Source organism: Nyctibius grandis, chromosome Z (assembly GCF_013368605.1).
Source record: "Nyctibius grandis isolate bNycGra1 chromosome Z, bNycGra1.pri, whole genome shotgun sequence".
Lineage (NCBI taxonomy): Eukaryota > Metazoa > Chordata > Aves > Nyctibiiformes > Nyctibiidae > Nyctibius > Nyctibius grandis.
The window spans coordinates 31639729-31783907 of NC_090695.1; the positions used below are offsets into that span (position 1 = coordinate 31639729).

Below are 144179 nucleotides of genomic sequence, written 5' to 3' on the forward strand. Positions count from 1 at the left end.
GTCTGCTGTTTGTGTGGCAAGATGTTTTGTGTTTTCTTTAAATAGCTGTAACCACACAACTGTGTCTAAATTCCCTTTTTCTCCTGTGCACCCAAGAAGCATGAATGGAGGGGCAGGCCAGGAGAGCCAGGTGCTGTTGACCGCCACAGAGCACACATACTCTTTCATCTGCAGCTGTGTGCTAGCATTCAGGCTGCCCTGGGCTGTGGTGGAGTCACCATCCCTGGAGGGATTTAAGAGGTGTAGATGTGGTGCTTAGGGACATGGTTTAGTGGTGGACTTGGCAGTGCAAGGTTAATGGTTGGACTCGATGAGCTTAAAGGTCCTTTCCAACCAAAACTATTCTATGATTCTATGACTATGGAGCAACTTCTTTCACAGCTGGCTGCAATTCAGATTTTTTTCACTGTCTCTCTGGAACAGTTATTTCAGGGCCAGCCTTCCAAACCTGGTATCTGCCTTGCAGCTTGGTTCAGTGTTTGGCAAACATCAAAAGATTTGATGCCTTACAGATTTACTTTGCTGTCACACTCCTAAAGCAGATGGAAAATATACTGGAGTAGTCATCCAGTGTTTGGTGAGAGAGCTACTTTGAGAAAATGCTTTCCACAGATAATGCCAACTACCTAGCACAAAGGCTGCTTATTCTGTTATTCTGTGTAATTTTGGCATTTGGGAATACCAGGGTATTTATATGTGGGACACCAACAACGCCAATAACCAGATGCCTAATGTGTTTAGTTTTGAGATTACATTCAACCGCTCATCATCTCTACAAATGGGAAGAGAACTAAGGAAAGGTTGCAGCTGTTCTACATTTGCTCCCTCACAGAGGTATAGGCAGGAGTCTGAGTCTCACTCATGCCACTGATGGGCAGTTCTGTTCAAAAAAATTCCAGAAGTAGCAGTTTTGTCAGAAAAACACTGGTGCACTGGCACTCTGAAGCTGAACCTTTAACATTTTCATTCAACTTAGCACTCAAGTTCCAAAGTGTCAAAAAGAGAGAAAGAGAATCACATTTAAGTTCTTACCATAGAGAAACAGGACCACATCTGTACCCTGTTCATTTCCAGCATTTGTGAACTGATGCATAACTCACAACAGGTCTCCCTCAATATGCCTGCTTCCAGCTTCCTCATTTTGTTTCTCATATCTGCTGATTATTTTATTTTTTAAGTCAAAAGCCAATGAAAAGACTTGGGTTAGTAATCAGAATTCCCACGTTATTTTTCAGACAAGCGGATGAGCTTGTCTCATCTCCTAGCTTGTGCCAACGGGAACCCCTGGCACCAGATTTTTAGGCGCTTACTGTAATACCTGCTAGGCTATCTTAGCTGTATGAACTTAAGTCAGATATGAACTCTTCATTAAGCATTTTCCAAGAACACAACATGCTTTACAGAATCTTAGATATGTTACATGAATAACTTTTCCCCAAGGATGTCTTCCGTTTCTATTCTGTGAAAACTCTCTCAATTGATTTTGGGGAAGAGCAATCTGTTTGGGTTTCCAAAATCCTCACCAAAATGAGAACTCAAGCTTCAATTTTACAGGCATGCACAAGCTTCACTAACTGCAACAGCCAGCCAAGAGTAAAGGTGGGTGTTAGCTAGCAACAGAAACAGCACACTTTAAAATAATTCAGCTGCAGAGAGGCTGCAGGCTACGTGCGTGAGTGCAGTGAGTTGGAGGCCCTGGAGAAAACAAATTGATTGGAGGGTGCAGATAAGGGCATCAGCAGAAAGCTGGAACAGGGTTGGGAAGATGGATTCAGAAGCAAAGCAATGGTGAGGAGGAGAGGAAAGCTGATAGAAAGGCTTTCCTTCCTTGCGTCTGGGGTAGGTTAACAAACACAGACTCTGAGGAACACGGAGGGTGAAGCTCTGGGGGAGGGAATTTGGTCTGGGAAAATCAGGGGCATCAGTACCAAGCTGGGCTTGGATACTTTAGGTTTGAATAGTAGAGGTCAGAGGAATTGGCAGTACCCAGGGGCACCATCTCCCCAATGATCACTCACCTGGCACCCAAGAAATACACATTCACCTGAGTCCTCTTCCCCACAAAGTGTAGCCAGGCACCCCATACACAGCTGTTAAGATCGTAATCCTCCCAGCAACATCCTCCTTTTTGTTGCTGCAAACATGGTACCTCTAACTATACAGGATTAACTGTGGTAACATCCAGCTCTCACAATTACACCAATTTGCTCAAGTTTAGGATTAATATTTTTGGCAGGAAATCCTAAACAGAAAAATATTTCATATGGCTTTAGTCAGTAGTGTGTATTTTCACTGGCTTTCATTTACAACCTTCACACAAAAAGGCACTATGTTGTATTAAAAATCTGCAAATCAATTCCATAGTAGAACTGGTACAGCTGGATTGATTTTCTCCATAAGAATGTGCCCGTGCTGTGGTTTGCCAACCAGATCCGGCCCATGGCCCATCCCTTGCAGACTTCTTTACCAGAGGCCCTGCAAATGTGGCCCAATGCCCTGTGCAATGTATGAATTGTTCTGGCAGCTTGTGTCCTGCTGCTCTGTCTTGAAGTGCTGCAGGGTCCTTTGTGGCCATGCTGGGCGGGCGGGGGGAGGCAAATTGATTAGTATCTTGTTTATACTGAATCATGTAACAGATAACATATGCTGCCAATGAAACACTTTACGAGAGTTAGGTGAAACAGACCACCACTGCCTGACTACTGATACGTCTATGATAGGTGCCGAGAGTTATCTTCTATGTTAGTCCCATAATGGAAGAGAGGTCCAGGTGCACAGAAACTTCCATATGAGGCCACATTACTTGCTGTGGCCAAAGGTTGTGGGTCACTTGTTAAAGAAAGATTAAGCAGTTCAGAGAGCAGCTACCTCACATATAATTCATATATATTATTGTAGACCATTACATGGCTACGTTTTTCCATATAGCTAGAACAAAAGTAGTACCATAATGAGTCAAGCTTGGACGAAGTAGTTTGGGGTTCCAATTAGATCTCGGGTGTTGACTAAACATAGAACTATAGTTAATCGCTTTGAAGTTTCTTCATGAAATTCAGATATCACTTATGTGTCTCAAATGACTGTTGCTCAGTTTACATCCTGTGAATGATTAAGATTCATGAAGATGTCATACTATACAATGGAAGAAAACAAATTTGAAATACAGTCTTGATAACCCACAATGCATGCAGATTTTCTGTATTTATCGGTTCATGTAAATAATGACATTTCGGAGTAAACTGAAAATTACGCACTTAACCAGGGACTAACCACTTTTCTGTAAAGCAACACCCCCCTTCAATTTTTTCTACAATATTCATCATACAGAATATGAACAAATATCTAAGATTTTTTAAACATTTATTCTGCTGCTATATTTTAAGTGGGAATTATATTGATATAAAATAAAAGCCTAATGCTGACTCCGCTTTAGTGCAAAACAAAGTAAGCAGCTTCCACAATAGGTTTATGAAGATGCTACAAATAATTAAAAAAGCAGAATTATTTCCTTTGTATGTTAGGTCTAGAAATAGTTATTTTCAACAGGACAATTGCAATTCGTACATTTTTAGGAAAATTAACAATCATCATTAAATGTCATTATCCCAAAGCAATTTTTCACTTGTTAAAAGTTTTGAAGATAAAAAAATAAGATAGTTACCAATAAACTGACAGGGCTAGGGGGTTGGAAAATACATGCTAGAAACATTATTTTAGATTTGGCCATATCCAAAGGAAGATCTTTCACTGACACCATGCAGTGTGAGCGTGTAAGGATGGGTGGACCAGAACGTGCTCCCCATTACTTTTGTTCTCGACTTGTATCTTAATAATTGGACAACAGTGAAAAATGAAAAGGATAAGAAACAAATAATGAATTCCATGAACCTCTTCTTTCTGCTCCTAGCAGTGTGTCACACAGCTTTACTTCTTAGCTACTGCTTCTGAACTGTTTCACAAATAAAACCTTCAGCTTAAAGTTTTAAGAACAAAGCTTAAATTTCAGATGCAACCACAGTTTGTTGGAAGAATGAAGAGATACAAGTGACAGCACTACATATCTGTCCCAACAAACAAACCTTGATCAGTACAAGTGGATGACTCATACCAGGTTTCACCTATTTTAATAGTCTTTACTACTCTCCAATAGAAGCAAGAGATTATCTACGTTTATTTCTGTAAAGGTAAAAATGAGAGGACCTCATTTCAGCCATAGTACGCAAAAAGAAGCTATGATTTAATTAATTTGCTGTTCAAATAAAACTTGAGCGTGGAGAAACTTGCAGGAAGAAAAGCTGTATCGGGATGCTCTACAGTGTCTTCAGCCTTGCCCACCTTCCCAAGTAATAGTAAGGTAATTTCCTACCAAAAAAAGCTGTTGTCACTGAACACAACGCTAAGTGTAACACTGGAGGTTGAGACAGCTCCTTAAAATACATCACTGCAAGAGTACTTCACTGGGATTTTACACTTTAAGTGGGAAACCTGCAGCTAAACAGTAAGGGCTGTGGAGGTGACAAGATCCATTTGTTGATGACAAAACAAGCCTATCGAGCTCCAAAAAGAAGGAAGACAGGCATCAAAGGTATTCAGCCAAGGGAGTCAGTGCTCTAGGTCGCTGTGCTGTCTATGTCTCAAAGGGCAGCTGGTGCACACTCCTTTTCTGAGAGCATCTTGTTTCTGCAGGAACTGCCATCCTTTTGTGGTTGGTGCTTGAATCCTTTGGAAGTCCTGTTCCTGATAATAGTGAAAGGCTCTCAGAAACCAGAAGCAGTTAAGAGTGCCGCTCAAGACATCAGGACATCTGCACTGAAAATCAAAATGGGGAAAAACCTGTTTAATTGGAAAAAATGCTCAACATAGCAAGAGCAGAGAAAAATCAGAGCAACAGATAACAGCTCCAACCACGTGATGCCAGGCTAGGTATCTTCCCTAATTATCACATTGCGTATTAAACTCTTAAGTACTAAAATTTAATGTTTTTATAGGTAAACCTGAGAAAAAGTAACACTCTAGAGAAAAACGCAGCAGAAAACTACAAGAGCCCACATATCCTTTTAGTTTTAAATTTAATTTGTCAGAAGTTTTCTATGTACAATCAGTGTGCGTTCTAACAATTCTGTCAATAAAGTAATTCAAATCTTCTAAAATATTAACTGCTGCATAGCACATTTAACATTATTGCCCATGTTGAAGAGGGAATACAAATGGATTTACATTAAATTTTGGCTGATTTGGATTCTGAAGTGTTCAGATATTTAACACTCCTTCTTTAAAGCCAATGCACCTGAAAAACTTTCCAGAGCACAGTTTAGCTGGATATTTCTTACCATTTCATTACAATCACAAGACTGACAGCTTAATAGGAAAAAACCCCCTCAAAACCAAAACACTGCATCTAAAGTATCCAATAAAAAAGGAGCACTAAATGGAATAAAATGTTCCCTTTCCCCATTTTTACATTCTGCACAGTGATTCCACGAAGATATTTTATTAAAACATGTAAGTACACTGATTTTGTTTCATACTTGTGACAAGAAGGCCTGAGCTGGTGAGGAAAGGAACAGTCAGAAAAAGCCTGAGAGGGAAAAAAGCTCATTTAATTAATTTACAATAATTTACAGCCATTTGTTGGTGTTTTGTTTTTATTATTTTTTCTGTTTGTTTTGTAAAAAGGCATTATAACTGATCACAAACAGGAGAAATCCTGGCTATTTTACAGTTATAGGTACAGAATTTAAATATCCAAGCTTGTGATGTAAAGCGGCAAGGTGGTCGCAGTGTACAATGTAAACAAGTAGCTTTGGAAAGTGATCAAAGTCCTTGAGAGTTCTTTACTAAGAAACAAAAGAAAATAAACTCCTCATTCCTTCCTGAAATATGAGCACAGGTCAGTGTTTAAAAGTTCATTTACAAACATAATTTAAAACATGTTCAGCCTAAAACCACTCTGACGTAAGAGTTATATAGTAAGATCCAGTCTGAAAGGGGCAGTGTTGAGGTCCCTGTAAAAGTAAACATCTTCCATTTCTTAAAAAAGAGTGCCACAACATTTGCAGCACAGTGCAGCATAAATTTTAAATACAAAAATATTTTTCTTCTATTGGGATAATAGACCTTGCATCCTGGAAATAAGTAACAATACTGCTACTGACAGAATATCCAGTCTGTATCTTTCAAGTCATGTAAGGCAATTATTGTGTTAGTTTACTGTATATGGCTAAAAGAAGGTCCAGAATGTCAGTCGTTGTTATGTTTTCCGGCTACTCCATGTATGTTCAGGCGTACTTTTGTGATCTGATGAGTGTTCAAATGGAGATCTGTGTCCTAGGGGAGACCTTGAACCATAAGGAGACCTCTGATCTAATGGTGACCTTGGGCCACTACCTGAAGCTCTGTGGTCCATTTGCCAGTCTGAGTGGTACCTATAATCTCTAGAAGATTTATGATGGCTGTACTCTGAAGTGGAACGGTGATCTGAATGTATCCTGTGGTCTGAATGGGAACGGTGATCTGAATGAGCCCGGCTGTCTTTTAAACTTCCTTCCAGGTTTGACCTGTGGTCTCTGCTCCTGTAGTCATCTAACTTTCTATGTTTACTATCACTGTAGTATCTAAAAAATAGAAAGTATTTGTTATTAGTGTTACTGAACACACATTAAGAGCCACAATTATGTCAAATCAACAGAACTGCATTAGATATCATCTTTACAATTTTGCATTACTGAAAAAAAGATGTTTTGGTGGTTGCTACAAGCTGACTACAAAAACAGGAAGGGAATTCTAAGCAGAGTTTAAAATTGCTGAAGAAACTCACCTGCTGTCTTGTTTGTAGTGATCCCAGTCTCTGTGATCTTTTCCGTTGCTGAAGGCTGAATAGGGCCTTTTCCTAGAGTCATTTTTCTTGTAAGCATCTCCCTGATGCCTGTCTTTATGATGATCGTGGTATTGTGAAAAATGTCTATCAGAAGAGTAACTGTCCCTGCTACTGTCATCATGGTTTGTATTCTCCTTCAATCTTTCCACATCTGTTTAATAAAGCAGAGGTTAAAAGGAAGTCTCCTAAAGTCTTTTCTTCACCTAATTCAAACAGCACTTCTACCTGTCAGATGTAAAGCAGTATGAAAGTGACATTATAATTTGACAGAAACAAGATCTAAACAGTTGAAAGACAAATACACTAATGCAAGCAAGCGGAAAGGAACCTCACAAGAGGGAAGCAAGCTAGAATGTAGATGTGTAGGACTCAGAAACTGAACCTTTAAACCTCTTCATTCAGTCTGTGAAGCTAAGCGTGGTCCAAATGAGCAGTGAGTAGAGGTGCCTTTAGTACAGCGATTTCAGACAGAATGGTAGCAACTCTCTGAGAAGGGATGGCGTTAGCATGAATAAGAGTTTTAAAGGTACACCTTGTTAACGAAAGAGTTTCACTGGTATTCCTAAAATACAATATGTTGATTTTAACTCCATGAAAATATACTCAAAGTGTTACATAACACAAGATAAAAGCAAGTATTACAAGAAGGCAGGTGTGGGAGCACAGAAAAATCAGAGTTATTGTCAACAATAAAAGACAGTCCACATAACTAATTACAAACTGTGACTTCAAGGAATAACTTGCTGTCTTACACAGTAGGAGTATTACAACAGCTACAAATAGGCACAGAATTTCCAAGAAGTTTACAGGTTCTGAGTATGCCTCTCTCCCTTCCCAAAATTAAACACAAAAAATGTTTCTGCAATTTTTTTAAAAAAACTTGCTGCTAAAACCAGTAATTACCATCTTCAGTCTGCACTCAGCTGGATTTCATCAGCAAACTAGTAATGTTTTGCTAATCAGCCTGTCTCTATGATACTTAGCAGTGTGGGAGACAGATCTAGGAGACATGTGAAATGAAATAAACATGAAAACCAAGGTATCTTACACAAGAATATACTTAAGGTTTCTTACCTGGGTTTCTAATTACATGTGTATTCACATTGCTGCTAATGTTCTGGTCATTGTGTTGCTAAAAGAGACAAGTACAGAAACTCAATGCTAAATCCCAAAGTTCATCTGAATTCATTAAAGAAATATCCTAACTTTTAAGAGACTACTTCACTAAAAACTCAAATGCTACCTGAAGTGTATTTCTGTGTTCCTTATAATCCTTTAAACCTAGTAGGAGAGTCATAATACTTAAAATATATATTTGTGTATTTACAAAGGGTCTGCAAACATTACCTGAGACTCTTGGCGTTTTTTGATTGCATGTTTATACAGTTTGTGCAGCTTTCTGGCATCAAATTCTGTAAACTTAGAGACAAAAATCCACAAATTTCTGAGGAAGAAGAAAAGAGAAGTTATAATTCTTCTGTACATTTGTTTTTCTTGTATTATGCAACAGAACGTGGATTTAACTGAAATTATCTGAACAGTACTTCAGTAAACCAGAAACATTACAAAATTTACCCAGTATTGCCTAGCTGCGCAGCAAATGTTACCTAGCTGCATTTCAAACACTTGAAAGATTAATTCCTTTAACAATTTGTCACTTTGTAAAAGTACTTCAGAGTGCACAGTGCATGGAACGTAGTACTGACAACAATTATGTTAATAGAATGATTTGAAAAACTGCTTAAAAACGTATGTATCAGCTTATGTATGTCTTCTGAAAGTTTGTTTGGATTTTGAGTATCTACCACTCAATAAAAATTTAAGTAAAGTAAGTAAAAAAACCTTGCAATCTCTTACAGTGTAAGACGTTTGACCTACAAGCCTTATTTCATGAAAATATCAGTGAGAGATTTTTTTCCACAGAATTCCAAAGCCTGGTCAAAGCTTTTGAAACCAAATGAGAACTGTGGAAGAGCATGGAAGTGGCATGACAATATATTTGTGCCTAATCTGTGCTTGAAGGAATAAAAGAAGAACAAATCAAGTCTTTTGCTGTCAAGATGCCAAAACCCTGAAGAAAACATTTGTGTCTATGATCACAGGTAATGGATCTAAAGTGTAGAATTCTGTTAGTCAAACTTACAGGTGGAATGCTTAGAAGAGACTACAGAATATTAGTGTTCAGAAGTATCTGAAGCATGAAGGCTCAGGAAGCAACAGTCTGCTCCTTCACTGTGATTATTTAAACATTATAATTTTGGTCTAGAGGTTTGAAGAAGTAGACAATCAGTCAATGGGGTGCCTAAAGATCAGAGCATCGAGCAGGTAGTTAGTCAAGGAAGGGTACCAGGAGACCTGCATGGTTCAACAGGGAACTGCTGGGCAAACTCAAGTGGAAGAAGAGGGTGTACAGATCATGGGAGGAGCTGGCCACTTGGGAGGAATATAAGTCTGTTGTCAGAGGATGTAGGGAGGCAACTAGGAAAGCTAAGGCCTCCTTGGAATTAAACCTTGCAAGAAAGGTCAAGGGCAACAGAAAGGGCTTCTTCAAATACATTGCAGGTAAAACCAACACTAGAGGCAATGTAGGCCCACTGATGAATGAGGTGGGGGCCCTGGAGACAGAGGATAAAAAGAAGGCGGAGTTACTGAATGCCTTCTTTGCCTCTGTCTATACTGCTGGAGGCTGTCCTGAGGAGCCCCGGACCCCTGAGGCCCCAGAAGAAGTCAGGATAGAGGAGGAATCTGTCTTGGTTGATGAGGGCTGGGTCAGGGACCAATTAAGCAACCTGGACGTCCATAAATCCATGGGCCCTGATGGGATGCACCCGCGGGTGCTGAGGGAGCTGGCGGAAGTCATTGCTAGGCCACTCTCCATCATCTTTGCTAAGTCGTGGGCAACAGGAGAGGTGCCTGAGGACTGGAGGAAAGCGAATGTCACTCCAGTCTTCAAAAAGGGCAAGAAGGAGGACCCGGGTAACTATAGACCGGTCAGCCTCACCTCCATCCCCGGAAAGGTGATGGAACAACTTGTTCTTGGTGCTGTCCCTAGTCTCACCAAGGATAGGGGGATCATTAGGGGCACTCAACATGGCTTCACCAAGGGGAAGTCATGCTTAACCAACTTGATAGCCTTTTATGAGGACGTAACCCGGTGGACAGATGATGGTAAAGCTGTGGATGTGGTCTATCTTGATTTCAGTAAAGCGCCTGACACGGTCTCCCACAGCATCCTCACAGCTAAACTGGGGAAGTGTGGTCTGGATGATCGGGTAGTGAGGTGGATTGTGAACTGGCTGAAGGAAAGAAGCCAGAGAGTGGTGGTCAACGGGACAGAGTCCAGTTGGAGGCCTGTGTCTAGCGAAGTCCCTCAAGGGTCGGTACTGGGACCAGTACTATTCAATATATGCATTAATGACTTGGATGAGGGAATAGAGTGCACTGTCAGCAAGTTCGCTGATGACACCAAACTGGGAGGAGTGGCTGACACAACGGAAGGCTGCGCAGCCATTCAGAGGGACCTAGACAGGCTGGAGTTGGGCGGGGAGAAACTTAATGAAATATAACAAGGGCAAGTATAGAGTCCTGCATCTGGGCAAGAACAACCCCATGTACCAGTACAAGTTGGGGGCAGACCTTTTGGAGAGCAGCGTAGGGGAAAGGGACCTGGGGGTCCTAGTGGACAACAGGATGACCATGAGCCAGCAGTGTGCCCTTGTGGCCAAGAAGGCCAATGGCATCCTGGGGTGTATTAGAAGGGGTGTGGTTAGCAGGTCAAGAGAGGTTCTCCTCCCCCTCTACTCTGCCCTGGTGAGGCCGCATCTGGAATATTGTGTCCAGTTCTGGGCCCCTCAGTTCAAGAAGGACAGGGAACTGCTAGAGAGAGTCCAGCGCAGACCCACGAAGATTATTAAGGGAGTGGAACATCTCCCTTCTGAGGAGAGGCTGAGGGAGCTGGGTCTCTTTAGCTTGGAGAAGAGGAGACTGAGGGGTGACCTCATTAATGTTTATAAACATGTAAAGGGCAAGTGTCATGAGGATGGAGCCAGGCTCTTCTCAGTGACATCCCTTGACAGGACAAGGGGCAATGGGTGCAAGCTGGAACACAGGAGGTTCCACATAAATATGAGGAAAAACTTCTTTATGGTGAGGGTGACCGAACACTGGAACAGGCTGCCCAGAGAGGTTGTGGAGTCTCCTTCTCTGGAGACATTCAAAACCTGCCTGTACGCGTTCCTGTGTGATATGGTCTAGGTAAACCTGCTCCAGCAGGGGGATTGGACTAGATGATCTTTCGAGGTCCCTTCCAGTCCCTAACATTCTGTGATTCTGTAATGACACCTGTATATGATCTAAGTAGCTTAACTACACTTCTTATCAAAGATAGCTGAAACATTTTAATAATCTAAATATAATATTGTAGCATTATTATGAACAATAGCTCTATTACAATTTTCCACTTAAAGAAATATAACGTTTACCAAAATGTAAGACATGAATCTTGTTTTTGTATCTCAGATCACCTTAATATTTTGAAGTAAAGGAAGTAAAAATAGCAGAAGCATTCTACACTAACAGACGTCTTCAAGAAAATGAAACACTTAACAAACTTCTATATGGAAGTGTAGGATTTATTTTCAACCATAAAAGATTGAGTTACCTTTATCGGAATGCGCACTTTAAATTGCGTTAAGAACTTAACATGAAATATAAGAAGTTTTCAAACCAACAATTTTTCTTTATTTTTTTTAAATTGTCACGTCATGAAGATGCAAACTCTCTTTCATTTTGAAATACATCTGAGTACATTATGATAAATATGAGTACGTTATGATAAATACTTTTATCAGGTCATAGTTAATATGTAGTATGTAATTTACTTTTAGAGTACATTGTAAATAGAATAAAGAATTCTGCAACTCAAGATCATACAGAGTTCAACACAAATTTAGAATGCCTATTTTTAGCAGGAATTAAAAAAAAAGAAACCTCAAAGTTGAAAAAAACATTTCCTTAAAGGTGAGAATGCTTCTCAACTAAACAGAGTATAACCAGTCAAGTTATCTAGTGTTCGCTTTTGGTTGTAAGAAGTGAGATGACTGCACCTACTGGACAAAATGCATTGCTATGCAGTATGAAAAAGTCAATTCATTAAAAGTCAGAACCATCTATAATATTCTTTTTATAGCTTCCTACTTAAAACTGCAGAAAGATACAAGAACAGGAGAATAAGAAGTGAGACAAATAATTAAAAACTATTCTGCTTAATAGAAGCTATTAGATTTTCCTTTTTCAAGAAAAACTAAGGACGATAACTTACTTTCTCCACTGTTTAATTTGTTCAGGATTTGTGTACTCCTTTAGACATTCAGTAATGTGATCCCCAATTTTGATTAGACACTGTCTAGTATGTTCCAGCTGCTCTCTTTCAGAAAGGCCCTTCTCTGGTCGATCCAGCTGTTTCAATGCTGCTTTGACAGGCCTCATTCTTTCTTTGCACTGTAAAATGGAAAAAAAAAAGGAATGTATTAATTCAAAGGAAAAAAAAAAGAGTTCTAAAACATGACTCACTCTTTACTGTGAGATATATATATATATATACAGGCAAAGACAGTATTGTTACAAGCTGAACGAAACACAAGACTTGCTTACAGCTCTTAGAAAAGGTTTACAGGTTTCCTTCGGAAAAAGTTGGATTTAAGAAAGCACTAACTTAATATAAGGGATTTTCGGAGGAAAAGAACTCATTACAACTGGGTTTTACAATCATAACTTTTCAGCACAAGCATATAGGACAAGACTTACACTTTTTAGCACCTTGAAAGCTATACAAACTCAATGTCAAAATTAAATATGAGAGTGTTCAGTACATTTCAAACATATACTTTCTGCAACACTTAAACCTGGCATTCAACAGAGAATCAACTTCTGCTTCTCTAAGGAGTATTTAAACCTCAGTCCTATGCAGATACCAGCAGAATTCGTGGTACCTATAGTAGCTAGTTTGAGAATGCCTAGATTAGTAAAAATAGTGATGGCAACAGTTATCTGTCATATGTGCGCTCTTGAATTTTCACACTTTGAATCAAATGTTTTAAGAATAAATCCAGATAAAACCAGTTAGCATGATTTAAATTACAGACACTTGCTTAGGAATATCATCCAACTACGACGGCATAGTAAACAGAAGAAATGCATATTCTCCTTGTCACAAAGAGCCAAATTAGTTAAGTCTGAACAACTGACAGTAGTAATTTCCATTTGAAAGTGTAGTTAAATATGCTAATTAGACTGCATCTGACCATGGTATAATGATAAACATACATTCCAGAACAAAAACCATGGACAAAAATAAAAAAAATGTAGTTCTATACACAGATCCAACCTAAAATTACTCCCAGTAAGAACAAAAGGAAGTCTGCAGATCCACAAAAAAAAAAAAAAGAAAAAAAGAAAAAAAAAGTTTTTTGAAAAACCAAACAAATATTTGGAATGGAATGAAATGGAATATCACCATTACCATCTAGGGACAACTCAGAAAAATCTGGGACGCTGTTCCATTGCCAACTCATGCCTCTATGTAATTAAGCAGCTGCATTACATATTGCACTAGACACAGCTTAAAGTAGCCTTTAAAAGACTGCTTACAGAGTGCCCTGCTTAAGTATACAAGTGATCAGAAAAATAAGTGATTTTCTGTCATTAAGCCACACAAACATATCCACCTGAATCACTCAAGGCGCATCCTAGAAATCACAGGAGAGTTACTTGGAATGTTTAGAATAAAACCACACATAGAGAATCTTACTTGCGTGTCACAGCCAGCAGCCACAACAGCCCCAATAAACCTGGCTGGCAGAAACAACCAGCTCTTGAAATCTGAATAATGAAACACCCACAGGAGAGTAGCTGCTCAAAGTAAGCTAACACTTTTCCAAAGGCCCCAGCCGACCTACAAAACTTTACATAAATTGTGTGTACATACTTTTTTTCCCCTCTATTATTGATTCTGTTCTTAGTCAGAAGTAGTCATTAAACAAAATTCTTTTGGTGTCAGAGAGATTACTTCAGCAAGGTATTGGGCTTTAGCATTTGTTCCTTCCTGTGTCTACTAATTTAAGTCTGCAATACTTCAGGAGGGAGGTGCTGAAACTTAATTTCTCTTGTTAACTTACAGAGAAGAAAGGCATATATGATAAGGTGAAGCCAGAGACTCCAGCAATTGCATTGAAGTTCATTCATGTCTGCTCTCTAAGAAGCAGGATACACAAGTTACTATTGAGGATGTATCTTTACAGATTATATTCGAAATCTATTCAGTACACAGACCACTTGATAACTTTTCCTACTATCCTGCATAAATACAGTAAACTACAAAGTAAAACTGCTGGAACAAAGACAAAAATTACTTTAGTATAGTGTCAATAACATTAATTGATCTGAGACTTTAGTAGCAAAAGATTGCCTGTGTTACTGTGCCTAATAACAGAATCACAAACATCAGAAGTTGTCAAGTATAAACACTAATTTATCAAAAAGGGACTTACCACGCTAAAAGTTTTCTGATCCAGTTCTTCAGATTCTTCTGATATAGGAACTGGTTCACTAGTTGCAGTGATATGAACTGGAGTATCCAAAAATGGAATTTTTTTATTTTTTTCTTTATTTTCAGATTTGATTTCATTTACCTAAGAACAAGATATAAAAATATTTAAGTAAACTTTATTTTGGCTCTGGAATTATCCTATAATATATGACAATCCTCGTAACTACTGTATTCTCTTCAATAATAAGAATAAAAACTATGCTGGCATGCAATGACAGTACATTTTACTTTCTCTGTGGTATGGAAAAGGAATAAAAGAATTTATTGCACACACTTGTACTCTCAGTCCAAAAAAGAAACATATCATTGAAGTTGTAATTTCCCATTTCATATGCCTGTCCTCATGGTTTCAGGTAGTAAAAATAAAACTTCAAATGATGTAAAAGTCTTTAATGAAATGACAACTGATGAGATCCAAAACACCTTTTCATCTCAAAATCATTCACAAAAACCTCGTAGCCTTTTCTAGTGCTGTATAAGATAAGTAAACCTAGTTACCTTCTCTTCCTTTACTTCTTTTTCTTTCTGTGTGGATTCTTTTACTTTGTTTTCTCTCTTTTCTTTAATATCTTTTTCTTTTAATTCTTTCTTATCATCTTTTTCTTTTTTCTCCCTTTTCAAATCCCTCTTATTTTCCTTTTCTTTTGTCTCTCTTTTTTCTTCAGCTTCCTTCTTTATACCAATATCTGGCTCAGGCTTTTCTTCGTTTTCTTTTTCTGCTTTAATTTTTTTATGTGGATGTTTCAATGAAACAATCTCATCCTGCAATATGCAAGCATATATGTCACATCAAACTGAGTTCCTATCTAAACAATTTTTCTAACCATCAGATTAAAACATACTTTTTATCTGTGCATTTTTTTTCTTTTTGGACATGGATTTAACACCTATCAAATAGAACTGAAAGCTTCAGTAAAGAAAGATAAGAGACTTCCTTGATGTGACAAAGCAAGTACTGATTTGGCACGGGTAGTGGGAGTGAGAAATTATGTCCATTTAACTTCTGTCTCTCTTAAAGGTAATTAGGCTTTGAAGAGCTAAAAACTATAAGGAAGTAGGTCAGGACACTCAGGTGACGGCGTATGTTAGAAGAACTTTGTTCTAGTTAGCTTTGTCCCAGTAACTTTTTACCAGTCCCATATTAAACACTCACAGGAAAAGGTAACAGAGTCCCAACTTTCTCTTTTCCAGAGGTGTTCTTTTTACTAGGCTTAAAAAAAAGGTTTTAATTACAGATTGTCTAATAGAGGCCCATTTAATTATTTGAAGGTGAATAAAATACCACTCCACTAGTCTTTATAATCCTCACTTACAAGGTTTGAGATGTAAACTCAAATCCTTTCAGACACAGAAAAATACAATAATAAGTAGCAAAAGTATTATGTACAGGTGCAAGAATCATTATCATCTTTGAAGTGATTTGAAGTACTCCCTTGAGAGGCATATATAGAATCCATCGCAGAAAAACAGATAAAAGAATACCTAATACATGAATCTGAAAAAGTTACTCAGATGAGGTATCAAGTAATCAGCCCAACCTGGACTTCAGTATTTAGCTATTATGGAAACTTCCCAGCAAAAATCCAATGACTTCAAGAATTTCCTGAATATTCTAGCAGTTAAACAGATAAATTTTAAAATATCACACACAGTATGGCAACTAAGTAGCTAAAGCCAGCCATTTAAGTGGTTAAAGCCCACCTGTGTATATAGTCCAGTTTTCAGAAGTACAACTGTTAGCCTGTGTCCAGAAGTATTAAAGTGATGAATATCTGTTATTAAGTGTACAAAAGGGGACAGCATTCTAGGCACTTTCCCAAAACATAGCAAATCAATCAACTGACTGGCAGTGTCTTCTGTTTTGAGTGGAGATGAAGTCTAACACTCATTTTTTAAGTAGTCTGAACACTTAGTTTTCTTAGTTTTAGGATTCAGTTGTCCATGTTAATTTAGTGGGAACTGTGACAACACTTACAGTTCTTAGTCTTACATTCCAGACAAATTATTGTATCTATAAACATAAGCCAGTCTACATTCAAAGTTTTAAATTTTTTTCTTTATAGTACAATTTGAATACATACAGGAACGCTTTAGTTAAAAATGACTATTTTTTATAGACATGTCTTAAAGGCTCTTCTGAGACTGACTGAGTTTTAACTATGTATCGCTTAAGTATTTTTCCCTCTAGAGTGAGTTGACAATTACAATGGTTTGCAACAGTTTAAAATGGTTATGTAAGACACTACAATTTAGTTTATTTTAAACCAAGTAGTATTTTAATGATACATTTAGATTTGCACTGATTTATTTCATCTACTTTCAAAGTTATAAAATTAGGTGTGATATGATCCTAAACTTTACCTGAATTTTTATCTCTAGTAGTTTCTGCTGTGTGATAAATGTTAGAAATAAAAAGACCCAACGAAAGCAGAGGCCTAAAGGAACACATCAGAAGTAACAGAACACAACAAGGTTAAATAGTCCGTTAAATAGCCTTTTTTGGATAATGAATGCCATGCCATATACAGCAGCTTTCACATGCAAGTCTTGAAATATCATTTATTCATGCTGCTGATTCTAATTCAGCTTGATGTTTTTTTCCTGAGCCTGAATAAAAAAACTTTACCTGCAGAATCACCATCACTAGCAATAACACATTAGCCAGAAACATTGATTTTATAATTGTCAAATTAGGTTTGCATTTCTAGCCGACACAATGCTTGAAGTCTTTGAAGAATTCAAAACTGAATTGCTGAAACTGAGCAATGCCACTTGTAACTAGACCACAACTTTTTTTTTATAATATAATTTGGAAAACTACTCATAATTCCTCAGCTACTGGCTTATAATTAAATTAAAATAGATGCAGTCCTCCATGTGCTTGTACTGATGCAACATCAACTGTAGTGGCCCCAGGAAAAGGATGACGTTCAGGTGCTTCAATTTTATTAAGTCAAGTAGAAGATAAAACAGAAATTGATACTAATAGGAAGAACTGAATAGATGTCTTTAACATATGAAAGATATTTACCTTGTTATCCTCATCATCATCTTCATCAGATTTTTCTGAGGGTTGTGGTGAAGAATCACTTTTTATTTCTTCTTTTATTTTTGCAGCCTTTATCACCTTATTCTTCTTAGTTCTTGTTTTCCTCCTCTTTGAATTGCCCTGAACACAAATTGGTCTCTTTAATATGTCAACTGACAAGCATCTTTGCACCACAGTTGCAAAAAAAGATTTTTTTTTTTTATATCAAATAGAGGGCTAATTTTATTTTATTTATTGCCACTAATGACCATCACTTTTCTCAGGACTGGAGACAGAGCATAATGTAACAGCAGAGAATACATACAAATAGTAAGAGAGTAAACCAACATGAAACTCACAATTAATTTCTTGAGTTAGTCTCATGTAATATGATTAGCAAGACAGAGTAATACTACACAAAAGCAGAACTAAAAAAGAAAAAGGATCAGCTGACATGCCCATAAGTGTATTGTTTTAGCTCAATAATGAATGCCAGATTTTACTTACTGCACCAGCAAGTCTTTGTGCTTCCTTCCTTGCAAGGTCTTTATTCAGTAATTTAATGAGGTAGTCTGCACGAGTCTGTAACTGCTTCGCCTGGGGTTTCTTATCTGGATCATCAGGCAAAATCTGAGAAGAACAACGGTAGTATCACAGCTATGAGCAGATATTATCAAGTTTGTAAGATGCTAGCCTGGAGTTCACAGAACAAAAAGAGCTGCGTAAAAGAAGGTGGAAAACAATCCACTTCAACTATACCTAGCAAATATGCCAGCATGCTTGAAGCAATGAAAAATTTAAGTGTTTTTTCTCCAATCACGCAGCCAATGCAGTGTCTTGGAAATTGCCTCACAGTTCAAAATGAACTCAAGAAACCAGCCTCAGATTTCTGTTTCCACTCTGACAGTTATTTAAGAAATTCTGAGTTCCTGTACCAATCATCCACAGAACTCTTGGCTCTGCCTCATTCATCTTCTAAATGCAGAGCTCACTACAGGATATTACAGATACCAAAAATACAAATGGGTGGTTTCAAAAAACAGGCAAATTAATGGAAGGCAGGAGTAGGAATCATTATTAAACAAATGTGGACGCAAGCCTGAGTCCTCAAATCCCAAAACTATAGGTTGTTCGCACTGTCACAAAGTTTACTTCACCACAGTCCTTCCCTCAATACCTGTTGCTCACTATTGCTACGGAGCTATTGCACTAATTCTAGTACAGCTATTCTTACGTTGTGAGTGAAAAACAGCTTCAAAGTGAAGAACCTGCGGATTAAGTGGGGATGGGGAAACCAAATCAAATCTCTAGAAAAACCTCCCTTCCAAGTTCAAGAACACCCACGGGTGCTGAGGGCAAGAAGGAGGGCAAAAAAGGGCAAGAAGGAGGACCCGGGTAACTATAGACCGGTCAGCCTCACCTCCATCCCCGGAAAGGTGATGGAACAACTTGTTCTTGGTGCTGTCTCTAGGCACATCAAGGATAGGGGGATCATTAGGGGCACTCAACATGGCTTCACCAAAGGGAAGTCATGATTAACCAACTTGATAGCCTTTTATGAGGACATAACCCGGTGGACAGATGATGGTAAAGCTGTGGATGTGGTCTATCTCGATTTCAGTAGAGCATCTGACACCGTCTCCCACAGCATCCTTGCAGCTAAACTGAGGAAGTGTGGTCTGGATGATCAGATAGTGAGGTGGATTGTGAACTGGCTGAAGGAAAGAAGCCAGAGAGTGGTGGTCAACGGGACAGAGTCCAGTTGGAGGCCTGTGTCTAGCGGAGTCCCTCAAGGGTCGGTACTGGGACCAGTACTATTCAATATATGCATTAATGACTTGGATGAGGGAATAGAGTGCACTGTCAGGAAGTTTGCTGATGACACAAAACTGGGAAGAGTGGCTGACACACCGGAAGGCTGCGCAGCCATTCAGAGGGACCTAGACAGGCTGGAGAGTTGGGCGGGGAGAAATTTAATGAAATATAACAAGAGCAAGTGTAGAGTCCTGCATCTGGGCAAGAACAACCCCATGTACCAGTACAAGTTGGGGACAGAGCTGTTGGAGACCAGCGTAGGGGAAAGGGACCTGGGGGTCCTAGTGGACAGCAGGATGACCATGAGCCAGCAGTGTGCCCTTGTGGCCAAGAAGGCCAATGGCATCCTGGGGTGTATTAGAAGGGGTGTGGTTAGCAGGTCAAGAGAGGTTCTCCTCCCCCTTTACTCTGCCCTGGTGAGGCCACATCTGGAATATTGTATCCAGTTCTGGGCCCCTCAGTTCAAGAAGGACAGGGAACTGCTAGAGAGAGCCACGAAGATTATTAAGGGAGTGGAACATCTCCCTTCTGAGGAGAGGCTGAGGGAGCTGGGTCTCTTTAGCTTGGAGAAGAGGAGACTGAGGGGTGACCTCATTAATGGTTATATGTGGAAGACCCTCAGCCTGCAAAGAGCTGTGCTTTACTTGGGGAGCATAAGATTTGCTTGGGAACACTGCACTGAGAACAGTTTTTGCTTGCTTCTAAGATAAAGGAGCCGAAACCAGTTCACAGGGCTTTTTGAGGCATGAAAGAAGTAAACATGTGTTGAAGGTCAGTTCTGAACACAGAGCTGAAAACAAAGAATGGTTGTTGATGTTTTGAGCCCAGGACACTGTGGGCTCTTCCCAGGATGGGTGATGAGTGCTTAGCGTGTGAATGTTGATGTTATCTTGAACTGCCTAGTCTGGCTTTTGCATTGTAGCAGTTAAATAGGGTAGTAGCATAACAATAAAAAGCTTTAGGCCTTTCGGCTTCAGGCCCTTGCATCCTCGATCTCAGAGTCTGTGCCTTCCTTGCTGCCCGCTGCAAATGGCGCCCGAACAAGGCTGAAGATTAAGGAAGAAGCAGCGGCGACTCTGATCGAATGATTGCCAGGGGCTAGCGCGCGCCAGGACCGGAGAGTCCCCAGGACCTGAGAGTCCCCAGGATCGGAGAATCCCCAGGATCGGAGAATCCCCAGGATCGGAGAATCCCCAGGACCAGACAGTGAGTCCCCAGGACCAGAGAGTGAGTCCTCAGGACCGGAGAATCCTCAGGACCGGAGAGAGAGCCCCCAGGACCGGAGAGTCCCCAGGATCGGAGAGTCCCCAGGATCGGAGAGTCCCCAGGATCAGTGAGTTCCGCGATCGCAATAAACATGGGACAGGCTAGTTCCCAAGAGCATAAGCTCTACACTGAGGTATTACAGCGTATATTACGCGAACAGGGCTATAAGGTCCAATTAGCGAAACTGGTGCAGTTATTAGTATGGATCAAAGACAACTGTACCTGGTTCCCTGTATCAGGGACTTACGATGCAAAGATTTGGGCGAAAGTGGGGGTAGAAATACAAAAACGGAACACGTCGCAGTCTGATATTCTAAAGGATTTAGAAGCAACGTGGAGGGTTGTTTTTACAGCACTCTCTGCACTCCAGCCTGCAGAGGAGTATTTGCAATCTCTGGCATCCACTCCTATTAACACCTTAGTGGATGTGAAGGAGCAACAGGAGCCTGTATATGAAACAGTCTCCGGAGAATCAGACGATCCTTACGATCTTGATTTCACAGATCCAGACATACAGTCCAATTTATACCCACCATTAACATCAGTAAAAGAAACGGCTGCGGCCGTCCCTTCGGCGCGGGGGGTCTCGCAGCCAGCAGCAGCAGCGGCAGCGGCTACGGACAGAGCACAGTTAACACCAACAGCTCCTCCGTATCCTGCGTCTACCAAGCCACCTATTGGCTTTGCTGAAAAGGTACCAGAGTCTCATGTAACGAAATACAAAACGCTGGCAGAAAAATGTAGAGAGGAAGCTGCTCGTAAAGGAGATTTTGCCATGCTGACGGCGATGCCGGTAATCTATCGTCCAAATCATTCTCCTGAGTATCGCTACCTTAGTTATGAAATGATTAAGGAAGTACGGGCTGCAGTGAGAGACTATGGTTTGCACAGTAACTATACTTCAAATTTAGTAACAGTCATTGGGGAATCCTATACTATGACTCCACATGATTGGAAGTCACTTTTACGGATGATTTTAACACCTGCACAGTATTCAGTGTGGCTGGCAGAGTACCAGGAGGCTGCTTCTGCAGACACTTTGGAAAATAGGCAAGAATATTTGGGAATTAATCAGTATGCGACACCAGAGGTACAGGCACGGTTACCTCGGCAGCGTTTACAACAGATCTCTGCATTGGCTTTAAAGTGCCTGAAACGCGTTCCGGAGGCAGGGAAACGCCAGCCCTCTTTTGCGGCAGTCAGGCAAGGAACTCAAGAACCCTGTGTTACATTTATTGATCGTTTACAAACAGCATTGAGCAGGCAGATTGATGATGAAAATACAGTAGAAACGCTGTTATTACAATTGGCTTATGAAAATGCAAATGCAGATTGTCAGAGAATTTTGGGCCCTCTAAAAAACTCTTACAAAAGTATAGCAGAATTTATTAAAGCTTGTCAGAATGTGGGTTCTGAAGAGCATAAAGCTACTTTACTTGCAAGTGCCTTGGCTCAGCAACTCGTTGTGGGACAGGCAGAAATGAAATGTTTTGAGTGTAATCAAATGGGGCATATTAGAAAGAACTGCCCAAAGCTGACAGTAAAGAAAAAAGATGAGCAGAAAGGATCAAACAGACTCAGAACACCCAGAGGATTATGTCCTAAGTGTGAAAAGGGCTATCATTGGAGCAATCAGTGTCGATCAAGGTTTGATAAGGATGGAAACCCCACGCAGGGAAACTGGAGGAGGGGCACGAGGCCCGGTGCCCCTCAATACAACAGGGTCTGTTGTGCACATGCACAGTCCGAGAATCCGATAAACAGACAGTCTCAGAACTCGTTGCCAGCACAGCCGGCAGCACCGGGTTGGATCTGGCCTCAGCCACCGATACAGAATTGAATGATAAAAGGACTAAGATCCTAGATACCAATGTATATGGGCCTCTCCCTTCGGGACTGGTAGGATTAAGTTTTGGTCGTTCTTCTGTGGGAAAGCAAAATATATTTGTCATACCAGGAGTTACTGATTCAGACTATATGGGCCAAATTAAAATCATGTTGTAGACATCAGAACCACCTTGTTTTATACCTAACGGTCAGTGTGTGGCGCAGTTGCTATTGATACCATATACTGTGCCGGTAGCTAATCCACATCCACACAGCACAGGAGGATTTGGCAGTACTAACACACCACAGGTGTTGTGGAATCAAAAGGTAACTAATGATCGGCCTATGCTCACAATAAAAATTGATGGACGGTTATTCACAGGTCTGTTAGATACTGGAGCAGACGTGTCCATCATCAGCAAAAATGACTGGCCGTCAGATTGGCCTCTTAAACAAGTAGCTGCTGCTTTGAATGGAGTAGGAGGGTTGCAAATTCCATTGCAAAGTGCACGTACTCTGTGTGTGGTGGGCCCTGAAGGAAAAACAGCAACCTTAGTTCCTTTTGTTCTTTCTGTTCCTTTTACATTGTGGGGACGTGATCTTTTAGCTCAGTGGGGAATTGTATTGTCAGCTATGATGGCGCATTTAACCCAAGGGTCACTGATCTCTTACCCCGGCTCAAACTGACTTGGCTAACAACAAAACCGGTTTGGGTAAATCAGTGGCCCCTTAACGGGGAGAAACAAAAACAGGCAGAGGAATTAGTAAACGAACAATTAAGGGCTGGACATATCGTACCCTCAACTAGTCCTTGGAATACCCCTGTATTTGTGATACCAAAGAAATCTGGTAAATGGCGATTACTGCAGGATCTTAGAGCTGTCAATGCAGTAATGCAGCCTATGGGAGCTTTACAGCCAGGTACACCTAGTCCAGCAATGATCCCTTCTGACTAGCAGTTATATATAATTGATTTGAAGGACTGCTTTTTTACTATACCTCTCCATCCTGACGATCAGCCACATTTTGCTTTCTCTGTACTTTCGATTAATAATCAGGCACCTATGAAAAGGTACCAATGGACGGTTCTCCCACAGGGCATGATGAACAGTCCCACAATTTGTCAGTTAGTGGTCTCTGCTGCAATACAGCCGACTCGAAGTATTTTTAAACAGTCTCTTATTTACCATTATATGGATGGCATTCTCGTTGCAGCTTTGACACAGACAGAACTGATGAAAACTGTAAATCATCTAAAAGACTCTTTACAACAATTTGGGCTTCATATTTCCCCAGAAAAAATACAAACAGAACCGCCCTGGAAGTATTTGGGATGGGTACTGTTTACCAGAACCTTACGGCCACAACAACTTCGATTGGTAAACAGTCTCTCTACATTAAATGATTTGCAGCAACTACTAGGGACAATTAATTGGATTCATCCTGTGCTGGGTATTTCTACTGAAGATTTAAGTACCCTGTTTAACACCTTGAAGGGGGATTCAGATTTAACTTCGCCTCGAATTCTTTCTGACAAAGCAAAACAGGAATTGGCATTGGTAATTCAAAAACTTACAACTTCTCAAGCAGGACGTATAATCTTACATTTGCCTCTTCTATTTTTTGTGATTCACACGAAATTCCAGCCTTATGGGCTATTTGCTCAATTGACAGAATCACAGCAATTAGTTACCCTGGAATGGATTTTCTTATCACACACCTTTACAAAAACAATTACGACTCCTTTGGAGATGGTCATTATGGTGATTCAGAAAGGACGGTTCAGGATACAGCAGCTGACAGGTAGAGATCCTGACATTATTTACCTACCCTTTCATAAGGAAACGCACATTACTCTGATGAGGGACAGCCTTGAATTTCAGGCTGCTCTGGCTGATTATTTGAATGATATCCATTTTACTTTGCCACAGAATAAAATCTTGCAAGCCTTACCTTCCCTCTGTTTACAACCACAGAGAGTGATAGTGCCTCACCCTATACCAAATGCAAAAACGGTTTTTACAGACGGCTCAGGTAAAACAAAGAAGGCCATAGTGGCCTGGAAAGAAAAGGCACAATGGCAACACACATCAGTTACTGTGCAAGTGTCCACCCAGATTGTTGAATTGTCTGCAATACATTTAGCTCTGACATTGTTTGCAAGCAAACCTATTAATATTGTATCAGATTCACTATATGCTGTTGGCGCTATTAACCGCTTAGAAGCTGCATTTATCAAAGAAATTAGCAATAAAGAGCTGTATAAACCTTTCCTTGCTATTGCAACTCTGCTTCAGCAACGACAGCATCCTTGCTTTATTGTTCTCTCACACTCGCTTGCCAGGACCTCTGGTAGAAGGGAATGCAGTAGCTGATAAGTACACTGTTTTGCCCATAACATCATCCTCCCTTACTCAACGATTTCAACGTGCACAATTATCTCACTCCTTTTTCCATCAAAATGCTCGCAGTTTTCAGAAAGAATTTGCTCTGACAAAAACGCAGGCTCGTGATATTATTCGGGCACGTAACGATTGTCAACTATATAATACTGCAACTTATCATGATGGTGTTTACACACCATCATTAGTTAAGGCTAATGAAATTTGGCAAACAGATGTTACACATTATCCACCTTTTGGCAGGCAAAAGTATGTTCATGTTACTGTGGATACCTTTTCTGGTTATGTTGTTGCTTCTGCAGCTACAGGGGAACGGACTCAGGATGTTAAGAAACATTGGACAAGGTGCTTTGCACTTATGGGCCTCCCTAAACAAATAAAAACAGACAATGGTCCCGCCTATCTATCTCAAGCAGCAGTCTTATTCCTACAACAGTGGGGTGTGTCTCACGTTACAGGTATCCCGCACATGCCCACCGGACAAGCCATAATTGAACGGACACATCAAAACTTGAAACACATGTTGCAAAAACAAAAAAGGGGGAGTGTAGCCACAGCTCCTCAAGAACAATTAGATATGGCTGTGTTCACTTTAAATTTTCTAAATCAGTCATCATGTCGATTAGATACCACGGCAGTGGAACGACATTTTCAGGGTAAAGTTCCCTTTACACAAAATCCTAAGGTTTGGTATAAAGATCTGCCAGGCCCAACTGACTGGCGTGGACCAGTAGAATTGTTGACATGGGGGAGGGGATATGCTTGTGTTTTACTCCCAACACGTCCTCGTTGGCTACCTGCGAGATGCATGAAGCCATACCATGAGCTGGAGAAACCACAACCAGAACCCGGTACCAGAAATGCAGACACTAAAAGTACAGGGACCACGCAAGCGATGTAGAACAGTCAACCCGACACCAGGTATTACTTGGGAAATGCTGAAATGACTGGATGAGCATGCAAGTAGCATGCTGCGAGAGGTCTTGGGTGGTCTCTGGTGGTCGTGGTCCCCCCATAGTTGCGCTGTCTGCTGTGTGACTTCACTTCCACGCAAGCGTGGTTAAGGCCTTTCTGTTGACACATGCAGGTGGCTCTGAGGAGAAGATACTGTTTTGATTCTCACAGCAGTTATCTCTTCTAGAGCATGTGAATCAAGTAAATTTGGACACTACAGGGATGTTGTTCACAGTCTTGTCTATCTTTGGCCCTTCTTTGTAATTAGTGATGCTACAGCATTATTGTATAGATATCTATGTTTATTCCTTTTTCTATATGTATTTATTGCGTGCCTCTGTAGATTACTCTGCTCTACACTCCACAAGCCAAATGTACACGTCCAGCTTTGCATTCCGCAGGAGATGCAGTCTCTTGAGCGAGGGGGTAGAATGTGGGAATATAACAGAAGATTGGCGAGCAGGACTGTAAACACGCTCAAGTGACTTGCACCTGGGATGTCAAAAAACACGTATATCAAACTACTGTTATTTAGTCTTGTGTGCTGGACAAGTAGAGCATCTTCATTCAGATAACATAGGCCTGTGATAAGACTCAAGGGCACCTAATTGTTTATGCCTGAGATTCCTGCCCTGCTGTGAGAAAGATCAAAGCACAGTGGAAAACTGCCACCTGACAGAAATCCCTAATATACAGGCGAAGGCAGCAGGCCCGGAATCTCTCTCACTCTCTCTCTAGCAGGAACTGAACTCCGCGGTGCCTGCATCCCTGCTTGTGTGCCTTTGCCCCGAGTGCTGCTTCAGAGATCTCTCGGTTTGCAAGTTCTTCACTTTACCTGGTCTGCAATCAGAGGACTCTGAAAAGCCGAAGCCCACATCATGACCACCCTTGTCATCGAATAAACAAAAAAGGGGGAAATGTGGAAGACCCTCAGCCTGCAAAGAGCTGTGCTTTACTTGGGGAGCTTAAGATTTGCTTGGGAACACTGCACTGAGAATAGTTCTTGCTTGCTTCTAAGATAAAGGAGCCGAGACCAGTTCACAGGGCTTTTTGAGGCATGAAAGAAGTAAACATGTGTTGAAGGTCAGTTCTGAACACAGAGCTGAAAACAAGGAATGGTTGTTGATGTTTTGAGCCCAGGACACTGTGGGCTCTTCCCAGGATGGGTGATGAGTGCTTAGCGTGTGAATGTTGATGTTATCTTGAACTGCCTAGTCTGGCTCCTGCATTGTAGCAGTTAAATAGGGTAGTAGCATAACAATAAAAAGCTTTAGGCCTTTCGGCTTCAGGCCCTTGCATCCTCGATCTCAGAGTCTGTGCCTTCCTTGCCGCCCGCCACAGTTATAAATATGTAATGGGCAAGTGTCATGAGGATGGAGCCAGGCTCTTCTCAGTGACATCCCTTGACAGGACAAGGGGCAATGGGTGCAAGCTGGAACACAGGAGGTTCCACATAAATATGAGGAAAAACTTCTTTACGGTGAGGGTAACCGAACACTGGAACAGGCTGCCCAGAGAGGTTGTGGAGTCTCCTTCTCTGGAGACATTCAAAACCCGCCTGGACGTGTTCCTGTGTGATATGATCTAGGTAATCCTGCTCCGGCAGGGGGATTGGACTAGATGATCTTTCGAGGTCCCTTCCAATCCCTAACATTCTGTGATTCTGTGAACACAAAATGGACAAAACTAGAACATCTAAAATAGAGAAGGAAAAGACTGAAAAGAAAAATTCAAATAACAGACGTCCAACTACATGGAAATACGGCAACATAATTGGCTGCAAGAAGGCATACTTCAACCAAATACGACTTTAAAATCTAATAATATACCACAAGAAGGATACTGAGAAGTACAACCAACGTATAATGTCTCTGCAGTTTCAGTTATCATAAAATAAGCTCTTTCATTAACTGTTCTTAGTAGCATTATTACCTAAACAAAGACTCCTTGATGAAATATTGTAGATGACATACCTTCTGTGTCAAACTAAGATCAGGATCCATTTTTATCATTTCCCAGCTGCCATAACCATATTCATAGATGCCTATTAACAGATTGGAATCATCTTCCTTACCCCAATCTATATCAAAATGAGCAGCCTTGGTGTGGCATGGGATGACATATCTAGCAGAAATAAATTAAAAAGACAAATAAGGGATTTTTACTTCTGAAGATTAGCAAGAGGGAAGGGAACATACTAAAAGTGATGTAACTAGATTTATTTTCTCTGCTAAGAAGCTGGTATTATTTAGGAAATTAATCCAAATAATTATTGTTATATTTTCTTAACAAATCAGCACTGAAATGTGTTTTAAAGCTGATCAAGACTAAAATATGAAGAATAACAGACATCAGTCTGTGTCCATGAGCTGCATCAGAATTGGCTAACCATGAATAAAAGCATAAACCATCATGTAAGTATAACTGCTAGCTAAGTGGATCATTTAGGGATTGTGATACACAAGGTGGCAAGGGAAGAAGTTTAGAGGGCAGAAATTACTACTGCCACGCTTTGACAGATACTGCTTTCCCCTCAAGCAGACATGACACATAAAGCAGCTCCTCAACAAGCCTGAATTCTAGTCCTGGTTATTACTAATAACCAAACACAGTTCCCAGTGAATATAACTGAAAGGCCAAAGCTGGTACTGGCTTCTATGGCAAAGATGTGGAGCAGATTACTGCTGCCAGTCCTTACAGGGAACAGAGGGACAATGCTGTTACAGTGTGCTTTGAGTCAAAGTTGTCTGAAACAGCTAATAAAACTTGAATAACTTGCCTTAAAAAAAGAAAAAAAATAAAATCAATACCTTTTTCTTTCTTCTGGATCTGAAGGAATGGATTTGTGCAATGGTGCCAGCTCTTCTTCATGAGAGATGACTAGCTTTGCATTCACCTGCACTCCTGAGATTCGGAATGTTGGGCCTTTAACTTTCCCAAGTCTACCTCCTCAAAATAAATGACAAAGCTATTGAAATATTCACTTTTACAAATATCATACAGAAAAATGTAAATACAAAAAAAAAAGTTTGATGCTACAGCAGCAACTTTTCAATTATACCAAATGCCTTTTTCTTACCAAAAGCTTGAATTAAGCTCCAGAATCATAAGGTCTTCCAGATAATAATAGATTAAATTTTACAGTAAAGCAAAAACATACTGCATTTTCCAATAACAATTCATACACAGAAAGGGGAAAAAAAAAAGTATAACGCTTTTTTAAAATCACCCAGCATGCTAACATTTTTTTTTTATATTTTCCCCCAACAAAACTGTTTTCTGTTATGATCAGAGTGTAAGAATAATTCATACTTGACATTTTATTGCCCCCCAAGTCCCCTGAACACATTGTACCTGCTCTTTCTTGTCCAGATGAATTGTCCTTTAAAGCTTTAATACATCCATTATGTACAAGCTCTCCCAAACGTCTAAGATCTGTCTCTGATTTATCAACTAGCTCAGCATCTCTAGCTACAGCATCTAACCTGTAATAAAACAAATACACATTTTTATAGCTCTGAAACTTTAGTAATTGTGAATGACTCCTTCAGACTTTGAAACTAGAGAAATGGTCATGTGAGTTACCAGTCATCTGCACTTGCTATGCTGAGTACAATTTTGATCCAAGAAAAAAAAAAAGTGATTAATGTATCAGAGGACAATACAACAGAAACTGTAAACGACCCTAACCCTACAGTTTTGAGTTAAATTACTTTACACATCTTTAAAAAAAAAAAAAGAATCATTATATACAGTATGTTCATAACGACTACAAATATTTTCAAGGAAAATAAGGATGGGAAGTTTTTCTTAAAATATGGAATAAGAAAGCAAGCTTAAAAATAAGAACTGACAATAAGAAAAATGCAAAACTAACTTTGATAGTCACAGTGGATAAACCAATTGGCTTTCAACAGGGTATTGAACTAGACAACTGAATTATTATCACCAATGAAGATTAAGACAGCATGTAAAGTATAAAGAAAGGGAGTAAGTACTCCTGCAAATTGAAAGGTTTGTTGTATGGCTGTTTGCATACATACCATACACGAAGGAAGGGAAAATATTAAGCTAAAGTCATGTTATAGTCAAGGCAAAAGACTAGACTCTGTATTTTCTCTTCAGCCTACGATTTCTTGGCATATTGCTCTAATTTGCACAAAAACGAGGTTCCAAGTTGCTACACAACAAATAATCAAACACATTTACCTTTCAAGAGGGCCACCAAATTTCTTGTAACTCTTGATAAACCTAGTAACAGAAAATAATTTTGCCACTTAAATGTATGCGTAACTTAACAACATTGGTCTTAAAATTGTATTAATACAATTACTAATCTTAGTATAATGCTATATGGACAATGAAAAAAAAGTAGAGAGAGTAGGGCAGCTTCGTATACCCAGATAACCCAAACAAAGTCAGAATTTTATTGGTTTAAGAACTGAAGTAAGTAAAACAATAGAAGGTACAATTTATTTCAGAAATTGCTTTATTAATTTCACAGGACAGAAGATTCAGCAGCTGGATGTGTCTTATCATAAAAATTTAATGTAAATTTACAGTAAATAGAGATTTCAGACATTATGTTATGCCTCATATAGTAAAAGGAGCAATCTGCAACAGGTTATTTGAAGATTTCTGAAAAAATGACATGAAAGATACTCTCTGTAGGAATGTGTAAGTGATGGAAAGAAACCGGAGATATCCGGGATAGAAATGAAATGAAATAAAAATAAAATAAATAAAAATAATTTAAAAAAAAAAGAAAGAAAATTTCCTCAACAATCAAGGCCTCAAATTGCTTATGCAAACACAAGAATAGCCTTGAAAAAAGTACCAGTTCACTGTGGTGTTAAGATGAAATGGAAACACAAAAAGAATCTTTAAAGCATTTCTCTAACCAAAAGGATTTTGAAAGCTTTACAGCATTTTAAAGAAACACACATACTTAGATTTCAGAAGCAAAGCAAAATCTCACAAACCCAAAAAGGTAAAACAATTCCTCCATCAAATATTGAAGGGACCTGCTGTAGAAGATTCAAATAGGATTTTATCTTTTTTTAGTTTAAAAAAGCATGATATAACATTAATTCAATTAGTGGCAAGAAATTTAAAAAGAAAACAAAATCCACGCAAATTTTTGTAGTTGTCACCAAAAAGATTTACATATTCTTTCAGCACTGCAGTTTTTAGATAAAATGATGGGAAGCAGATTATTTTGCTTGTATGTTTAAAGCTCACCCATTGTAACAACTGGTTTTTGAAATCAGCGTCTTCATGAGTTGCAGGAATTAACAAATTTAAACCAAGAGAATTTTTCAAACCTAGTTTTGTCCCTCATTAAGATGGGTTCAAATTCTTGCCATGACAGTTCACTATGTCAGTACCACAAAGTACACAGGGTAAAACATTAAATGCCTAGAATAAAAAAAATTTCACATAAATTCTGGAAAAATAAACTGCGTTCTGTACTTTCAAGCTCAATAATAATAATAATAATAATAAAAAAATCTGTCTTGTCCCTTTAAAAATGCATGTTCCCCTGTATCTTACCGCCTGATCTCTGCATCACTAAATCCTTTAATATTTTCTCGAGGAATAGTTCGTGGTCTTCCACGTTTTTTTGGCCGTTTTCTTTCTGAGATGGAGTCACTATCAGATCCAGAGTATCTTCTGCTCCTACTGCGCCTCCCTTCACTTCCATTAAAGCTGATCTGGAATTTCAAAATAAGTAGTTCAAAGCTACATGATTAACAAACATATGTAAAGTTTTACATAGCCTGTCAAAAATATGTGCTCAGAAAAGGAAACAAAAAAACCCCACCAACCGCAAAACCCAACAACAACCACCAGCAAACAAACTAAACGAACAGCAACACAAGCCAGTCAGAACCAAGAGACACCTGTTTTGCACAGTTTCTCATCCTTGGGAGCATGTATATTTCTTCAAGTTCTTTTTGTCTTTCCTCCTCTTCTATTCTTCGCCGCTGGACTTCCGGAATGATTTCTTCCCAATTTCTTGAATTTCTTTCTGGTTCCAACTCAATGTCATCTTCATCCATATTGGAAAAGTTGGCCACCTTGTATATCAGAATATACATCAAATCAATACATGACTGTATTTGAAAAAGACTGAGCAACTAATATTTTAGGAAAACAAAATTCTAGATGGTCTATTATATGCATTTATATATTTTATGTATTTCTATATATGCTATTGTCTTATAATTTATATAAAATTTATACATACAAAATGCTTCAGGAAACACTGTCTCTAATGAAACTATGTTTATTCATTTATGAAACACAGACTCCAAGCAACATGGGCTAAGATGAGAAAAGATGAGAGTCTTTTTCTTCTTTTAAAAGTTGACTAATACAGATGGCTAATGAAACACCTCCCTGCTAGCTGTATAATTGTTTAACTTCCTTCAAAATAGGGCTAATGACATTTGCATGTCTGAGTTAATGTGAAACGATAATAATATAAAACTAACCAAACATTAATACACTGTAGAAATCGAAATATGTTGCAAATGAACGGTCAGGAGAGCTATTTAATGATCTGCTGATCTGAACAAATACATCGTGCTCTGCATTTTTTTTTTGCACACAATTTATGTTTAACTGATAAAGCAATACCTTGAACTGTGAAAGCAACTCATCTCCTACAGTTAATGGACCTGGCTCATTTTCCCGAGTTTCAGCCCTCTTCAAGATTTCATCTATATCCATTTCCTAAAAAAAGAAGTTGTTTCTCTTTACAATGAAATAATTCATATATATTTTTGGTTGTTTTATCTATCTAGCCAGAAACACTACTTACCTGGGGCTCCTGTTCTTCCCCTTCAGGTTCTTTAAAAAGTTCCTCAGCACCAAACTTCAAAATTGCTGATAACTCCTCCTTATTAAAAGGTGTTGAGCTGAAATAAAGGATGTTTCAGGAAAATCATTTTATCTTAGTAACTTGAAAAAGTTCTCTATAATCATGAGTCAATTAAGCTTTCTTTTTACTGTTAACTAAAAACTATATATTTTATACATATATTTAATATGCAAATAAAAATCTACAAAGACAATATACTTTGCATCATTACTTATTTAACCTAATTTTGCCTTTCATTAATGTAGTAAAATAACTTACATTTTTACTTACTTGTCAAATATACTTAAGGGTAAATTAATATGTAAATAAATACAACTATACCTTGAAGGAGTAGAGCCTGTATGTAGTACAGTTTTCCCTGTAGTGTCCATTCTCTGAATTACTAAATGATCTAACACCATCTTCTTCTTGGCTCTTTCAAGAATATCTTCTTCTACTGATCCTTTTGTGACTAGCCGATAAATATTAACCTATGTACATTTTAAAAAAAGTAAGCAACAAGGAGAAATCTCAGTCTTCACTATGTATCTTCTGAGTGTACTGGTTAGTTTCAAATATGAAATACTAGTTCAATCACGTTACCACAGTCTTTACATAAGTGTTTTGAAAAAAAAAAAAGAGAAGTAAACTCTTAGACCTGTCTTTTTTAAACTTCAGTGATTTGGCACAAGCATTGCCACAGGCAAACTGTCATACTTCTAATTACTACTGTATGTCTTCTGCAAGAAAGAAACCTGAAGAGAATGAAGGAACATTTAAGCAAGGGGGATGTGCCTGATGTAGCAGTTATTTTCTAGAATGACATGATGCCAATGAATGTGGGACAGAGGAAGTCCACAACTCTTCTGCCTCTCCTATCCATATACCATAGCTGCCATATTATTTGTCCATATAGGGAGATTTAAAAAAAAAGAAAGTTAAATGAGCATTACTAATATTTTTGGACATATGCAACAAGTATTAGTTATTCTTAAAAATTCATGCAGACTGAATGGTGCAGAGTGGACAGCTACTGTACAGAACCCTCCTTCAGATTTGGAGCTTAAAGCTGAATGTGCATACCTGTTTCTTCTGTCCAATCCTATGTGCTCTAGCCTGTGCTTGCAGATCGTTCTGTGGATTCCAGTCAGAATCAAATATAACTACAGTGTCAGCAGATGCCAAGTTGATACCTAATCCTCCAGCTCTAGTAGACAGTAAAAAGCAGAAGTCCTGAAATAATAAGAAATAGTTTTATATACAAGAGTTGTAATATTCTTAAAAGGAACCAATATGACACTTGTTTATGCAGTCTGTGGCACAGACTACAAAATCATATACTACCAATTCTGTAACTGTTCTACAGTTAAAGTTTCTTTAAGTATAAAGCAAACACTGGAAAAAGAAATAAAAAACAAAACTGAGAACATAATTTTGTTGCTGCACAAATGCACAGTTTGCCTCGATTTTTGAAATGCATGAAGTTTAAATTCCTCTTCATCTCAAAAAATCTACAGTGTAACTGCAAAGATTTCAGAAAAAGGCAGCAACATCTATGCTAGAAATTTGAAACAGAATTAACTTCTGTATTTAACAAATATCTGAAGTTTACATTACGGACTTAAGTCCTTCCCCCTCCATCATAGCAGAAACAAGCTCAGCAGCAACTGACAAATGCTATCCTCCAATTACTGATTTAAAAAACCAAACCAAAACAAAAACAACCTCCCCTCCACTAAATCTGCCAGTGTAGGACAAAAGATTTAAGCTGATCAAAGGTATGGAATGGCTTGCTATTAGGAATGCTAAATAAGCTGCAAATCTTTCAACTCAGAAAAGAAAGAATCTGCAGGACACCTATATATTTACCGGTTGATCACAAAGAATGGCTAGAAATCAGTTCTTCACTATTTCTTCCAGGGCAAGTAAATAGATGGCAACAAAGAAAGATAACAGAAGCCAGATTTGAAACAATTAAAGATGGTTGTTCATGCAAGGATATACACGTTAGTTCTGCCCATTGCCAAAGGATGTTTTTGACGCTAACTGCTTGTGTAAGTTCAATGTTCTTGTAAACATTGTTGGGTTAAGTTCAGTTGGGTTAAGCAACAAGGCTGAGGTTAAATTTCTGCAACATTTACATAGTAATTAAAATTACTTTGATAAAGAGCATTAGAAAAAAAATTACAGCTACACAACTGATTACATACCATTTTCGTAAGTTATGTGTTTTCTACTTAACCTCTTCTTAGAGAAAAAAATTAGTAGATGTAAACCTTATAGTCCAATAACAACCTTATAAACCAATAACATCTTATAAACCAATAACAATGAAATTTCAGCCTTAGTGATATATTCCTCACTTTTCTCAGCCTTAATTTTTTATGCAACGTTTTTTGTATTTCATGGGAAAATATAAAACAGATTCCTTAGGAAAAAAAGACCATACCTCTGACCCTTCTGCATTAAAATGATCCAGTGCTTGTTTCCTCAATTCCCCTTTTATTGATCCATCAAGTCTCTAAAGAGATTGAATACTACAGTTAAAAAGTAATTCTTATACTATATTCAAAACCAGAGCAACCTGAATTTTCAACTGCCAAAACTGTTATGTGAAGGGAAAAAAAAGTAATGCAACACTTCATGTAATTTTTTAATTCATTAGTTTAATTTCAAAATACTATTTAGCATATAGCAAGTGCCAGTCCTTCTAGAAAAAGAACACTTTTTGTTTTATCTTTTCTTAAGCAAAGTGGTAAAGATAACAATCACAAAACAGTTGAGGTAGGAAGGGACCTCTGGAGGTCATCTTCTTTAACTCCCCTACTCAGGCGAGGACAGCTAAAGCCGGATGCCCAAAGTCATGTCCAGGTGGCTTCTGAATGTCACTGAGGATGGAGATTCCATAACCTCTGGGCAACTCGTTCTAGTGCTCTTGTCACCCTCAGAGTAAAGAAAAGATTTTTCTTATATTCAAGATCAAAGCTTCTTGGTTACTACCACCAAGATTCTTACCTGAAAGGGAAACTGACGATACTTCAAATATTCTGCTAGGATGTCCAGCATCCTCACCATCTGTGAGAAAATCAGAACTCTGTTGCCACGTTCTCGCAGACGAATCAGTAGCTTGTCAAGAAGGATTAGTTTCCCACTGCTACGTATCAAATGCTACAAAACCAAGAGATATGTATTACAAAATAAGTTCTTCTCAACACTAATACACACTGCAGTTGGCTAGATATTCATTCGAAGTTTGCTTTTCTTTCTATTGCTGTGGGAAGAAAAAAAGGGCAAATTCTAACATGTCTTAAGAATTTTATAGCTTTAAACGTGCATATAATATATAGTCTCCTAGAACTAGAAAATAAAACAAAACACCAAATTCATGTGACCATAAGACAACACTGCTATGTAAGTTTACTAGTATGCAGCATTAATTGAGCACGAAAGTTTACTCTGATTTTAGTTTAGTGGATTCTAACTGAAATCAACAGGATTACTAACTCACATTTTTTTAAAGGAAATCCACTGTTCATCAAAACATGAAGGAAATATAAGGGCTTAAAAAATTAAGCAGTTGTGATGTAGGCCCATGTTCTTTTCAGCCAAATAAAAAAAAATTTGTAACCAATAAAATATAAGACTGAAAAAAACCTGGTTTAGTACTACTTTCTCTTCACTTCCCATCTTTTGAAAAGAAATAAGTACTGCTGCTTAACCCTGTAAGTATTTTTAAACAGAGCCTATCAATCAAGTTTCTCAGGCAAGATAAAAGTGAGAGGAGTATTGTTTGTGGTGCCTAACATTGTAACACACCTAAAGCCTGTTAAGCCTTCTCATCTCCATTGGGAATAACTCGAACAGAAACTCAAGCAAATATGAAATTTCATGTTGAAAATGTTAGACCTCTTTAGGGGAAGATGTTTGGGATAGAATTTTAAGGAATGCTAAATTTTGAGCTAGGTGCTTTTATTCTTTATGCCAGAAAGCAGGAGGATATTTGTCACTGCACAAACTAGTAGGTATTTAGATTATCAACTTGAAAGCTTACAGAAAAAAAAACTATCTTTGGAAACATTTATGTTGGTATAAACTGCATTAACAACAACAGTCTTATCTGTTGCTGTGCTTCTCAACAGTTTTGATACAAATATTAGTTAACCTTAAAGAAAAAAAAAGAAACAACAAACCATCTTTGGTACTGATGATAATTGTTTTCATCTGTTACAACAAAAAAAATCAGACTGAGCTTTGGATGCTTGTTACTTCCATTTCCTTTCACTTTGGTTGCTTGTAGGCATACAGAGAACAGTATCTGATTATAAAAAAAGGCTTAAAAGCATTCTGCAGATCACCTTCTGCTATCACATAGATGGCTGTTGTATCCCTGCCACTCACATGCATTTCCACTCACATTACATTTACCTGCTTAGCTGCTTTAATTTACTTCGTTTAAAACAGGCTGTGTATTTTCATGCAAAATAAACTTGAGACCTGTTTTAAACCTATTTCCTTTTTCTTCAATTGTAATTAAAATCGGGCATATTTTATTTAGTCAATTATCTGTCAATTATTCAGTTCCAGTTAAGAAACAAAAATCAATTCACTTACCTGTAAAATCCAGGATGCACATTTTCCAGAGAACCTGTTTTTTCTTAATGTACTTCAATAAGAATTAATTAATAAGAATTAATAAACATAGTACCAGAGCACTATAAAATTGTGTGAATATTACATACGTAAAACAGAACTTTTTTTTTTTTTTTTTTAATTAAGACGTGACATTACCTGTAAGGCCTCCTGTTTATTATAGAATTCATTATCATCTGGTGGTTTAATGAGGTAGCAATGGTTACAACATTTCTTAAGTTCCATCATGATGTTCAAAAAGCCTGAGGTACTGCCTTTTGAACCTTTACTGAGGGCTTTGTAATTCCTGGTTAAAATCCACCTATGATATAAGATGTACAATGTAAGTAATTTCTAACCATATGTGGAAGCAAGACAGATGTAAGCTCTCAAAATATAAACAAGCTAAAGAAAAAAAGTAACTCCCAAAAGAATGTACTAACATGACAAACAAAGAAGCTACATGAATAGACATTAGACCAGTATAATTCTTGAGCCCTTGTTTCAGAGAATTTTAACTGTTGTGAAACCCCAGAAGCCTCAAGTTGAAATTGCATTATGAAAAACTATTACACTTCAGTAAATTGCATGTAGACATATACTAAAACAGCACAATTTAAAAGTGTTGTTACTTGTAATACTGCTTTTGCAGTGCACTCATTTCCATTCTCAGAATTTGCTCAACTTTAGCAGGTAAAGACTTTTCTACGTCTTTTTTAACTCTTCTCAGCAGAAATGGTTCAAGTTCTTTGTGAAGACTCGCATAACCATATTCTCTCCCTTTGCCATGCTCCTCTTCAAAATCTTCCCAGGAGGAAAACCTTCAACATAATAAAGAATGAGCACAAAATAGTGACATACTGTGAATGACCTGAAGAAGCAAAATTCAAGAAAGATAACACAAACACAGAACGTGTATAAATATACCACAAGAGCACACACACATTTCAATTTCTTCTCCATTCCCTTCTGTTTATAATTTATCCAATTTCTGAATTTTCATCTCATGTGAAATTCCAAATACTTTGCCTGTAAACAGAAGAATGGAATTTTCCAAAAACATTTACAGAATGAAAAATACTGAATTTTAACTTCCCCAGTGTCCTGGTTTGGCCCAAACCAGGCCAATTAGTCTTAGAGAAACCAAGGTCACTGCTAAATTCCTCACTGCTTATGAGTGAAGAGCTGAAGGGGGGGTCGCACCTGCAGGGAGGAGCAGACAGGGCAGGTGACCCAAGATTGACCAACAAGGTATTCCATCCCATACACGTCACTCTCACTTTCCTATTTATCACTAACCCACTGCCTCCTGGAGGTGGGGCCCAGGAAGGAGGGGCCCTCCTGTCTCCCACTGATGGGTACCAGCTTTGCCAATTCTCCAGTTAAAAGCCTGCAGGTGTGACAGCAGGGGAGCTACTGCATTTTCCCCTCTGCCTGTGCTGGGGGGAGCAACTCTGCCTGAGGAGGATTTCCAAGCTCTTGATCTTGGTTTTGTATATATTTATATATATTTGATTATTTCTATTATTATTATACTCTTTTTCATTACTACAGTTTATTAAAACTGTTTTAACTTTCCAACCCATAAGTCTCTCTCCCTTTTCCCTTTCCCTTAGGGTGGGCGGGGGGGAGGGTTAACAGAGAACGTCTGCCACAGGTTTAATAGCCAGCCCAGCTTTAGACTGTGACAGATTTATTGGTGCCCAACGTGGGGCTTGAGAGAAGCTCCAACAGGTTGCTCTGATAAGTTGAATCTTGGCTCTGGGGGGAGGAGACCTGGAGAGCTCAGCTGAGAGACTATCAGATTTCTTCCTTTGAGATTTACGAGGGGTTGGAAATTAAAACAGATAGTGAAGATGGTGATGTCATTTTTGAATGCTGTGTTATCTCTTCTTTTTATAGAGTTTCTTTCACAGTTGAGTATTGCAATGATGCCTTACCTGCCGTGGGCACTGTGTTATTTCTTGCTTCTTATGAATGTTTACATGCAGTTTAGCAGTGGGTGCTGGTCAAAATGTATTGTTTTGGTATGGGGTCTGATACTGATTTATGCTGTGATAAACTGGGCAGTTACTATTCCGATCTCTTATCTCTATGACACAATGATGGGCAGCTTTAATCGCGAATCAGTAGCAGCGACTTCATCTGCACGCTCCAGGCGTCCTTTAGCTGATTCTGTTAATGCTTACACTTCCAGTTCTGCTTTGGGAAATAGTACCTTCTCCTTTTCTGCCAAGCTGATTCCACTAGATTTTGCGAAACTAGGATGGTGCTGTCTAGGTGGCATGTTTTTATTTTCGGTTGTCCTGAATGTGTTTCTGATGTGGGATAAGATTAAATATCGGTGCAGGGACAGTTGTAGGTGTTATGCAGCCACCTCAGATCCTACAGCGTGTGCTGCCGCTACAGCCACTAAATCCACTGAAACCTCGGCAGCCTGCACCACAGTTGCTACACCCCCCAAGATGGCCAGTGCAGCTACTCAGACTCTAACGAGTCTCAGCACTCCCACGACAGCCACTGCATCTACTCAGACCCCAGCATCTATCGAATCTGTACCAATTGCTCCTGTAACCAGGAAGAAATACCAAAAGAAATCAGCTCATGAAGAGAAGGATGATGACTCAGAGCCTTCTAAGGCAGAGCCATCATATGACCCAGGTGAGGGCCCTTCTCAGGCAGAGTTAGGGCCTGACACAGATGGGGGTTTCCTCGATCGTCCTTTTAAAGCAGACCCATCACAGAAGAAAGGTCCTTCTAAAGCAGAACTATCACAAGAGGAGGACTCGGACGTAGAGATAACCTACCACTCCTTATCCCTGAAGGACCTGAGAAATATAAGGAAAGACTTCAGCCGTTATGACGGTGAACCTATTATTACCTGGTTGCTCCGATGCTGGGATAATGGGGCAGATAGCATGCAATTAGATGGCAGAGAAGCCAGACAGTTGGGATCCCTGTCCAGAGATGGTGGTATTGATAAGGCGCTCGCAAGAAAGTCAAACACTATCAGTCTCTGGAGGCGACTCGTCAGCTGTAAAGAGCAGGTATCCCTATAAAGATGATGTTATGAGTCACCTAAGCAAATGGACCACTATAGAAAAAGGTATTAACTACCTTAGAGAACTAGCTGTGCAAGAGATTATTTATAGACACCCACGGGACATTGTAGATCCTGTAGATCCTGATGAAGTGGAATGCAACCGATCCATGTTCCGGAAGGTCGGGAAGAATGCTCCACCGACATATACCCATACATTGTCAATATTAGTATGGGTAGAAGATGATATGGCACGTTCTACTGTGGGTAAAATGGCTAACTGTATGCGACAGTATGAAGATAGTATTTCTTCCCCACTGCAGGCCCGTGTCTCGGCTGTGGAAAAACTGACTAAGGAAAACAAGGACTCATTTAAACAACTGTCAGACAAACTGTCCAGGATAGAGAATAAACTTGACTCTCTACCTACACAGGCCCGCGTTGCAGCTGTTAGGAGAAAATGCTCTCCTACAGGACCAGCTCAAAGGAAACGGAACACATCACGAGGTATCCTGTGGTTTGCCCTGCGTGGTTATGGGGAGGACATGAGCAGATGGCATGGACAACCTACCAGTAGCCTACAGGCACGAGTACGTGAATTGCAAGCTAAAAGAAATACCAGACAGAATTTTTCTAGAAGGATGGCTGCTCCAGTTACCAGTGAGCAGGACCGCAGCCAGGGTAGATGGGCCTCAAATTCCTTTTTCCCAAGTATGAATAGGAGAAATGAAGGTCCAGTCCCTGTGAGCAGCACGAATCCATTTCTTAACTGAGGTGACACGTGCTGAAGAAGCCCCACCATATAATGAACTACCAGAGGATGAGAAGCAGTATGCCCTGTTCACCGATGGATCCTGCCATCTTGTAGGAAAGCACTGGAAGTGGAAAGCTGCTGTATGGAGTCCCATACGACGAGTCACAGAAGCCACAGAAGGACAAGGTGAATCAAGTCAATTTGCAGAGGTAAAAGCCATCCAGATGGCTTTAGACACTGCTGAACGAGAAAAGTGGCCAAGGCTGTATCTTTATACTGACTCATGGATGGTGGCAAATGCCTTGTGGGGGTGGTTAAAGCAGTGGAAGCGAAGCAACTGGCAGCGCAAAGGGAAACCTATTTGGGCTGCTGAACTGTGGCAAGATATTGCTACTCAGCTAGAGAAACTAGTCGTGAAGGTACGTCATGTAGATGCTCATGTACCTAAAAGTCAGGCAACTGAGGAACATCGAAACAACCAACAAGCGGATCAAGCTGCTAAAGTGTTCCAAATAGATTTGGACTGGGAACATAAAGGTGAACTATTTTTAGCTCGGTGGGCTCATGACACTTCAGGTCATCAAGGGAGAGATGCAACATACAGATGGGCTCGTCACCGAGGGGTGGACTTAACCATGGACTCTATTGCACAGGTTATCCATGATTCTGAAACATGCGCCGCAATTAAGCAAGCCAAACGGTTAAAACCTCTGTGGTATGGGGGGCGGTGGCTGAAATATAAATATGGGGAGGCCTGGCAAATTGACTATATCACACTCCCTCAAACCCGCCAGGGTAAACGTTATGTGCTTACCATGGTGGAGGCGACCACCGGATGGTTGGAAACATACTCTGTGCCCCATGCCACTGCCCGGAACACTATTCTGGGCCTTGAAAAGCAAATCTTGTGGCGACACGGCACGCCAGAGAGAATTGAGTCGGACAATGGTACTCATTTCAAAAACAGTCTCATAGACAACTGGGCCAAAGAGCATGGCATCGAATGGGTATATCACATCCCCTATCACGCACCAGCCTCTGGGAAAATTGAACGGTATAATGGGCTGTTAAAAACTACCCTGAAAGCAATGGGGGGTGGAACCTTTAAAAACTGGGATAAGCATCTGGCACAAGCTACCTGGTTAGTTAACACCAGGGGATCTATCAATCGAGCTGGCCCTGCTCAGTCAGACCTTCTACATACAGTAGAAGGAGATAAAGTCCCTGTGGTGCATGAAAGGAATCTATTGGGAAAAACTGTCTGGGTTCCTCCTGCAACGGGCAAAGGTAAACCCATTTGTGGGATTGCTTTTGCTCAGGGACCTGGATGTACTTGGTGGGTGATGTTGCAAGATGGTGAAGTCCGATGTGTCCCTGAAGGTGATCTGATTCTGGGTGAGACTACTTAATTCTGAACTGTATGTTGTCGCTGCATAAGTGTCTTTCAGGTTAAGACAGTGGTGATGAGACCGAAGCTAGCTGCAAGTGGCGTCCAGTAACTTCCTCGAGACTGACATCTTGAACCTGCAACCCGTGGGCGTGAACTGTGACAGAACTCATACCATGTCTCCTGCCCTGAGAGACTGCTAGTCAGATGGAAACCCACAATCCTGAACTAAATGAACCTGATGAACTTTTTGCATAAAGATGAATCATAAACTAGTGATATGTGTATATATATTTGAAAATGAAAAGGTAGTGGTGATCTGAGTATGATGTGAATGGTATGGAATAAGGGGTGGAATGTCCTGGTTTGGCCCAAACCAGGCCAATTAGTCTTAGAGAAACCAAGGTCACTGCTAAATTCCTCACTGCTTATGAGTGAAGAGCCGAAGGGGGGGTCGCACCTGCAGGGAGGAGCAGACAGGGCAGGTGACCCAAGATTGATCAACAAGGTATTCCATCCCATACATGTCATTCTCACTTTCCTATTTATCACTAACCCACTGCCTCCTGGAGGTGGGGCCCAGGAGGGAGGGGCCCTCCTGTCTCCCACTGATTGGTACCAGCTTTGCCAATTCTCCAGTTAAAAGCCTGCAGGTGTGATGGCAGGGGAGCTACTGCATTTTCCCCTCTGCCTGTGCTGGGGGGAGCAACTCTGCCTGAGGAGGATTTCCAAGCTCTCGATCTTGGTTTTGTATATATTTATATATATTTGATTATTTCTATTATTATTATACTCTTTTTCATTACTATAGTTTATTAAAACTGTTTTAACTTTCCAACCCATAAGTCTCTCTCCCTTTTCCCTTTCCCTTAGGGTGGGGGGGTGGGGGGGAGGGTTAACAGAGAGCATCTGCCACAGGTTTAAGAGCCGGCCCAGCTTTAAACTGTGACACCCAGTAAAAACACAACATTTTTCTTTTTGTGCAACAATACTCACCGAGATGGCTTCAGAAATTCCATTATGACATTTATCAAGAGCAGCATGAAAAACCAGCTGCATGGCTGGAGGGTGTGCAAGAGAACAAGAGTCTACTTAATGTACTTTTTGCACCTTGTATGGTCTAGCTGAAGTGTAACTATCCTCTCTGCTAGCAGATTAGGAGAACAGACTTTATGATCAAATGAAGAATGGGTACCAGACCACCGTGGCTTTGCTTGTAAGGTTCTGAAGAAGTCAGTACGTCCATAGCTCAAATTAAATGGAGCTATGGTGATTGGCATTTACAAGATGTCTCACAGGAATATGTGCTCTCACACATGAGCTCTGATTTATCTTAGGTATAAATGGAGGCCAGTACAAAATAAGGTCAATACAGTTAAGCTTACTGTATGCAAACTGTATGGGAAAACCAGCTATCTGACTGAACTGCAGGATATAGGGCATCTTGGTAAAAATTTGTGTTTGTTAATGGTACTAATACAGAAAAGATTCCATTCTACTTCCCCAGAGTAAATCCATACGGTTTTCCTCTTAAGCTAAGATGCAGCCTTTTTTCCAACTTCCGACCCATACATCAATCCATCATTTTTGTGGACTACTAAAATGGAAAAAGGTGACAACTGCTACCAATGTTACTTATCAGGAACGGCATGAAAAAATATATGCATCTACTTTATATAGAATATTTAAATTATCCTTCAGTATGATTCTCTACCTCTATTTTCAAATCACTATACTACGTCACAATAAGAAACTTGACCAAAAAAATGTTAAAAAGAATCATGTAAAACTCTTCCTTACTTTTCTGGCATGATGAAGTGCAACAAAGACCAAAGCTCTTTGAGGGAGTTTTGCAGAGGGGTTCCAGTAATAAGAAGACGATGGTTAGACTTAAAGTCTATTAAAGTCTTGTAAAGAAGAGAGTCGTCATTTTTTAAACGATGAGCTTCGTCAACTCCTATGAACGCCCAATTCAGACCACCAAGGAATGACTTAAAAGAAACAGAGGGGGGGAGAAAACATGATACAAATAAACACATTGCATAATTTTCCACATTTATAATCAAGCTATAAACACCATAATTTTTGGGTTTATTTTAATAAAATATGGACAGCTATGTGTTTTTAGGACTAATTATGGCTTTTACATTTGCCAGATTCAATGAAAAGCTGTGCATGCATCCCAAGAAAGTATAAACTAAGTTTAAAAGGAAGAAAATGGTGAAAAGTCTGACCCACATTAAGTTTTACATGACACAAGAAAGTCACTATTAACCTCTTCTTCCCAGCATGTATAAACAAATGAAGTAAAAACGTTCTGCTTCTTGACTACCTATAAAAATTTCCATATACTATTAGAAAGATTAACAATAACTCTGTGTGCTATGACCATGGGGACAGTGTTAATACATGTACACATACTACTGTGCACACAATAACAAAGAAAAACTATATGGGATTTTAGAGTTCTGTATCATGTTTGCAGCTAGGGGTTGGGTTCTTTTTCAGTTCCTTGATGGTGCTTTGCAAAGAAGTAGAGCTCTTGAAGATAGAAGGAGATTATTACAGTAATGAGAATCCCAAGCAAACTGAAGAAAGAGAAGTGTTACCCACTTAACGAAATGGAAAAAGGCTGAAACCCTCACCACACAGAAAATCTGGAAGTGCTTAAAAAACCCCACACATAAAGAAAAACCCAAAACCCAAGCCATGCACTGTCATACTTCCAAAAGCAAAAGCTATTACACTCTCCATAAATTTCATGACCCACAACCCAAATACATGCAAGTCTAAAGAGAGTTCTACACTGGAGAAATGATTTTATCTCCCTGAAGAAGCGTGATTACCTTATCCTTCAGCAAAATTTCATATGTTGTTAGAAGTATGTTAAATTTTAATCGTTTGGTCTGTGGATGCATCCATTCATGAGTTCTAATCTACAAAAAGAATAAAGTGAACTATAAGCTAGAGAAAAAAGGTCTTTTTGACTGAGACGAATTTAAGTACTGCAGCAATGTAAATGTTTAATGACATACAATAATATAATCACAAAACAGAAGCACAACATATTAACATATACAAAACTGAACTTCCAACCCATCTGAGCACTCCAAAATATTTTGTTTAAAATTCTGAATACACAGCAAAGAATTTCTACAAAACATTTTTTACTTTAATGGATAAGATTACTAACATTCAGAAAACACATTAAGAAAACAAATCAACAACCTTTCAGGAAATAGATTAAGATCACGACTGGCTTGCTTACATGTTTATTTTTACCATATCCACCTAAACTCATATAAGCAAAAGATAATCTGTTTTCAAATGTAAGACTAAATTCTTAATCATGTTCACTCTTAAGCAGGTAGGAAATCTTTCACACACATTTACATCAGATCGAAATCTAAGCTTTCAATTTGCATCTTAAACACATAGTGTTTCAGTAAGTATTTGCTGAGTCCTAACCAAAATCTTGGAGATTAGCTGAGGACAGGAATATGAAGTGAGTCTTGTTTGAAGTGAGTCTTGTTTATCTAGAAGCCTTTCCAATGATAAAGAGAAATACTCACCATATTTCTGCTAGTTACATCTCCTAAGTAAACCACAGCATTCATCTGAGGAGCCCAGGTTTGAATTTCTCTTTGCCAAGATGTCAAGGTAGAAAGTGGCACGACCAGCAAGAAAGGCCCATACAATTGATGTTCATGAAACAGGTAGTTCAGAAAAGAAATTGTTTGTATTGTTTTACCCAGACCCATTTCATCCGCAAGAATACAGCTATTCCCTCTAAAAAAAATTTAGGCGGTGTGTAGAGAGGGGGAGGGATTGGACAAGAAGAAATAATTATCTTTTGAGCATAAAAACCACTCATACAAGTTTTCAAGATTTTTGCAACTGTGCATCCTGAAAAAGTTTATTTCCATTGTTTTTCCATAAAAAAAAATTTCCAGATACCCTCCCCTTAATACTTGAATTAAATTAACAAAATAACAAAAAGCTTGCAAGTATTCCTCATGAGTCTAATATTAAAAGTATAACACTAGTGTTGACATTTCAGAAGAATTTGCTTTGAGTATTCTTTTAGGTTTGTTTGCTTTTTAAAAATATGACTTACCCCGCTATGAAATTAAAAGCAAAGCAACAGAGCTTAGTTTTTTGAGAATAGCCATGGAATGATAAGCTTTGGTACTAGTTAAGAGCAAAACTGCTCCCCTCATATCTCTACTTTGAGCTTACTGTATGAAACCCTTAACCGTCAAAAAAAATACAGAAAAATCAATTTCAAAGTTTTACAAATGCTTACAATCTACAAACAGCAAAACCCATTTCAGACTGTACTTACTTGCACCATGAGTGAGCAAGCCAATTCAATCCATTTAATTGATAATCTCTTAACTCTAAACTTTCATATCCTCCAGTGTAAGATGGTTGCTTCTTTAGTGCAACAAACCTTGGCCTCTGTTTTAAAACCTGTCAAAAGCAAATTGATCATCAGTCCTACTACTGACTGAAGTTACCAAAACGCCTTCCTATAGAAAATACAGCAGTAGGGATCTACTGGGTCACCCAGTCTAGTCTTTATCCATCTACGAAAACTAGGCCATATAAAAACAACAAGCAATTTGCAAGTTGAAATTAGTTTAATTGCTAATCTAGATTTTACAATGGGAGTGACATTAACTCACTCAAAGTTTACTTTTAAAATCACCTACAATACTAAACAAGCCTATCTTTGAACGCCAGTAAAAACACAAGGGACCGGTATATATAAAAAGCTACTCTGAGTAGTGATATTTTCCATATATTTTACTGTATATCATTATTATTATTATTGTTCTGAACAACCTTCAAAAAATATTTCATAATATGTATCTTATCTCTGGATTCATAGAAGATTTTCACATTTTTACTATCACAACTGATGTGGTGGCTTGAACCTGGCCAGCTGCTACACTGCCACCCAGTTGCTTACTCACTCCCCAGGCCAGCAGGACAGGGGAGAGAATTGAAAGGGCAAAAGTGAAAAAAACTTGTGGGTCAAAATAAAGAGTTTACTGGGTGAAGTGAAAACCCCAACCAACCAAAACAAAAACCCACAACCAAAGAAAATCTCACACGTGACAGAAAGGGACTCACACATTAACTCACCAACAGCCACCTTTGAATCCCCTGCTCAGCCCACACAGTTTTATTGCTGAGCATGACATTAAATGGCATGGAATATCTCTTTGGTCAGTTGGGGTCAGCTCTACTGGCTGTGTTCCCTCACAGTCCCTGCCCACCCCCAGTCTACTCATGGCAGGGAGGGCACAGCAAGAAACAGAGAAGAGCTTCACACTATGCAAGCACTGTTCAGCAACAGCCAAAACACTAGTTTGTTATCAACACTGTTTAGATCACAAATCTAAAACATAGAGGCCATACAGGCTGCTATGAAGAAAATCAACTCCATCCCAGCCAGACTCAGTACAACTGATTATAAATCCATTGCAAATTACATACTCACCTTGCAGTCCTTAAAGGGAGTGGTCTTGGACTGATTTCTGCTAAAGTATTCATCAATGCATGCCTGAAACTTTTTGGCAATGAGAGCACCATCTTCCCAGCTACATTCTGAATAAGGCAGACCCTGCCATTTGCAATAGTAGTCTGGATAACCAGCTGCTGATTTCTGATTTGAATGAGCTGCAGAAATACACCAGAGATCTGATCAGCATTTTACTTCTGTATCTTATGAGAACACCCATTTTAGGTAATAACACAACATAAGTTAGCTTCATAGCACAGATGGTATGACAACTTTTCTCTTTACTTGAAGTTTTGTTTTGGATTAAAAAGTTAGTGATATTAATACTGTAAATTTCATAACTACAAATGCAACATATAAGCAGTGAACATACAAAATTCTCAACACTGTTTTTTGTCCGCTGGTTTGTAACATACCAATTATTCTTTCCACTATCTGATATTGTTTATGTAGATCATCTGTAAGCTCCTGCTGGCAGTTGTAATATTCCACATCTTCTGGAGAAGCATTTTTCAGCCTGTAATGGGAATTAATTTACAACACTTACTACAGTGTATAGTTCTAAAACTAAGAAAATTTGGCAACTCTAAAACTCTGTATGTAAGCATCACAGGAATGTTGCTTAGAGAACTTCTTTGAATGGACAACTTAGAGATTCCTATTACAAAACTGTTGCATCTGCCCTAGATGCCTCATCATTAACAACTGAGAATGCTTATCAAGAATCATAACTACTACAGTTACAGGTGGTACTAGTCACGCAGCTAATTCAGAATACTTATCCTCAACAATAAGTAGTGTACTTTACAGGGTATTTTCATGGAACAGTATATTTTCATGGAACAGTATTCACGGTGGCTCACTCTATAAGAATTCATTTTATGATTAAGCTGCTAAAAATCCCACCAGTATTCATTGATTACATTAAACATACTAATAAAATTGAACACCAAAGAGGTGACTTTAAAATGTATGGATTTCTTCAGGTTCTCAGGCTTGAGCCAAGAAAACTGAATTCTTCAACATAATCTGAAATGGCTAATGCACCAAGAAAACATTAATCTCTGCAGCGATTCCTGAAGAACTCTGATCAAAGTATAATGACAAAATTAGCAAAAGGTATAATTTATTATTTATTTTTAAACACTACCCATCTTCTTAAAACTCCATTTATAACACACACTAATATCAGGTTCAGAAGATTATCTTACAACAACATGTTAAGGAGGCTTCAACTTTTAAAGTTTTAGTCTTCCTGTTGCATAGACATTTGAAATTATGCCCTCGAAAAGAGGTAAGAGGACCTAGAAACACAACATCTACATTGTTACAAAATAAGTATCACGGAAGCCTACATAAAAATATTTACCATCGTTTTGTTTCCTGATCCTTTTTCTTATAGTTGTCCAGTTTCTTCATTCCTTTAACATTTTGTTGCTTCAGTGTTTCCTCAGTTTCCCAAGTGTTGTGGATATGTGACCAACCTTTCCATTTAATAAGATACTGTATTTCTCCTGGCTCCTTTGACTTTTCAAACTCAGCGTTTGGGTCACCATCTGCCTCAACTGCATAGATGGTGGTTGCAGCACCCGTGGCTGAGAAAGAAACGACACGATAAGCCTTAATTAAGTGTTAATCATCGTAAGTTAATAAGTAAGAAGTGTAGTGTAGAAAGCAATTAATGATACTTTTAGATGAACATATATTTGACCAGTTATCTACAGCTCTCCTGTCGTTATTCTTATTTGAACAATTATGATATAGGTATGTTAACAACATGCACAAGCAGTCAAAAGAGAATCAAAAAAGCAAACAAAACTTCAGCACCTAACCTACAATATTTTATCTTTTCTCATGAGAATTTTCTTTGCATTCCTAGTTTTTAAACTGATCACCACTAATGCTGCTTGTTGTCTTTTCTATTACTCTCATCTCTGAGCATACAAAAGACATCCAACATTATGCTTGGTCAAGCTTGAGACATCAATAACCTACTACTAGGGATATTATAAATCTATTTCTTCCTAAACATGTTTTACTACTTCTTCTGCCTTTGTTATCTTACTTGGGAAAATGTTTAATTAATACAGAATGTATCACAGCTGAAGCATACTAGCAGTAGAAAACAGGCTGATCTCTGTGAGGACAGCCAGGTAAGGAAATGAGCCCAGCAAGCTGCAGGGGCCAGATAAAGCAACAGAGAGAGGCAACAGCAAAAGACAGCACAAGCAGCAACATCATCTGGGCAGGAAGAATGTAAGAAGCTTAGTTCCACAGCAGTAACACTATGCATTGGAGCAGGATATTCTAGAATTTGGGACAGCATGGGAGAACAAAAGTGAGAGGCAGAAGAAGAGATTGGGTATAACTAATGGAGAAAGGTAGCTCTGAAATGCAAGGGCCTCAGGGTTTGGTGGTTTGGGGTTTTTTTTGTGTGTTTGTTTTTATAATTAGAATCTTAATTCATGTACTCAAACATATAAGCAGAACTGCTAGATGCTGCACCCCATTATTGCTGGAAATATGATGTGCCTACCACTATTTACAAAATACTTTTAAGAGTTCGCATGCAAGCGTACCACTGAAATTTTAGATGCATTTTGTAGTCATTCCACACATTGCACTGTACGGAGACAATCTGTATAACGTCAGTGATTCAGCCTGGCCAACACCATCTTTCAGGGTTCAGGGTACTAGTCAGCTCTCCCATCTAGTCCACTTTCTCCAGTCCACTGTATATAATTTATACTGATCAAGTGTCACTAAGTTGTACAGTGGTGCAACAATATGGTACGCATTTATGAAATATGGAGCTATCTTGCACTTCATTTTTATTTTCTACTTAGGTATGCAATTCTTCTACATTTTACTTTGCAACACTTAGAAGAGATTTTAAAAAGGAACATCGTTATGAATATGAAAGACAAAACAAGATGACTTTTTGGAAACTTTAAAACTATTGCTGTTTATGAACCTCACGGGTGACGTACAGCTGAGAACATCTGCTGAAGTTGCACCACAATGAGCTCCAAGATCTTAAGAACACTGACAAAAAATTACCTCCTTTTCGGCCAACTCTGCTATCCATGAATTTCTCTATAGTTTCAAATTCATCTTCTTCAGTTTGTGGGACATCTTCTCCACAAACTTCCAGCAAATCATCAGAATCTGTCTTGGTTTCTTCAGCTTCTTTGTAACTAATGTTGACTGTTGCCTGGCGACGAGATCCTCTCTTATCATAATCATCATCCTCTTCCTCCTCCTCCGATGAATCAAGTTGCCTCTTTTTCGGTCCTGCACCCTTTTTCCCACTTTTTGGCTTAATTCTTGAACACAGTAAGATATGACAGAATAATGATGTTACAACAGGGACAACTATAAATTTTCTGTATTGCTTTCTCAATACATGTATTTCATGAATGCTCAGTTACTCCACTTTCAGTTACAGCAGAAGGAAAAGGTACTCACTAGAAAGCATTAGTATATTAACATCTTGTATAGCTTTAAAAAAAACATTTTTTTTAATCACAGAATGGTTTGGGTTGGAAGGGACCTTAAAGATCATCTAGTTCCAACCCTCCCTGCCATGGGCAGGGACATCTTCCACTAGGTCTTCACTGTGTTATCTCCGGGGTCTCGTGAGACCCCACCTGCAGTACTGCGCCCAGCTCTGGGGCCCCCAACATAAGAAGGATATGGAGCTGTTGGAGTAAGTCCAGAGGAGGCCACAAAGATGATCCGAGGGCTGGAGCACCTCTGCTATGAAAACAGGCTGAGAGTTGGGGTTGTTCAGCCTGGAGAAGAGAAGGCTCCATGGAGACCTTCTAGCAGCCTTCCAGTACCTGAAGGGGCTACACAGGAAAGCTGAAGAGGGACTTTTTACAAGGGCATGGAGTGATGGGACAAGGGGTAATGGCTTTAAACTAAAAAAGGGGAGATTTAGATTAGATATTAGGAAGAAATTCTTTCCTGTGAGGGTGTCAGTCACTGGCACAGGTTGCGCAGAGAAGCCGTGGCTGCCCCCTCCCTGGCAGTGTTCAAGGCCAGGTAAGCATTAATGTTTTCATTCGCATGTATAGTAGTAGTAAATACTCAATTGCTTATTAGAAATAGTACCAGAGCATCCAAATGCATGACTTCTTACCTGCTTGGAGGTTTCCGGCTTTTGACCTTGTTTTTTGGCTCATAGTCAGATTCACTCTCTTCACAACTGCTTTTCTCCCTATCTTCCTCTGATTCAGAATCAGAACCAGTTCCCGATACTGACCCTGATCCTGACATTTGCCAGTCTTCACTGTACATATTGAAAGACAAAAAGTAACTTGTATTGTTTTTTTTTTAAATTAGGTATTCATCCACAGGGTATCTCCTGTAATTTCAACATTCTTCACAGAAAAAAAAAAAATCTTATAACAGTTATTTCAGTTGACGAGACAGAAAACTGTCATCAATGAATAACAGGTAAATAAGAATGCCCAATGACTTCAAAGGAAGTTGGACTAAGTTTTCTGTTATCAAGAGGTAGATTTAAAACCCAAAATAAAATAAAAACCTGTATTTCTATATAAATCTCAGCATGAAGAGATGAGTTAACACGACACTAAGAAACCAAAGCACTTAACAAGTCTAACTGGAAAGATACATACTTATCAGTATTTACACATGCTCAAATCATAAAGCCCTGTCATGTTATATTCTGCAGAGTCCCCTACTGTCTAATGCCTACCGTTTCCGTGGCCCGTGTGAAGAATCAGCAACTTTGGCACAGGAATCAAAAAAAAATAGAGACAGATTTGAGCAATGCCCAGAAAAACTTGAATTACAGCAACCCGTGAGTGGCACTGGCTCCCAAAAGCTCCCACTGAGCTCCCAGATGAGTGCTTCACAACCAGGCAAGATACTATTAGTAAGACACTCATGACAGAGCAGCAGGATCTCCTTGTTCCTACTTAACTGAGATCTACTTTGCAACAGGAAAGATGTACCCACTGATGAACAGTATCTTGCTTCAAACTCTGACTTTATACAGGCAAATTTAATCTTAATAGCTTCATGAAAAAGAAAGAAAAGTCTTCTACACATTATTGAAACGTTGCTAAATCTTTGTACTAGTATTAGGTTTACGTTTACTTGACCAAGGTGCTAGAGCAGTAGTAATGTTCATCAAAGCTGGAATATTACCAAGAAATCTCTTCCTTAAATTTCCAATCAGGAAGCCTAGGAATTAGTGCTTTGATCCCTCTCTTCTTCTCTCCTTCCTGTCTTCCAGGACACTGGGTCCTGGAGGAAATTACATTCCCATTGCTCCAGTCATCCAAGACAAATACATATATGTGCCTATTGCACAGATGGCACATGGCCAATGGTACACAATGTCTTATTAAAATACTTCTCCTGCGAACAGTAAATTAAAAAAATAACAACATAAATCCACGACCTGTATTTATTTGGAAATATAAAAAACAGATATAAAGCACCATCCTCTAAGGCTTGATCACATACAAAGTTATATATTGAGAAAACTTGACCTGCATGTCAGATAAAAACTGCAGACATACTTGTTCAGAAGAGCCATAGGACAAAATTTCAAGCACTGGATACATGAAATGATTTGGTTACAACTTCCTAAACTTAGCATACTCTGTTATGGGAAAGATATTTATTAGATGCAATCAAATTCTTAACTAACAAAAGACTATGAATAGCAGCTTATTGCTAGGAAAGTACCATTTTGCATAGTTTGTGCTTTTTTTTTTGCTCCCTTTTTTTTTTTTTTTTTTTAAACTACCATTTCTTTAAGATATTATACTGGCAACCCTGAACACTGAGGTGATTCATGAACTCGGAGAAGAGGAATAATAGAACAGTTCAATTTCTACACACCATTCAAAAAACACAGGTCGCTGCCTGTCACTGCCGCAATAACAACATATAATCCTTTTCACAAAATTTTTGATCTATCACTTAGAAGGAGCTTATTTTCAGTTAAAATTCTTTGCTAGTCAATTAAGCTAATTACTGTCAGAACTATACAGCTTTTAAACATGTCAAAGGGAAAAAAAAAGAAACAAAAATAATTTGGCATTAACTAAGGCATTCTAACTTAAATTTGTTGTGAGACAATCTTAGGTAGTTTCCCATTTCTACAAGAATTTTTAGGGAGTGTCTTCAGCTCAAAATTAAGTGCAACAAACTATTTTAAAAATAAAGGTATCGATGAATGTTTTTGAACAATATTGCAGACTCTCTTGCTCAGAAATTAATATGATATAGATGTTCCTTTGAGAGTTTATTTTAAATATTCCAAAATGTTTATCAAAATTGGAAACGCAAGACCAAGATGAATTAAAAGGGGAATTTAAGCATTTCTAGTGTGGAGAAATCAAGCATGAATTATGAACATATGTCACTGACAAAAAAAATTATGTGTTATCACTTATGAAAATCTCTTACTCTTTATGCTTTTTCTTCTTTGTTTCACTGGATGAGTCATCTGCAGAATCTTCACTACTTGATGAGTCCTGCAGGTGAAGGAAAAAAAAAAAATTCATTATCACGAAAAGAATGAAGTACTTCTAACATTAGAAAGATAAATCAGCTCCCACTTTGAAATTGGAGGCATATTATTCATATTTTACCCTCTTCATCCCCCGCAGTGTAGCTGTTAATGCAGAATGAGATAAGGACTGCTACTGTTCTTGTATTTATCCATCTATGAATACATCGTGCCAGCATAGCTCTAGAGAACATCACAAAAAAACCCTATCTTAAAAAATAACCATTGTGCCTACATAAAAACAGTCATAGTTTAAGCTGCCCCAAGTTAATCAAGATGATGGTTCTATCAAAATCCTAATAAAATCTCCTACCCTCAGGAGCCTTCTCACCTTCCATACTCTTTCACATTTAAACACTAGTTTAAGAAAATTTTGAGAATAGCACGTTTCTTCTTTCTCTACGCTCAAAGAAAAAATAAGAACCCTCTTAAAATTAGATTTTCCTAAAACAAATCTCATCGAGATTAAGTTTAGATTTAGATTGAGTTTTATCCTGAAAAACATCTTTCAGAAACACAGTATTTAACGACAGCTATAAATTAAAGTTTTAACAATAGGTGGTTCTGTGTTTAGGTTTTAATGATGAGGTGCTAAATGAGATAAAACCATAAATCCAACCAAATAAGTGACTACACTGCACAGTTTTTGTAATGAAGGAGAAAAGAAGTCTGCTTTATAAATTAATTCCATTTCATAGTCACCTGTGCCTTTAAAAGATGTTCCTACTACACAAAGTCAACATTTCTTTAGCCTATGATTTAGGTTTTAAAATACCTAGAATACAGGTGTTGTTCTTAAAATACGAGAATTCTTTTGTAATAACTGTTACAAAATTTGCAAAAATGGAGTTTTCTACTCCATGCAGAATTTTTGAAAACCACAGCAGCTACTTTTAAACAGAAATAAGATGAGAAATCTTTTAGCATTTTCAACTGTCTTTACAAAATTCAAGAAGCCAAAAGTGCAATGCAAGTCAGAACTGTGTGGCTTCAAAATTTTGTCATACATCACAGAATATGTACCTAAAAATACCACATAATTGAGGCTGCTATAATTCTGGCACAACTCACTTGAAAACAAGTAACTTTTACAAACACTTTATAAGCACTTAGTAACAAGTTCTTTATAAAAATGTCAGTTATTTGAGTGTTACTTTTACAGACTAAAATGAGACTTTTACGCACACTTAAGAGAATGTAACTTAGCTCTACATACTTTTATTCTAACATATTGAGATAATGAGACAGGCATGTTTACATTTTTAAAATCTAAATTATGTTATTCACCTCTTCTGAACCACTGTCTGATGAGACTGCCTTTTGCTGTTGCTGCTGGTTCTTGAGCACTGCTGATCTTTGCACAGCAAGTATACTTGGACTAGACTTCCAAAACTGAACAGGAATGGAGATGCAAGAGTCAGTTAAACATACTGAAAGTCTCCAGTTTACCACACACTTACTCTTCCTGAGTAGCATCACTATTAAGACTAATCTTAAATTTTATCAATGAAAAAAATTCACTACAAAATATGGCATGCACTAATAACAACAGATGGCTTTTTAAAGTCATTAAGATTTCTGCAGAACAGAATGTTATATAATAATGGCCAGGACAATTTCTACACCATGTTTAACAATAGTTATTTAGGTATTGTTAAGGTAAAACATTTATAAAGTACATTTTTAAACTGACCCTGATAAATTCTTTCAGACCACTTAGCTGGTATGTTTTTGTTTCATATAGTAATACTGAAGTACATGAACAAAAATATAACAGAGAATCCTTAATAGTCTTCAATTCTTGTGGTAACTAACATATCACTACCTTTCATATCTATGGTCTACCACCCCAATTAAGTCCACATAACACAGGAGAGTGCAGGTAATTTTGGCCCACTGGATTTAAGAGATTTCTAAACACCACTTTTTCCTGAATTTAGCTGACTTACTGATAAAGAAAGCCAACTGTATGTAAGCTTGAAATTTTTATACAATCATTTATTGATACAAGGAAACTAAGCACTAGAGAAACAATGTAAAAAATCGAATTTCAGAAATAACAACATTACGTGTGCCTTTGTCTTCCATAAGTTCCACTAAACTAGTGCATGCTTCTGCAAGATTAAATTTAGGTAAGCATTTAACTCAAAACACTTGCAAATGTGAGAATTTTAAAAGCATCAATTCAAGTACTTACCCACGAGAAACTTAGCCCAATGTTTAAGACAGCCAAGCACATGCATTCACTAATCCAACCAAGTTAAAATCTAACAAAAACAACTTTATTACCTCTTTTTATTTTTTTTAAGTGAAAACTGCTCTTGAAACTAACTGCACAGTTTTTAAGTAATTTGTTCCCCCACAAAGGGTTCATTTCTATGTTTTGTTTACCTCAGATCCGTCAACTTTTGGCAGTTTAGCTTGAATTTGTTTCTTCACTCTAGATGTGTCAGATTCTGATTCTGACTGAGTACCTGACTCTGAACCAGAGTCAGAGTCACTGCTGCCTGACTGGCTGCTGCTTCCATCACTACTGCTTCCAGAACTTGAACCAGATCCAGAACCTGATGCTGACCCGGAATCGTCATCTGATTGGCTGCAATGAGAAGTTAGTAGGATATTACAGAATTGCCAAGGTAACAGGATTAAAAGAAACGAATGCTGTCTTAGCTTCACGTACAAATCAATTGTTAAGTTAGACCAGACCAATGGGGAGCACACAAATGGACGCAGTCGACTAAATAAGTTGAGATGAATAAAGTTAAAAATAAACAAGAAATTAGAATTCTGAGTGTAATCAGATACTCTTTGTGAAGCCTAAAAAAGGCAAGATAAAGCACAAACATTCAAATTAATATGGAGGAGTCAAGCAAGGGAAATAAAAGTGGTAGAAATGTTTCTTACCCATGCAAACTTTCCACCCCCGGCCCCTCCCCCTCCAAAATCCTTGTTTAGCTCCATCAAGCCCCATATATATATACACACACCTCCTAACAGTTAAGTCTACTCCACAAAGACCTGTCCAACTAAAATATAGAAGATTGCTTTCAATCTTTATAGATCAGCAGTACTCCTTAAAAAAAAAAATAAATTTAGAAGCACGTACCTCTCTTAAAAAACAAAAAGGCTACCCAGACCATGTTTTTCTGTTAACATAACAGCAGTAAAATTCCTCATGCAAACTACTGAGTTTTTCACTGATGGTATGACTTGTGCCAAGGCACTTTCCTTGGCATATACGTGAGCTGCCAGATTATCCCACCTGTGTATTCATTTTACATCAGATTTAACATACTTAGAAAGCATAATATTTAAAGATAAATATTTATTTTAGGACCATTCAAAAAAACATAGAAACATTTGGCTTTGTATAACAACTTCATGAAGCAGACGAGTTAAAACTTTAAGAAGATTCCTCATTGGGTTAACAATATCATATTTCAAAGATATCATGAGAAAGAAATGTTAGAATCACACCACTGCAGAGCAAAATAATTTCAAATTATGTACACAAAGACTGCAAATGCTTAAAAAACAGAGTAAACATGAAGCTAGAATCGAAAAAGATAAACCAAAAAGCTGGTATCAAAACCTAGCTGATCTCTGCCAGCACAGTCAGCGGCGGGGGCGGGCGGCAGGGGCAGATTGATCATTCTTTGCCCTGTAACATACTTAATTGACTACATTTTAAAACCACAAAACAAAGCAAAATCGCTCCTCTTTCTGCTTTTGCTAGCACCAACAAAACTGTACCAGTAAAGAAGCTATTCATAGACAGGCTGCTGTTGACTGCACCTCAATCAGCCATCTGCATCTGTCAACTTTGAAAGAAAGAAAGAAACAGACCACGGTGAAGCTTCCGTGTTCTGAAGGGGGAGATATGAAGAAACACACTGCTGTTGGGCTTCCTTGCACATGCCGAGAGGAAAACTGGGAAGCAACAAGGCTACTCCCAAACTTCCTATTTCTGTCATCAAAAGACTTACTTCAGGCATGGTGCTATAACACTAACCTCACTTGCCAAATAAAGCAGGGCACCTGCTACAGAATATGACCAGAATTTAAACTGTTTACCAGGAATTAACAGCACTCCATGATGAACTTCCAAAGAGATTTTAATTGTAATAGTGGTCTTGTACACAAACATTACCTTACCTTTAATGCTGGGTAAATCAGACCATTATAAAAGAATACCATTTCTCAGCATAGCAAAGTGCCATAAGTAAATGTCAGGGGGACTGTGAAAGTCAGCACTAGCTATAATGAAGAGAAATAGAAGAAAATTCAGCATGGAGAAACCTTGAGACACAAGTAAATAACAGCCAGAAAAGTCCCAGTGACAAAAAACACCAGAAATGTCTAAATCCTACCTACCTAACCTTGGAGGAGGGAAGGGAATCAAATACGTCCATGCAGGACAAAGACTGGTCAAAGAGGGCAATAATAACGTGGATTAACAAATCTAAAAAAGATGCAGAACACTATAAGGATGGTAACATTGTAAGGATGGTAACTAAGTTAGCTTTCCATACAGCAGTAAAATATTCCATATACACTCATATAGTGCTAACCATGGCTTCAACTGCACACAGAACCAGAGGCAACCAAAACAAAGTACATCTTTTCTAAGGTAGCATGGGGAAGCTGACACTGGAATAAGCCGTCTTGGTCAAAAAACTTGCCAATATTATGAGAAACATGCAAACCAGCTACAGGAGAGAATCGTGGAGAGACCAAAGAAAAAAAAAAATACCAACACAAACCACCAGTTTACTTATCTAAGTAAGCAAAAATCATGACAGTCAGACTCACAGCTGATGGGAAGTTTTAAGCGGTTTGATGTTCTTCAACAGAGGAATTAAGTAGTAAGTCCAAAAACAAAGTCACTGAGATAAGGGGGAAAAAAAAAGTCTAGTAGATAATGCTAGTTGCTCTGGGCTTGGATGCAAAAAACCCAACTAATAACAAATCTTTTTCTTTATGAAGAGCTAAGGTCTCTGTTAAGTAATACCAACCTGTCAACAGATGTGGATCATACAATATTCAATATTCAGACAAAACACATCGACTCCTGATCTTGCCAACTAGCTCTGAACAAAGCTGGGAGTCTGTGAATGAATTCCCATTAGGCTTACGAACAGGTCCTGCAAAGTAAGAGCTACTTCATAAATCCTGCTTCTCACAATAAATTGGCCTGATTGGGATAAGAGCAGACTAATACAACCCAAATGCATATCAACTAACAGTAACATCTGACAAGAGTAAAAATCTTATAGTCAATATTCAACCATGTTACTAAAAAATGCCAGACTACGAAACAAACCTGCAGGTAAAAGGGATGGTGAGAGAAAGAAAGGAAATTACAAGAACCAAGAAGAAAGAACTAATAATAATGTTCACCACAACTGATTTAGGGCTGCCCTAATGATACCACGTATGAAGGACAACGCAGGATCACTACCGTAGACTAACAGCAAATTGGTACATAGAACAGACAAAAAAAAGAAAAATAAAATGTAAAGGCCATAGCATCAATAACATCTTACTAAGCTTTCCTATCCCACAGTGTTAAATCAGGGCAAGGAAATGGGAAAAGATAAAACTGAGTAGCAGCAAGTAATTTTAAAACCAGGGAAACTGCAAGAACTTGATAAAACACTTATCAAATCTTAAGATGCTATGGCATTATTCATACATACTTAAAAAGCATTTGAAATTAACTAGTAAAAAGCACTACAGGAGTTCAAGCACACAAGACTAGTCTATGTTGGGCAGAGCTTACTTCAATCATCCAAATTAATACACACGCGTGAAACTACATTAGAGTTTCTGCCTGTATACCTCCTCAAGTGCACCACATACTCCCACAGGTCTTGATGCAACTACAGCACATACAAAAAAATAGGTAAGATTAACAGATGTGACTTCATTTCCACTGAATTGTGAAGAACTTTCCTGTTCACTGGCCACACGACAAGTAACTGATAGGCTCTGAGGACTATCAATGCATGTTTATTTCACTGCATCCTTTCACATGAGGTTTCAACCTGAGCTTCAGCAGAACACTGACTTGGAGGCACAATCTCTACAAAGACAGTACTATAACCCAGAATGGGGTAATACATGAGTAAATTCTGCATAAACATATGCAATAAAGACACATCGCAGATGGTTGAGACAGTACTGAGCAGCAACTGAGACAGTACCGACAAGCAACACTTATAAATCCCCAACAGCTGCAACAGTCTATACATCAAATGACTTTCCTCTGAGAAATTTAAAGGATTTGAACTAACAGTAACAGTGATGGGGACCTGAGGCAAAACACACACCATACAGTAAGAGCTACAGGCTAAGCGCACTCGGTTTTCAGCATAAAATTTTCAACATTAGAGTGGAAACTAGTATTTTTCTTTTTATCACTTAAGTCACTGCAGTCAAATATCCAAAAGAGAATATGTTTATGCCAAGATCAAAATATCACACACTTCTGGATGCAAACTGTGTCCTTGCCTTTTCTGTACTGAAAAAAAAAAGGGGGGGGGGAAGAGGTTTGGGCTAACTTCTAATGATAATCTTCCTTCACAATGTGTAACACTAATATATCATCATTTCAAACTACGATACTTTATTTTTTTAAAAGAAAAACTTACTACTAGCTAATTCCAAGTCATTTTACAGTAACACAGGTGTCATCATGAGAAGGCTGAAGAACAAGGAACTTATTTCAGCCATTTCCTCTATCAAAGTCACGTCCTCTGCTCTCACAGAAATTTTTTCGGGGGCGGGGGGGGAGTGGGTAGAGGGGGAAGTGCAGGGGTAGAGAAAAAAATTAGAAACTCTTTCCCTAACCAAACTATCTGGAAATGCCAGCAGTTAAAACAAAACCTTTTGTATCAACACCACAAAAAAAACCTTCTATTGCCTAACAGGACTAGCTACCTATTCAAACAGAAATGGAATGGAATTTTTCAGCCTAAGACATTTCTTCATTATCTCTCAAGGTAAGTATTTACAAGGCAGACAGAAAAAAAACAACAGACTTGATTACTGAGTTTTCTACTGCTTTTATTAATCTCTCATGGGAAATAGTTTTAGATCAGCATCAGACCAGACTATCAACTTGCCAGACTACTGAACAACTTGTGATACAAAGGAGCACCTTATTTATTTTTTAAATAATACTTGTAAGAAAGCAGCAGCAGTGAAAACATACACCTATCTAACTTTTTCTAAAAATCAAGTAAGCCACCAAAATATGCAAAGACTTGCTTGGAACAAAGGAAGAAGTGTTATGTAAAGAGAAGAATAAAGAACTACCTTTCTCCTCATAGCAAATGGAAAAGTAAAATGTTTCTGTGGCATTTTCATCGTGTCTCTTAAGCAGTGTCCATAATGAAAAAATGGGGTACTGAAAATGAAGTCTTACTGAAAAACCACTGTAGCAGTCGTTTCCAGTTTCAACTTCTATTAAGCACAGATTCTAGCAGTTTGCTATACCACATCAATTCAACATCCAGAGACCAACCTTTTCTAGCACTTTGCCTCTGCAGATGCAAAAATCACTGGGACATTATCTGTACTTGGCTTTTTATTTTTGTTTTACATGTAGTGCTGAGCTACACAAAAGTTAACAATGAGCCATTGCTTCTTATTATCATGAGCAGGACCAAGTCACCCTGCCTTAGGACTTAACTGAGAAAGATATCTCTGAAAGCCAGCCTCCCTGGTGAGAAAGACAATCCATACTTCTGCTAACTGATGTGAGGAATTCCACGATTTAACTAAAGGCTTTACTATACTCTAAGGAGCCAATCTTTTAGCTGTAGTATTTGCCTTAAGTTGTTCATGAAAGAGAATCAGCTCCCTCCTCTTCCAGCCTCACCACACTTCATTGTCAAGATAAAACTACTGGCACATGGAGGCAGTGGTCTCTGAAGACGGGTGCACACACCCAGGCGGTGTGCAAGACAACCCATGGGGGTATGTGAAGAAAATATTAGAACTTCTATTCAGATTTATTTTTAATCTAAAACAACCAAAATAAAACCCACAAAACCAACACCACAACAAACCAACAGCCCAGGAAAAAAAAAACAACCCCACAACCACAAATTGAGCTTTACAAACATTTAATATATGGATTGATATTGGCAATCTCACTCAGTTTGTACATCTCAGGGTACTGTGCCACATATGGTAGGTGAAGTGTCCTGGGGGAACTGTGTGCTCCACAACACAGAGTGGTGAGTAGCACAATCACTCCTTCATTCCCCTTCTGTGCACTGCGACATACTGCAGTTTGCCTCTGTCTGGTTAGGTGGATTTATGGATTATATTACTTACTTTTAACCAACATAACCCACACAAAATGGAGAAGCGGTTTAAAAAGATTCTGGCAAAGCAACAGTGGACTGAAGACAACACTAATACTCTGAGTTCAAGCAAACAACAAGAAAATGGTAAAGCTGACACTTCTGCTACTGCTAGTACAAGCTCTTTGTCAGCCACATTGCTAGGCAAACGGCGACAATCTAATTGCATCTGACAAGAAGTTGGACCAGAAAAACTGAATTATCAAGACTATTTGAAATATGTATTTATATCCACTATTGTTAACAATTAACCTCATCCTAAGTGTATGTTGTACCTTGAGATATTAGCTAACGACAGAATGAAGCCATCCTAATCAGCAAGACATTTGAAAACTAACCATCCAGAACACAAAGACAAACCTCTGTTTTTTTCCAGCAATGTTTCAATTGATGTGATACTCAATCCTGTACTTTACAAAATTTCACTGAATTTAATGATAAATGTTTAGAAGCTCCTGTTGAGGTTCTTTTACCTAAGAGCAAAGGACAAAAATGTCACGAGCCATCAGGGAATTTACTTCTTCCTGCTGTAAAAATGGCTAAAATAATGCATGGAAAACAATAGTGACAAACTGAACTGCATTTGTTTGTCAGCAAACACTGTTGAAAGACACAGAAAAAACATTGGTGAAGACTTGAAGAAACAAGTACTACAACAAATCATGCACTGTAGGAGGTTTGCTCCATGGTTGGATGAAAACTGAACATGAGTCAACAGTGTGCCCTGGCAGCCAAGAGGGCCAACCGTGTCCTGGGGTGCATTGAGCATAGTACTGCCAGCCAGTCAAGGTAGGTGATTGTCCCACTCTACTCTGCATGGACAATGCCCTCAGACACATGGTGTAAATTCTGGGGTTGTCCTAGGCTGGGACAGGAGTTGGACTTGATGATCCTTGTGGGTCCCTTCCAACTCCAGACATTCTATGATAATACAGATGCTTCTAACATATCCCAGCTCATGGTATTTGCTAGATTCTGTTTCAATGACGAAATACATGAAGAACTACTTTTTTGTGAGCCACTAAAGGAAAGATGTACTGTAGAAGATATGTTCTCAACAGTAAATGACTTCTTTAACTAAAAAAGAAAAGTTTTATGGAAAAACTGTGCAAGTGTAACCAACTGCTTTGACTGGAATAAAAAACGGATTCTGGTAAGGGTAATAGAGAGAGCACCACACATGAAATTCATCCACTGGATCAACCATAGGCAAGCTACTGCAGCAAAGAACGTGGAGCCAGAAGTGTACAGACTGTGAAAAGATGTCACTGATGTGGTTAATTTTATGAAAACAAGACCCTCACATAGTAGAATCTTTACCATACTTCATAGTGAGATGGGGAGTGACCATAAAAATGGGGAGTGACCATAAAGATGGGGAGTGACCTCTTTTGTTCCAAGAGAGGTTCACTGCTTAAAAGCATTGTTGACCTTGAAGATTACATTTTGGTGGGGGTCTAGGGTTTTTGTTTTGTTTTGTTTTGTTTTTTAAAAAAAAGACAAGCGTTCCAAATTTGCTGAACTTTTCTGTGAAAACAAGTGGTCACCACTAGTATGTTATCTAGCAGATATTTAAAAAAAAAAAAAAAAACAAACCAAAAAAAACCACACTTAGTGTATACCTTCCAGGTGAAGGTGACATTTTAACAATATGAAAGCAACTGCTTTTCAAAAGAAACTCATGCTATGGAGAGAGCATTCTGTAAACAGACGTTTGGAAAGGTTTCCATCATTATGTGATTTTATTGCCAAACCCAATGCTTGTCACCAATGAAAGCTATCATGTCTATACACTTAAAAAGTTGGAGACAGAAATTTCTAACCTGTTCAGAAGTATTCCAAACTGTTTCAGCAGGTTTTGAACCCACTTGTTAAAAACATAGAACTGCAACTCCTTCTGATTAATTTGCAAGAACTGATTGACACTAGGGCAGATGGAAACTTACTAGCCAAATTTTAAGAAAAATCTTTGCATAATTAGTGGATGGGATTGAAAAAATGAGTATCATGGTTTAGTAAGCACAGCCAATCATGCACTTCTTCCATTGGGATCCATGTATCTTCATGAGGTATCTTTTTCATCTACGCAAGCCACTAAAACCAAGTACCAACATAAACTGAACTTAGAACCATACCTTCAAATCACTGTATCGCGAAGCGTTAAACGAAGATTTTAATAAATAAGAATACTCATAATATTGTTTTTAGTGAGTGCAAAAAGGGTTTGCCATTAACAAAATAAAGTATTTTCAAATATTATTTAATCTTTATCTCATCCTTTTAAAATTTCTAGTTCTTGTGTATGTTTTATAACGTAGGTATTAGTACAGCAGTACATGTACATAATCTATAAATTAATATATATACATTGGAGGTGTGTGCTCAAATATTTTTTATTGATAGGAGTGTGCAAACAAAAATTTTGGAGACCACTGCACTAAGGGATTAAAAAAATGTAATGGAGAGATACCTTCCTTTCTCCCTAACCCAGATACATTAATCAAGCCTTGGCTATTAAAAATGAACATAAATCTGTAATCCCTTTCACGGGATTACATATGACCCTCTTCCAGATAAGCAATAATTCAGATTAAATCCTAGTATGCAAGATGCTAACCCTAAGAGTAAAGATGGAATTATTTAAGAAAAGGTACACACATTTACACATGCACGTGCATTCATGAAGAAAATTTACATCTGTCATCTCCTTATAGTAAAGGGGGAACTCAGGACCAACGAACTTAGAAGTTTCCCTTTAACTGCTTCTACTTTTGTTCTGAGTTTCAGCAATTTTCACAGAATTCAAACATTGGTAAAAGCAGTAGTATGAGCTACCGCACTTTGAAAACACTCTCAGTCCTCACCAATACATTCACCTGTTGGTGAGGGTTCTACACGAATTACTTTTTCTGACATTGTTATTGCTGCCCTCTCCAATCCCCTGTGTGGCGTCAGTAGCATCCATAGAGGGAATAGATTCAGCTTTTTAAAACAGCCTCTGTTTTCATAACATTCTACAGGGCTGATGAAGAAGTGGAAAAAACAAGCAGGAGTGAACACACAGTACTTCTCAAGACTGCTGTCCTGAAACTAAGTATAAAACAGTGCAAATCAGTACAGAATTTAGAAAATACTAAATAGATTTCAAATGAAAAAAGATGTTTTAGATAGTTTTCAATTTTAGTACGCACACATTTCACACTGCGTTATGACGTTTTTCCAAGTGCTTAAACTGCCACATGGTGTAATACCTTCTCCCTTTTCCCATGGAGCATGGCATTTCTCACATGACTAAGAAAAAGGACAACAGCATGAAGAACTCCTATTACACTTCAATGTCTACCAGCATCACTGGAAATTTAGAGACCTTGTTTGCCAGAGTTTTTAAAATGTAATTGTTTGTGTTTTTCAAGTTCATAGGAAAAGACATACAGGATATGGAAGTTTCACATGGATTTCTAGTAGCTCAGATGACATTTTCTTAATCTGCTGAAATGGATACCCTAACAGGCAGCTGTAATAAGGCAAAACCAATCATGATCAGCTTGAGAAAGGTCTATAAGCTTTTCAGAGCTTGAAGACAAGTAAGCTCTTATTTTAAGAACTTGTATCAGCAGAATTCCAGAAAAGGTTTAATCTTCCTTGAACTGGAAAAGGAAAGGAGATACAATCTAAGAAGAAAACATGTATATTTTCTATAAATAATCAATGGAAGATACCACTGCAAACCAAATTATAAGCAAGAGCATTTCACACTGTACTAAAATTTGACTTTTAGTATAGTTGCTGCATTAAAAAGACAAGAAAACCCTGTCTGATAGAAAGACAGGTTCTGTTTCTTCAATGCAAGTAAACTAAGTTCTGCAATAAAGATGTCAAAACATAAGTTCAGGGAGATAAGAGCTGTGAGGTTGTCATAACACCCTTGGTCACTTTCTTTTCCACCTTTGCTTATGGGGTTCTTTAATTTTCCCTGCATTTTTTGAGGCACGGTCTATAAGTAATTCCTTCTCTAGCTAAAGAGCTTTAAGTATTATCTGATGTACTCTAGCTAGGGTCTATAATTTGACTAACTCTTCTTGCAATGAGTAATGCCCTTTAGTGCAAAGTTAGCACCCCTGATCTGAACAAAATTAACCACCTGAACTGGCACTACTAATGACTGAGATTCTGGTATCATATCTCTAGGGGTAGGATGTAAGGACCATTAAATACTTCCTCAACCATGGGCTGGAATACTGTCATAATTACCTGCCACCTGCTACCTAATCCTGTTACATAAATATTATACCAGAAACAACAGTTCTGGTCCCCTGCCCTTCAGAGTTCCCCTTACAGAAAAGGACAGGCAAAGTGCTTGCTTTCTTGCCACTTTCTCTTCCTGTATAGGCTAGGGCCATTGCCTTTGCTTAAGACGCTCTTACTGGAAACAGTTCAGTAAAAGGCAAAAGTGGACACCATACCAACCATGCAGTGGATGCTTACAAGTAAGAGAGATGGTTTGGGTACAGCTTTACCAGCCTTTTGCCTGTGCATCTGTATCCTCTTTTCTCCTTCTTCCAAAAAATTGTGATTAAAACTGGCAAGTGAAAATCTCTACTATTTTCAGGCAGCTAGCATATATTAGGACCTTCCTGTCTTTCCCTCACCCTTTCTAAACATAGCCAAGATAGCCTCTCTGCAGGACAATCCAGAGCTGGAGCCTACCTTCTTCATTCAACTTTTCTGGCAGAAAAGTCATACATACCTTAAACATAATCAGAGAAACAGTCAGCACACAAGACTTTATTCTCAGTTAACTGTTCACCTATATTTGTCAAATTTACCCTATTCCACTGTGTTACATTATGTTTTCCCTTTGCTCTGGTCTTATACAGCTGACCTCTTCTAACCAACTCTATTTTGTGGTCTAATTTGTTTTTTTTTCTACCTTCTTCACTGATGAATGGCTTCCAAGAAACCAAATGCCAACACAAATTATAAACACTATCAAGACTAGAATAGGAAGTTTAGATGGAAACAACAGGGCAAAGCAAGTTAAGCTACAGAATAGAGGTATTGTTAATATAATGTATACAGAAATACAGTATTTGCTAGCATTAACTGTTGAAGATCATTTGTGCTCTTTTAGGCACTTAACTCCATTACTCAAAATGGAATTCCTGCTTTTCTAAGTCCCTCTTCTAAGAATGTGTCACATAAGCCTTCTTCCCTCCTCCAGCTCCAAGCAAATTATATATATTGCTTATTAAAAAAAAAATATCAGTAAAAAGAAAACAGCATTATATGTTTAAGTGTGTTCCTGAATAAGAAACCTGTACACAAGACTGGACAAAACAGTGAAGCATCATAAGACTACAGAAATAGAAGAAATAAACACGATGGATAAAGCAATAATAATAACCTCTTCAGTACTGTTGGAGTGAGGCTATTTCTCTACCATGCAAACAAACCACAGCAGTGATGACAAATTAGCTGTCAATAATAACTTGCAGTAGCAGGCATGCAACAGTATATACTAAAAATGAGTATCACGTTCTCCAGATAGGATTTCTACATGAAAAAGTATAGTTTCATGCATGTTGACAAACTGAGGTAAAGTCTATAAAGAGCACCTTCCAGGATATGTAGCCAAGAAACCTCTCTCACCCCTAGCCCTTGAGTCAAGTAGTTGCATTTGTATAGGAGGACATGTCAAATCTGATTTGTTATGGAAGTCTAACACACCGAAGCAATTAGTCTGTTCTTTTTTATAAACTCTGTCTCTGGATATTCCCTACATATTCAAGAGGAATTTATGCCTGAATCCAGTTTTTATTTACAAACACTTCACAAGAAAAGCAACATAACTTAATGAAGGTATCAAAGGAGATAATTTTTCACCCCCCCAAATACCTATGCAATGAAACTGGACAATGCTTTGGGGGGTTGACAGGCTTAAAGAGACAGAGCAAGTATCCTGTCACAGTCATTGGTTCTCTTCAATAGTCTTAAGTTTAGGTTCATTAGCTTACCCCTTAAAACAAGGTACACCTGACAGGACCAGAAAATGAGCAACAAAGTCTGCTAATTTACATAAGGCACTAGAAAGAGAAATCCCAAGATGGAAAGCTACACCAGTCACATTGTAAAAGAACTGACTGTGTACACTCCTGTGGAAGGTCTAGGTTAACAATGGATCCAAGAGCGGACAATTTATGACCACCGATTTCAAGTGCATTCACCAGATTAAGCTACCTTAAGAATCTTCTGTTTTCAAAACAGCAGGAAAGAGTACCAATTTAAGCAAAATAAAGTTCAACAAACTTAAGAAAAAAAAACCAAACAAAACCAAATTACTTTCTGCAGGGTCTTTGACAAGAATCTGAGATGACAGTGGACTGCTGGGTTTTTGTTTTGTTTTGTTTTAAATAAAGCAGAAGTTGAAGGAGGTAAGTATTTGAATATGAAGAGCCCATTCAAAACGTGCAGAAGTTACAGGCACTAAACGCCAAACTCTTAAAATTGCAAGTTCAAAAGTACGTTTCTTCAGACAAATGCCACATACGTGGTTTTTTAGTTTTATTTTTAAAGAAGTTTTAACTATTTAAATTTAGATGCATAAGGAAGAATTATCTTGTCACCGTCACTAAAAAGCAGGGGGAAGAAAGAATACAAAGTTCAGGCTATCAAGTGTTATTTCCTGTCCTCAGCTATTACAAAGCATGAACTCAATTGAATGATATGGGCTAACAACTCAAAGAGATGCACTGTATTTCCAGTCCTACAGACTGTTGTCACTACTATAAACTTTCCCCAGAGCAAAGGTATCAAAACTATACTGATCATCTACCAACTTTCATGACCCTATGCACCACCCTGCAAGTCTTTATTTCAGAGCCACAACTCACACATCTTAAGGGCACAAAGAAGTTCCAAGAATCCTTCACAGGCAGAAAGCATCACTGGTTCCCCAAGTGTCTGCTACGCTGTTGTGCAATGTGACCATCCTTTCACATGCAGCTGGTTCCAGGGGCAACATACTGATGTCTTTACTATAAACTCCTTGTAGATCACCAGCAAAAAAGTACTAAATGGAATTTAACCTAAAAAAAAAACACAACAAAACACCACCACAACCCTGAGGGGCCACATCTGGATAGGTCCAGTGTATACACTGCCTATATCACAAACCTTCACTCTGTGTTGAGGAATGTGAAAAGTTCGCATCAGTTAAAATTTTGAAACTTAGAATGGTGAAGTTGAGTCTAAAATATGTGGAACAAGTATTTGCCAGCCAGTCAGGTTAGACAAAGACTGGAACCTGGACAAACTAAGCAGGAGTCCCAAAGCCAAACTTAGAGACCATATGCACAATGAAAGCTGTATCATGAATTTATAATTTCTTCTTTTAGTTGAAAAGGTTTCTAGACAAAAAGCACTTGGGTTTTGATACATATTCTATCTGAACTCTTCCAAAAAAAGCAAAAAGATGCTTTTAACTGGGATTGGGACCTTATCACACTTTAGTATGCTTAATTCTGTAAGAGATCATTCCTGATAAAATAGCAATTTACTAACCAAAGATAAGATTACTGCAAACAGAAGTGAAGAGCTTGCTTTATCCACTACCCCGTTCACAGTAAGTTCTATGAACAGTTTCCTTTACCATTCAGGTACTTTTGTTGATCTGAGAACTCCTGTGCACTAAGTATGTATCTACATATGTATAGTTTTATGCATATGCTCTCTCTTGCTATATACACACATTTTTATTAATATTATCTATTAAACTTCTACAAAAAGAAACCAGCACATGGGAGTAATTCTGCAAATATGCTTGGGGATCTTGCTTTAAATCCCAGTTAAGATTTCTTGAAAGCGAGAATCTAATGTCACGGCTTTCAATTCATCTTTTTCACCTCCTACAGAAAGTATGAATTTATATAGTAAATTGAAGCCTGCTGACAAAAAGTCTTTAGTCTTTACTTAACTCTCTTTCGTGGTCCACAGACTATTCAATCCACAAAGTGAATTAAAGCCATTGAAATTACTATCCTCTATTAACATCAGTTTTCATGTGTGTAAAGAATTGTAAAAGTCCTTGGTGTAAGCAGCTGCTTTCTGCTTACTGCAAAAATGGGAGTAGAATACATTCCAGCCAGCTACTTTCCAGTTAAGGTGCACTGAGCACATCCCTTTTTATCTACATAGAAGGAAGGTTTGCTCAAGTCCTCTATACCTTGTTCTGCAGGAAACATAGGAAGAGCAAAGAGATGGGAAATCAGATTGTTATTCCATTAGTACCAACGTTTCACTTCTGCAGTCCCAGTTCTACCTGGAGCTTGTCTTGCAGTACAAGTATAACTGCCCTTCCTTGCTGATTAAACTTTCTTATTACTATCTAACTAGAATGTATTTACTCATATTCAAGTGTGCAACAGAATGCTTTCAAGAACACTACACAAAGAGCTTTGCTTAAGAGTCAGCTTCTCAGAGTATTGCTATAAAGTTTGTGTCTACACTCACTTGCTGTCCAGATGAACAGTATCTGTGATATTTTACCTTAGCTACTAAATATTCCAGAGTAGTGATTCAAGTAAACAAGAAGCTGAAGAGTAGGCTCCATTGCAATTATTACACAGAAATCAGAACACTGAGCAACACGATTAAGTAATAGTATTTATGCTAGTCTACAATTTCCAGCACTCTCAGTTCTAGTACTGATTTATAGTTTCAGAGGTTCCTGAAATAGGCAAGGAAAGTCCAAACAGTGCAGCCAGTTATTCAGCCATGAAAATACAGGAGATGCACTTTTCCACCTGCAGCAAAATAGAATTTCAGGCTCAACACCTGCAGCAAGGAAAAGTTTCTGCTCATCTACCAGACAGATAAATAGATGCAATGCTGGAAAGGAGTGCAGGAGCATAGCAAATTGGCCATTTCTTCCACACACTTCAGAAACAATTCACCTTCACAGCCAGTCACAGGGAGTGAAGAACAGCTGCAATTCCTTACCACAATGCTGACCAGTGCATCAAATCGAAGGTTTATGATCAGTCCGTTCTCCAGCCCTCCTACTGCTGAGAATACTACAGGCTTTCCACAACTTTTGCAAGTCATGGTGTTTCCATAAAACAATACAATGCAGTATCCATGAGGCCTGTGTATTTTTGTGAATCCAGCCCTGATTCACTGCTTGTCTTAACTTTCTAAAGTAATGATGGCGGCTCCCTACATCAGGCTATATTTAATTGTTATCAAGACTCCAGAATGACAGCCATGGAAGTTTACACCAGACATCAAAGGGAAGTGAATGGCTTTACTGCACTTGTAAAGTGTCAAATTTTTAAAGTGACATAAATTTTCAAAGATTTGTTGTAGTTATTACCAATGCTGCTTAGATTATCACTGTATTTGCCTTTATCTCATCTTCTTTTCTACCAATTCTTGACAGCTTGATCTTCTTTGCCATTTATTCCCAGCAGCAATTCTCAATTGCTTTCTTCACTTGTTCCACTTCCCTCCCAATATTCTGAATGGAACGGGACCACTAGAACCTTAGTAAACATATTTTGTTACTGATCTCTACTTCCATTCTGTAGAACTCACATTTCCAGATCTGAAGGCTAAATAGAGCAACACTTCCCAAGTTACAGTTAGCTGTGTATCTGCAGTTGCAGCTTGCTAAGGCAACTCCCCCATGCCGAGTGAAAACCATCTAGAGTTCTGTAAACTTACAAAGAAAAAAAAAAAAAAACAGACAACTAAACAACAGGGACAAGTCACATAAAGATACTCCACAAGTGTCACACTTCTTTTGCAATGATTATTTTAATAATGGAAGAAGGCTAGACAGAAAAGGGTTCCATCATTTAAAATGGAAAGCTTTAACCTTTCATTTAGAAAAAACAGTTTCCTGACAATGCATGGCAAACATGAAAACAAGCCTTCCAAGACTCGCCTGTGAATCAGGCTATGAAGTTAATGATCGATACAAACCTAGGAAAAAAAGTTTTTAGCGTTTTAAAATTTTAAGATGTGCTCAGTAGGACATTTAAGATGAAGAACGAAGTCTTGCTTCACAGGTAAGTATCAAATTTTGAGTGCTATGCATCCTTCCTGATACTTTCAATGAAGACACTGGGAACTTTATGATATTTAGCTGGTTTAGTCTTACAAATTGCTACAGCTTTTAAATAACTTTGATATACTGGTATTTATGGGCAGTCACAGTTCGATAAAATGTAGGTAGTTTTCCCACATAATAGCAAGGCGGCTTGTTTCAAGTAGTAAGAAAATTCATACACAAAATCATCAGACTTGTTAAGTTCATGTTTGTTGGAGGTCTTATAGTTCTGAAGACTAGACTTGCTCACATCATCTTATTTGTTCATGTTTCCATGTTCCTCCTCTTACCTGACAAGCCTTTTTTTTTTTTTTTAAGTAAGCAGGAATATTTGCCCCTTACTAGAAGAAACTCCAAATTTGTTTGCTAACTGGAACAGTATCAACTTTATCAGAAACAGAAATCTTCAAAAATGATTATGTATTAGAGCTTAAAAATTATTCATAAGATTGAAAGTTTACTGTCTTTCTAGGACATTCCTCTCTATAACAGGAAGCTTGACATAAGAATATACAAAAGTTATTAAAGTTTCTTTAGTTTTAGTGTCCATAGATTTCCTTGTGATTTGCACCTAAAGTCACCTAAAGACTCCTCTATTCCCCTTCTTCCCACTCCATCATACACTGTGCCACGTGCAAGCTTAATGGCCAGCACACGCTGGCTGATCAGCTGGCAATTATATTCTTCTTGCATTTGTTAACTTGAGGCAATAATTTAGATCTCTCTCTACCCAGCTGAAAGTTTCCATGAAGTCCACAGAACACAGTTTTCTTTATGACACTCTGACTGACAGAATCAGCTAACTGGTTCAACAGACTGTAATCAGAAAGAGGCAAAGAGACAGATGGGTAGACTAACAGCACAGGTCCCAACCACCTCTTAGAAGTCTAAAAGCACTTTTCAATTTGCAAGTTTACTTTGACTTCTTAAACCTTCAGCATCCATCATATTTCCAGTTTTAGAATCTGAACTTTCTACTGCAGGAGGAACTTTTTGAACTTAGCATTGTTCTAGAAAGGGAACTTAATTCCACCCCTACAAATTGGCTGTCACCCTGCATGGATGCAGGGAAGTTCCAATCAGGCTCTTCCACACATGTGAACACTCTGCACATGCTAGAAGACTAGCATTCAACATTAGAGGACTGATTTTTATTTTTTTAACTAAAAAAAACAGCTCAAAAACTGTATTTTCACTTCAGAAAATAAAGTTAATACTTTCAGTTACACTGCTCTGACAGCTCTAAAGAGGGAAGAATCATGAAGTACTTTATATGAAAACCTAAAATGAACAACCCACTGCTCCACCTTTAGGTGGTCTCGTTAGGGTTTTATACAACACATATTACGCATGTGTGCCTTGCACTTCATAGACAGTAGCTTTATTTTAACATTCTAATCCAATATTCTAATCCATTTCAGCTTTTGACACTTCAGACTTCTTTTTTTCTCAAAAGAGTAATACTATTCTGTTGGATGCTGACATGGTTTTAATACCATTTAAGCTTTATTATGTAAGGCATATACAAGATCATTACAATTCTTAGCTGAAGCGATGTGAATCTAACAAGCAGATTAAGCACCTGTAAGAAAGCATGTCTAGTCCTCCTAACTATGGTCTGCTTGCTAACCAGGAAGCTTTGGCACCAAGTTCAAAACAAAATACAGGAGAATACATAGCCAAGAATAACTGAAAGAGCAAGCACTTACCTTGACTCTCCACTACTGTTTCTTACGCTTTCTTCATCACTGTGCCCATTCATTGTAAATATTACAAAGTTTGATGTCAAGAATCCACTTCTTGGTACTCTGTATGTTTTCCAGGTGATGTGTTTCTTCAAGTGTTCTCTGTAGGTATTCAAGATTTCTCCCAAAATACCTAAAATAGTAAAGGAAAATGTTGACACAGTTTGAAAGTATGTTCGCAGCTAAAAAGATACCAAAAATAACTCGGTCTTTCACTAACACTGAAAGGGGGCATCACGTTTGGCGTCATGTTTTTAACTGAAAACAGCTTTTTGTGTGTTACCTGTTCATGGCTGATCATTTTATCACCATTTCCTTGGGAGGGGGGGAAGGGGAAGGGGGGGAGGACAGGACACGACTGTGGATCTTCCCTGGTATCTATGAAAACCAGAAAAAATTCTTCTCAGGAGAAGAACAGGTCTTTTCATTAGTTACACTTATAAAAATTGAAAGAACTAAATGAAATACACAAACACATGAAAGGGAAGACCTGTCTAGCTTTTTGCTCGACTGCAGCTGGGTCCCAGCACACAGGCCATTATGCTTCTTTATGTGACTTTTCGGTGATGATGCTATAAAGGCGACAATTTCTGCTGAACCACTGGCTGCAGAATATGAAACATTACGGAAATTACATTCTCTTTAGCATTGCAGGGTGAGAAGAGCTTACTGCATGCCTGCAGTATACCTTGTGGCTTAACTTTTGCCACAGTACTGACTTCAGGATGAAGTAAATCTAAATTTTAAAGAAAAACTGCCTACTTGAACACACAGGTAAAAACCATAGATAACAATGTTCTGCTAAGATCTGCTTAGTAAAATGTGTTTCATGCACAAAACACAATGGAAGCATTTCCAGATACACACATAATTCATACATCCAGTTGTGGACAGAGGCAAGAAGACAGAGGCAAGAAGACAGAGGCTGTCCCATTTAAAAACAACTGTCTCAACTAAATCAAACCAGCAAGATCCCACAGATGGGATGATCATTATTTCACATACAAGAGCGTCTTAAATGAGATCACCACGGTATCCAATACAGCTAGAGAAAGTTCGGGCTCACGGTTAACAGACTGCAAATATCAACTCACTGATAATCAGATAAAGAGCAGCATCTCTCACAGATTTAGCTGTGTGAAAGCGATTAGGGGCTCGCCGGCTTGTTGCCCTGAGGTGCTCCCCTCTAATATGCAAGAGCCCAACCCAGAGCTCATCGAGGGGCGTGGGGATAGCCTCGCTCCGGAGTGGGAAATGCCCTGTGCCCAGGCACCATCTCAGCCACCCGGGCTACTCCGGCTAGCAAACAAAGGTAATGAAGGAGGGGAAAGCGATAGGAAGGAGCCCCGCAACCCTGGCGGGGCCCCGAAGCGAGGCCGGGAACCCCGGGGCGGCAGAGAACCGGGCGGCTACCCGCAGCCCGGCCGCCGCTGCCCAGGGAGGCCGCGCTCTGCGCCGCTCGGCAGCAGGCTCCCCGTCGCCTGCCCACCTCCTCGCCTCCGGACCCGGCACCCTCTGGACCCCAGGAAACAGCGTGAGCAGCGGCGAAACTTGCGCCCTGCCGCCCGCTCCTGCTCTGTGTCGATCCTCCCCCGAGCTCTGCCCGCCCGCACCGCGCTCCTGCGGCCACTCTCCCTCTGCCCGCCCCCAGGGCGCTCCCGCGGGAGTCCGGGCCGGGGCTGCCTCCCGCTCCCCGAGACGGCCCTCCGCTAGCGGCGCGGCCTGCACAGGCGCCGCTCCCAGCCAAAGCTCACTGGCAGCGTCTCCAAGGCCGCCGCTGTCCTCCATGCTCGCTTCCCCCGGCGCCCCCCACGGCCAAAGGAAAGCCACAGCCGCTTTCCTGCCTCCGAGGCGGCTCGACGCTGGCTCCCCCCGCAGGAGCCAGCGAGAGCGGCTCGACCCCGCTGCCTGCCTCGGCCCTCGCAGCTCCCTCCCTCCGCGGAAAACAGCGAGAAGGCCCAAGAACCCAGCCCCGCGCCGGGCATCCAGCCTCCCCGCGGCCGACAGCGGGCCCCGGGCCCCCTCTCCTCAGCACTAACCGCCCCCACCCTTCCGTCTTCGGAAGCAGTACAACTGCCGGCCGGCGAAAGGGAGAGGAGCCATGGCGGGCCTCTGCCTACCTGCGTGCGCCCGGCCCGGATTTCCCAGGGCCGCCCCGACCTGCGCTACGCCCCACGGGGAGGTTCGTGCCGCAGCTCAGGGTCGGGGGCTGCTCCTGCGGCCGCGGCGGGGCCTGGGCCGCCGCTCCTCCCGCTGGTCGCCGGCTCCTCGCAGCCCTGCGCTGTGGGCCCGCCTGCCACCCTCGCCGGCTCGAACAATGGAGCCCCGAACCGGGCAGGGAGGGGCGCAGGCAGAATCAGGGTGCGCGCTGCGCCGCTCTGCTCCGCCACCGCTTAAGTCCTCCCAACTGCCGCCATCACGCTGCCGCTCAGCTCAGCCTCCCCCTCCCTCGGTCGGATGGAAACCCCGGGCGTGATGTCAGCCCTGCGCCCTGGGACCGAGCGGCAGGAGGAGGGAGGAGCTACGGCCGGAGTCAACGGGCACCGGCGGCAGGCGGTTCAGAGGGAGGCGGCGGAAGCAGGATGAGTCACTGGGCCGCTCTGGGGGCCGGCGGGACTGGAGGCAGCACCCGCCCTCCCTGCGCGCGGTACGGAAGAGGCGCGGTGGCCGGCGCGGCTGTAGTTTCCATCCCTGTATGAAGGCGCAGGCCGCGGCCCAGCCCGGAGGGGCGCCGTGACCCGAGTGGCGCGGCCAGAAGCCCAGTGCGGGCCGGCCGTTAGCGTTCTACGCAGCGTGGTTTTTGTGTTTGCTCTGGGGTTTTCGGTGTAAAAATCACAGCCCGGCGACAAACACGGCTGCATTTCGTAATCTAACTACGCAGTTAAAAGTGGTAGCGGGGTGTATTTTGGAAGGCTTTGCGCGGCGCTGCGGGGAGGCCGTTTCTCTCCGTGAGGGCTATCACCTGGCTGGAGGCTGGTCTTCATCCTTCGAGAACCTAACGCCTGCTCGTTCCAAAGTGATTAACGTGAGGTGTTTCTTTAACGTGCTTCACGTTCGTTATCGGGGAAAAAAATGCCAACATACAAAAATAAAACACACAAGAAAAAAGTCATGCAAGTTGTGTGTCCAAACGTTCCTGGAGTGGCAAAGGAAAGTAGTGGCAATTGAGTGAAAGAGTGTGCTCTAAACAACGCAACGCGACAGCCAAATGCTGTTGAAAAGAGGAAGCAACTTAGCTGCTTTCTCCCCTTTCAAGAAACATGTACGCAGTTAAGCTCTGTCACTCTAAAGGAGGATTGTGGGGTCATTACTGACTGACATCTGGCATCAAACCTTTGGACATTTATTTGTTTAGCACTCTGCAAGAGTGAAAAGTCAATATAAACATGAAAACACAGTTTGCTCATCAACGGAAAGAAGCTTGAAGGAAGCAAGTCACGGTGTGGGTATAGTAGAGGAAAGTGGTTACAGTAGCTGTCAAATCATTTGAAGCTTGAAGAGTTGTGTTGGCCAGGAGCCAACATCTGAGCCACAAGTCAGGCAGCTGAAAACCTCTCAGGCTTATAGGTTACCTCATGGTTGGTCTTCCAGAGTGAGTAAAGCTGTTTGCCTCAGCGCTCAGTGGAGGGTGGGCAGCTAATGTACCTGCCACCCTTCAGCTGTGTTGCTGAATATGTTTCAGCAGGATATCAACTGAACTCCTAATTACAAAAGTTGGAAGAAGTCTACATTTTTAGTTACATTTTGCTGAATAGCCACCTTAGCTTCTTCAGTTTCCTTCACCTAGATTGGTGAGTTTCTCAGCTGCCTTGGAAATCCCCTTTGAAGGTATAGTTTCACAATGGTTTAAATTAACTGGAGTTAGAGCTGCTGTGATCCCGTCCTTGACTGCCATACTAGCCAAAATCTAGTCCCACTCAAAAATGATTGGTTTTTGGCCACTTCAACTTTCTGCACTAGGTCAGAAAGTGATCCTTGTGCAGTAAGACAGTAGCAGCAATTGTTACTTAAAGTGGTTAGAAATTGCCGTAACAGTGTTTAGAGATCTTTCTCTACATCCCTGTGAGAGAGGGATTTTTCTTTCAGATCAGAACTTGTTTGTATTGCATCTATAACCAATTCCTTCTTTTCCAGATGGCATAGTAAAGTATGTATGACATTCCTATCTTAGCAGCATTTCATGATAAGTAATACTGACTTCTGATACACATAGCTTTTAGTCTGTATCAAGAGGCAAATACATGTGATGCACAACATTTTAAGGTAAACTGAACAAAGCTTTTTGTTATTACAGAGAAGCTATCACCCATGGGAATAAGCTGTCTTTTTCTAAAACTGTATTACAGGTTTCTGGCATCTCAGCATGCTTCCAGGATATGGGTGAGAATATTTATTGTGCCTCAGGTGTCACTGATTTACCCCACCCCTATTCCCCTGGCTGTTTTTGAGTTGGATTTGTGCTTGTAGACAAAACATAATAAATACACAATCCAAGTTAGATGCACTGTTATGCAATTAGCACAACCCATTGCAATGTCTATGTTTTCAGGTCATTTACCTTAACATATCTTTTTAATAGTGGTAGTGGTTCATGTTTATCACAGTATCTTATGTTAAAAAAAAGATTTATCACTTGTTGGGGTCCACGAGAGGAAGGAACTACTGCACACCAATATGATGCTCTAATAGTCCACTTTATTTTGGTTAACACACTCTTTTATAACCTACATACTCTCTTATGTAACGGTTACACACTAAGCTATTGGCTACAAGTATTGTACACAATCTGGCTGCGTGCCACTTCTACTGTTCTAATTGGGTACTTACTATAAACTTAAGCAAGCCACATCCCTATGCTTTCTTGCTAACTCATGCTGTTACATAACAGTGTACTGGTATGTTCTCTCTATAACTTTCCCACGGTCCAGGCCCCTACAATCACTGTGATATTCTTAACATTTAGGAGCTCTTCTGAACGAGTAAGTTTTTTCCTTTTTAAAGTAGTGAAGCCTTAAATACTGGATCTAGCAGTCTTTAGTGAGAAATGATTGACAAAAGAAATATCCTTAACATTTAATTATACACTAACTTAGTTACTGGTTTCTTCCCTTTTTCTTCTCTTCTTTCTGAACAACTACCCCCCCACACTTACTACTTTATTTTTTTTCCTTCTGCTCTTCAGTTAATTCTAAAACATGTCCTGAAGAGCTCAAAGACCGCAATACTAGATATAATACAACAACAGAGATTTTCTTTCTCCTCAGTAGATGTTAACATGCAGCAGGCATAGCCTAGTTTGCTTGCTTTTCGTTCATTTCGTACCCCTATGTTATTCTATTTCATTTTGCATTCTCCTGTCTACTAAGAAACCATCAATAGAAATTTATGTAGGTAAATCAATCATTATCCTGTCACATAAATACTACATCTTTCTTGCCTTCTCCTTCACTCCTCCTAGCTCTTTCATTTACCATACCCAAAAAACCCTTCTCATTTGCCTCTACTCCTCACTTGAGCCTCATCAGCCCGCCAGCTGCAAAATGCTAAAAATTAGGGAAATTAAGATTTAGAATAAAACAAAGGTGACAAAAAATCACTTCTTTTATAGAAATTCCTAAAAGAAAAATAAAAGAAAAAGATTCAGTTCTAGGAAGAAAAAGCTAGTCTAAACTTTTTATCTATTTAGCCTGTGGGCCACTTTCAGAGTACTCATTAGAAATCAGTTTAGTTTAAATCCACTACTCGCTTAGCTCTTGTCTTCACATACAGCTGATCAGAAGTAGTTATTTCAAAACAATTTTGTGAGTAGATACTTACATCTTACTAAGATACAAAGTTTTATTAACTTTAAATGTCATTAATCTGTAGATACTTAAAATGCAGACAGATTTGTTAACTGCAGAGCATGGAAACTGGAAACGTAGAAGAAAAATAATAAATCCTAGTGGCTAGTTAAATAAATTGGCTAAATTTGACCAACTAAGCATAGGGTTTTTTAATATTTTATTTATAAATTTATTAAATTATTTACGCAATGCCTTAAAAAATACTTAAGTACATCAGCTTCAAGTAAATTATTTTCAAGTTAAAACAAAATACAACACCTTCAACTGGTACAAGTGTATACATAAATTTTCTTAACTATATAAGTTTAATTAAATTGAACAATAAGTTCATAATTGGGCAAGTATAATGCAAGGCTTTACTTACACCACATATATAGTATAGTTAAATAACTTTTTACAAATTTCTGCCTTGTCTGGACAGAGTATCTGTACGTGATGAGAACATCTGAACAGAAACACTGGATCAGTGAATTAACTGAATGTTTTGCTGAAAAGATTAAAGAAGTAATTAAAACAGTGGCATTTAAATGGTTATAATGAGGCTTTAAAGTTATCATCTATCAGGACAGCTGAGAAAAGTTCACACTTTTCTTTAGACTGCTGGTTTTTTTGGTCTGTCTAAATTACCATTTATTTGTTGGAGGCAGTAATTCTCTGCAAAAGCAGCTGCAGGTTGTAGACCTTGCCTGCCTTATAAGCGTGATGTCTGTTAGTGTAATCTTCTCAATGTTTAGCTAGAGAAAGTGTAAACTCAGATTCAAGTAAACTTTTTCTTTCCTCTCCCTCTTAGGCAATAACCCTTGGTATTTTCAAGATAAAGACAAATCTGTGACTGTTTCTTGCAGAGACAATAGTAGACTGCTTTAGACTGTGTTCTGGTGTAGGAGAAAGAAATGAATTCATGGAGACTTACTTAATCACAGTAAGCACTTACGTATTCACGGTTAAAAATGATAAATCTAGCATCCAGAGTTAAAGAAGAAACTTAGAGTAATGATCCTTCAAGCCACAATTAGTCTTTGTATGAAGAATTGTCAAATGATAGTTTTAAATATGGCTATTTTCTTGTTATCATACCATTTCTAGAGCCTTTTTTCTTTCAAGTCGGACTGATCACATACATCGTAATTCTTTCAGAGGATTTTTAAAATAAATAAGCAACTTCTCTTTTGAGAAGAAGAGGAGCTTGTCATGCAGTCAGTTCTAGATTTTTCATTCGCTTGGTTGTGCTTTGGAATCTGATAATGAAAAAAGTAGACTGTTTTCTCTTAACTGCCTTTGATATGTTTATTTTGTGATAATATTGACAGTCTTTAGTTTCCTATAGTTTTGGTGTGGCTGGAAAGAGAAGGACATTTTCTGATATGAATGGAATGTGGATGGCCTTGCTTTGTTAGGAATTTATTTATCTTTGGCCTATGCTTTCCATTCTTCCTACTCTGTTTTCAACAGTCTCAGATTGTTCTGCTCATGAAGGCACAATTACAGCTGTTAATGTAATTATTAAAAGTTGTAGCCTTAGCCTATGTCCGTATTAGGAACCTGATAGTTTTAGGTCTGTGGGTTGTTTTGTTTTGTTTTCCTGGTGGGGGGACACAGTTAGTACCTATAAAACCCGAGAGGCTAGACATACCAAAGACAGAGTTCTTGCTATTTTGGTTTGGAAATCTAGTAAAACCTTCTTTGTTGCTGACGGTAAGAAGCAGTTACTGTTCTAACAATGACCTCTACTAAGTTCTGGTTTATAGCTATCTACCATACATGTGTATTGAATTAGTCTACAAGGTAAAGAAAACTTTTAAAAGCCAAAATAAATACTGTAAATGCCCAGGTGAAATGAACAAGTCCCTGTAAAGATGTATGTCTAAAGTAGCCTCTACTTCAACTAGCAGACTTTTTGGTGTACTACTTGAGGCTGGAGCTAAATACAATAAAGCCTCATTTTAGATAAGTAGGTAGCATTAGTGAAGCTTGTATAAATGGACCAATATATTTGTAGTAAATTAACTCTCACTTTGAGGCTCTGATATTACTTGTTTTCAAATGGTCTCACTTTTTGAAGTGATTATATTAATAATTAATTGATTTTATTATGTGTCCTAAATTTGCTTTCTAGTTCTAATTTTAGTTGAAAATCAGCTCATAAATTAAAAATTAATAAATAAGTCATTGGCATAGCTAAGTTTTGGCCGAGATCAAAGGAATCAAGAGAAGCTGAAGAAGGATAGTGAGCAACAGTCAGCTAAATAAAACTAACTTCTGAATATTGTAATCTCCAAGCCTTACTGAGGCTACTTGGTTTGCATGTGATGATCACCACTGTAAGCAGCCTAGTGCTACCTCATCTGTAGCTGTACAAATGGTTAATGCTGTGATTGTGTTTCCTGGTCCTGTACACCAGAGCAGTTACAATGCAGGTGGCAAGCCATTGCTGAGCAACAGCAGCATCTTCAGACTGTGTTTCCACTTGCCACCATTTTTTTTTTTTTTAGGACAGGTTGTGCTTTCTTGCAACATTTATTGAGTGCTTCAATTACCATGAAAAGTATATGGGTTCAGTAGCAGGGTCCAAGACAGGGTACAGCTTATTTTGATTCTTGCCTATCGCTTTGAAAATCAGTATCTTATTTCAAAAGAGCACTTTGGTTTTAAAATCATTCAGGCTTTGAATGTTAAAACAGAGCTGGCTATTTTTAGAGAAGAAAACATGAGGACATGAGCAGACCCAGCCATAAGCACACCAGCTAGTAGATACCTTTTTCTTGTTTACAGAGTGAGACTAGTTACCTTTGTTGCAGGTTCACACTGTACCTGTTAGTCTCCAAGTACTTGAAAGAAATAAAACAAATAGGTGTTCTGGAAACAGCTAACTAAGATCTTTATTTCTGCAAACTTTTATCCTATGTACCACCATCTCAATCTCTGTTACGTTCCCTGACCTTTCCCACTAGTGAACACCTCAAGTTCCTTTTCATGTCCACTAACTGCTGTGCTGCAGGGGGAGGCAGGGGCAGGAAGAGAATGATTCGGCTTTGTCGGATACCAGCTAATACCAGATATCAGGAGCATTCATTTAGACCTCTCTTTAGAACCACAGATTTTATATTTTCAGAGCCCCAGCACTTTTGATAGACTTGGTTGAACTTGCTATGTGGTTTCAAAAGTTATTGCAGAAGAAGACAGGGAATGAAAAAGTAAATAGAGTCAATGCAACCGTATTTTTTTTTAAAGCTCTACTAGAAGAGTGCCAGTAATGCATGAGAAAGAAACTACAGTCTGTTGAAGATGCTCTCTACTGTTCACTTGTGAAACACCCTAAAAATCTAAGTTTAAAGTTAATTAAAACATCTCTTGAACACTCAAAAAATGCCAGCTCCTACATGTAGACTTAAGTCATCATAAGCCTGTTTGAGAGCACTGTGATACTATTTATGGGATAGATTTCCTTTTTCAGGGTTTGCAACAGTAATATACAAATCTTGTTCATCTTGCCCCTTTCTTGCTTTTCCTGTTTGCACACGAACTTCTAGTGGTCTCCTTACTGATCAGTCCTCCCAGGTTCAGCTGGCTGGCCTGGTTGGTAGAATACTGGCCAGATATACATGGCAGGTGGACTACCAGAGCAAAAGGCATGGTACTAGGCAGCCATCAGGGAATATCCACCTTTGCTTAATGAACTCCCATCATAAGGCATTTTCTGTGCTGTAGGCCCTCCTCTGTGACCGTGTATTACTGGGAACCAGCTTTTCATTTGATAAGCATTATTGTTATGTGACCTTATACATAAAAAGCCCATTCTTTGTAACATGTCACTGTAGTCTTGGATTTTATAACTCACTGGAAGTTAAGAGGCATAAAGTGGCATAACTATATGCCACTATATATAACACTGTATTTACACCTGGAGATTTTGTTTGCACAGCTACTTCAGTCACAAGCCTCCCTTACTCATATGCCAACCTCACGTAGTTTACACTACAAATATTTACAAATGCACATGTTTGGAGCTCCCCCTCAGCTACAAGGAGCGTAGCTTAAAATTCCCATCAATTTTAAGAAACCAATGTATGTTACACTAGTATAACTATTATACTTGGCCAAAACCTTGAACATTCTGCCTCTTGCATACTGGAGTAATGCAATTTTCTCACTATAGCAACTGAAATAATATATTGCCTTAGACTTGGTCCAAGTTGTGTAAGACAGTGTTTTTTTTCTTTCTTAGTTGTAACAGTATTATGGGTAGGTCATGCTAGCAGTTATACTAATAAGTAAGTAGTCTTTTAGTACTTCAGTACTTTTAGGTGTAAATAAGTTCATAAAAAGTAACTTGAGTGTTTTTAGTGTTTGAGTCTTCAGTTTAAACTAGGGAGGGGGGGGGGGGGAAGCCCCACCCCTCTCCTGCAACCTTTCCCTTTTATAGTGAACTTGATGTTAATGATATAGACTACATCTGTGGGCCAGCCTGGATCAGCTGCCCTGGATTTAACTGCTAGTGGCCTTGATCATCATGGCTGGCCACAAACTGAAACAACATCTAACAGAAACTTGATTCTATAAATTTTATCCCCAGGAAACCAGGACACTGACTCTTCTGCTTCTCCATGGTGACAAATTCCACTACATGTGGTAGGTTGACCTTGGCTGGCTGCTCGATGTCCACAGAGCCACTCTCCCACTCCCCTTCCTCAGCAGAATGGGGAGAAAATAAGATGAAAAGCTCACGGGTTGAGGTAAAGATGGGGAGATCACTTACTAATTACCATTACAGCGGAAACAGACTAGACTTGGGAAAAATTAATATAATTTATTGACAACTGACTAGAGTTGGATGGTGAGAAACAAAGACAAAACCCTAAACGACCTTCCCTTCACCCTCCTGATTTTTCACAGGCTCAACTTCACTCCTTTGTTACTGACTCCGCTACCTCCTCCCTTGGAGTGGCACAGGGTTATGGGGAATGGGAGCTGGGATCAGTCCACGACAGTTCCTCTCTGCCACTCCTTCGTCCTCACACTCTTCCCGTGCTCCAGGGTGGGTCCTCCCAATGGCATACAGTCCATTACAAATTGCTCTAATGTGGGTTGTCCACAGGCCATGGTTCCTTCAGGACAAACCTGCTCTAGCATGGGCTGTCCGTGGGCTGCAGGGGAATAACACGTCCACTGAGGTCTCCTCCACAGGTTGCAGGGGAATCTACTCTAGTGCCTGGAGCACCTCCTCCCCTCCTTCACTGACCCTGGTGTCTGCAGGCCTGTTTCACATATTTCTCACTCCTCTCCCTCAACTGTTGTGCAGCATTTTTTACCATTTCTTAAATAAATTTTCCTAGAGGTGGCACCATCTTTGCTGAGGGGCTCAGCTGTGCCCTGCGGCGGGTCCATTGGAGCTGGCTGGAACTGGCTGTGTCTGGCATGGGGCAGCTCTGGCCTCTCCTCACAGAGGCCACCATTGCAGGCCACCCCAGCTACCAAAATGTTGCCTTGTACACCCAATACAGGTCACTTACTCGGCAACCAGAATTCCAAAAAGTATCACCAAAAAGCATCTCCAAAAGGTTTCATATTGTACCCCCACTTGAGCTGCTCAGCCTGCTTGAGAGCTGGTACTCCAAAATTCTGAGAATAAGTTGTTTTATCCTGTGGCAGACAGTAGCTAGATATGCATCCAGGTAATAGTGGCACTCCTGAGCCTTGAAGGGAGTGTGTAGTATTTGTTCTAGGACTGGATAGTCCTTCCAAGCACAACTCGGGAGACACAACTCAGGACTGATTTTTGTCCCATGGAGGGCCTGTGAATTATCCGTGCACCAAGATGTAGGTTATGCAACAGAGATTTAGCAATTATCTCTTCCTTTTAATGGCCCTAACAAAGTTATTTGCTGAGATGTTCCTCCATTTCCTGAGGAAGTCCCAGTAAGTTGCTAGGTGTGTGGCAAGACTTTGAGGGATCTGATGACTGGAAATAAGAACACTGTATTGTATTGCAGGAAATTGTGCTCTAACATCCTTGTATTTACATGTGCAAAACGTAAAAAGCTGTGTAGCAGCAGAAAGCAGGAGGTATGGAGCTGGCTGTGAACACAAGCTGTGCCCTGCTTGTCTTTCCGTCAGAGGAGGCTGGGAACAACTGGCCCCTCCACAACTAACAGAACTTCCTGTCCTTCATTAAGGCATACAAGATCTGGAGGGAACTGGCAAAAAGTTTCAACCTGTTTCAAAGCTGTATAAGACTCAGTGTTTGAAATTTAAAACTGTCTCCCGAAAGAGGTGGCAGTAAGGAACTGAGAACCATGTATGGTTTTATATATGTGTTTGTGAGGTTGCGCTTGTGCTTGTGTTTAGCATGATACTCAAGACAACAACATGAGTAAATTTATGTGTTGGGATGGTGGCAGATCAGATCCTGGATTTTTCAAATTAGGCATGCAAAATTATTGGACATCTTGTCTAAGTTCCTGCAGTATGGCTCTCCAGGTGCAGAAAGGAAGTAAAAGCATTGCTGTAGCTCAGAGAAAATTAATCAAGCTTAGCAAATTATTATGAAACAAGAAGATGCAATAATATTGTTTGTTAAACAAAAGCCTCAGAGGAAATTAATATCATTATATTAAAGGCAGGAGTGCATTTGGCCATTCCCCACTAGACCTGCAGTTTACAAACAGCGACGGTCTGGTAGAAGATGTGGTGGTTGGAGGCGGTCTTGGGCACAGCGACCATAAAATGATAGTTTTTGGTTCTTGGGGAAAGAAGGAAGGGGGTCAACAAAACCTCTACCTTGGACTTCTGGAGGGCAGACTTTGGCCTATTTAGGACATTGGTTCAGAGAGTCCCACAGGAAATAGTTCTTGATAACAAAGAGGTCCAGGAAAGCTGGACATACTTTAAGAAAGAAATCTTAAAGGTGCAGGAGCAGGCCATCCTAATGAGCCAAAAGGCGAGCCATGGGGGAAGAAGTCCAGCTTGGCTGAACAGGGAGCTTTCGCAGGAACTTAGGGGAAAAAAAGAAGGTTTATGATCTTTGGAAAAAGGGGCAGGCAACTAAGGAAGAGTACAAGGATGCCACTAGGTCATGTAGAAGGAAAATTAGAAAGGCGAAACCTCAACTAGAACTCAATCTGACCACTGAAGTAAAAGATAATAAAAAGTGTTTTTATAAATACATAAACCACAAAAGGAGATCAAGGGAATATCTCCATTCTTTATTGGATGCGGGGGGAACATTGTGACCAGGGATGAGGAAAAGGTTGACGTGCTTAATAATTTTTTTGCCTCAGTTTATCACAGTAAGACTGGTTATCCTGAGGGTAGCTGCCCTCCTGAGCCAGTAGACAGGGACTATAATTCAAGAGGAAGTAGTTAGCTACTTGCTGTGCCACTTGGATGCTCACAAGTCTATGGGACTGGACGATATCCACCCAAGGATACTGAGGGAGCTGGCGCAAGAGCTTGCTAAGCCGCTCTCCATTATTTATTATCAGTCCTGGCTAACCGGGGAGGTCCCAGATGACTGAAGGCTGGCCAATGTGATGCCCATCCACAAGAAGGGCCGGAAGGAGGATCCCGGGCACTACAGGCCTGTCAGCCTGACCTCGGTGCCCGGCAAGGTCGTGGAACAGATCATCCTGAGTATGATTACACAGCACATAGAGGACAACCAGGGGATCAGGCCTAGTCAGCATGGGTTTAGGAAAGACATGTCCTGCCTGACCAACCTGATCTCTTTTTATGACCACGTGACCCGCCTAGTGGTTGAGGGAAAGGCTGTGGATGTATTATACTCGGACTTCAGCAAAGCCTTTGATACTGTCTCCCACGGAATTCTCCTGGATAAGCAGGCAGCCCATGACTTGGATGGGTGCACTCTTCACTGGGTTAAGAACTGGCTGGATGGCCAGTCCCAGAGAGTGGTGGTGAACAGTACTGCATCCAGTTGGCATCCAGTCACTAGTGGTGTACCCTAGGGCTCAGTACTGGGCCCAGTCCTGTTTAATACCTTTAATGATGATCTGGATGAGGGTATTGAGTGCACCCTCAGTAAATCCGTGGACGACTCTAAGTTGGGTGGGAGTGTTGATCTGCCTGAGGGTAGGAAGGCTCTGCAGAGGGATCTGGACAGGTCAGATAGATGGGCCGAGACCAATGGTATGAAGTTCAACAAGGCCAAATGCCGGGTCCTACACTTTGGCCATAACAACCCCATACAGTGCTACAGGCTGGGGGAAGAGTGGCTGGAAAGTGGCCCAGTGGAAAAGGACCTGGGGCTATTGGTGGACAGCTGGCTGAACATGAACTAGCAGTGTGCCCAGGTGGCCAAGAAGGCCAACAGCATCCTGGCTTGTATCAGGAATAGTGTGGCCAGCAGGACTAGGGAAGTAATTGTCCCCCTGTACTTGGCACTGGTAAGGCCACACCTCAAGTACTGTGTCCAGTTCTGGGCCCCTCACTTCAAGAAAGACTTTGGGGTGCTGGAGCAAGTTCAGAGGAGGGCAACAAAGCTGGTGAAGGGTCTAGAGGGTCTGTCTTATGAGAAGCGGCTAGGGGAACTGGGATTGTTTAGCCTGGAGAAAAGGAGGCTGAGGGGATATGTTATTGGTCTCTACAACTACCTGAAAGGAGATTGTAGCGGGGTGGGGGTCGGCCTCTTCTCCCAGGCAACTAGGAACAGGACTAGCGGACATAGCCTCAAGCTGCACCGGGGGAGGTTCAGGTTAGACATTAGGAAAAATTTCTTCACAGAAAGGGTTATTAGGCATTGGAATGGGCTGCCCAGGGAGGTGGTTGAGCCACCATCCCTGGAGGTGTTTAAGAAAAGACTGGATGTAGCACTTAGTGCCATGATCTAGTTGACACAGTGGTGTTAGGTCAAAGGCTGGACTCGATGATCCCAGAGGTCTCTTCCAACCTAGTTGATTCTGTAATTCTGTGTTTTAAAATGGAGAACATTCAGTGATACATGGTTAACAAACATTCCTCTGCATACTGGGTAAAGCAGCAGTGTTGTGTTATTTCAATGAGTGACTGTCTTAAAGAGGCCCTTAATCATTTGAAGAAACTGACAAAATTTTTAAAATGTTAGATCAAGTATATATGGACAGCCTTAATCCAATCTTTTAGTTGGGGAATACATACACAAATAAGTGAATTAGAAACCCTACTGCAAAAATCTACAATTGTTGGAATATCCTTGGAATATCTATTTAAAAAAAAGAAAAAAAACACAAACCCTAAAACGTTGTTATTGAAGTAACTGATTTTCTTTTTTTTTTTTTTTTTTGCATTGAAGACAGGAGGAATACAATAATGTGACCAAATTAGTGAACCATACCAGGTGTCTTCATTTGAAATAAACCATTAGTGATCAATTAGTTAATTCTCCTGATGTTTAGCTGCAATATATGGTATCATGATGATTCTCACTATTAATACAGATAGAAGAAAATATGTGCACATTAAATGACACACTTCAGTTCAGCTGTTCACACAAAATAGTACTTTAAATATTTTTTGTGATTGAAGATACTTTCATACACAAGAAATTCTACCACATCTTTCTATACACACAGACTTCAAGTACAGAGACTCTGCTCTCCCTCTCTGCATCTTTCAGATCTCCAAAGTTTGTTTAAAAAAATAAATTGGATTATTGAATTTGGACTAGACAAAGTACTGTGTTTTATTTGAAGAAAAGAAAAAGAACATCCTAGATCAGAATAAAATGGCAATTTCTGTTTTAAAAGTCCCAAGAAATATAAGTCCAATAGTGCTCTTAACTTTTGACTTTGACTTTGGCTATAAATACCAGGCAGGAAACTATTTTTCCAATATTAAATATCATGGTTGTGTTGAATAGAAGTGAGTGCTACCTTCAGTTTATTTTAATTTCATATGGTATACCAAGCAATTTGATAAATCATTTAAAATATAAGCTGACATTAAGGAAGCACATGCATACACATTCAACGGAGAAAACTATTTACTTATTCTGTATAATATTAAATTTTATTCCTGAGCTCCAAAAAAGAGATTAATATTAAGACTAGTGAGGAAGACAGAGTGCCTCAAGATACAAAGAGAAGTATGTGCATGTGCCTTGCTTTAGTACACTCTGTTGCTGTGAAAAAATTCCAGAGTTGCATTTATGAAAATGGGAAGATAAATAGTTATTGTGAATTGCTTGAGATCACACAGCTGTGTGAGACAGATCTGGCAATTAAGCGAATTTTTCTTAGATACAGGAATGGAGATGGATTATGCTTGATGAGATATCCTATGGTGGAGAGCAGAGATTTACTTTCAAAATGACTTCTTATACTGATTTCTTATACTGATTTTTAAACTAATGTCTATTTTAAAAGTGTCTTTTTACTTGGTATATCACAGTCATGTGAGATAAGTCAAACCTGAAAAAAGCTTCTTACGACTGATGATCCCAAAACATGAATTCTCCTGTTGGAAAATGAAGATACTGTTTTATAACAAGCAAACCAAGGAATTGAACCAGCTTTTCATAAATGGTTATGTATAAATAAATAAATATGTCTTAAAGTAATTTGTCCACTAGGTAAAAAATACTTGCTGCTGCAGTGCTGTGGTTTTGGTGGTTTTGTGTGTTTGTTTATTTAGATTTCTAAAATTGTTTTGACAATCAGCACTTCAAAAAAAGCTCAGGGGCCCATGTACAGCTTGTAAATGAGAGTGACAGTGTATATGTCTCTTCCTTTGTTAGAGAAGCCTGGATTATAATATGGATACATGTTGCTTCCTTCAATGCCCACTAATTCTTTCACATCTTTAAAGGATCTAGGATTCTGAAGTAATTGTATTATGTAAAAGGGAGCATTGTGAAAAGCTGCTTGCAAAGGATGATATTATTGCTGGTTCTCCTTTGTATTTACAAAGCGTCTTCACCAAAAATGAACCAGAATATGATATAGTTTTAAGGATTTTGTTAAGGTTTAAGGATTTTGTTAGATGCAGTCATCAATCATTCTACTAGAATGTAAAATAACTCATTGTTTTTTTCCATTATAAATTTAACAACAGTGATAGTGAAAGGCCTTACTTATGGCAAAACATAGGTTCCAGTACTGGTAGCTGAGGTGAGAAAATCTTAGAACAAGGATATTCCCTAAAATCTCTAAAATAAACCCAATTTCAGACAAAAGTTCAGCTTAAAATTATTCTTTTGCTGCTGTAACTGAAGGACAAAGGCTTTTATAAAGTACACTTTTGTAATAATGAACTGTGAGTACAGGTGAAGTAGTGAATGTGGTTCTGAAGGACTAAGCAACTTGGTGTTCAGCAGAGCCATCAAAAATTGTTGAAACACCATGAAAACTGGAACCTCTCGGTATCTACCTGAAGAAACAAAATAATTTAGTAATGTTTAAAATCCTGGATTAAAACAGGTGCAGTTCGAAGAAATGTTGGAAATCGAAGTCAGGCTCAACAAGAATTTTCACATTTACCAGCTACTAACACCTATAAAATTGTTGCTGCCTTACCCATACTGTTAGTTAACAATTTTTTGTTAATAGAATAAAAGATGGGAAAAATTGCTTTTCTGAATCATTAATTTCTTTCTTCCAAGAAAATGTGAAGAGGCTGCGTATTCATTTGATCTAAAAAATAAATACACTCACCCCCGGTAGGATAATAAATTTTTACTTCCTGAGTATGTAGTTCTTTAGTCCCTGCCACTTGAGTTGATATGATTCCATTGCCTTTGGTAAACACTCTCTCTCTGCTCATCTACCCTCCCCACTCCGCCCCCGAGTTAGGAGTAACGAAAGCAAATTTGAGTAGAAAAGCTTTTCTACTAAGAAAGTTGAATGAGAGCAAATGGTTTTCACCATATTAGAAATCTTGTATTAAATACCAGCCTGTGCAGAAACTGGTGTCATTTTAATTGAGAATCAAAATGATGCTATAAAAATATAGAAGCTTGCAAAGATCTCTATTTACAGTTCAGTATGGGAATAACGTGACCTTCAGAATGGAGTCAGTATTGAGATAACACAGCCTTCTCTTAGGCAAAACCAGCTCAATTGTCTTAAAACTTCTTTCTTGTAAGTCATCAGCAACTTCCCTATGTACATTTTTAAAGGCATTTTTTAATCAAGTAGCCCAATATTTACTGTGTGTAGCAGGTGCAAGTTGCAGGGCAGGCATAAGCCTTGATGAATGTTTTAGGATCGTTGCATATACTATTTATGCGAAGGTAGAAATTTAACTGTCTTCCTTAGGCTTGTGTGAACTGCATCAAACAGGCTCATGAGCTATGAATGACCTGTTATGTGCTGTCTTGCCTGATCTTTGAGTAATTTCCTATATATAAATTTATTGTTTATGAGGCTTTGGCAGAGTGCGTGGTTCTGACTTAGGAATACTTACTACAAGTTCAGGGAACAGAGATCTTCCCAGATGCAAGGTAATAGACGTGAACATGGGCAAAGTTCACCGCTGTATGAAAGTACAGAGTTGCTAATATGGTAGAGGACCTTTGTTTCCTTACTCCTCATTGCTTCACATCATGCTTGCAAAGTGTTAGACCTTCTAAGATGAAATTCTAGATGCAATTCTAAGAACTGTATAAGAAATTCGACACTTTTTTAAATGCAGCTGTTAGAAATAACAAGTGTAATATTTTTCATTAGGTTTGTAATATTGCACTTCAATTTTGTTTAAGTGACAACTTAGTGACAACTTTCTTTAAATACATAAACAAAGAATTTTTTTTTAAGGAGACACTTATGAATAGATTGAAAATGTAGAAGTGATCAGCAGTCTCTAACTGCTAATTTAATACTTGAAACAATTGTTCCATTGCAAGCTTTAAGCAAAAGGAGCTACTTAGGCCAAATTGTAAATTTTGAGGTAAGTTCTTCCTGAATTTTTAATAAAGGCAGTCAGAGACAGGTTGTTATGACAAGTCACAGAATTTCACATGGAATGTAGTTCCCTGTCAGCAAGGGAATAGGGGATTGCTTCTGATGCGTTCTTATGATGTGTCCAGGATAATGAAAAATCTTGCTGTGCCTAAGTCATTTGCTCATATCCTTCTAAATACCGTGTATTGGTATTTTCACTAACATGTACAATATTGCTGCATAATGTTGATCTGTTAAACAGGAATAAAATGGTTCAAAGTGTTGGGGAATATTGTTACAATATTGTTACAGCTAGCGGGAAAAATCATAACAAAGAAGGGATTGAGAAATGCTGAATCTACAATGACGACTGCCAAGCAGGTGCTAGGCTAGCATGAGAAAGAGGAAGAAAGTAGCAGCTTGCTGATAGGAGTAAGGAGTGCTTGAAACTGCTGAACTGGTATGTGGCTTCGCTTATAGTTGCAAAATGAATAGACAAAGTGTATCAAGAAATAGAATGAAACATTAAACAAAGCATTGCTTCAGAATAATCATGAAAGTAGAAACATGTATTGTATAAAAGGAGCTATGCTGCTTGCAATAAATGATCATCATTGATCTGAATCTCATCTGTGTGTACTGTCGTTACTGCCACATCAAAGTTTCAGGGAGATCGTCTTTAATAAATAGTTCATAAGATGAACCTTCGAAGTGGAGGAGTACTAAATATGACATTAATTGTGGTTTGGAGAGGTTTTAGCTATGACAGCGTGTCTTTCAAAAAGATACTTTGAAGGAGGACATTTTATTAGGTGGCTAACAGACAGAGGGTCAAAGGCAGAAATGTACCAGTGTTGACTAATTTCTTGTCAGTGTCAAACGGGGACTGACTTTCCCGAGTCAGTGGATTTACGTCAGTTGTCTCATGCTGTGAGCTGTCTCATACTAGTGTCGTTTGCAACAGCCAGAAAGGTTTTTGGCAGACAGAAAAGCAGCACTCTCTTCAGCTGTCATCCAGGAGAGTGTTTCTTTGAGGTGAACTTTCCTTGCTTGTGTCCTAGCAAGAGGAGATACAAGGTGAGGATTCAAAATGAAGCTACAGTGACTGGGATTTAGATAGCTGGGTTTAGAAGGAATATTTAGGAATAGCCACCTATACAGTTTCTTCAAAGAAAAGGTTAAGAAGCAACTTAATTATGGTCTATGTATACTCAAGGAAGGGATTTCTGATAACAACCAGCTTTAGATTCACTTGGAGTTAAGCATTTTGAAATCCATTTTTGCGGGGCTGAAATTAGACATTCAGAAATTAGGTAGCTTTTGACAGCAATTGGAACATAGTATAAAGGGCTCATATAAAGATTCCTGATGTTGAGGTGGCTGTGTGCAAGGTGCCTTACTTGCAAATGTCCTAGGTTCAGACACATGACGAACTTGATGCAGAAACTATTGGTTACAGAGTTTTGGTCTGTATGGCATAGAATTTCAGACTAGATTCTTAAAATGGTTCCTTACTGGTCTTGAATATCTGTGTTTCAGTATTTTAGCACCTCCAAGGTAGGTTGGTTTCTGTATGGCTTTTTATTCATGGGTGCCAAAGTTTGACCCTGAAGGAGTATTTAACTTGCTTTACTAACTGGAAATTCCACAGTTTTCTCCTTTGCTCTTTCTATTTCATTATTTCTTAAAAAGGGATTTCCTCTGGTGGTTACATATAGTTTGCCTTACCTTTCTTTTAGGTCACGATGAGCTGATTGCTGTCCTCCATTTTGAAGATCACATCATTAATTCTTCTGATTGTTTTCTATTGTATAGTGGTGTTTGGGTGGAGCAAAGAGTGTATGCAGAAGCACTGGAGTCTGTTCCCACACTTAGAGATGCTATTTGTGGTAATACAAATATAATATAAATGGTGTTTTATGATTCATTACCAAATGCTCTGGAATTAGTCTGGAGGGGAAAACACCATACTGGTGTGAGTGTTTCTCTATTATTCGCTATTCATATTTTTTATTTGATTATTAGTTCATCAGTGTAAGAATGTACTTGGTCTGATTTGTGACAGTAACAATATCTACAAACAGGAGAACAAATGTTTGTTTCATGTGCTGTAGTAATGTCAGGTCACTCCCAAGTATTCTAACCTATTTGACCCTACTACAACAGTAGTAGTTGTAGTCAAAAGGTAATTCCTATTTTGGTTTTCTTAGGTTGTGGTTATGTAGAGAAAAACCATGTTAAGGACTGCAAAAAGTACAGAATGGATTTGTTAATAAAGAATACTCTGTGATTACTGCCACTCTTTTATATGGCTGAAGACTTTAGAAGTACAGAAGGCTGACTGCTGATCTCCATACAGCTTTACTCAAAGCAGTTGTTAACCAGGGCTTAAAACAAGGTTTACGTGAAACATACTACGCTGTTTACATATGTTTGCTAGAATAGTGGGTGCTATTATTTTTATGAGAAGAGTTCCATTAATGTCTAGCAGTTGATTTCATAATGATGGCACAGCAAAAGTTTAAAAGTAATGTGCTGATTTCTGTTTTAGCAGGTGATCTGTGAATGCATACTATTTTAAAGAACAGCTTTACCATTGCTAGTGTTCACTGCTGAACGTGTGTTCTTACCTTGAGATGTACACAAATCTAGTAATTATTCCTGACATTACTAATTTTAAAGTATTTAGTGCCTCAAAGCTACTAAGAAATGGAAATTCTGCAAGATCTATGGACTGAATAAGCAAGCTGGTTAAAGAGGTTCTTCTTGCTGTTTAGATTAATTTGTCATCAATCATAGAACATATACGAAGTCACACACAAGTAGATAACAACTATACACTTTATATAAAGACGTGTTGACATCAGCCAGCAGCTAAGCACCCAGCCAGCCACTCACTCTCCCGCCTACCTCTCCCCTGCAGTGCGATGGGGTACAGAATTGGGAAATCAAAAGCAATAAAAGGTTATGGGTTAAGATAATGACAGTTTAGTAAATGAAGAAAAGAGGACAAAGAGAACAAGTGACACAAAGGCAGTTACTCGCCATGTCCAACCAGCACATCAATGCCCAGCTTGTCTCTGAGCATTGGCTACTTTGGAAAGACTGCACACCCAGTTTTTAGTGCTGAGCATGTCATTATATGGCATGGAATTTCCATTTGGTCAGTTTGGGTCAGCTGTCCTGGCTGTGTCTCCTCCCAGGCTCTTGCTCACCCCTGGCCTACTACCTTTGGGGACAGAGTGTGAAACAGAGAGGGCCTTGACTCTCTGCAAGCACTGTTCAGCAATAGCCAAAACACTGTTGTGTTAGCAATGCTGTTTTGACCACAAATGCGGAGTACGGCACCATAAGGGCTGCTGTAAAGAAACTTAACTTCATTTCAGCCAGAGACAGTACAAGTATACATTTACCCCCAAGCAATGTTTTCGGACTATAATGCATAACTCTATTATTATGATGCAACTTATTAGACAGTCATAACATGTTTACTGCTTAGTTGCTACTTCCTATTTTCTGTATGCATAAAGCTTTATTGATCTCCAAAGTGCTTTCAAGCACAGTTCTGTTATGCAAAGTAAGTTGCAGTTTCTGTACACTTCACTGAGACAGCTTCCTTTGAAATTATCCCCAGCTGCATTGTGTTTATACTGAGACTTACACAGTGCAAAGTTGAGTGATAAAGGACGTAATGCTTTTGCTCTTGTGCCTTGGAGAGATACTCTAGACAAGGAAATTGAGTAAACAACAGAGACAGTTAGAGAGTGCTCTTAGCTTCACTAATACAGTGGAAGGGCTAGAATGACTGTCACAAATTGTTAGAGTAGAGGAGCTGAAGCTGGCACTAGTAGTTAATTATTATGCAAACACTCATTATGGATTCATAATCCAGCATTGTCCAGGTCTGAAAATTGAAGGAATTTTGTATACTAAGGCCAGTATTATGTATTTATCTTTTGGGTTTGTTTGTGCTATGATTAGAATTGGGCAACATTTAAAAATATTTTACACAAATGTTACCTGCCCTTAACTCCTGCTATCTGTAGGAAATTTATATTTTTACATGACCCCAGTCCCCTCAGACGCTACTCATAAGACTTGTGCTCAAGACCTTTCACCAGCTGTGTCACTCTTCTTTGGACTCACTCCAGCACCTCAATGTCTTTCTTGTCGTAAGGGGCCCAAAACTGGACACAGTATTCGAGGTGCAGCCTCACCAGGGCCGAGTACAGGGGGACGATCACTTCCCTAGTCCTGCTGGCCACACTATTTCTGATACAAGCCAGGATGCTGTTGGCTGCCTTGGCCACCTGGACACACTGCTGGCTCATATTCAGCTGGCTATTGATCAACATCCCTAGGTCCTTTTCCGCCAGGCAGCTTTCCAGCCTCTCTCCTCCAAACCTATAGCGCTGCATGGGGTTGTTTTGACCCAAGTGCAGGACCCATCACTTAGCCTTTTTGAGCCTCATACAGGTGGCCTCAGCCCATCAATCTAGCCTGTCGAGATCGCTCTGCAGAGCCTTCCTACCCTCAAGCAGATCAACGCTCCCGCCCAACTTGGTGTCGTCTGCAAACTTACTGAGGGTGCACTCAATACCCTCATCCAGATCACTGATGAAAATACTAAAGAGAACTGGCTGCAATACTGAGCCTTGGGGAACACCACTTGTGACGGGCCAACAACTGGATTTAACTCTGTTCACCACAACTCTTTGGGCTCGACCATCTAGCCAGTTTTTTTACCCAGCGAAGCAAACACCTGTCCAAGCAATGAGCAGTGAGTTTCTCCAGGAGAATGCTGTGGGAGACAGTGTCAAAGGCTTTACTGAAGTCTAGGTAGACAATATCTGCAGCCTTTCCTTTGTTCACTAAGCGGGTCACCTTGCCAGAGAAGGAGATGAGGTTAGTCAAGCAGGACCTCAGCCTTTTCCTCATTCCTTGTGGCTTTGTTTCCCCCCACATCCAATAAAAGACAGAGATTCTCCTTGGTCCTCCTTTTGTTGTTAATGTATTTATAGAAACATTTTTATTGTCTTTTACTGCAGCAGCCAAATTAAGTTGTAGTTGGGCTTTGGCCCTTCTAATTTTCTCCCTGCATAGCCTCACGATGTCTTTGTAGTCCTCCTGAGTTGCCTGACCCTTCTTCCAAAGGTCACAAACTCTTTTTTCTCCCTAAGTTCCAGCAAAAGCCTTCTGTTCAGCCAGGGTGGTCTTCTTCCCTGCTAGCTTGTCTTTCAGCACATGGAGATGGCCTGCTCCTGGGCCTTTAAAATTTTCTTCTTGAAGAGTGTCCAGCCTTCCTGGACTCCTTTGCCCTTCAGGACTGCCTCCCAAGTGACTCTGCCAACCTGGCCCCTGAACACACAAAGTCTGCCCTCTGGAATTTCAAGGTAGCAATTCTGCTAACTCCTATCCTTACTTCTCTGAGAATTGAAAACTCTATCGTTTCATGATCACTATGCCCAAGACAGCCTCCAGCCATCACACTGCCCAGAAGTCCTTCTCTGTTTACAAACGACAGGTCCAGTGGGGCACCTTCCCTAGTTGTCTCACTCACCATGTCAGGAAGTTATCTTCCACACACTCCAGGACTGTTTCCTCTCTGCTGTATTGTATTTCCAACAGACATCTGCTAAGTTGAAGTCCCCCATGAGAACAAGGGCTAGCAATTGTGAGACTTATCACAGAATCACAGAATCACAGAATCAATCAGGTTGGAAGAGACCTCTGGGATCATCAAGTCCAACCATTGCCCTGACACCACCATGTCAACTAGACCATGGCACTAAGTGCCATGTCCAGTCTTTTCTTACTGGCTTATCCCAGCTGCTTATACAATATTTCATCTGCCTCTTCATCTTGGTTGGGTGGTCTACAACAAACTCCGACTGTGAAATCTGCCTTTTTGGCCTTTCACCTGATTCTTATCCGTAAACACTTGACCCTTTCATCGCTATTGTCAAGCTCTAGACAGTCAACACGCTCCCTAAAATACAGGGCTACGCCACTGTCTCTTCTTCCTTGCCTGTCCCTTCTGAAGAGTTTATAGCCATCCATTGCAGCACACCAGTTGTGTAAGTCATCCCACCATGTTTCTGTGATTGCAACTCAGAATCCGTCAGTGAACAGGTCGTACCACTTGTCATCTTCTGGTAGTTCATCATACGGTGGGGCTTCTTCAGCACGTGTCACTTCCTGTTCTGGTGGTGTTCGAAAGTCTTTGCCTTCTGGCCAGTCCATGATCACTTCTAAGATTCCTGGGTGATTAGGGTTTCCTATTTGAGCCCGCTGAGTAATTAATGCAGTCCATTTACTTCATGTGGTATCAGTTGCATGATGAGTAGTAGGAAACTTACCCTTGAACATCCAGCCCAGTACTGGTAATCGGGGCACTAGGAGGAGCTGTGCTTCAGTACCAGTTACTTCCAAAGCAGCTCTAACTCCTTCATGTGCTGCCAGTATCTCTTTTTCAGTTGGAGTGTAATTGGCCTCTGAGCCTTTGTATCCTCAACTCCAAAATCCTAGGGGTCGACCTTGAGTCTTCCCTTGTACTTTCTGCCAGAGGCTCCAGGTAGGACCATTGTCCCCAGCTGAGGTGTAGAGCACATTTTTAACATCTTGTCCTGTATGGACTGGTCCAAGGGCTACTGCATGCACAGTCTCTTGTTTAATCAGTTCAAAAGCCTGTTGTTTTTCAGAGCCCCACTGAAAATCATTTTTCTTTTGGGTCACTTGATAAAGAGGGCGTACAATCTGGCTGTAATCTGGAATATGCATTCTCCAGAAACCCACAACGCCTAAGAAGGCTTGTGTTTCGTTTTTGTTAGTTGGTGGGGACATAGCTGTTATTTTGTTGATCACCTCTGTGGGGATCTGGCGACGCCCATCTTGCCATTTAATCCCTAAAGCCTGGACCTCCTGGGCAGGTCCCTTGACCTTGCCTCTTTTTATGGCAAAACCAGCTTTCAGAAGAGTTTGGATTATTTTCTCCCCTTTCTCAAAAACGTCTGCTTCTGTGTTACCCCATACAATGATTTCATCAATGTATTGCAAGTGTTCTGGAGCTCCACCCTTCTCCAGTGCAGTCTGGATCATGGCAAATAGTAGGACTGCGTTTCCACCCCTGGGGCAGTCGATTCCAGGTGTACTGGATATCTCTCCAGGTAAAAGCAAACTGTGGCCTGCACTTTGGTGCCAAAGGAATAGAGAAAAATGCATTAGCAATGTCAATTGTGGCATACCATTTGGCTGCCTTTTGACTCCAGTTCATATTGAGTCTGCATGTCTGGTACGGCAGCACTCAGTGGTGGCATGACTTCATTTTATGCCATGGTAGTTTACAGTTAATCTCCATTCTCCATTAGACTTTCGCACTGGCCATATAGGACTATTAAAGGGTGAGCAAGTTTTGCTAATCACTCCTTGATTTTCTAGTTGTCTAATCAGTTTATGAATGGGGATCAGGGAGTCTCGATTGGTGCGATATTGTCGTCGGTGCACTGTGGTACTAGCAATTGGCAACTGTTCTTCAACCTTCAACAACCCCACAACAGAAGGGTTCTCTGAGAGGCCAGGCAAGGTAGACAGCTGTTTAATGTCCTCAGCCTCTACAGCTGCTATACCAAAGGCCCATTGATACCCTTTTGAGTCCTTAAAATACCCTGTCCCGAGGTAGTCCATGCCAAGGATGCACGGAGCATCTGGGCCAGTCACAATAGGGTGCTTTTTCCACTTGTTCCTAGTTGGGCTCACTTTGGCCTCCAATACAGATAACTTTTGAGACCCCCTGTCACTCCAGAAATACTGATGAATTCTGTCCCTTTATGGTTCTATGGCATTATGGTGCACTGTGCACCAGTGTCTACCAGGCCTTGATACCTTTGTGGTTTTAATGTGCCAGGCCATCAAATCCACACAGTTAAAAAAACTCGATTGTCCCTCTCCTCCACCTGGCTGGAGGCAGGGCCCCTCTAATCAAGGAATGGAGTCATGCGGCTCACATGGATTAGACCTTCATTCCCCTTATTCACATCTGGTACATGGGGATCTGAGGCCCCTCTACCCTGACTGGGGTACTACTCACTGGAAACTGGAGCACCCATCCTCCTAGAAAAATTTTCTCTGGTATTTCTTTTACCTTGCAACTCATGTACTCACACCCGTAGGGCAGGGGTAGGTTTTCCATCCCATCCCCTCCTGTCCTCTCCATAATCACACAGGGAAAACCACAGGGTACCTTGCGGCGTGTTCTGTTTCCCTCAAGCTGGTGTTGTAGAAGGGCATCTTTTCTTAATGGCTGTGATGTGGGCCTATGCAAGTGGAGAGTCAAGTTTATTCTCTATTATCTTGGACAGTTTATCTGACAGTTTGTCCGACAGTTTGTCCAACAGTTTTTCAAATAAGCTTCCTTTTTTTCTCAGTCAGTTGTTTCACAGCTGAGATGCAGGCCTGCACTGGGGAAGACAGACTGTCTTCATACTGTCGCGTTTTGTTAGCCACCTCACCCACAGTAGTTATTGCCTCTTCATCTCCTCCCCAATTCAATATTGTCAAATGTATGGGCGTATGTCAGTGGTGCACTCTGCACAAACTTCTGCAGCATAGGTCAGTTGCATTGCACTTCATCAGGATCTACAGTTATCTGTGGGTCACTATAAATTATCTCCCACACAGCTAATTCTCTCAGGTACTTAATTCCTTTTTCCATAGTGGTCCATTTGCTTGGGTGGCATACAATAGCATCCTTAAAGGGATACCTGCTCTTTACGGCTGACAAGATTCGCCTCCACAGGCTGAGAGTGTTTATCCTATTCCCAAGCACCTTATCAATACCCCCTTTTCTTGCCAGGGATCCTAACTATCTGGCTTCTCTACCCTTGAAGTCCAAGCTATTCGTTCCATTATCCCAGCATCTGAGCAACAAGGTAATAAGTGGCTCACCTTCATGATGGCTTGTGGAGGCTTGGTTAAGTGAGAGGGGGCATGATTTCATGCTTCTGAGCAGTCTGAGCAATCCAGGCTCTGAGCAAGAGTTAGGCCCGGAGCGAGTCACCTTGGACTCTCCTTGAACGCTGCAAAAATGCAACAAAACAAGAACTTGGCAGTTGTAACAAACAGATAAGAGAAACAGGAAAAGGGGAGGGGGTGCTCATCGCTCCGTGTATCTAAAATTATAGACCAATCGTATATGCTACTAGTACGCGTGGACAGCAAGGCTTTACCAATGGAAACGCGGGCTTTGGTGCGTGATCAGCGTGCTCTCTGCTTAGAGTCTATATATATCCTGTACGTATAATCATTAAACGGAGAACTTCCATACTCATATTGGGATTGTGTCGTTACTCTGGGACCGTCGCCCAGCACCCAAGAGCCGCGCCCTCGACTTCCCCTTTTCTTCAATGGCTAAAATCTTTTCTTATATTTTGCAACACCTTTAGGGTTGAGGATTGGTCGGCTACCTCTGATTCTGAGTCTTCCCCATGATGGCTCTGCTTGAGAAGGACCCTCATCTCCATTGTTGTCTTTCACTTCGCGGACTGATTTTTTATGGTACTTCTTCCTGGTTACAGGGGTGACTGACACTGGCACAGGTAGATTCTCTGGTCCATCTGCAGTGCTTCCCAATGGGGTTGTGGTAGCCACAGAGCACCTGCATCTGCACTGAGCGCTAGTAGCAGATGGGGGTAGAATCACTGTGACAGACACTGGGGCTGATGTAGCTGCAGTGCCCATCGTCGAGGTTAAAGTAACTACAGTGCCTGTTGTTGGAGTTGGAGTGACTGCTGGATTTGTTGTCAGAGTTGATGTGGCTACAGTGCGCATTGTTGGGGGTAAAGTGGTTGCAGTGGCTGTCACAAGGGCTGCAGTGTCTGTGGTGCAAGTTGCTCAGGCTGGCGTAGCTGTGGAGCATGTCGTTGGTATTGGAGTAGCTGCAGTGCCTGTTGTTGGAGTTGCAGTGGCTGCAGTGCCTGTTATTGGAGGTGGAGTAGATGCAGTGGCTGTTGTGGGGGGTGCAGTGGCTGTCATGGAAGTGTTGAGGCTTGCTGGTGGGGGCGAGGGCCTGGACCTCGTCCTTGCCGGGGTTTGAGTAGGTACAGTGGCTGTCATGGGGACTGCAGCAGCTGAGATGGCTAGATAACACCTACACCTGCACCAATATTTAATTTTATACCACACCTGAAACACATTCATAAAAATTGAAAATAGGAACATGCCATTTAGATATCCCAAACCATTTTCAAAATCTACTGAAATCAGCTTGGCAGAAAAGGGAAGAGTATTATTTCCCAAAGTAAAATTCAAAGTGTAATTATTAACAAAATCAGCTAAAGGACAGCTGGAGTACGCAGATGAAGTCTCTGCTACTGATTCACGGTTAAAGCTGCCCATCATTGTGTCATAGAGATAAGAGATTGGCATAGTAAGAGCCCAGTTTATCACGGCATAAATGAGTATCAAACCCCATAGCAAAACGATACATTTCGACCAGCGCCCACTGCTGAACCGCATGTAAACATTAGCAAGGAATGAGCAGTAACACAGCACATATGGCAGGAAAGGTAGCATTACAATACTCAACTCTGTAAAAAGCTCTATAAAGATACGAGATGACACTTTGCTAAAAAATGACAACGTGAGCTGTCTGCTTTAATTTCCAACCGCTCAAGATTCTCAAAGGAAGAAATCTGATACTCTCTCAACTAAGCTATCCAGGCCTCATCCCACCAGAGCCAGGATTCAAACTTGTCAGAGCCTTCTCTATTGGCACCACATTGGGCGCCAATAAATCTGTCACGGTTTAAAGCTGAGCAGGTATTAATCTGATGGCAGGCACTCTCTGTTGACCCTCTCCCCCCCAGCAGAAGGGGAGGGAAAAGAGAAAAGGGAGAGAGACTTATGGATGGAAAGTGAAAAGTTTTAATAAACTATAACAATGAAAAAGAGTGTAATAATAATAATGGAAATAATTAAATATATACAAATATATACAAAACCAAGATTGAGCTCCACCAGTGATAGTCTCATCACCATTGGCACTGCAGGGCAGGATCTGGGAATGCCCAGACTGGACTCAGCGACAGATGAGAACTGGATTCAGGAAAGCATGGTTTAGGGTCGAGGGCAGGAGAAAAAGGGACGGAGTCCTCTTCAGATGCCGGCCATAGAAGAAGAGGATCAAGACCCTCGTGATCCCCCAGCTTTACACTGAGAATGACGTGTATGGGTTGGAATACCTCGTTGGTCAATTTTGGGTCACCTGTCCTGTCTGCTCCTCCCTGGAGGTGTGACCCTTCTACAGCTCTGCACTTGTAATTTAGCAGTGACCTTGGTTTCTCTAGGAATGAGTATAACCAAGAGCCTTATTCTGCATACCATTCCTACTGTTACCTCAGTAATAACTATAAACTTTGAGCGTTATCAGTCCTAGAAGCAGACATTGTCTGCAAAACATGCAGTTAGTTTCAGAAAGTGCAGTTACTTAGAAGAAGCTTAGCGGAAAGTAAAAATTGCTGAAAGGAAAATTGGTTCTGGTTTAGTCCAAACCAGGACAATGAGATGATTAGATACAAAGTAACTTCCTTACTAGTACTAAGATGCAAATGCATAACTTGTTGCTATATACCAAGACTTCAAGTGAGTTGACAGCAGTGGCAGCAGCGACAGCAGCAGCAGCGGCAGCAGTAACTGAGGTGAGTGTGGGGCGAGGTGAGATCGAGCTGTAACCGGGCGGTTTTCATACTCTGGGCCCCCCCAAGCAGCAGCCCCGAGCTGCTTCCCCCACACCCCGGACCCGGAAGTTCCCGGCAACGAATCAGGAGAGGAGGCGGCGTAGCACCACCCCCTGTGATCGGGTGATAAAAAGCCTCTGGGAGGACAGGGACTAGTCCCTGCCCAGAGGGTAGAGGGAGAGTCAGCAGTGACTGGGTGTGTCCCAGGGCGGGGGAGGTCACAGCCATTTGCAGCTCATTGGGGAGGGCGCTGACTCCCTCACAGTGCACAAGGTGAGGAAGGCGCCAAGGAGCTGTGAACCAGGGGTGTCACCAACAGGTATTTCCCAGCTCAGTGAAAGAACAATGGTCTCCACATGGCAGAAGAAGACCAAAATGGATGTGGGAACCCAGACAGAGCTCCCACAGAAGGAGGCAATGGTGCAGGTTGCAGGCTGCAGGGAATGCTACAGCATCTCTGTGGTGACAGGGGGCTGTGTGCGCTGTGAGCAGGTAGATGATCTGCTCGGCCGAGCGGCACAGCTGCAAAGCCAGGTTGAAAGGCTTCAAGCCGAAGTAGAAAGGCTTAGGAGCATTCGGGAGGCTGAAATGGAGATAGACTGGTGGAGCCAGGCTCTGCCCTCCCTGCAACAAAAATGGGAGCACCTGCCGGAGAGCTCCCAGGATCGAGGGACCCCTGTACTCTGCCCCTCTCAGGTGGAAAACAATAACCTACAGGAGAGGAGTGAGTGGAGGCAAGTTTATGGCCATGGCAAAAGGCGAGTGCCCTCCTTGCCTACCTCGCCTCCACAGGTGCCTCTGAGCAATAGATATGAAGCCCTAGTGGAATACAGCTGGTCCAATAGGGATGTGGTGGAGAGGCAACCTATATCAGAGGTCCCACCACAGTCAGAAAAACCTGACAGGCGTATAGCTACCTCCTCCACAAGGAAGAAGAGAAGAGTTTTAGTGGTTGGAGACTCCTTCCTAAAGGGATCTGAGGGCCCAATATGCAGAGCTGACCCCCATCACAGGGAGGTCTGCAGTCTGCCTGGAGCCCGAATCAGGGATATCACCAGGAAACTCCCCAACCTGGTGAAGGCCACAGACTACTACCCCCTGCTGATCTTCCAGACAGGTGGGGAAGAAGCTGCATCCCGTAGTCTGAGGGGGATGAAGAAAGACTACAAGGCCCTAGGACGGTTGGTGAAAGAGTCTGGGGCACAAGTTGTTTTCTCCTCCCTCCTTCCATTTTCAGGTGATGACGTGGGATGGAATAGTAGGATTCTCTCTATAAATGCCTGACTACGAGACTGGTGCTACAGGCAGGGCTTTGGGTTCTTTGATAATGGCTGGTTTTATAAGACACCAGGCGTGACGGTAATACATGGGAAAGGTTTATGTCGTAGGGGCAAAAGGGTTCTGGGACAGGAATTAGCAGGGCTCATTCAGAGAGCTTTAAACTAGATTTGAAGGGGGATGGGGTAGTAGCTGGGCTTGCACCACTGGGGCAACGGTCTAGTGTTGAGGCAGACCAGGAGGCCTCCCATCCCCCTAGGGTGAAATCGGTGTGGTCAGCTCGCTCCCTCAAATGCCTGTACACCAATGCACGCAGCATGGGGAATAAACAAGAGGAGTTAGAAATCCGTGTTCGGTCGGGGGGCTATGATCTAGTGGCAATTACAGAGACTTGGTGGGACACCTCGCATGACTGGAATGCGGTCATGGATGGCTATGTCCTGTTCAGGAAAGACAGGCCACTAAGGAGAGGTGGTGGAGTTGCTCTTTATGTGAGTGAGCAGCTAGAATGTATTGAGTTCTGTCCAGGGGCGGATCAGGAGAGTTTGTGGGTGCGAATTAAGGGGCAGGCTGGCAGGGGTGATACTGTTGTGGGTGTCTATTACAGGCCACCGGATCAGGATGAGGAGGGTGATGAGGCCTTCTACAGGCAGCTGAGAGCAGTCTCGCAATTACAGGGCCTGGTTGTCATGGGGGATTTCAACTACCCTGATATTTGCTGGCAGGCCTACTCAGCCAGCCATCCTCAGTCCAGGAGGTTCCTCCAGTGCATTGATGATAACTTTCTGATGCAAATGGTGGGTGAGCCAACTAGGAGAGGAGCGCTGCTGGATCTTATCCTTACTAGCAAGGAGGGTCTGGTTGAAGCAGTGAAGGTTGAGGGCAGCCTTGGTTGTAGTGACCATGAGATGGTAGAGTTCAGGATCTCATGTGGCAGGAACAGAATAGCTAGCAGAATTACAACCCTGGACTTAAGTAGTGCCAACTTTGGCCTTTTCAAGCAATTGCTAGGGGAAATCCCATGGGACAGGGTTCTAGAAGGTAAGGGAGCTCAAGATAGTTGGTTAGCATTCAAGGACTGCTTCTTCCGAGCTCAAGATCAGAGCATCCCAGCAGGTAGGAAGTCAAGGAAGGGTACCAGGAGACCTGCATGGTTAAGCAGGGAACTGCTGGGCAAACTCAAGTGGAAGAAGAGGGTGTACAGATCATGGAAGGAGGGGCTGGCCACTTGGGAGGAATATAAGTCTGTTGTCAGAGGATGTAGGGAGGCAACTAGGAAAGCTAAGGCCTCCTTGGAATTAAACCTTGCAAGAGAGGTCAAGGACAACAGAAAGGGCTTCTTCAAATACATTGCAGGTAAAACCAACACTAGAGGCAATGTAGGCCCACTGATGAATGAGGTGGGGGCCCTGGAGACAGAGGATAAAAAGAAGGCAGATTTACTGAATGCCTTCTTTGCCTCTGTCTATACTGCTGGAGGCTGTCCTGAGGAGCCCCGGACCCCTGAAGCCCCAGAAGAAGTCAGAATAGAGGAGGAATCTGTCTTGGTTGATGAGGGCTGGGTCAGGGACCAATTAAGCAACCTGGACGTCCATAAATCCATGGGCCCTGATGGGATGCACCCGCGGGTGTTGAGGGAGCTGGCGGAAGTCATTGCTAGGCCACTCTCCATCATCTTTGCTAAGTCGTGGGCCACAGGAGAGGTGCCTGAGGACAAGGGCAAGTGTAGAGTCCTGCATCTGGGCAAGAACAACCCCATGTACCCGTACAAGTTGGGGACAGACCTGTTGGAGAGCAGCATAGGGAAAAGGGAGCTGGGGGTCCTAGTGGACAGCAGGATGACCATGAGCCAGCAGTGTGCCCTTGTGGCCAAGAAGGCCAATGGCATCCTGGGATGTATTAGAAGGGGTGTGGTTAGCAGGTCAAGAGAGGTTCTCCTCCCCCTCTACTCCGCCCTGGTGAAGCCGCATCTGGAATATTGTGTCCAGTTCTGGGCCCCTCAGTTCAAGAAGGACACGGAACTGCTAGAGAGAGTCCAGCGCAGAGCCACGAAGATGATTAAGGGAGTGGAACATCTCCCTTCTGAGGAGAGGCTGAGGGAGCTGGGTCTCTAGCTTAGAGAAGAGGAGACTGAGGGGTGACCTCATTAATGTTTATAAATATGTAAAGGGCAAGTGTCATGAGGATGGAGCCAGGCTCTTCTCAGTGACATCCCTTGACAGGACAAGGGGCAATGGGTGCAAGCTGGAACACAGGAGGTTCCACATAAATATGAGGAAAAACTTCTTTACGGTGAGGGTGACCGAACACTGGAACAGGCTGCCCAGAGAGGTTGTGGAGTCTCCTTCTCTGGAGACATTCAAAACCCGCCTGGACGCATTCCTGTGTGATATGGTCTAGGCAATCCTGCTCCGGCAGGGGGATTGGACTAGATGATCTCTCGAGGTCCCTTCCAATCCCTAACATTCTGTGATTCTGTGAAGTTCAGCTGCCTAAATTCCTGTAAACTTGTAGTAGCAGGACTAAACCTGTGTCTTTTTAATTTCTTCCTTTTTACCCTGCAATAATAATAATAATAATATTATAATAACAACAACAACAATATTAATATTAATATTAACATTAATATTAATAATAATATTAATATTCCTGACGTAGCACGTTTAGCTTCACCAGAGTAGCTGCTAAGGTAGGACTGGACTGAAAACTTCGGAGATGTTGGTACCTAAAACTACATATTTAGAGATTTTGGCTCCCTCTAGTGAAAAAATGCATAAACATTCAAGTGTTGGCTCACCCATTCAGGCATGAAAGCGAAAATCATGGCAGGATGTTTGATTAATGCATTGTAGCAGCTTGATCTGCTACAGAAGGCAATCAGTGCAGGACTTTGCTGACATAAGTTTCAGTACTGGATGACCTTTGTTAAACTATAAAGACATATCTTTCTAAATTTTCCTGAACAGTATTTATTTTTTTTATTTCTGTACAAGTACATAGAATGAAAGACTGCTTTTAAGCACATGATTGACAGCTGGATTTTTTAAAAAAATTTTTAACAGCTACCCCTTTTGTATTAAAGTGCTTGTGAATTCTCAAAATAATACAAAGAATGGAGAGAAGAGAATTAGGTGGAGTGCAGAAAAGAAGGCAGAATTAAAAATTAGATCCACTTCTGGATAGAAGTGAACTCAGGGTACACCTATTCTGTTTCTAGTTGTTCTTAAATCAACTTTCTTTTTTTTTCTTCTTCCTTTTTTTTTTTTTAGTAGGAGAATAGGAGAACCAAGTGAGAGAAAAAATTAAGGGATATAGCAAAAGAACATGTCTAAAGAGAGAACAATAACACTGACAATGGAATTACTGTTGTCAAACGTTCAGCTGAGGAACAACTTGTCATATCTCAAGCTTTGTTGGTATTGTTTAAACTAGTTATTTCTCCTAGATGGCACAGCTTTGCTTAAAGTGATTATAACAACCTTTCAAAACTTTCTACTGATTACTGAAAATGGCAGAGATATAAGAAGGTAGAGTTCATGTTGTCTGAGCAAAAGAAGTCTATTCTTTTCCCTAATTTGTCAAGATTTTTTAAAATTTCTGTTTTCTTCCATTCATTTTTTTGTCAGGTCAAGGCATGAAAAGTAAAACTTCATTCCAATTTTCTGCAAAGATCGGAGAAAATAGACTGTCAAGGTTCTTGTTCTCTTCACTCCAACCCATTCAGAACTTAATAAAAGACACTTTAAGCAAACTTAATTTTTCCCAAATAAACTTTGGTTTTCAACAGAATGATTAGCCATCTCCAATATATCTGTCATTGTATTATTCAAGAACATAAAGACTTTAAAATAAACAGAAGAAGGGCAGGAAGAAGAACTAAATTAATTGCTTGTCTGAATCTTGCTTTTTTTTTTTTCCTTTAGATTAATCTCTAGTAAACCCAGTGTCCTTAATTTACTGTAAATTGTCTCAAAGCCATACACCAATTCCAACAGATGATTATTTGAAGAGTAGAAGGGTATGGTTATTTCCTGCCTAGATGCCCAGGTTTTTCTTTAACTGTGGAGTTATGGGAATTTGTGTGTATTATTCAAATAAATTACTCTCTAATTTGGATTCTTTTGTAACATATATACATCAGAGTGCAGTAAACTAGCTTGAGTTTGAACACTTAATTGTTCAGAGGACACAAGGAGGAAAGTAGAAGGAAGTAAATGCTGGAATAAAATGTATGCTATTGCTTGGCACCAGCTTTTCCAAAAGAAAGAAAAACAGAAGAGCAAAGAATGACAACAATCTTGTCTCTCTCAAGACAAGAAATAGCAAGGAACAAGGTTTCTCAATGCTCTGTTGCTTGTCAGCTTCTTTCTAGTGGATAGGTATGAGTAATAGAGAGGCTTAAGACCACTATTTATTCCTTCATTAGCATAGTGGGTTTATAGCCTTTTGCTTCATACTCTTTTCAGCATTGAAGAGTACCCACACACCAGTGAACACGAGCTGAAGGAATAGGGAAGTAGTTAATTCATTTCCGTATACACTATTACACTCTATTTTACTCTTCTCAAAGGTCAAGAGAAAGAACCCTGGCAATCATTTTTTTAAGATGTTAGTGGTGTGACTGCTTTGTCATAGAGGGAAGGAAGAATGAGAGTTTGCTAATTAAAAATTAAAAAAAAAGCAAAGTGACAGTTGGATAATTAAGCCATGTGTCCCACAAGTCCACAGAAATGTGTATCAAGGAGAAAAACTGAGAACTTCTTAATGCGATAATCTACCTATATGTGTTTGACTGCAGAACACATGAAACTGCTTCTGGAGAAGTTATTACATTTTCTTCTGCACCAAACAGGAGTAAGAGTGCACAAAAAGAAATGTCTAGGTAGGATTTTTCTTTGGGTAAGAGAGAAAATTTTAAGCCTGGCCTTTTCAGAAAACTGGTGACTTTGTCTAAGGAAACTACATGCCCACAAGTGAAGGTGTCAGTAAGAAAGACTTCATGTTGCAGTTTACCTGTGGTTGGAGCTCATTTTCTTTGAAAAAGAGGAAAAATGATTGCTAGTTCTGCTAGGAACTTGGAAAGGGCATATGAGATTGTGGCAATTTGAGGTAAAGTTTCAGATGACGAGCTGTTCATGACAAGTTGGCCCTTTTAGGTAAAGGTGCAAGAGGAGACTTGGGAACTTGGCCATGTTTTCTTCAGAGATGGAATGACAGGGCTAGGTTTTCCTGCTGTGTGAGTAGGAATGAGTTCAATAGGAGGAGATGAATTTTACAGGAGATAAAAGGTAGCCCAGTTGAAAACTTTGCCTGAAAAGGGTATCAATTTATACTTGCTGCTCAGCAGCATGTAAGAGTAGTATACAACGGAAGAAAGTTGAAAACTAAAATCAAGTTTGAGTTTGATTTCATTGTAATCAGTGATTACAAACATGCAACAAAAAAAGCTTGTTCTGACAGGTGAGATTTTCATAATTAGTAGAGATCGTGGAAGATCATGTAATCTTTGTGTGTCATACTGAAGCTAGACTGCGAATCATTCAGTAAGGACTACAGTGTATTTTAAACTAAGCCTATTCTCACGTGCTTTATGTGGGGCAGTATTGTAATAATTTGTAATAATATTTAGAAGTTTAATAAAACAACTTGCCCAAGAGCCCAAGATCCTTAATTGCCTGTTAAATTTTACAGAAATGAAAATTAATTTTTCTCTGTTGTTTCCAAGCTTCAGCGGTGCACCTGGATTACACTTTCTCCATACTCAAGGGACTAAAACTATCTCAAGGAAGCTGAAGTAAAGTTTGTGAGAGAAACACCAAAGGCAGTACTGCTCAGAATAAAAAAAAGCGTATGTTGCTTTTTATGTTACCGAGTAATCAAAAATACAATACTTGTGTACAGTGTAATAATTCCAGGTCTATCTGGAATATTATCAGTCATTAACCATACATATACATTCTCCCTTCAGAAAATGAGCCCTAGATTATAATTAACAACTGCTGTTTCTAAGAATGAGAGAATCACGTCCCAAACATGACTGATGTTTATGATGGCCCCAATTAAACAGTAATTGGACAAAGTTAACAGCTCAATGGTTGCTGACTTGAGCCACATGGGTAATATCCTTCCTGTAATTAACCACAGTAGAAGAAAAAACAGATACTCTAATTATAAATTTTAGTAAATTCTGAGCTTTTTTTTCCCTAGGATTTTAAACAAACTGCATATTTCTAATTTATGTCCCAAATGTCAGCTGGTAGATAGGGGATGTGCAGCAGTCTTGATGCTACCTGTCAGCTGAGGTGGTGGGGAAGTAAATAACAGAACCTGAGGAATAAAAAAATTAAAGATGGGAGGAAACTTAAAGCTCAATGATGCAGGGGTGTTTAAAACCCCGAAGCTTGATAGAAGCCACATATGGTTAAACTTAAGGTGTAATTTGGCTTTATGCCATCTCCCCTTTCTGGGGTAGAATTATATAATTAACCTACTATTAGGCCAGGTCCTGAGCTCCAGTGATCAGGTAAGATTACCTCACCAGGACTGATTTGCTTTCCTCTAATCCTTTCATCTAGGATTAGTGAAGGCAGTAACCAGTGATTAAACAGCCTACTCCGATTCTGAAAGCAAGTAAGAGAGAGCTGATCGCAAACCATATGCTATATGAAAGACTGTCTTACCTTAAGCCTTTCCTTGAATCTGGAAAGGGACAATGTTCCTTGATTTCCCTGCTCAGAGCCTGTCTTCACGCTAGATTGTGTCCCTGGACAATCTCCAGCCATGGACTTTCCTGTGTGGCTTTCTATATACACGTCATCTAGTTAGCTCTTTGCATTCGCAGAACAGGTCTAGACATGTATCTGGAAGTATGGTGCTGTAATGAATTTAGTCCCTCCACTATTTCACAGGAAGCCTTTTTTTCTCTTTTTTTTTCCATTTTGTTATGACCGATACAGGTAGATTGATAGATTCATACAGGAAAAATCTCAGAATCCAGTGTAATTTAAATACACCCCCATTCACTGTCATAAGAATAATTCATACAGTTTTGGAGTGGAAGAGAATGCATAGTGCTTAATTAAGGAATCTCTGTATTACCGTATTCTTTTTCTAACTGAACTGTTGCTTTTGCAACAAGGTAGCTTAAAACCACATTGTATTTTCTATATGATTTCTGTTGCACACTAAAATAACTTCTACGCCTGCAGTAAATAGCATATTAAATTTTCTGTATATTTGCATTTTTATATAAAGTTATTTCTGTTTGGCAAATGCATGGGCACTCTTTTTTCAATAAATTGATTCAATGCAACATTTTAATATAATTTATTATTAAATTAACACTTCAACACAACTAAACTTCCTGAAACAGTCTCTTCTGCCTAACCAAAACAGAAACTCCCCCCAGCCCCAACTTGGACTGAAGTACCACATCTTCTTAAGAAATATGAAAACATTAAACTTTAAAACCCTGAAATGATCCATTTTATCTGATTTCTCTCTTTTTTTCCAGTGCATCATGCTATTGTCTTATCATTTAGAGGATGGAGCAACTGCCCTGCAAGGAGACACTGAAAGAACTGGTAGAATAGCTATTGTAGAATAGAAGACTAGGGGCAATATAATCAAGGCTTACGAAATCATGAGTATGGTGGATGAGGCAAATACAGTAAGTACTATTTTTGTAAAGTCCTACAAGACTAGAATTAGAGGCACTCACTGAACTAGTAGGAAACAGCTAGTAAGAAAATTATTTGAAACTTATAAAACAAAACACTTTTTTTCTACAAAACTGGCAGTGAACTTTCACTGCACTAGACTATAGAGACACACAGCATCAACAGGCTCAAAAGGAATTGGAAAAAAATCATGGACAATGGTCTGTAAATTAATATGAAGTGGAAAAGGTAGGGATATACCCTAAGTAGCATCTGTTTTTTTCTGCTGTCGGTGAGAGCTGGACCACTACTCACACTCTTAATAACCCCCATTCTTTTCTAAGGAATACTCTGTTCTTTCATGTGACTTTAATGTACTTGTTTCCCATTGGATTTCTTTCTGTTCACTTCAGGCTATCACTTTGCTAGTGACACAGTTCCTTTAGCGTACTTATGTGCTGTTTGGCTTGTGCCATCTGCTCAGAAGCAAATAGGTGACAAAATAATGAAAACCTTGAGCAGATGCCTAACTCACTTGATATATCCTTCTGCAATAATAGCAAACAGAATTAGCAGTAGGCGCACCTGGGACAGGTGTTAGGGCAAGTAGGTGAAAATGTAGATCTGCTTTCTACTGATCTCTCTTCTTTATTTTCTATTTACAGTCCATTTCTCCTATTTGTAAGCAGGACATTCTGCGCTGCACTTTTTTTTTTTCCTGTAGCTTGAAGGTAGATTGGGTTCTTCTTGGTGCTCATAGACATTGTGGACTAACTGGCACAGAGATTTGAAGAAAAGCACAGTTAGAGCAGAGAACATGCCTGGGTAGAGTAGAATATACTTATTTAAAAAAAACATTTTTGAGTAACTGTTACATCATTAACCTTTTATCAGCTTACAGTCAAAGAACTGCAAGGAAACAGGTCTAAGCAACACAATAACTTCTGTTTCTTCCCATAAAATACTGTATCTAAGCTCAACACTATTTGGAAGCAAAGGAATTCAGGTACTGTTTGCATTTTGTGGACCACCTTATTAGATATGGATTCAATAAATAATTTTTTTTCACTAAAAATTAGTTGTTAACATGAAATAGGCTATCATTTGTATTAGCAATAGGAAGCAGGCATGCAGAATTTGGATATCTGTACAATGTAAACTAATGGAGTTTCAGGAGAAATTGAACTGATCACATATTACTACTTATTTTCTTCTGGTTATACAGAGGTAAATAGTTATCTTCAACTTTACTACCTTAGCTTATCTCATTCCCTAGGTAGCTATGTAGATTTTAAAATATCAATATATCTGCACTGTGGCAGCATTTTTAAGGGAATGGCAATGTAAAACTTGCAGAGTACACTTACTAGTATTTCTTCGATATATTTTTGTTTCCTTAGGTTAATATTTTTAAAAGCTTAGTTAGATTGTATTTTGGAAAACTACCTTAAAGTGAGATTACTAGTTGTCCTAATTTTCTTCTATAGCTTCTCAGCTGTGAATATTAAATTTCCTTAAGAGAAAAATGTCTTTCTTACATAGTTTTTATTTCAGAAAGGAAGCTTGCTCCTGGTTTGATCGGGTGTTACACTAATGGCATGCACAGCAGAATGGTCAACAGCAACTCTGTGAAGAGTGATGTATCGACTTGCTATTTCAAAGAAATTGTATTTTCCATTGCTCTGAGGTAAAGTTGCAGTATTGGTCCCTCCTCCTAAAGTTGTTTGATATACAGTATATACAACAATCAGTCAGGCACTGCCTAACAATCTTGGGACTGAAATTTTGAGAAGCTCTACTGCACATGCGATTGATGTTAGTGAAGGGGAGATTTTGTTTTTCCTCCTCTGACACTAGCCCTGACTCTTTACCAAGCTGATCTAACTCACTGAAATGGCAGGATATTACCCAGTGCTTTATTGAATTAATTCTCTAGCACTTTGGTCAGTTAGACTGTTTCACAGAGAACATAAATTAAGTGATGGTACCATGCAGCTGGGAAGACAGAGATCAGGGAAATAAGGAAGAAGTGGCATGTCTTCCCCACTGTTTCTTGTAATATTTGCCTTGCTCAGCTCTACCTGAGGAGGAGGTGCTTCTGAGGACTTAGAAATCAGAGAGACTAATACCTCTGATCCAAATAGGTATAGGTAAGGACTAGGTGTAGGCAGGCATTAGGTCTAGGGTGTTGATTATGCACATGAAAACTGAAAGAATCTTGCTGCTTCATTTGGGGGTCATATGAATAATCTGTCCCTTAATTTTTCTGTAGTTCAGTTTCCCCTCTGTAAATCACATCATTTCTGTATGTTTGCAGTGATACTGTGAGAATAAAATGAAATCTACTATCTGAAAAGGCTGGGAAGGACTTTGATGGTATGTAGTCATCAAAAGTTTCTGAGATACAGGTTGTCAGGCTGCAGATAATCCTTTATCAAGTTGTCCATAGCGGATAAGCATTAACAAAATAACCATTAGACTGTATATGCTCTTCAGAGCAATTGTGTTTTATTCAGCAGGAGTTTGTAAATAAATAGCAAAATGATCTTACAGTGTTGCCAGTATTTTGTGATACAACCTAAAGAACTAGCACTTAAAATAAAGCCTAGCAATATAATACTGAAACGGTGTGCTACATAAAGGCTGGGGAAATGCTAGTGTTATGCTGCCCCTGGTTCTATTGAATTGATTTCTGCATGAGACATTAATCATCTGCTTAGTATCCCCAATGTGGCAAGATTTTGTCTTTTTTTTTTGTATTTGTTGAATGCCTGTTTTCACATCACATACTTAAAACACCTTGGAGAGAGAAGTATTATCTTAGATGTTCACCTAGAGCAAACAAAACCAGGCTATCAAGTAACTTCTTCAAAGGTAAAGGAGGAGTCATTGGGTTTGGTACTTAGTAGTTACTGATTCTTTGATTTGATCTAGTTAAGCAGGCTTCTAAGGCTCCTTCCTATTGTGGAAATGAGCTGCTTTTTTCTCCTCACTCTTCAGATCAGATTATATATATGGTTTAGTTTTGGGTAGTCCTGCAGGGAGCAGGGAGTTGAACTCAATGATCTTTATGAGTCCCTTTCAACTCGAGATATTCTATGATTCTATGATTCTATATGTGCTGCCAAAATTTCATTGTTCTATGAATCAGTTGTGAGGAAAAAGCAAAAAACACATGTCCATAACACCAATCAAGCAACTAACTGCAGTAAAGGAATACCACAGCTAGTTTACAAGCAAATCCTGACGTAGTAGCATAGGAGAACCTAAAACTTGAATTCCAGATCACAAAAACATAGAAAAGGGAAACTAACATGGCATATATACCACCACCTTAGTTTAGAAGCATCTTGTTCCCAGACTGTGGTATGTGGTAGATAATACACAGCAATGCATGGCCAATAGAAACACCATCTTCATCATGTTTTTTTTTGCCTCAATACTTTAAGAAGTAAAATCATGAATAGCACTAGGGATCAAAATGGCTACAGCTTAGGAAGAGGTAGATCTTGACTTGCTAAAGAATATATTCAGATGAGGATATGAACCAGATTGGAATTTTCATATCAAGATTAAAAATGACTTGCATAAATGGATAGTTCATCATGACACTTAGAAAATGCTCCAAAATTCTCTTCATTAAAGAGAACACAGACAGAATTTGAATTTCTGGGTGTAATGTTGTAAATCCAGAGTATTTAACACAATAGTACTAAACTTGCCAAGCCCCTCAAAATGCTGTTTGCTTTGCCTTTTAGTCTGGGTTCCTTTTGTATACACCTATCTCTATAATCTTCATTTGGGAGAGTATGTCGGAACACTGTGATCTTCTGTGACATCTTAAAAAGACAACATCTGGTTTTGCTCAGCAAAATAGTATTAAGTTTTTAATTTTTTTTTGCTAGCCTATACCTGTCCCTCTAATGAAAAGATGTTGAGTTTCTGTGTGTGAAGTCAGGCTTCACAGTAATGTGGATAGTAGACACAAAACTGAAAAATGCACAGGCTGAGAAGTCCAAATCTTGCTTTGTTCAGCAGAGTGGAGTCATATGTGTTGTGTTTCTTTTTTAGGGTAGTCTTACTGCTTGTCTCAGTTTATGGCCAAAAAAATTCTTTATTATTCTTTTGTATTATTCTGACAAGAAAGCAAAACAACCTTAAAGACCCTGACATCCCATCTTACAAAAGTATTTTGCCTCTGAAGGATGCTAAATTTGGAAAGAAAACTCGACTTAAGACAAAACTACATTTTTCTTTTTCAGTTTTATTAGGATATGTGGCTGGCTAAAACAGGTGAAACCTCTCACAGTTTCAAGCCTGCTGTGAATTGTCCGCTCTGAGCTTTGAATGTCTCTATTCCTGAATGGAATGAACTGTAACAAGACTACTGAAACACTGAGACATGATTTCTCTAAAAGAAAGCTGCAAGGATGTGTTAAACCCAAATTAAACTTTCAAAATAGCATGCCCATGAGAGTCTCCATAGTCTCTTCTCATATCCGACAGCCTTCAAGTAGATGCTTGACCATGGCTCAACCACACTCTGAAGTACAGCAGAGGACATCCTTAGTGCAGATGATACAACTGAGATACCAGGAACATTTCTGCATGCATCTAATGATAGTCTATTAAAGGAGAAACAGAGCCAATCTTGAGACGGCAATTTCATGGAAGTTACCTTGTTACTAACATACCTTCTTCTTATTTGTAGGTCTCCACAAACCATCTCCTACTCCTGTTTAAAGCTGTCATGGTCTTTGTAGCTGAAATGAACATGAGCAACAAGACAGGTCAGGAATGAATGTGAAATACCAGTACAGGCCTCTTCAAGCCTATTTCTAACTCTGAATTCAGAGACTGGGTGTCATTCTTCTTTTAAACTCCTGGACCCCGAACAGTAATATCATGGACTTCTTCAGAATTGCTGAAATTTTTTAATCTTTTACAAGATGGTAAAATGTGTTAATTAATTAAAATTTGCATAACTTAAATCTTTCAACAAGTAGGAAGAGTAAGGCTTTTTCTTCATGTATGATTAGTGAAAGTAATTTCCTTTCCCTGACAAGTAAATTTGATTCCTTCCCTTTTACATAGTCTGTGAGATAATTTGCTTTTAAAGTGTGAGGGTTTTGTTTTGTTTTGTTTTCCAGGAGAGTAAAGTTTCATTAATAGGTTAAGGCTGAGAATTTAAAGGGAGCTAGATGACAAAGCATGTTAAAACTTGGTAGGAACTGCTCATTGGACTCTTTGTGGTCCTTTACAATTCTTAGTGCAACATGTCATGAACACAATTCTGTCCATAGAGAGACCAACTTGACTACAGCCAGCTGACCTTCAAGACTATATAGCTAGTGTTCCCCAGCATGTGTCAGCATGCATCCACTGGAGGGCAGCATTGACGTGTGTTAGTGAGATTACTGGACTGTGAATTGGGACAGTTGAAGTGCAGGCAGACATTTGTGCTTTTTGCCTTACAGAAGTGTAAGGCCTGGCAGAATGCTAGTATAAACAGTTCAAGATTATGTTTTAGCTCACTGCAGCAAGATTCACATCGGTAAAATGCTAACAAGAGCCTGTAAAAAGACGCTTATGAAAACTAGTCTGTAGAAATTATGTAAAGTGCATCTGTAAACTGAGTGGAGAAACTTGTGAGTGCATTTCTACAGTGCTTTCATTTATAGACTTCCCATAGTTATTTAGTTTCATGGTACTTAAACATGAGAGCTCAGTACAATTAGTTATTATATCTTCAAAATCATTGTCACGACTCTGAAATAGGTTTGTTTCCTGCTCTCCTTCACACCCCACTCCCTGCCCCCTGGCTGAGAGCTGCTGTGTTAAATATGGAGTTTGGCTGATGTTGACTGAAAGTGAAATCCAGTACTTTTCACTTTGGGGAATATAGTCTGAAGAATTTGTGAATTTTCTTCTGAGATACTCTGTGTGGTACAATAGGATGATGATGCCCTTCATACAAACAAAAACCTTCCTGTCAGTTTGGTCAGTAGGTGGCATTTGAGTTCACTTATAGAGCTCAATGCTTCAGGAAACTACTTTCAAATATATTCCCATTGCACCCTGTGAGCCTGTTTTTATAATTTTTATAACTGAATTACTATTTAACTACTATATCATTTTTATAACTGAATTACTGTTGAAAAGGAGACTCAGGGGAGACCTTATCGCTCTCTACAACTACCTGAAAGGAGGTTGTAGTGAGGTGGGTGTTAGTCTCTTCTCCCAGGTAACAAGGGATAGGTCGAGAGGAAATGGCCTCAAGTTGTGCCAGGGGAGCTTTAGATTGGGTATCAGGGAAAATTTCTTCACTGAAAGGGTTATCAAGCATCGGAACAGGCTGCCTAGGGCAGGGGTTGAGTCACCATTCCTAGAGGTATTTAAAAGACTTGTAGATGTGGTGCTTAGGGATAAGGTTTAGTGGTGGACTTGGCAGTGTTAGGTTAACAGTTGGACTTGATGATCTTAAAGGTCCTTTCCAACCAAAACAATTCTATGATTCTATGATTCTGTGATTCTTTCCCTCTACTTCTAGCTGTACATCCATTCATGGAGCTATCTAAGTGCAAGGATGACTCTCCTGCTCATAACTAAACACAAATACATTTGGTTTTATAACCTGTATCATCTCTGTATTGGTGAGATTCATTTCTTGTTTGACTGCCTGAGCTGTGCTCAAGCTCCTGTGCAGATGCTTAGAATTTTTCTGTGGTCAGCCTGGAGCTTTGTTTTATTGTTTTGTATTGCTGATTTGCTTTGATCTTAACTGTGTGTTGCTGGTGTCCCAGTGTACATTAGAACATCCCTGGTGTTTGATAGTAAGTACTTTTCTGGCCCATGGCTAGGGATTTATTTTTTCTCAAAGTGAAATAAATGTGACAAAAATTTTATGTTTTCCATGTCAAGCTTTTAAAATTTTGTTGCTCTGCTGATTACAGAATGATACATCTACTACTAGAGATGTTTTTGGACTGAGAAATTGTTCGAGCTGCCTTCTCTGCTGCCAGCTCTGCACCTCTGCCCACTCAGGACCATGGAAATCTTTGGCTAATATGAGCTTTGTTATGATTGCTTTGTTTGTATTATCTATGCAAAGTTGTCATCGTTGTCAATAGTGCCATCTCAAATGAAATATAGTCATACACAATTACATTTTCTTCCATCATAGCATGCATTTTGTCCCTAGTTTTCTTTAGCATTTTATCAAAAGCAGGTATACTGTCTTATGTACAAACGACTAGGAAACGGAATTTTTTCCTCAATCATAACTGATATGTGTTTGACACTTAGTGCCACTGTTGTGTTGCAAAGTTGGAACTTTAAAGCAGACCAGAATAATAGTGATTGTTTTATATCGCAACTACTCTATTCAAAGAAAGTCCAATCCTTTGGACAAAGTATACCTTGAAACAGTATAGTTCACCCCCTGAGTTTACACTTAATCTTCTTTTTCAAGATGAGGGTAACAAAAAAAATAAAAAGAAACTCCTCTCCAAAACCCAGCCAAATCACTGAGAAAAAGGGAATTTATAATTTTCTACTCAGAGGTGGATTTGGAGATCCTAAACCCACGTATGAAAGTACAGGCGCTAAAAGAAGCCCTTCAGGAAGCTGAAATACCACCAAGCCTACGAAAGGCCTCGCCTCCCTGCTTTCCCTCGTCGTCAGAAGCGCAATGCGGTGTCGCCGACATAACGCTCTGCGCCTGCCGCCGCACTCCTGCGGCAACAGAGCAGGAAAGCGGCGGAAGCCGCCTCCCGCGGTGGCTGGCGGAGGGTCGTTTCTTTCTTCGCAATGAAATGCGGGGTGATGGCCATAAAAGTTATGCGCGGGTGTGTCAAAAGGGTTGACAGAGCCAAACCAGGAAATTTTGTGTGCCGCTCTGGAAAACAAATCTCAACCGCGCTAAGACACAATGGTCACCTTGGGGGTTTTTCCTTCTTTTTGATTTTAAAAAGAGGGCAAGTGAAGCGAGTATAGGGGAAGACATTGGAAACTCTTAAATAAAAACAAGCCTGGATTTTATTGAAACAAAAGTCCAAGCATTGTAAGTTTTCTGTATTTCTCTAGTGCACATGTGAATGCAAAACACACACCTGAAGAACCCACATAGGTGTAGGTTTAAAAATAGTATACTGCAAGATTTACTCTTCAGCAGTGCCTGTTTAACTGTGAAAAGAAAAATGTTGTATAAGGTATGCTTTTATGTAATTCAAAAGTGTTTTACTTCTTAAACATCAGTCCAGAGCAACTGTTACCCTCCCTCCACCCAGATAATCCTTCTGTTTTTATTGGCTTTACAGGCTCTAAAATTTCAATGACAGTAGCTATGTATAGCCACTTCAGTGTGACACATAACACAGATATAATTTTGACTCCTGTTTTTGAAAAAAAGTGGATTTAGCATCTCCTACAATTTATTAATCTAAGCCTGCAATTTTTCTTCCCACTAAATTCTCAATCAAAGTACAAACTGTGCTTATTTAAAGTCCTTTTAAAATGGTAGTATGACAAGCTCTATCAATTGTCAAGCAGAATTTAAAAAAGCTTTTTATTAGACACTGAGATTTTGGTAGAATTTCTGGCTTACTCCTGTGTAGTTCTTGCAACACACCACAGTTCTGAACTCTTGAAGCATGTACATTTCTCTGTCAATCTGTGAGGTTCTTTACTAACTGTAACTTCTATGAGACATGGAATGGAAGGAAGATGGCATCGAGTGAATATTTCCTTCTTTTTTGTGTTTTATTGTTCAGAAGTAAATGGTGTCTGTAATAGGCCAGGCACAATGGGGAAAAAGTAATGATTTAGACAAAGATTGACAGCTAAAGCAGACGTGCATGTTCCGTTAGTTACATTCGCTAAATAATGATGTGATATTATTAGCAATATAGGTGAAGCCAGTATGCAACTTAAAATAATGTGCAGCTTCTTGTGAGCTTCTTGTGAGCGTCAACCAGAAAAAACCTTAAGCTCCTTCTAAGACCAAGTCCCTTTTCTGTTTTTCTTCAGAAAATTATTACTTCACCCTTTATTGTCTTAGTTAAAGATATGTTTATTCTTGTCAATAAAGATAAAGGCTTTGTATGTTGAATACGGAAAAATAATTGAAAATGGCATCCTAATTGTGTTCTTATTTCATTGGGTAAGTGCTGAAAAAAATCCAGACCTAAAAATAATTATTGTTAGGAGGCAGTGGAGGGAAATTACAGGAATGATGGATTCAAGTTTTAAGACAGATTCATACTGAATCAGGTATTCTTCAAGACCCATTTAGAAATTATGAGTGTCTTGAATCTGAACGTTATTAGTAGCTGATAGAACCAAAGGTAAGTAGTTGAATGAATCTGTGGCCAGCTAAGACAAAGATGTTAGAACATCACCAGAACTTTGGTCACAATATTCAGGTGCTTCTGTTACAGAAAGATTTACAATTGCTTATCTGAGCTGGAGACTTCTGTTTAACCATTATTTGAAGACAACTTCAAATGCACTGATGAGTAGTTAGCATATAATTTCATACATTGCAGAAATACTCATGAAGACTAAATGATTCTGGGGTTGGAATGGATGATCTCCAGAGGTCCTTTCCAACCCTGACCCTTCTGTGATTCTGTGTGATTCTGTGTGTGATTCCTTATAGATGAGTTTATGATCTAGAACCAGTCTGTCTAAAGAATTTATGGTTAAAGAAAGACTGAGGGAGGAAAAGTTGTTTCTCTCCTTAATAAGAAGAGGCAGAATAAAAGCAACACTGGTTTGTGTGTTACATGCATGTCTTCTGCCTAAAGCTGCTTTGTGTGTTTACTTAAAGGTACTTCGTGTGTGTCCAGAGGTATTTTTTCCTCTATGATAGATTGCACAATGGTGGTTTGTGGAACTGCTTAGGGAAGGATGTTCTCTGTGCAGTCCCTGGAGTTTGGTAGCTCTTGGTCCATTATCAATTAGATTTAATGACTTTCCAGAATATTGGAAAGGCTGCTTGTTTCATAGAGTTTATGGGGAAGGATGAGGATATGTATTTGATACAATTTGCTGGTATCCAAATTGTATCCAAAAAAGATTTTTTTTGTTGAGTTGCCTTTTGCCCGAACTTAACTGCTCTCTTCATTTGAATACTTCAGGCTTCTGCTTAAAGATGTCTACCTTTATTAGGCTTGCTGAATGTATGTGAAGGTACTGATAATATATTTTTACTGGTGCTCTTGGCTCTAGTTATGGACTAACTGATGGTCCAGTTACTGTTACGGCCATTTCATTACAGACCTTGATCAAATATTTGGGTTTTTTGCTGGCAAATCTCAGGAGTCAAGCTTTATTTGCATCACTAGTTTTCTGAAGGGCAGAAAAGATGTGATACATTTCTAGGGACAAATATTACTGTTTACCACTGAATTACAGCTCAATGCAGTGGGAACATTTTTAGTATTAGCCTAGTTGGCATCATGAGAAGTGCTTTTAGTAAAGAATCTGGCAGTACTTCTATGTAGGATCAAATGAGTTTCCAGTAGTACTGGAAAGCCCAAGAAAATGTGTGTCTTGTCTTATATGTATATAAGTGGACTTATTTAGCCAGAAGTATTTGGCTAGTAAGGCACAAAGTCATATGCAGCGGTGTCAAATTCACAGAGACCAAACTGAAAGAAAATGTATTCTGCAATGTCTTCAGTGTGTTAGATTCTTTTGAAATCAGTGATGCTGTTTATTCTTTAAATTGGTGTTCCTTTGCCACATTGAAGTATTGTTTTATTTTATTTTTTTCACTTCAGAGGAGCTTCCACTATTTCATATTATAGGTGTCTTGTTTTAAAGCAGGCTTGTGTAGAGACCATGTTAATTTTTGTACATTTATGTGAGCCAGTGAGCCCAAATATAATTTTTAACTTGTTTAGGCAGTTTGTTTTTCATCAAGGAACTAGCTTCCTCTTGAAAATGCAATTAGGATTTTGTTCTCATGGCAACATATTTCAGTACTTGTTTCCCACAACTTATATTTTCTATATTGCTACAGTCCTAGGGCTTATCAGTGTTTTATCCATTGAGTTTTATCCATTGCATTGATATTTCTCAGAGGACAAAGTCAGCTTTCCACTCCATATATATCAAGACTTTAAATCTTTACTTCTGACATATAATTATATAGTTAAAAGTAGATAAATATATTTAACAAGAGTCAACTTCTATATTGTATCCTGAGTGTTTTAATTAAAAAATTGTATGTTAAAACACAAATATATGCTGTGGTTTTCCTTTGTGGTCAAAACCAAGTAGAGTTTAACCACAGAGTTTAGATGAGATAATAAATGTGTTACTTAAATGGAATATAATATGGAGAATGAGAGAGGATCAAGCTGTGTACAAAGACGTGAAGTCTGAATGTCATGTTTCCAACTCATAATATTCAGGAAATTAAAAAAGTTTGTTAATTTTCAGAAATCAGTGAAATTTTAAATTCTGTCCTGAATGGGGGGCAGAGGGTAACCAACTCAACAGGTGAGATGCAAGAGGACACTCTTATGCATAAAAGCAGAAGGAAAAAGGAATAAACAGAAAGACAAGAGAAGGCAAATATCTCAAACTGTGAGGTACTAGCTACTAAAAAGCATTCCTTAGCCTAGAAGAGATCCAAACTAGGAAGAATCCATGCACTGCTCCCACAACTGTCTTAAGAGCAAGCTCTTCAGTGAAGCCCCAATGTTGATACCAGACGGTTTAGCAACGGTTTAGCAAGAGTAGGCCTCAGAGTAGGCTCTAAAAGGCCTCCTCTGTGTCATCTTTACACAAAAGCAACTTTCCTGTCAGTAATTTTCCTTTCAGCTAGAATAACAGAGAATAACAGCATGTTCTGAAGCAAACTCCATGTTTTGTAGATAGAGTCTGCTTATGGGACTGATAACAGTGTTATAGTCGTCAATGATTCTTGCTTGCACTTAGTCTTAGAAAATCCAAGGTCTCTGTTAAGTTCCTTGCTAATTATAAAGAAGGGCCAAAGACAAACAGGACTGTGAAAAACAACTTTGTGATGTCTAAGTTAACTTGATTCACAAACTCTGGCACCAGAGGAGAGATAAGTCCAGTGAGAACCAGAACAATATCTTCTCCTTGAGAACACATGTACTTGTAAACAAGAAGACCTCGACCACGCTTGCGCAGAAGCACAATTAGGGGGGACTGCGACCGCTAGAGACCCCCAGAGACCACTCAAGACCCCTTCCCCAATTTAGTACGCATGCGCAAAGACAATTACATAATGTATTAGCATATGCATAAGTTTCTTGGAATAGGTGGGCTTTTCTTGGAATTATATGAATATTCACTTTTCTGTAATGTATATAATGAGCAAGCTTTTGTTCCTAGGTGTGCATGCTAGGAGGAGAGATCCCCCATGCACCCAGTGCTGCAATAAACCAGTGTCGGCTTTCTAAACTATCATTTGGTTTAGAGAGTTTTCTTGGTTACTATTTTCTGGTAACAATGTGACAGAGTAGAGCTCTAACACTGTGCAAATGTCTTATACAATGAGTCTGCACCACATTTACAAAACATCACATGCTTCAGTTTGCTCAGAGCTGCTCTAATGAGTTAGTTGTTACCTAAATAAATAAATAAATGGTGGAATAAAGGGCAATAGGCCTATGCTACGAACCTGATCACTGGAGGATGGACCTAATACTAGTTATGGAAAGATGCCTTGCAAATGTGCCTCCTGGCTGTGACTGAATTAGAAAGAGCTGTACATTTAGTCAGGTATTAAATTTTCTAGCCAGGTATTTTCTTTCCGATGAATATTGTATTTGATTGTATTTCTTTTTCTGTAATCTGAAATTAGTGTTGTGTATTAAAACACATTTTCTGATATTTAAGAAAATATATTACTTCTGTAACATCCAGCAAATAAAAGCACACATCACTGGCTATCTCTTACAGGATTACTTTGTTTCAGAGAGAATTTTCTCCTTTTTCTAGCTCTCAAACATTCTAAACCACCACCTGTTATCAGATTTTAACAGATCAAAAAGTAATGTTTCCAAATTCTACCTGCTGAATACTTCCATACTGTGCAGAGATTTTTCTGAATTACCCATGCATGACATGAATACAACAAGCTCACACTTTTAATTACAGTGGTGTAATGCCTTAAATTAACTTTAGATTTCATCTGTTTTTGTCTTTCTTTTGCATCCAACCACGCTTTAACTTTAAATCTTATCTATGGTATTGGGCTTTCCATGCCATGAGATTTTTGTTGTTGTTATAGCATACGGAATTTGAATAAATTAGTGGAGATAAAAGCCAGGGTGCTGTGAAGAGATACCATATAAATGCTGAAATGATAATTAGAAGCTTTTTTCCCAACATTTTTCAATTTAAGAGACTCTAAAATGCCTTTATGTTTGATTACATTTTCCCTATCTATAGATCTTCTAACAAAATTGTCTCCATGCCACTCAGCATTTATGGAAACTGCTGTCTCTCTGTCTTCTGGTCAATCTTTTTAGTAGCAGCACAGGTGTTTCAGTCATCTACAATTTTGGGCTATTTTGTTATTTCAGAGAAGCAGGACACAAAATGCAACTTTCTTTGATATACTGATTGAGTGCTGCTCCCCCTTCAAAGCAGCCTTGGCTGCAGTGACCATGAAATGGTGGAGTTCAAGATCCATAGGGCAGCAAGGAGGGCGTGCAGCCAGCTCACCACCCCGGATTTCAGGAGAGCAGACTTCAGGGACCTGCTTGGGAAAGTCCCTTGTGATAAAGCCTTTGAGGGAAGAGGGGCCAAAGAAAGCTGGTTAGTATTCAAGGGCTACCTCCTCCAGGCTCAGGAGCAATGCATCCCGACAAAGAGGAAGGCAGGCAAAAATGCCAGGAGGCCTGCATGGATGAACAAGGAGCTCCTGGATAAACTCAGGCACAAGAAGGAAGCCTACAGAGGGTGGAAGCAAGGGCAGGTAGCCTGGGAGGAATACAGGGAAATTGTCCGAGCAGCCAGGGACCCGGTTAGAAATGCTAAAGCCCTGATAGAATTAAATCTGGCCAGGGGTGTCAAGGACAACAAGAAATGCTTCTATAGGTATGTGAGTGATAAAAGGAAGACTAAGGAAAATGTGGGCCCTCTCCGGAAGGAAACGGGAGACCTGGTTACCCGAGATATGGAGAAGGCTGAGGTACTCAACGACTTTTTTGCCTCAGTCTTCACCGGCAAGTGCTCTAGCCTCACCACGCAAGTCGCAGAAGGCAGAGGCAGGGACTGGAAGGATGAAGAACCGCCCACTGTAGGAGAAGATCAGGTTCAAGACCATCTAAGAAACCTGAAGGTGCACAAGTCCATGGGACCTGATGAGGTGCATCCACAGGTCCTGAGGGAACTGGCGGATGAAGCTAAGCTGCTATCCATCATTTTTGAGAAGTCGTGGCAGTCTGGTGAAGTTCCCACTGACTGGAAAAGGGCAAACATAACCCCCATCTTCAAGAAGGGAAAAAAGGAAGACCCAGAGAACTACAGGCCAGTCAGTCTCACCTCTGTGCCTGGCAAGATCATGGAGCAGATGCTCCTGCAAACTATACTGAGGCACATGGAAATCAAGGAGGTGATTGGTGACAGCCAACATGGCTTCACTAAGGGCAAATCATGCTTGACAAATTTGGTGGCTTTCTGTGATGGAGTTACAGCACTAGTGGATAGGGGAAGAGCAACAGATGTCATCTACCTGGACTTGTGCAAAGCATTTGACACTGTCCCGCAAGACATCCTTGTCTCTAAAATGGAGAGACATGGACTTGATGGATGGCCCACTTGGTGAATAAGGAATTGGCTGGATGGTTGCACTCAAAGAGTTACGGTCAACGGTTCGATGTCCAAGTGGACACCAGTGACGAGTGGCGTTCCTCAGGGGCCGGTATTGGGACCGGTCCTGTTTAACATCTTTGTCAGTGACATGGACAGTGGAATTGAGTGCACCCTCAGCAAGTTTGCCGATGACACCAAGTTGTGTGGTGCGGTTGACATGCTGGAGGGAAGGGATGCCATCCAGAGGGACCTTGACGGGCTTGAGAGCTGGGCCCGTGTGAACCGCATGAAGTTCAACAAGGCCAAGTGCAAGGTCCTGCATGTGGATCGGGGCAATCCCAAGCACAAATACAGGCTGGGCAGAGAATGGATTGAGAGCAGCCCTGAAGAGAAGGACTTGGGGGTGATGGTTGACGAGAAGCTCAACATGAGATGGCAGTGTGTGCTTGCTGCCCAGAAGGCCAACCGTATCCTGGGCTGCATCAAAAGCTGCTTGGCCAGCAGTTTGAGGGAGGTGATTCTGCCCCTTTACTCCGCTCTCGTGAGACCCCGCTTAGTGTACTGCGTTCAGCTCTGGGGCCCCCAACATAAGAAGGACATGGAGCTGTTGAAGCAAGTCCAGAGGAGGGCCATGAAGATGATGAGAGGGCTGGAGCACCTCTCCTATGAAGACAGGCTGAGAGAGTTGGGGCTGTTCAGCCTGAAGAAAAGAAGGCTCCGGGGAGACCTCATAGCAGCCTTCCAGTACCTGAAGGGGGCCTACAGGAAAGCGGGAGAGGGACTTATTACAAGGGCAAGTAGTGATAGGACAAGGGGGAATGGTTTTAAACTGAAAGAGGATAGATTTAGATTAGATATTAGGAAGAAATTCTTTCCTGTGAGGGTGATGAGACACTGGAACAGGTTGCCCAGAGAAGCTGTGGCTGTCCCCTCTCTGGCAGTGTTTAAGGCCAGGTTGGGTGAGGCTTTGAGCAACCTGGTCTAGAGGAAATGTGTCCCTGTCTGTGGCAGGGGGGTTGGAACTAGATGATCTTTAAGGTCCCTTCCAACCCAAACCATTCTATGATTCTATTCTATGAAATGGGCATAGCAATGTTCTTAATTACCATTTTTGCTTCCATGTTTCTAACTTCCAGGAGAAGAATAAAATAAATCCCGTCTCATTGACAGGGATTTTTATGCTCTGTAATGTTTAATTTGGAGGAATAGATTAATTCCTTCCACCATATTAGTAAGGGGATGTCTACATTAAAGTTACACTAACTGTATGTGCCAATTCACAGTCAGAATAATCTGCTTTAAAGCCATTCTGCCACTTACAGGGTCAGCCTTCTTTGCATGAGCTTTAGTGAGTATGTGGACACACTGTGTCTGCAGAGTTCAGTCAGATGGCTGATAATGAACTCACTGATCTGACTTGCTGCATGGCTACACACTCACTATTACTGATGCTAAATCAGGGTGGGAAGAGGAGAATATCCAGCAGCTAAACTGGAAAGATAGATAAAATTTTTTGAGAGATTCAAGTTAGAACAGAGATTCTGTCCCAGCTGAGCAGGAAGCTGCTGTTAATACATGTGTGTGAGCTAATTTTAATCTTACCGAGTACTACTCTCTGGGTAGCCAAAGTAACCTACATTTTAACACATGCTGACCTTCTGAGTGTTAATTGAGGGGATTCACTGTACAAGACTTTCAGAAATTTCTTGGCTTGTTTTATCTTCAGTGTACCAGCTGACCTTAAGGTCAACTGATGATAGTTTCATGCTAACGTGCAATGGGTCAGAATTGAAAGTTGTTTTTTTTAAGTGACCAAACTACTACACATCACATCTCTAAGTGGGCTACCAGACTGGACACCAGAAAGGGAGTGGGATGTTTAGACAAAATTGCTCAAGGCAAGGCTTTGGATGACAGTCAGGCCCACTCTGGGAAAATGTAAGAGTGGATGTACAGATTCAGACCAGTTTCTCTCCCTCAGGATCCTTTGCCAGCAAGGGCAATTGGAAACCACTCGTGAAGAATAAAGAGAGAGAAAGCATGTGTGATGCTTCTCCTGAGTAGTCTTCAGCCTCTGACCGTTTCTATCTCCTATGGGCAGTCTACTTAATAACCCTAAGTAGTTATTCAGTGTTGCTTTGAACCCATAAAAACTTTTTGCATCCACAGAGTTCTTTATGCTTTTCTGCACTCTAGATCTCTCTCCTTTAATTTCCTTTGTATCTGACCCTCAGCTGTTTTGTTTGAAGTTCCCTGGAACTCATACTGGAAGAGACTGATTTTTTTTGTCTCATGATACCATTGCTTGTTTATACACTTTCATCATTTTGTCCCTGTTATCTCTTTTCCAGACAGAAGAGTCCTAGCCTAGTCGGGTAGATCTCATATATAGCCAATCTCTACATATTGTTACCCTCCTCTGAACCTTCTCTTGTTTCAATATATCCTTTTTGAGTTGAGGGGAGATATGCATAAAGGATTTGAAGTTTGGAAGAAACAATTTATACCATGGTATGATGGTATTGTCTGTTTTGTTTTCTGTTCCTTTCCTAATATTCCTAATCTGCGGCTTGCTTTTTTGACTTCTACTGAACACCGAGATGGTGATTTCATAGAACTATGTGTCATAACCCCAAGATTTTGCTCCTTAATGGTAAAGGTAATTTTATAGCATTGACTTTAAATGTAAAACTGGCTTTACTTCCCATGTTTCACTACTGTTTGACTGCCTTAACTATGTTTAATGCATTTAACTACACTGAATTTCATCTGCCATTTTAATGCTGAATCACATAGTCTTATGTAGTTCTTCTGTTCATATGTGTCTATAGCCAAAGACACACCTCTATTACATATGAACTGTTATCATTATATTGTCAATTAAAGGAGTTGTAGCAGGGGAAAGACATATTCATTTAGACTCCCCTGGAAACAGAAGGTAGCTTGGCTGCTAATGAATCAGAGAAATTGTATTTATTCATTAATGAGTATGGAGCCATTAAAGTTACCAAAGTGCTTATTGAGAATTAGAGTGTTAGCAAAAAATTTATTAAATATATGTCAGAATCTGAAGAGACCTGTTTGTTTTTTTTCTTTTTCTTCTAGAAAGATTTAATGTAATTTGAGGTGTATAAAGCTACAGCAAACCAGAAATGTTATTTAATGAGCAACATAATTTGTTGGGGTCTGCGCGAGGAAGGAACTACAGCACACCAATACGGTGCTCTAGTAGCTTCTTTATTTTGGTTAACACACACTTTTATAACCTACATATTCTCTTATGTAACGGTTACACACTAAACTATTGGCTACAAGTATTGTCCATAATCTGGCTGCGTGCCACTTCTACTGTTCTAATTGGATACTTACTATAAACTTAAGCAAGCCACATCCCTATGCTTTCTTGCTATCTCATGCTGTTACATAACAGTGTACTGGTATGTTCTCTCTATAACTTTCCCACGGTCCAGGCCCCTACATCTCTCCCTTTCTTTCTTAATATAAATGGCAATGGTTCTTGATATCATTCCCTGCAAAACCTTTTATAGTACAGAATACCAATACAAAATGAATAGCAATACTTGCGCCAAGCCTTTCACTAGGCTGGCTATCCACCCTCCAATTCCCAGATCACCCAACCAGTTCGTCCAAAAAACCCATGATGTTCCCGCATCTTCTGTTCTGGATTCAGATTCTGGAGTCATGGCCAGATGATATGTGCAAGGCGGTGATCACACCTCCTCAAGGCCTCTGGTGTTAGAGTTGTCTGGTCCTGTAGCGTCGGCTGGTTCATCTAGCCACGGCTTCACCCATTTGGCCGGGACCCATTGGCAGTTATTTCCTGTGGAGACACAAGCATACCCTCTGCCCCAGGTTATTAATTGCTTTGGCCCTTCCCAAGTGCCTGATTCTGGGATAAATACCCTTACTCGTACGTTTGTATTACTGAAGTCTTTTTGATTTCCCTGCCCGTGAGCTACAGCAGGTGGTGTTTGCGAGTTCTGCTTAGGGTTTAGCCAATTTAATACAAACAATGTTTTATGTAGTGCATCCTGTGGTCCCATCTCCCCTTGTTTTCAAATAATTTCTAAATGCTCTTTTAATGTGCGATGCGCACGTTCCACAATTGCCTGCCCTGTAAAATTATATAGAATACCGCGTACATGTGTAATACCCCATTTCTGCATAAATTCTGCAAGCAATTCAGATGGATAGGCAGGGCCATTATCAGTCTTAATTTGTTCTGGCTGGCCCATTACTGCAATAGCTTGCAACAGGTGTTTTTTAACAGCCTTAGCTGTCATGGAGGTCAGGGCTGTAGCCCACATTTGACCGGAGCAGGTGTCAATTGATACATGGATATATTAGAGTCGGCCAAAGGCAGCATATTCGGTGATGTCTGTTGGCCACATCTGTCTGGGTTGGAGTCCCCTGGGATTTGCTCCTGCAATCTGTAACACAGGTATTCTAGCACAATGGGGGCAAGAAGCTATAATCGCCCTTGCATCAGTCTTTGTCAATTGGAATTGCGATCGCAATGCTGCTGGAGATTGGTGAAAAAATTGATGAGATTGTCGAGCCTCTGTTAATTTTGCCTGTGGGGATCTGTCCACTGGAAACGTGGATACCAATTGATCGGCTCGGGAGTTTCCTTCCACCAAACCTCCGGGTAAACTGGTATGGCTTCTAATGTGGGTGACAAATACTGGGTGTAGACAGTGTTGCATTTCATACCATAGGTCGAGAAAGGCTTTGAACAACAGTTCATTGGTGATATGGTGAAGCAACGATCGGTGTATGCGTTTCACAACCCTTACCACGTATAGGGAATCCACTACCAAATTTAAGGGTGCTTCGTGCCACTTTTGTAAGGCCAGGAGTACAGCTTGTAATTCTAAAACCTGAACGGATCCTTCTGTTGTAAGGAGACCAACACTTTGTCCTCAGTCTTGTTAACATCAAAGACGTACTGGGGATTCTGAAGGAAGGTGTCTTTGTCATCAAAGCATCCACCAGAGTGATTTAGCAGGGGCTCTGAATTCTTTGTCCAAGCCCCGTGCATCATTTTCTTCTCCCAGGTCTTGTGGATACTGAAGTAGGAGGTATTCACAATCCGGCAGGTGTCCACTTGTGTTACTGTTTGGTTTTTAGAGAATGATGTTAGCAACTGCATCACATGTTTATTGTCCATTCCGTACTGCATCACTGCTTCTTGTAACTGCTTCACAGTTTTCCAATCAAACGGTGCCCGTTGACGACGATCTTCTTGTGTGAAAACTGGCATTGCGGTGATATTAGGTGGTAACGTTACTCCTTCGATGGTAACCTCTCGAATGACTCCCCGCCATCGTTGCCCTGGATCATAACCAGGTAATGCTTCAGGCCGTTTATTCTGTTCATCACCAGGATCATCGGAATCTGGAGTCTGACATTGGAGTAGATGGAGCTTGAGCTCCACCTGCTGGTCTCTGAGTGCTATGCTCTTGCCGCGGCGGGTCAGTCAGTCGGCGCATGCGCGAACGAGAAGACGATGTTCCGCCCCGGGGAGGAGACGGCCCGTCCAGGCCACTCCCAAATCTGCCGCGTAGGTACGCGTCAGCTTCTGCCTCCTCCCAGTCTCCGTTCTCCGCACAAATTCGCGCCCACTTCCAGATTTTTTCCTCTTTGTGCTTTAGCTCTGCCGGAGTAAGTTCTGGTTCTGCTGGAGGAGCTTCCTGCTTCTCGATAGCCTGTCCGAGAGCCTCTAACCCACCAGATATCGCCTGCGAGGCTTCATTGTAAGCGAGTTGCCGCGATGTTTCGCTAGCTCCTCCATCTAGCCTCTCCATTCTTTTCAATAGTTCCTGCATTTGCTGTTCTTGTAGCTGCAGCAACTCTCGCAAAGGCGCGTTACTGTCCGCTTCAGGAGCGGCGTCTGACTCATTTGTTTCTACTTCCATGGGGAGGGGTACAGTTTCAGGATTCACCGGTGGCTGTTTGCCTCCGGCAGCCTCCGAAGGGGGTACCGAGACCCCAGATGTCACCTCCGGCCCCACTGCATAAGGCATTAACGGGGCTGTTGATTCTCCACCCCAAAACTCTTCCTCAATCGCAGGGTAAACAGCTGGCACCGAGCCAGCGGGGGGGAAGGGGGGGGCGGTGGAGGGCGCCGAACCAGCGGGTGGAGGCGGGGGAGGGGGAGTATCGGAAAGTTCTCGTAGGGAGGGGCTGCCTCTACAGGGTACGCCGGTAACTGCTCTTTTTCTTCTGGTATTAGTGCTTTTTTGAGAGCGGATCGCGCTTTCGCCTCAGAGGACATAGCCTCCAGCATATCCCTCACTTTCTTCCAAGATTTAACTAGCTTTCTAGCCTTTTTATCTCCCACCGTGACTAATTTCAAAACTTCTTGCCCTAGATCGTCCCAGCAAGCTGCAGAAAACAACTGATCGGTGGTTTTTAGGAAACCTCTTTGCTGGCCCCATTCCAGCAAAGTTTCTACTTCTTTTCTTTTTATCTTAATCTCAGTTTGCGCGGCTATCTGCAGAATACATTTCACCGCCGCCTTTTCCAGTGCAGATACTGCACCCTCCATCCTGCCGTTAATCACGTAGACCTACAATTCCCCGTCTCCCTCGGACGGCTTCCCCGCCTCTCTCGGACGGCTTCCCCGCCTCTCTCGGATGGCCTCCTGCCTCTCTCAGACGGCTTCCCCGTCTCTCTCAGACGGCTTCCCCGTCTCTCTCAGACGGCTTCCCCGCCTCTCTCGGACGGCTTCACTGTCTCTCTCGGACAGCTCCCCAGTCTCTCTCGGACGGATTCCCCGTCTCCCTTGGACAGGCTCCCGTCTCCCTCGGACGGCTTCCCCGTCTCTCTCGGACGGCCCGGCTTACCTCCGCCGGCACAGCAGTCACCCTCGCGTCTTTCGTCTGGTCCCCCTTCTCTGATGCAACGATCACGTCGGGGTCACCATAATGTTGGGGTCCGCGCAAGGAAGGAACTACAGCACACCAATATGGTGCTCTAGTAGCTTCTTTGTTTTGGTTAACACACACTTTTATAACCTACATATTCTCTTATGTAATGGTTACACACTAAACTATTGGCTACAAGTATTGTCCATAATCTGGCTGCATGCCACTTCTACTGTTCTAATTGGATACTTACTATAAACTTAAGCAAGCCACATCCCTATGCTTTCTTGCTATCTCATGCTGTTACATAACAGTGTACTGGTATGTTCTCTCTATAACTTTCCCACGGTCCAGGCCCCTACAATAATTCACTGCAAACTTCCTGTTTCCATGCCTACTTCGTATACTACAGTGAGCTCTTAGTTAATTTCCCTGTAGGATATGAACTTCTCTTGGCTAGTACTTGTGGCTTTGTAGTTCGGACCTTTAAAATGATTTTGAACTAAATGCTGCTTTTTAAGTCTCTAGGTAAAAGAAGTCAGGTACCAGTTTTTAATAAGGCTAACTTTCACTGTTGAATCGGGGTGGGGAAGGGAAAGACATGCAGACAGTTTAATCATTGCTCCCCAAAAGAACTAAAGTAAAAATGATTGCACAGTCTCTTGTATTGTGTTTGATCTTAAAGGTCATATAGGCTAGATTCCTGTTCCTTGAATTTCAACATATTATGCTGTCCTGGTTTGGCCTAAAACAGTCCAATTTCCCTTTCAGTGATTTTTACTTTCAGCCAAGTCTTTTCTAAGTAACTGCACTTTCTGAAACTAACTGCATGTTTTGCAGACAGTGTCTGCTTCCAGGACTGATAACGCTCGAAGTTTATAGTTATCACTGAGGCACCGGTAGGGATGTTATGCAGAAAGGCTCTTGCTGTACTTAGTCTTAGAGAAACCAAGGTCACTGCTAAATTCCTCACTGCTTATGAGTGAAGAGCCGAAGGGGGGTCGCACCTGCAGGGACGAGCAGACAGTACAGGTGACCCAAAACTGACCAACGAAGGTATTCCATCCCATACACATCATTGTCAGTAAAAAGCGGGGGGATCACGAGGGTCTCATCCCTTTTCTGCTAAGGCCGGTGTCCAAAGAGGAGTATGTCCATTTTCCTGCTGTCCCTGATCCCGATCCGTGCATTCCTGAATCCAGCTCTTGACTGTCGCTAGGCCCAGCCTGGGCCTTCCCGGAGCCTGCCCTGCAGTGCCGGTGGTGACGTGACCGACATCGGGGGAGCTCGATCTTGGTTTTGTATATATTTGTATATATTTGATTATTTCTATTATCATTATTTTACTCTTTTTCGTTATTATAGTTTATTAAAACTGTTTTAACTTTCCAACCCGTAAGTTTCTCTCCCTTTTCCCTTTCCCTTCTTGGGGGAGGGTTAATAGAGAGCATCTGCCATCAGTTTAATAGCCAGCCCAGCTTTAAACAGGGATATGTGCCTAAAATCTAGACATCGTTGTAAAAGTATGAAATTCTTTGGAGGTCACTATGTTTATCCCAGAAGGGGAAGCTGCCATTTTTACCTTCCATAAATTCTACTATACTTCTATAAGAGTTTCTTAGAGGGGCTAAAATTTTTTGGCAATCTGCATTCACATTTTCATATGCCAGTTGTAATAACAGTGTTTGATACATTTTCGTCATCGACCTGTCTGCTTAATGCAGTTTGTAAACAGTCAATGAATGTGACAGAGGGTTCTTGGACTCCTTATCTAACGGCCGCAAAAGAGAATTGGCTTTTCCCTACCTCCGGAACGCGTTTCAAACACTTTACAGCTAATGCAGAGATCCATTGTAGTCGTTGTCGAGGTAGCGTTGCCTGTACTTCTGGTGTTGAAAAGTGATTAATTCCCAAATATTCATCTAAGTCATCCATATTTTCCAAACTGTCCATAGAAGCAGCCTCCTGGTACTCTGCCTGCCACACCGAATATTGTGCAGGCATTAAAATCATTCGTAAGAGTGATTTCCAATTCTGTGGAGTCATAGTATATGAGTCCCCAATAACTGTGATTAAATTTAAAGTATAATTAGTATGCAAGCCATAATCTCTTACTGCCTTTCGTACTTCCTTAGTCATCTCATAGGCGAGGCACTGATATTCAGGGGGATGATTTGGGCAGTATATTACGGGCATTGATGTCAGCATGGCAAGATCTCCATTACGAGCAGCTTCCTCTGCATCTTTCTGCTGGCATTTTGTATTTCGTTGTATGAGACTCTGGTATCTTTTCAGATTTCATTACATGAGACTCTGGTGGTTTTTTTGAGAAACCAATAGGTGGCTTGGCAGACACAGGATACGGAGGAGCTGTCGGTGCTCTGGCCGTAGTCGCTGCTGCTACCGGCTGTGAGATCTTTTGCACTGGAAAGACAGCAGCAGCTGTTTCTTTTGCTGATGTTAATCCTGTGAAATCTGGATTATAAGGATCATTTGGTTCTCCAGGGATTGTTTCATATGCAGGCTCCTTTTGCGCTTTCACATTCACCAAGGTATTAATAGGTGTGGACGCCTGAGATTTCAAACACTCCTCCACAGGCTGAAGTGCAGAGAGTGCTGAGAAAACAACCCTCCATGTTCTTCCTAGTTTTTCTATTTCATCCCCCACTTTCACCCAAATCTTTGCATCATAGGTCCCTGATGCAGGGAACCAGGTACAGTTATCTTTGATCCATACCAACAAATGCGTTAATTCCACTAGTTAAACCTTATGGCCTTGTTCAGTAAATGCTGTAATATCTCAGTATGGAGCTTATGTTCTTGGCGACTAGCTTGTCCCATGTTTATTGTCATTGTGGAACTCACGGGTTCCTGTGAATGAGCAGCCTGCCCCATCTTTACTGGTATCATGGAACTCACTGGTTCCTGGGGTTCTCACTGGTCCTGTGGGACTTCACTTGCAAAGTAGGTCCCTTGTTCAGGCGCTAAATGTTGCGGACTTCTTTCTGATGTTGAAGTGGGCTGGACAGAACTCAGGCACTGATTGGTTTTCACAATCTATGCCTGCTCGTTCTGAGGAACGTGGCAGAGCTGTTACTTTGCTGCAGTAGTGGTGGCAGCTCCTGCTGCTCCAAAACTGTTAGCAGACTCCCTCTCCTTGAGCTTGGAGACGTTTTATCTCTTGATTGCTGGGTGTGGCATCATGTCTCTTGATTGCTCCGGCACAGCTGTGTGGCATCATCTGAGTCAGCAAGAGCAGCAAGTAGCTTCAGCTGTTCCTCTTGGCTCTTGCTCTGGCATAACAGCCTTCCCACACTTGCTCTGGCATAATAGCCTTCCCACACTTTTTTCTATCTGTTAGTGTTTCTGATTTAAGATTCAGAAAGAAGTGCTGTGTTGGAAGGTTTATTGTTTTAGTTGTTAAAACAACTAATTTTCACTAATCAAAACTTGCCACACATTCTGTGAGTAGTGGTATTGAGAAGGACCACCTGTCAATGGCATTCCAGTGATACACAGTTGGCTTTGATAAGGTCCGTTATCCCCTACATTTCTCTTGTGCATTGATAGATCTGCTTTAGTCATTCTATTTTGTTTGCTTGGATTATCTTAACTTTAATGTTCTTCTGAAACAGAGAAGAGTTACAAAACCCTTCCCCCTCCTCTTACTTGTTTCATTTTGGAGTGCCTCTATACTGTTTTTTGTACCAATATACTTAGTGGCTAGGAATCCTTTTTTGATGGTCGACCTCTTCAGTTAAATAGCAAAATAAAGTGTATTTCTTATTCCAGAGATCTTAGTCTCAGCTCATTTCTCAAATCTTTTGGAGGTAAAGGACTGTTGGAGGTAAGGGAATGCTAATTCTTCCAACAGGGACCTGAATGACAGGGAAATTAAATGGTTTATTTAAAATAGCTGAGAGAGAGAGTAAAACTCTGTCTTTCCAATCTCCATTTTATTACTGTAACCACTGACCCATCCTTCCTTCTGTTACATGCTCTCATATCAGCAAGGTCTAATTAGTCATTTTCTCTTTCAGTCTGGTTCTCCAAATGTTAATAAGTAGAAGAGTGTAGGGTAGTTTATATATTAAATTTAGGCTATGAATAATTTGAAAGACAGAATCTTTTCATTTGAAAAGTTTATGATGGAGTCGGAAAGCCTAATCACCACCTTAACATAATTGTTAATTGAGTGACAGATCAAATTAATTAAACTAAAATGGATGGTTTATAATGTAAACAGCACTTGGTAACTTCTATGTTGTTCTTCGCTTGATTGGGGTCTGGAAAGAAAAATTTAAAAATATCACAACAGAAGATATTGTAAAAATATATTTGATTGAATTGAAAGTAAAAATCAACATGACACTTGCAAAAGCTCCTTTCAGGATTTTAGCTTGTTTTTCACATCAAAGAAACGCAGTATCTCAGTATAGCTTTGAATAGTGATCCAAACTGATTTTTTAAAAGATCTTTGGACAGTTGGTTGCCCATTGCTACTACATGCCTCAGTCAGGAATATACGTATTTTTAAAAGCATTGTATGTTCCTTTTGCAAAACCTTTCAGGCAGCACTTACCTTCTGTCATCCACTGTTGAACTGAAAAGCATATTGTGAGACATAGCTGTATGTAGTTCTGCTTTTTACAGAACTGGCAAGAAAAAACCTAATTATTATAATCTTCAACGATGTAGAGTTCTCTACATTGCTGATCTGTAGTCCTTTTATTTGGCTTTTTATACAGCATGGACTGCTCAGTCACTTTCTGCACAGGCATACTTCACTGAGGTTTTGATTCAGCTCTTAACACATTGTTAAAACCAGTTGAATCAGAACCCAGAATTTTATTCTCATGGCATAATTTTCTCTTTTGAGAATGTTATGAATCCAGGACTGTAGAACAGAATCTAACAGGAATTTTTAGTTTATAGACACTTTTAAAATGCACTTTTTCAGCAGTGGACAAATACATCTTCATAAGTTTTCTGAACTTTTACCTCTTGCATACACTTTTCTTTGCTAAACTTAAACCATAATGCTTTTATTGTTGAATATATTGATTGCTTTTAGTTTGCCCGTGTGACTAGTAGACTAACCTTTTTTTTCTCTTTATATTTGCTGATTAATGCATTTTTAAAAATATAGATAATCAATTGTGTAGTGCTAAAGTGGAAAAGACTCCTCAGACTTAAATCTATAGTGACTGATTTACTCTACTCCTTCAGAACACTTCAGAATTTCCATTTTCCACTCAACAGTGATTTCCCCAATGACTTTTAACCTTTAATTTATACTAGATACTGATAAGATATTAGACACCAATCTGCAACTGACTGTGCCTTTGTGTGGATTGCTTTGCCTCAGAGATTTCCACCAAAATTCTGTGTCATGTGGAAACAGCAGAAAGACTGTAGTCTAAGAGCTTAAAGCTACAGGGTAAAACCTAATCCTGTTAAATCACTTTGATGCTTAAGAATGATATGAGACCTTTGAAAATTCTACACAAGTAAGGGGTACTAAATGGGGATAAATCGTCAAGGCTAAAAAAGCCAACTATTCATGCATGAATGCAACTAGATTTTCAAAGTCTTTTAAGAGTGAAAATTTATTTATTGACTTCTTAACACAAGTATGCTTCCACTCACACTTTTCCTTGTTTACATTTTAACATTTCAGCTATCAAGACTGTGCTAGAAATGCTCCATGTATTTGAAATTAAAAGAAAAATAAATCAATAGCTCAATCTCTTGTCTCTCTTCTATATAACAAGGAGACAAAATGGCTCACCAGTCTTAAAACTACCATGTAGAAAAGGCTAAAAACACTTCACAGATGACAAGCTTGCTGTTCTGGGGCAGCATAGAATATAGGTCACAGTCTTTTAAAAGTTAGAGTTTTATTTTTGGGAAGACTGTCCTAGAAATTAAAGGTCTTCTCCATTTAAACTTGGAAAGCTTACCTAAAGATGAGTTCTAATAGCACACTATTGAAGGTTGAGTTTACTCTGTGATACATTCAATTCTCAGGAAATTTCAGAGTTCTGCATAGTTAGGTTTACCCCATATCCTTTTAGTGGCTTGAAAAGATACCTTCCTTCAATGTCAGTCTGCTCAGGAGAGGAATCTGATTTGCATAATGGAAGAGGCAGTGCTCTGCATTGCATCCACTTCATTTTGTTTCAGGAATTTGAAATTGTATCGTGTAAATGCCTGCACAGAGAGAAATTTATTTCACAATGGAGATAACCTCTGAAGTATTGGTTCCTTTCACTGTATAGACCATAGAGTTCTTGTGTGACATAGGGAGCAAGATACTTCCACCCCATCTCTCAAAAAAGACAATAACCGTGTTCCTCAGCTGCTGGGGCACCCACTATTTCTCTTGGGTAAATATTGAGCTGTTACTGAGGTCAATAGGAGATATACTCTGATTAGGAAGGCACAAAGTGACTTGCAATGTTTAGTACTCTGACACAGGAACTCCCAAGCATCTTAAATCTGGGACTCCATGCTAATCTATTTGAACTTCATTTTTTCTTTGTCTTGGTTTATCATAAAATGGAGACAGTAAAACCCATTTTAACTCTAAGAGAGGTATTGAAACTTCATTGAGATTACATTTGGACGTAGGAGCAAAAATTCTGTGATTTTCCTTGAGGGTCTGTCTTTCTTTTGAGCTTCTGTAAGAGCATGGGCTGCAGCACACCTGGTGAAATAGCTCATAAAAGGTAAATACATAAATGGAAACTGTTACGAGAAATATCAGTCTGGAAATGACAACCCAAGAGAGTTGAGGCTGCCTCAGCTTTGTGCCCACTTATCCAACCAGTAGTAAGACTGAAAATATGCATGTGCATACACAAAGCACACATATACAGCTGTGTTTAGTTTACTTGGCAAGGTTTTGGTAGCTGTGGAGCTACTGGGGTTGTTTCTGTGAGAAGATGCCAGAAGCTTCTCCCATGTCTGAGAGAGCCAGTTCCAGCTGGCTCCAAGATGGACCTGCTGCTGGCCAAAGCTGAGCCAATCAGTGACGGTAGTAACACATCTGTGATAATGTATTTAAGAAAGGGAAAAAACTGCTACACAACAGCAGCTGGGAGAGGAGTGAGAATAAGTGAGAGAATCAACTATGCAGACACCAAGGTCAGTGAAGAAGGAGGGGGAGGAGGTGCTCCAGGTGCCGGAGCAGCTTCCCCTGTAGCCCATGGTGAAGAGCAGGGTGATGCAGGTTGTCCCTTGCAGCCCATGGAGGTCCATGGTGGGAGCAGATATCCACCCTGCAGCCCATGGAGGACGCCACACTGGAGCAGGTGTATGTGCTCCAAAGGAGGCTGTGACCTGGTGGAGAGCCTGCACTGGAGCAGGTCTTCTGACAGGATGTGTGGCCCTGTGAAGACAAACCCACACTGGAGCATGTTTTTCTGGCAAGACCTGTGGCCCAGCAGGGGACCCACACTGGAGCAGTCTGTTCCTGAAGGACTGCACCTCACAGAAAGGACCCATGCTGGAACAGTTTATGAAGGACTGTCTCCCATGGATGGGACTTCACGCTGGAGCAGGGGAAGAGTGTGAGGAGGAAGGAGCGGCATAGACAATGTATGATGAACTGACCACAACCCCCATTCCTCAAGCTCCTGCGCCACTCAGGGGGAGAAGGTAGAGAAGTCGAGGGTGATGTTGAGCCCCAGAAGAAGGCAGGGGTGGGGGGAGGGTGTTTTAAGATTTGATTTTATTTCTTATTATCTTACTCTGACTGTTGATTGGCAATTAAATTAATTTCCCCAAATCAAGTCTGTTTTGCCAAGTCTGTTGTGCTAGCCAAGGTCAGCCCACCATAACGCCACATGTATACATGGCCAGCCACACAGATAAGACACACAGACCATGCACACAAACACAGACAGCATCAGTTGCCTCTTTCTGTTCCCCTCTCTGGCTGAACAGGATGGAGGTCCACCAGAGAGAATACAGATATAGATATAAATATAGAAATAGGGATAGATTTAGATATATACACACACATATATATGATGTGGACCACTCCAGCAGCTGGCCTATGACACTCAGTCTGCCCTTCTGGGCTCTGGATCCCCATATCTCCAGTAGTCCTGAGGCACACACACAGATGCACAGACACATGCAGACACACACACTGAGCACTGGCTGAGAGTCCCTTTATCCCCTAATAGCTAATCCATAACCATGATCTCACACTTAGAGACACACATACACCAGCAGGTCTTGGCCCTAACTGTTCCACTTAGAGACGTGAACACACACCTGGCTCCTGGGCCATTCCACCTACTCACCAGCTAGTCCAGCTTGATTTTT

The 144179-nt window shown here is 40.2% G+C and overlaps 1 protein-coding gene across 3 annotated transcripts; it reads right to left on the reverse strand.

Annotated features, from left to right (window-relative positions):
- Window positions 1-5097: 5097 nt before the first annotated feature.
- CHD1 (chromodomain helicase DNA binding protein 1) lies at window positions 5098-77252 on the reverse strand. 3 transcript variants are annotated; one of them, XM_068422275.1, is made up of 37 exons: window positions 76885-77252; window positions 74729-74897; window positions 56928-57132; window positions 55824-55928; window positions 54434-54501; window positions 52125-52274; window positions 51041-51306; window positions 49350-49575; window positions 48397-48497; window positions 47960-48138; window positions 46796-46923; window positions 46023-46239; window positions 45297-45386; window positions 44251-44441; window positions 37902-38090; window positions 37429-37591; window positions 35656-35808; window positions 35090-35161; window positions 33724-33873; window positions 32983-33131; window positions 32602-32698; window positions 32418-32513; window positions 31679-31855; window positions 31329-31489; window positions 29985-30026; window positions 29130-29260; window positions 28586-28721; window positions 27749-27899; window positions 18019-18141; window positions 17515-17652; window positions 14982-15245; window positions 14425-14565; window positions 12198-12376; window positions 8225-8321; window positions 7952-8009; window positions 6818-7028; window positions 5098-6614 (listed from the first exon to the last, which is right to left on the reverse strand). In XM_068422275.1, exons 2-37 carry the CDS (start codon window positions 74779-74781, stop codon window positions 6251-6253), a joined length of 5421 nt encoding a protein of 1806 aa, XP_068278376.1. In that variant the 5' UTR covers window positions 74782-74897; window positions 76885-77252; the 3' UTR covers window positions 5098-6250. The 3 variants fall into 3 exon arrangements, with proteins under 3 accessions (XP_068278376.1, XP_068278375.1, XP_068278378.1); XM_068422274.1 differs by having other exon boundaries at window positions 28586-28724; XM_068422277.1 differs by lacking the exon at window positions 14982-15245 and having other exon boundaries at window positions 28586-28724.
- Window positions 77253-144179: the final 66927 nt, after the last annotated feature.

Excerpts from the sequence above, each read along its gene's own strand:
- CHD1 (XM_068422274.1), bottom strand. The coding sequence starts at position 74,781 with ATGAATGGGCACAGTGATGAAGAAAGCGTAAGAAACAGTAGTGGAGAG. Across the intron at positions 48,139-48,396 it reads GATAGTGGAAAGAATAATTG|CTCATTCAAATCAGAAATCA; the intron begins GTATGTTACAAA and ends GTATTTCTGCAG. Across the intron at positions 46,240-46,795 it reads CTTGCTCACTCATGGTGCAA|AGGGAATAGCTGTATTCTTG; the intron begins GTAAGTACAGTC and ends AATTTTTTTTAG.